Source organism: Tursiops truncatus, chromosome 12 (assembly GCF_011762595.2).
Source record: "Tursiops truncatus isolate mTurTru1 chromosome 12, mTurTru1.mat.Y, whole genome shotgun sequence".
Classification (NCBI taxonomy): domain Eukaryota; kingdom Metazoa; phylum Chordata; class Mammalia; order Artiodactyla; family Delphinidae; genus Tursiops; species Tursiops truncatus.
The window spans coordinates 60,069,813-60,213,991 of NC_047045.1; the positions used below are offsets into that span (position 1 = coordinate 60,069,813).

General features: G+C 37.7%; 1 protein-coding gene and 1 pseudogene across 3 annotated transcripts; one reads left to right on the forward strand and one right to left on the reverse strand.

Annotated features, from left to right (window-relative positions):
- The first annotated feature begins 60,115 nt into the window (after window positions 1–60,115).
- On the forward strand, window positions 60,116–120,117 carry EYA4 (EYA transcriptional coactivator and phosphatase 4). Of its 3 annotated transcripts, none has more exons than XM_073789882.1 (15): window positions 60,116–60,411; window positions 64,818–64,884; window positions 66,085–66,251; window positions 66,400–66,543; window positions 68,260–68,339; window positions 72,033–72,216; window positions 80,059–80,192; window positions 81,648–81,731; window positions 100,584–100,673; window positions 106,452–106,510; window positions 106,618–106,778; window positions 109,660–109,774; window positions 113,876–113,997; window positions 116,039–116,139; window positions 119,475–120,117. In XM_073789882.1, exons 1-15 carry the CDS (start codon window positions 60,297–60,299, stop codon window positions 119,553–119,555), a joined length of 1,704 nt encoding a protein of 567 aa, XP_073645983.1. In that variant the 5' UTR covers window positions 60,116–60,296; the 3' UTR covers window positions 119,556–120,117. The 3 variants fall into 3 exon arrangements, with proteins under 3 accessions (XP_073645983.1, XP_073645984.1, XP_019806998.2); XM_073789883.1 differs by having other exon boundaries at window positions 66,421–66,543; XM_019951439.3 differs by having other exon boundaries at window positions 66,109–66,251; window positions 66,421–66,543.
- LOC109552779 (10 kDa heat shock protein, mitochondrial pseudogene) lies at window positions 104,458–106,404 on the reverse strand (annotated as a pseudogene).
- Window positions 120,118–144,179: the final 24,062 nt, after the last annotated feature.

The following is a 144,179-nucleotide window of genomic DNA, read 5'->3' on the forward strand; positions in this document are numbered from 1 at the left end:
ATCAGCATAAAATGCATGGGAGCTGGAGACCCACTGCCTTATAAAATGCTCCCTCACTTGGAACCTAAAGCTAATATCATTCATTTATTTAGCTAGCTTTATAGTATGTTGGTTTTGGATTTGAAAAGATTAGAATAAATGCAGATGGAAAGTGTTTTTACAGTAGGGAAGTAATTAAATTGGGCGTGGAAACTTTGCCAGGGAAATTTTTGGAGTGACATATGTGTATCAGCAAATTCTTTGTCTTGCTTGGCCTTAATTCCTCTTTTGGAAAGAGATGCTTGGCCCGCAGATGTGACTGGTAGATTAGAAAAAAGAGAATTTACAAACCCATACAATATAAGGAAGGTAAAATGTCTTCTTAGAAATAATATTATGTGTATATACTGAAAGTCAGATGTTAGGGACAGTATTCTCTCAGTTTCATAGGACTGTATTGAACTTGATGTCATATGGAAAGGGATAGAATGTGCTTCATGGAAAAACTGACATTCCTTAAATGTACTTTTTTTGTTGTTTTACTTTCCTCTGTGTCGTAACCATGTTGAGAATGTAGTGTTGTTGGCCTTTGTTCCTAAAACCTATGTTAACCTTCAAATGGGTACATGAGAAAACTAAAATTTATATTTCTCATGCTTTACCTTTCCCTAAATTAAGTCTATTACTAAACAGACCATCTTAAAACAAAATCTGAATTATCATTTTTATGTTGATTTTTTTCTATATTCATGGTGACTTTATTTGTGTAGATTTGTGTCTAACATGTGCCATCCCTGAAAATACATGGTTTTTTTAAAATTTAAAATAATAGATATCTCCTGGAGTGAAATTAGAAGTTTCTATGAGTCTCCCTTTTTTTTTTTTTAACTCTTCTACTTTTCATTTATGAGGTGAGGAAATAATTTATCTAATTCTTTAATTGCATTCTTGGCAAATATCTTAGAGTGCCTCTATGTTAAAATAGTCCCCATAATACCCGAATGATTTCTCTGGTAAACTTCTGTTTCTCTTTATTTTTCCCTTTTTGGGCCACTAACTAGTAGAGCATTTTCACCAAGAAGAGATCAAGAACTTAGAAAGGAGATAAAACTCAAATCAGCCAGTTTTGTTATATACTTGTTCTGTTAATTAAGGAGTAAATGGAAATAAAAATTTTGGTGAAATTGAGCTATGAAGTGACTTCTGGGAATTATACCAGTTCTTTTCCTATTATTGCTCTGTCTCATTGTGGCTACAATATTGCCAGAAGATTACAGTAAAGAGATCTAAAGGAGAATATGAAAGTATATATATAGGAAGTACTTACGGTACATACGAGCTAAGATGATAGTTTTTGCAGATGGAGAATAAAAAGGATTCTGTGGGTAATGATGAGGGTGCCCTAGTCTATACTAACTACAATCATCAAGAGAAAGACAGAACAAACCTGCAGCTTTTAAGGAAGCATTGGAATTAATCTCAGTTTAATATCATAATATTTAAGTGAGCTTCAGGAAGTTTATCTATTCAATGTTTATGTGTAAAAGCTTAAAAATGCAACTAATTCATCTTATGTAAATAGTTATGATATGACAGTGTTATATTTAAAGTATTAAGTTATACATGATTATTTTCTAGCAAAATAATTATTGCAATAATTCCAGAAGCCTGAAATGTTTATCTGTATATAATTGCCTGTCAAAAAATTAAATGCTATATTGTTTTCATAGCAGTGAAAGCTGAGGGCCCCTTGGTGAAAACACACACTGTATTTCACTGTGTCAAATTAGAGGTCCATTTAGCCCAAAATTCTGTCTCCAAGAAGCATCAGAAATTATTAATACTAGGTTGCATTTCCTCAAACCTGAAAATGTCAAGATGTAGTTCCAATAAACTTAGATTCTTTCAGTAACACAGCCTAACTGTATAGTCCATGGAATTATTTAACCATTTCTTTGACTTAGTAATACATCATTGACTATCTTCAGATCCCGAGATTTTATTCTTGATCATTTTTAGCTTTCCTTCCATTTCATTTTTTTTTTTCACATATAATCTCTGTTCACAACTCTTGACGTAGCCCACCATGTCTAGAATGCTCTGGCCACTTCCTATTACTCTAGCCTTAGTGTCAATCAGCTCCCCTGTAAGAAGATCTGCATTTACAGATGCCATGCTCCTCCCTCCACAGGGGCTGGACTGCTCCTTCCCCTCTTGCACTACCCTCCCCCTCCCAGCTTTGCTCACCTGCTGAATTTCAACTCATCCTTCAGATCTCTTCTCAGTACATCTTCCTCAGAGCAGCCTTTGCTGCTTCTGGTCCCACCGTCATCAGGGCCTCACGGCCTTCTCCTTCACGGTTGCCTCGTTTAATTAATGCCTGACTCATGCACTACACTATAAGCTCCACAGAGTGAGGGATCATCTCTGCTTTCTTTTGTTCCCCATTGTAACATTAGGATATAGCACAGGGCCTGGCACAAAGCAGGTCCTCAGTACATACCCGTTAAGTGAATGAATAACTTCCAAATACAAAAATCCAGCTTGCAGTCTCTCCTGGAACTGCTCTTGTAACCACAAAGTCCTAATGTAATTTTATTAGGGATTTTTCTCAGCCATCTCAAACTCCCTTTGTGTAGAATGATTACTTTCCATCCCCCAGGATCTTTTCTTTCCAGTGATAATTCTCTCAGTTGTCCTGCTTCTGAACTTCAGAATAATCCTTCACTTATTTCTCTCTTTCCTTTCCCAAATCCCGTTGGTCATCAAATTGTATTTAATTTTCCTCTGTTGTGTTTTGAATCTCTCTATCCTGCCCCTTCCCACTGCCACTATGGAAGTTCAGGCTCTTGTCACCTCACCTCTGAACTAATACAACAAATCCCCTATGGCTTCCTTGGATATAGACCTTGCCTTTCTGGCCTGCCGGGCTGTGGGACGAGCCTTTCTTAAATGATACACTTTCCATATGGGATCGTTCGTTATTAGACACACAGTATTTAGTAGACATTTAGAGTATACACGGAAGCATGAACGAATAACTTTAAAAGTGAAAGTGTGTGCAAGAGGTGAAAATAAGGACATGTACTATTCATGTCTAATTGCTGTCCATAAGAGGTCAAGGATTACTTGGGCTACCTGTTATCCACTCTCTTATTGCCCTTATTCTGGTATGTTAGATGTTCATTGAGTCCCATTTCATTTTCTTCCTTTAGCTCTAGACTGACAGAAGAGTTCTTGAATTTAACATGGTCCCTAGAAAGTAAATTCCAGAAAAAAAATATACCAGTCACACAGGTACCTTGATTTTCATTCCCTTTTCCTGTCACCATTACCTACATAGACATTAGAGTGAAATACGATATTCGTGTACTGTGTAGTTCGTTAGCTGAGAGCATCTGTTTAGGAGAGTACTTCCCTGCTAGTTCTACAGATGAGCTCATTTCACTGAGGAACAGTCAAGAATGATACACCAGAGTGTAGCCTGAATTCTGAACACGGTGGGCCAGAGTGGTTAGGAAGAGTTGCATGGAAGTTTTAGGGCTACAGCTGGGTATAAAAGGAGAGATAAGATTTGAAGAAATGGGAGAAAGAGAATCCACAGTGAGGTTAAGGGGGGAAAAAGGACTAGAAACTGAAATTGAAAGGTAGCTTTTATGGATGGTTGGTGAGTCGTCTCATTTGATTCATATGGAGAAACAGTCGATGAGATTGGAAAATAGGTAAATTCGCACAGATTGTGGTTGGCTTGGATTTCCTGTTCATCTGTTACCCACCTGTGTCCTCACTGCTTGGCTGCTTCAGTGTCTTTATCTCTCTTTATGATGGTTGACTGGCTGCTCAGTCTTATTTTTTCTGCAGGACCCACAATAGGAGGAAAATATCCATGTGACACTGCCCCGATTTTGTAATTTTTGCCTCTTCAGACACCAAGATAAGAGAATCTCTCTCTTTCTCTTTATCTCAGTTCCAAATTTCCATGGAAGGGAATGGTATCAGAGTGGCTTTCAGGAGCCACCTTTAGGAACATATGTATCAGTGGTGAGAACAAATTCCAAGAAAAGTGATGCTTAGCAGCTAACCCATCAGGTGCCGTCTACTTTCTACCTCTTCCCCACCCAGAGCATACAACCCACCTATTTCATCCAACACCCCTTCCCCAAGCCCTTCATTTTATGTAATCCAGCATATATCACTCGCTCCTTCCCTGATTATATATAACTCACTGGTTATCTGTTTCACTAGTATGGAGATCTGGAGCTCGATTTTAGGTCAAGTGTCTACAAACTATGATCTGCAAAGTAGAGATCTCTTGCGAGAGCATTAAGTGGAGTGGCAGCCAGACTTCCAAGTAAGAGGAGCTGTATTCACCTCTTTCTGTAAACCCTTCTACCGACTTTTGACCTTCCTGTCCCCATCCTCAAACTGACCAGTTACCATTCAATGAACCCAATCTCCTTTTCTGCTCTCAAAAACCAATCCAAATAGAAATTGTTTTCTCCATTTCCTGTGGTTAATCCAGTTGTTAGATAATTGATGAATGTTCTTCATACTGCAATTTAAATTATTTACTTTTCTGAAGGTAAATTTGCCAAAATGAGTATCTAGTTCTGGACTTTTCTTTCTTTTGAAACCAGTTCTCAGACCTACCTAAAGAAATACAATCAGCCGTCAATCACTTGTTGTCCAAACTTGAAATTTTGGCCACCTCTCTTTCAGGTATTAGGAGGTCACCACTGAATTTCTGATCAGATAATAATATTATTAAAATTGTACTTGCGATGACAGATCAGCCATGGCACAGGTGCCATGGAGGCAAGGAAACCAACAGTGAGACTTACTTAAAAGGCCTGAGAGACATTTAGCAAATTGTGGTTATATTTTGGAGACGATCTTATACACCATTTATTTCATGGTTTAAACATATTTTCTAATTTTTCTACATCATGTATTTATTTTTTTGTGTGTCTTAAGAATGTGAAATAATGGATTTGGCTTGAAATCGGCATAGTGGCAGTGGAAGGACCTGGATTCTTCTTTCTGACAACCTGCATTATCCTCCAAAAATAAGAAAACTCCTGATTTCCTCACATGTATTAGTGATGAATTCCAGAGAATGGCTATGTTCCTGGTCAGCCTCTTCTGTACTAAACTGAGTTCCTCTGAAGTCTTTATGGTTAATGATCTAAAACAGTCTTTCCGGAGACTCTTAGCTGCTTTGAATTAATTTGGTCAGAGTAACACATCACATAAAGTAGCATTTGTTTAGTGATTTTTATCCAGAGGATCAGAGGAGCTAAGATAAGACTCTACTTTGCATCACAGTAATAATTAAAATTGTTATTCAATGTGAGTAGAAACATTGGGGGTCCCATTTTATGTGGGGCCGACTTAACATGAGAGCAAACTGGAGGAGCTTAGTTTTCTTTTCAGCAGTTCAATTATAGGAACATTTATTCTTGCCCTTAAAGTTACCGTTTATTGTGTATCAGCCATGTGTCAGGCACTGGTCTGAAAGCTTGAGATACTTCAGTGAACAAAATAGGAGCATACGTAATCATGGAGTATGTTAGAAAGTGATCAATTCTAGGGATAAAAGGGAAGATCAGGAGTATTGGGGAGAGTAGATTGTGATTTTAAATCAGATGATATTTAAGTAAAGCCTTGAAGGAAATGAGAGAGTAAGTCAAGAAGGCTGGGGGAGGTGCATTCAGTTCAGATTGAGCGATGCACAGGCCCTTCAGTGGACGCCTGCCTGGCATGTTCAAGCAACAGCGGGGAGAACAGTGTGGCCAAAATGGAGAGAGCGCAGAGTTTCAAATTTGAAATAGCGGCATTCTAAAAAAAGCCACTACTTCTAGTCTTTCCCATATTTTGAAAATATTTACTTGGAATTTAAATACATCAGTTGCAAATATTTGTTCTTGACTCATTGGTAGTAGTCTCTGGCAGGCATCTCATCCATCACTGCTACCAGATGGGACTGATCCACAGCCAGGAACACCTCCCTTTGCCACACCACACACATTCTCCAAGACCAGGGAGGGCTCTCTCCTGATCAGGAGGCTTCAAGCGTCTTCATCAGCAGAGCTCGAAAGCCTGAAGCCTGTTTTGTTTGTTTCTTTTTTTTTAAGTAATGTTCTTAAAGTTTCAGCTGTAAATATAGATGAGGGCTTAGTAAAGATTCTAAACATTCGATTCGTGAAGGTGCAGGGATTCTGCCATTATCTCACATTTAATCATCACATCTCAGTTGTCTTAGCAACCTACACAATGTTCTCATTTGCTTTTCAATAAGCCAAGGGATGAATGGATTCTTTGTTCATGAGTTTATGAATTTCTATCACCTGATACTTGATGTCTTTCTGGCATGCTTACTGTGCCAGATAACTGTCTCTATTTTCTTAAAATTCATGTAACCAAAATTAAACTCTGTTTTTCCTAAAAAACTAAATTTCTAATGGGAAACTATCCAACCTCAGATAAACATAAATAAGTTTATGCTATAAAATGTTTTTGTGGTAACTGTAATTAATTTCCAAGGCTCAGCAAACTTGGCAAACTCAGTTATCCAGCAGACTTGACACATGCGGGCATATCTGTGAACTAAAGAGAAAGAAAAAAGCCTGATGACAAATCTAGGTGTCATAGAGTCGATTCCCCCAAAATCACATGTTTGCTTCTCTCTGATGCTGTCTTGGAGCGTATGTTCTCTTACCTTATGTATATCTCTAATTTTCGAGCTCATACCGTAATAAAGTGGATGTGAGCATGCTTACACGGCATAATAGGCGAATGTGGTAGACTGCCTGAGTTCAGATTCCAGCTGTTTGGCCTTGTTGCAAGCTACTTTACTTCTCTGTGCCTCGCATATCCTCACCTGAAAAACGGGATTAATACCGTATTCTCCCATGGGGTTATTTTAAAGACTAAATGAAGCAATATAGGGAAAACACTTAGAGACGTATCTGCTACATATTAGGTGAATTTAAACGACGGCTCTTATTACAAGTGCGCATAGTGATGGTATTGATAAGTGACAGTGTAACAATAAAAAGAGACAGGAAAATAATGAAACATAAATGTAAGAAAGCAAAATGCTTAATCATGTGGGATGTTTTGGTTATTAATGCTAGAAGCCCTGTATGCTTTAGGAACCCCTGAGGGCAGCCCTTAGTACAGTGTACTGATTCTCATTAGTGTTGATCACCTTGATTCTATAAGTGAAAGTTAAATTGTGCTTATCATCATAACACATTTTAGAATTATTTCTATATAAAGTGATTTCCTTTTAAATGTGCTATTGCTTAAAGTGGTGTACATCTTAGCGACAGCGAGAATTTTGACTAAACCCTAACGAGCATTCTTTGAAGGTTCTTGATAGCTGCGATTTTGTAGAATTATTCCTTTTTTCCACTAATAGGAGCAACTCAAGTGTCTGGATCATTTAGAGATTTTCTTTTTCAGTCCAGTTCTGGTACCTAGCACAGTACCTGCCGCATAGTAGGAAACCAGTAAACATTTATTATATGAATGAATGAATGAATGAGCAGCCAGTTTTTACTTTTTTGTTTCTTTTTTGGTGAGAAATTCTTCATGCCTTTACACTATTCTCACCATGATATGCTGCATTATAGCTGATAAGGCTTAAATGTCATTTGTAAACAAGGGCAAATCCGAGAGAGGCCTCTGTTTGCTGTAGCAAGGAGGGTGACTACATCCCAGCTTGCCCCAAGTACAATCCCAGTTTACTTCGGCTGTCCCAGTGTCCCCTCTGGTTAGAGACACTTGACTTTCAAAAAAAATCCCGGTTTGCCTGATAAATAGTATGATCACTCTAATTCAGATCATCATGCCCTTACCAAACTTTTTGAGATAGAAAATGTGACAATCAATCTCTCTTTCTCCATCCCTCCCTCCTTCTCTCTTTCTTCCCCTTCCTCTGTGTCTTCTTCTCTTTCCTGTCTTAGGGGTGACTTTTATCATGGGACATTGCACTTTTATCTTTAAAGTAACACTATGTGAAAATGCTCCTTGAAACAAAAGACCACATAGGAAATGATTGTTCTGTTCTATAGGCTTGACTTAAGTAGGAGCTTGTCTGTTGCATTCTGTCATGTGATTAATTTGTAGAAATTCCATGCTTCTCAAGAATAATACCATCTTTTCAAGAACACACCCAGTCTTATTACATGACATGATATAATCCTGTATTATTTATCCTCCCCCGTGTTACCCATTTTTTCATTTTCTACTATTCTTCTGATGGAAGATCCAGAGTCCCAACTAATGGGGATGTTACGTATCATGCCTGGGAAAAAGATGACTAATGTGGTTTGGCAAAATGCCAAGGGAGCAGCATACCCTCCAGCAGCAGCTGCTGTGGGAGCACCATGCCTGGCATCCAGCAGGAAACAAAACCGGCTGCTGTCGCTCAGACATGGATTTTTACATAGTCTTAATCATAACGTTGCAGAGGCGTTCTTGGGGTAGTTATTGTTGTAAGTTTCTCATTATGTATTGTTGTTTCTTTCAAAAAGAGAAGCAATGCTGGGCTTCCCTGGTGGCACAGTGGTTGAGAGTCCGCCTGCCGATGCAGGGGACACGGGTTCGTGCCCCGGTCCGGGAAGATCCCACATGCCCCGCAGAGCGGCGAGGCCCGTGAGCCATGGCCGCTGCGCCTGCGCATCCGGAGCCTGTGCTCCACAACAGGAGAGGCCACAGCAGTGAGAGGCCCGCGTGCCGCAAAAAAAAAAAAAAAAAAGAGAAGCAATGCTGATAACCATGGTGGAGAGAAAAAATGAGATGTGTGTGTACATGACTAGATGACCCACTGTGTGGATTACCCACCAGTCTTTCTCCAAAGGGGATTTTAAGAGTCGATTCTTTGCTATGCAGGACTGTCCAGCACATTGCTGGACCGTCGGAACCTGGCTTCTTCCAAATCTCAGTAGCAGCCCCGTCGCTGTGAGAACCCCAAACTCCCTGGTGTGTTTTCCCACGCTCCCCAAGTACCCAATAGATGGCTGATTGCAATCAGAGGAGGCTACTGTGTGTCTTAAAAAATTCATATGTGTCTCGTGGAGGTGTTTTTAAAGATTTGAGAAATACAAGGTTTAGAAAATGATGCTAGGGAAGCGAGGCTTCCAGAAGCCCAGAGTGAGTCACTCCACTTTGTTGGGAAAAGCGCTCTCTTCTCTTCTATAGCCCCTGACAGTTAACCCCAGCTGTGGCTCTCACAGACACTTGACATTGGAACAAGGGCATCCAGTGAGAGTATAGACAACAAAACACGGCTCATCAATAACTTAGCAAAAAAACGGAAGGTCGGTGTCCCAATAACATCATTTGACTGTAGGTGCTACTTAGACAGTCAGTAAGCTCCAGAGTCGGAATTCAAGGCCTTTTCCTGACAACGGGAAAGAGCAATGTAAGGTTTCAGAATTATTTTCCAAATGTCTGTATGTTCAGTGCCTTTTACTCTTTCCATTCCATTTCCAATCTATTGAATTTCTCCTGACAAATTCTTGGTATTAGGGCATATGAATTTTTATAAAATTTCGTTTTACTTTATGGAAATGTTTTTCTTCATGCAAGGGGAATTAGTGATCTTTGAGGAATATTAGGAATAGTTGGCTTATAAGTATTGATAACCTCTCCTTGGTTTCTCATGTATGAGTGCTCTGAAAAGGGATTGGAAAGTCTTTGGAATTAATTTATCTTACTTGCATGTGCTATATACTCCCACATTCTTTACATTGCATTCTTTTGTGCATCCTTTCCCCTATGGTCATGCATTGAGAGTCCTTTTTAATTAAAGCAGTTGAGTGGCTGCTAAATAAAATTGGGAAAAAGAGAAGACAGGCAAAACGGAGGCTTATCTTCAGGTCAAGAATCCGATGAATAGCAAAGGAATGCTTGTTTTCCATCCCTGCAATTCCCGAGAGTAACCAAACTGGTTTTACAAACCATGTGAATTGATTCTATGTGTCTTGGGAAGGGCAAGGGGGTTGTTTAAACTAGTTTATTTGAAATATTTTGAGTTTTTTACTTTTTAAATAATGTTACCTCTTTTTTACGGGAAGGAATTTTATGCAATAGACTTTCATTAAATTGAATTTTCACCTCCAAAGTGAAGCTGCATATCAATTGGTTGAACTCTCACTAACTGAATGACTATCAGGGCAGGTTTCCATTTCTTCTTATTTAAGGAGTCAGATTTACCCAACTGCTATTTTTTTTTTCTTCATATTTTCATGTTACTTTTACCCAGCGGGCTTTTCTGTTGATATCGTCAGTAGTAAGAGTTAAACTTCTGAGTCTGACATGTGTTTCTTATTTCAAAGTTCTCTCCTAAAATTGCTCTTTTTGCATGCATGCTATAGGTTTATTTGAAAACTTTGGTTTTAGCACAGTCCAAAATTTCGATGAAACTGTGGACATTTTCTTGGGTAAATTGTCCATACTGCAGAATGGGAGGGCGGTTTCCCAAAGAAAGTCCTGGAATGACTTCTCTGAAAAGAGGCCAATTTGCAGGTTAAAATTGTGTTTAGTAAAATCTTGCCCCCCAACTGTTAACTTGTAACATGTGTATATAAACAAGAAACCTGCACAGGGTTATTATAGCTGATACATTTGGTACATGATGTGGGACGATTGATTTGTTTACAGATTAATCATAAAGCATGTGGATGAAAGTTAATTAAATAAGAATAAGGTATAGCGTCACTACATGGTTATTTATCTTCTGACTAAATGTGTGCCTTCCAAGGTCTGCAGTCTTTCAGGCTTCTGTTTAGAGGAGTGCCAGCTCAGGTCATGCTAAATCCAGGTCAGAATCTGAAGGGAATCAGCTTGCTTTGCTAGTGGATTTTCTGGGCATAATTTATACATGCTCAAATTTTTTTTTCAGTGTCAGACCAAGCGTATTTATGTTATAATTTATTCTTCATTTAATTTGGAGCAAATATAAATTATTCCTAATGAAGCATTAGGGACAGAAGGAAATTACTTTTGTTAAACAAGTACTTTGGTGTATTTTCCCCCTCTTTCAAGTAGAGGATTCCTGTGAAAAACCAGTATTCAATATTATTCATTATCTGGTTGGTTCACTAGATCAAGATGTCCGTGTGTAGTGTAGAAAGATGGCAAAAGTTAGGGAGTTAAAAACAGGTTGATACAAGCTGTTGAGAAAAAAAAATCAAATGAGACCACTTATGTTTTAAATCAAGAATATGTTTTCAGTGAAAATATTTTCTAATGATTCACAGAAGAATGTTGTCAACTTTGACTACATCTGCTGAAAATCAAAATATAAGTAGTTACAATAGCATTGAATTCTGGCAGGAGTTTATACTGTGACATGAAACAAAGTTCCCATTACATGACAATACTTTTTATTTTTCTGGCTTTAAAAGTAGTTTTCTGACTTTTAAAAATGTTCACAGCCTTTTTTTTCTCCACATTATATGGATAAATTGGCAACATGCCCGTTTGATTTCCAGAGTAGGTTTCTTAAAATAATTTTGATGGGAAGATAATTGTTTAATGACAGTGTATAAAGTTCTGCCACAGTTTAAACAAAATTAAATGAGAGAAAATACAAAGAGGGGGTTTGTATAATTACTGGAAAAACATAGATGGAAGGAACAATTAGGCAGTTAGATCTGAAAAAATGGCAACGTGGGTTTCCAAATTTTGTAATATCCGTAAGGATTCCTTGCCTCATTCTCTGGCATTGCTTAGGTTTTTACGTTTCTGAATCTGCACATCAGAATAGCAGTGCATTTATCTACTTATTTCTAGGTTTTTTGTGATTATATATTCTCTATTTAAAAGTTTCATATAAAAATGAAACACACCTACGTATTATGTGCGAAACAACATCATTACCAAAATCGATCCAGATAAAAGTGAGAAAATTACATGCAAGCCCCCTTGTGTAAACAGTCTGCACCAATATAAGGACTTTATTTAGCAAGATTCATGAAAATCGACTTTGCATTTTTGCCCTTGGACATCGTTCAAAGGTATCACACTTTAGTCAAGGATAGTAATATAGCGCACAAAGTATTATTGGTTACTTTCTCTTTTAACAGTGTTATTTTTCTATATACCTTTGAGGTGTTCTAAATTATGATTTGGTTTCCAACCAACTTCAGTTAGCATCTGCTCCTTTTATGTTAAACTGTACACTTTTTCTTACTCACTTGGCATACATTCTAATCAATTCTAACCTCTTTGTAAGAATGTAGAAAAAGAGTTTGAAATGACTCATATGGGCAGTTTTGCTTTTGGAATTAAACTGAGGGGCACAGCTCAAGTGTTTCTACTTTGTTCTATCACTCTCTTCTTAAAAAATAGTATCAAATAAGCATAGACTTAGACACAAAAAGATCTGAGTTCAAGTGTCATCATCCTACTTACTAACATTTAAGTTTCCTCTCCTCTTTTACCCCAGAAATCTGGTGCCTTCCTCTTTTATTTTCATGAAGACTAAATTAGATGATTTCATGTTTAATGTATGACACATAGTAAACACTCAGTGAAAGGTAGTTATCTTCCAAAGATGTGTACACAGATGACCCTGGGGACTTATGACTTGACCTGTTTTAAATGTGGCAGAATCCAGGACTCAGCTTTCCTAGAAATAAGGAGCCTTGGATTGAGGGTCTTTTTCTACATAACTTTCTCTTATACCAGAAACACAGTATTTTAGCAGACCCAGCGAAAAGATGACAGACAGCAGCAGTGCCACAGGAGAATGTACTGCTTTTTCTATCCTTTGAGCAGTAACCATAGTGAACTAAGAGGAAAAGGGAGGAGAGCTGGGGAGTTGCCCACCACCCCGTTATGACCAGCCATCTCCACTGTGTATGGGAGGACTTTCCTTGACCTTTCTGCTCCAAGTGATGTCTAGATAATTTCAGCCAAAACATATTTTTTTTCAAAAATATTTATAGTATTCTTGGGAGGGGGGATTTACATATGTGTATGTGTATACACACACACACACACACACACACACACATACACACACACACACACACACATCTTGTTTCTATCATTGTAGTTTTGTGGATCCAGAATGCACACGTACCACAGACAGCATAATAACACAGAAGGAGGTCTAACGATAACTCTTAAAACTTCCCCTTATTAGGGAGAAGTACGTTGGTGCCTTTGTTAAGTTGTAGAGTGGCAGGCTCTTACTGTGTTATCTTTATTATTTAATTAGCTGCTCATTATTTAGTAAATAGCTCTCTAAATACAATACCTGCCCTTTTAATTCCCTGTCAGATTTCTAAAAAGGTAGCATTCATAAAATAAAACAGTATTATAAAAAGCATTCCAAAGTGAAAATGTAGTTAAGTATCTAGAAGCTTAATTCAGACTACTTAGCAACACAGATGTTGAAATGTGTACTAGAACAGTTTAGTCAAATTTTCCCTGAGCCAATTCATTTTGATGAAGCACTGTGAGAATTTCTGACTGTAATTAGGAATTGTGTGCTGGCCTCTGTTTAGTCTAGTGATTCAGGGAGCACTGCAATATGAAGTTGCTGTTGAGGTTTGACCAGTGCGAGCTGTTGCTCCCTATTAATCCCTGGTGTGAAAATCCTGAGCCATCACTAAGTATGGTCTTTATATATTAGCTTGTCAATAATAATTAGGATCATACATATGAAGCCAGAAAGACTAGACTTTAAGCCCAAAAGAATAATCGAATGAATCCATTTGAAAATATAATAAAATCTCATGTTTGTAGAGAAATAAGAGAGAGGGTAACAAGGAAGAAGGACCAGTAAGAATTAGGGAGGAGCATGGTTTATAGAATGGTGAATTATTTGATACTTCCTTTAATTGAGAAGACAATGCTAACAAATAATTCTTATTGAATATTTGAGAAATGGCATTGTACAGTGGTGAAGGGCATAGGCCCTGGAGACAGACAGTCTGAGGTGGAGCCCAGCTCCTTGGCATTTGCAAGTCCACCTGGGAAGCCTTTCTCTTAACCTCTCATGACTCTGCGTCATCACTTTTATCATGGGGATAATAACAATGCCTTCCTTCCTGAGGTCCTATGAGGATGAAATTAGGTAATGAATTTAGCACTTAGAACAGCAGCAAATGCCTTTTTTATTATTTCTGTTACTTCCATTGTGTGCATGTGTTTATGTAAAAGGAAGCATTAGTATCGTGCAGGCTAAAGAGTGAAAAAAAGTGTTTTGCTAAATTAGAATTCGTGTGCTTTTAGTGTACCTGAAGGTAAGTATGATTCTGGGATTCTGAAAGCAGAAAAGTTAAAAAAAAAAAGTCCTTTCAGACCATCGTAATTTGTTTATAAAGAAAAACAGAAATCGGCCTGATAGAGAATGAAAACTATGAAACAGCTAACTGCCTTGCTTTACTGATGTTTTCCATAGGCTTTAAGTCCTGAAGACTTAGCCTAAACAATAGTGTTTCATAGAGCATATAGTGATATAAAATAAATAATCTTTCAATTTTCCCCAAAATGCCTTCTTTAACTGAAGTGGAAAAATAAATACTACTTTGTTCTGGTATGTTTAAGTCAGGGTAGTATAGTGTACAATGTTAGTTCCATATTAAAACGACAATTTGATGAAAGTGTTTATTAAGAAAGATTGCATTTAACGTCAAGGATTTTCCTTTATATCAAGAACTATTTATTTGTTATGATTGAACTCATCTCCTTAAAATAATCTTTTCAAATCTTAGTGATAATAACCTTCTATTTGCACATTCATAATTTATACTGTCTTATAAAAGAAAGGAAGCTGCCCCGTAACTAATACTTCAGAACTGGGAGGTAGATATCTTTCCCTATCATATATTCTTAATAAAAATGTCTTGGGAATTTAAACTCTTGATTTCTTTGGGCTGCTTCCTTTGTTCACTTTTTAAAATTCAAAGTGAGTGTCGCCAAAAAGAGATAGATTAGATTTAAAAATATAAAGCACATTGTCTATTTCCTAATTCTGATATTATTCAGTAATGAAGCAGAACAGATAAGGTCCCTAGTTACTGAAGCAATGAGTAACTTTATTCCATTAATTCATTCACATCCATTTAACCAGTATTTATTGATGACCTATGTTTGTCCCGGTCACTGAGCTCCTTCTGAAAAGACAGTACAGACTCTTAATGGGTTTGACAAGTAGTGGTTCTTAGTTCAATATATTTCCTAAAACATTCAGAACTGATTTTTTCATATTACAAATATAATACATTGTAGACCCTTTAGATTGGAAATACATTCAGTCATACTAAATAAAATAAAAATCATCTATATTTCCAGCTCCCACCATCTTGTAGTGATCTTCTTCTTCTTCAACATCTTCTTCCAGTTACTGGCTTAACTGCTAAAGGCTTTTCCTAGTATAAAATACTTGAGACTAATAATTTTCTGTGCATTTAATTATCAGGTAACATAAATCTATGAGTAACAGCATTTTCATTTAGTTTTGGGATGGACTTCTGGTCTACCTGTGTCCCTGCTTCATCGGCCACCTCAAAGCAGTTTGCTTATATTCAGCGTATAGTCCCCTTGCTCTTCATGTGAAGAGGGAGAAATGAGAAACCCTAATTCCTTGTTCACTTGTTTCAACATCTATGATTACATTCTATTTTCGGGCTTTCCCCTAACAGTACTTATTCACTCATTCTTAGCTGCCTTTCAACGTGCTGTTCTTTCTGCTTGAACACACTCCCTTCGTTCTCCTTGTAAATAACTCGTACTTTTTCTTTCTCACTTAGGAACCCACTTTCTGAAAATCATTTCTCAGTGTATGTGTTTGAGGCGCCTTTCCCATCCACCTCCTATGCTCACCACAGCCATGGCCTTATAATACTGTTCTAGAATATTGTCTGACGCCCTGCCACCCTAACTGGTCTTTGGGTTGGTTGGGACCATACCTTTTATTTGTATTCAAGGGACTTAGCCACCTGCTGGGACGTGGAAGTGGGTGTCATAAAATATCTACTGGATATGTGAATGAATGAATGGATCAGCAGCATTTTGGCAACGTCTTTTTACCAATAAAAACCAGAATGGAATATGCTTCTTATAGACTAATGGTTCTGAATGAAAGTAATGATTATCTTGGTGGTAGAAAGCACTGTTGTTGTGAAAAACTCAAAGCTGTCTAGTAACTTTTTCTTATTTTTCTTGCATTTGTCACAGTGAGGTTACTAATTTCCACAGGTCTCATTAAAAAATTGTTCTTAATATTTTATATTCTACTACCTATCTAAGGAATACAAATACTCTTGGTTCACTAATTCAACAAATATTTATTGAATTCCAGTAATGTGCCAGGCACTACTTTAGGTGGGGGTCCAACAGGGTATAAAACAGACAAGAGTTTCCTCTTTGGGATTTACGTTCTACTGGAGGAAGGTAAAAAATAAGCAAGATTAATGTAAAAAATAGAACAGTGTATTAGGTGACGATAAATGCTTTGGAGAAAAACAAAGCTGGAAAAGAAAAGAGGGATTGTGTGGGGACAGAGGGTGATAATTTTGCATTGCATGAAGCCTCAATGAGAGCATCAGACAGGGGCAATGATGGTGTGGGCCGTATCTGGGAAAAGAGTTCTAGGCAGCAAGAATAGCATGTACAAAGGTCCTGGGGTAGAGCATGTTTGTTGTGTTTTAGGGACATTGGGGCCAGCTGGAGAGCAGTGAAGATGAGAGAATGGTAGGTGATATGGTGGGGGGTGAGGTGAGGCAGAAAGCTTTTTGAATGAGTATACATATTTTTTGGGTTCTCTTCATTAAAAATATGGTAAGATTTATCATGACGTTGAGTACCTTGGTCTTCAAAATCCTCTGTTGTCCTCAGCTAAATACCAATATATATCAGTTAGATTGCATAGCCTGTATACGTTTTCAAGTTGAAAGCTATTAACAAGTTTTATAAAACCTGGGTTTTTTGTTTTTTGTTTTTTGTTTTTTGTGGTATGCGGGCCTCTCACTGTTGTGGCCTCTCCCGTTGCGGAGCACAGGCTCCGGACGCGCAGGCTCAGCGGCCATGGCTCACGGGCCCAGCCGCTCCGCGGGGCATGTGGGATCTTCCCGGACCAGGGCACGAACCCGTATCCCCTGCATCGGCAGGCAGACTCTCAACCACTGCGCCACCAGGGAAGCCCTAAAACCTGTTTTTATGTTATAGCCAAATATATAATTTCCAGGATGCTACTATGATTTTTTTTTAATTCTGGAATTTTTTCCATCAAAATGAAAATGAAATATATGCAATTTTTTATATTTCACTTTAGCCTACAGGTGTAAAATCTCAGAACAATGCATGATACACTGTGTGTTTGAATTTAGAAAGAAAAATAAAACTTTGTTACCACTTTTTTATCAGGGAAAGGGTTAATTAAAACTCTATAATTGAGCTGTTTAAATTAAAGGTTTAAATGCTAATTCAGTTTTATCAATCGCGTTATCACGTGGTTTTATCAACCAACATCATTAAATAACTTAGTCGAGGCATTTTTTTAATTGAAGGAAGGATTCATCATAAGAGGTTTATTTAGATCATTCTATTTCATCTTGGGAATTTGTTAGTATTTCTTAAATTGGAAGACGATTGTACTAGATGTTGAATGGGGATGGAATGGGGATGGGGATGAAAGGAGACAGACCCTATAGTATCAAACTCTCCCAAATCACCAGAACTTTTGTTCTTGCTTACTTCCTTCCCTGCCCTGGAAGACTGCTTTCTCCCCCCGCAGCGGCGTCACATTACAGCCAGCTTAACAGAGGCAGTTCATAGGGTGCCAGCTCCCCTGACTCTTGAATAATCTGAAGACCCCTTGTGCCACAGATAAAATGCAATAATAAATCTTCTTAGCTCCAGTGATTTTAGTCTCCTCAATTCAATTAAGTTGAGCTTAGTAGGAATTTGTAAATCAAATAGTGAACTCTACGTAGATTCAAATCCAGCTTAGGGCTCCTATGTTTGTTACTGATTTTCTTTTTCAGGAAAGAAGAAAAAAAAAAAAAAAAGCATTGCTGCTGTTTTCCATTTCTCAGCTTCCTTGTAAAGGTATTTCTTATTGAAACCAAACTCATAGTTCTTAAATTCCTAGACCACTATCTATCATGCACTTCAAGGCTATTTTCCAAATGGTAGAGTTCCAGAAAATCAAAAGCTGCTTGCTTTGGTTGCCTGATTTTCTCTAGCATTCTTTGGAGGATTTAAAGTAGGGGGTAAAAAACAGAAAAACAAAAAACAAAAAAACTGACCTATATTATAGAGCTCAACATGAAAAGGGGCTTAGGACGAGCTTTAACTTAATTATGCAAACACTCCCAGAATTATAATGCATACCTTCGTAGACTTTCTTTTACTGTGGGCGCTGCAGTTTGGATTTTGCTAAAGAGTGTTATTACTAAGGATTTAATGGTTCTTACAAAAGACATGATGCATTTTACATTTGGACGCTTTACATGATGAAAAGTCCATCCCACCGTCATCTCTTCTTGGTGACTGCCCAGCTAAAGTCCTGGATGGTGAGCTAGGGAAGAGATCCCTCCTCCGAGGGTGGCATCTGGCTCCCGGGCAGATCCCTCTGCGCACTTCAGTTAATGGGCTCTACTTTGCCCGGAAGTCTTTCATGTGGTTACATTGCAGATGGACTGTCTGCATAGTCTTGTCCTCCTGAACGATTTGTGTAGAGGTTTAAAAAAAAAAAAAAAACACCTTTGTCTGATTTCTGGAATATACGCATAAGATTGAATGAATCTCAGCAGGAAAAAACAAAAAACAAAAAAGTTGTTTTTACAGTAATCTAGTATAATGGTAGAGAAGGTAGACTCTGGAGCCAGACTGACTTAATTTGAACCCTGGATTTACCACTTGTTAGTTGTGAGGCCTTGGATAACTTCCTTAGCCTCTTAGTGCCTCAGTTTCCCCATCCAGACAGTGCCTATCTCAGATGCTTCTGTGAGGGGTAAATGAGATTACCCCTCAAAGCTTTTAGGACAGTGCCTGGCGTATACCGGATACTCCGTGAGTGTTCGTTATGATGTGACGTGTGTCCATGGTATTCATCCGAGTAGAGCGTGCTCTCAATTTTATGTGATTTAAGATTAAAATTGGCTTGAACTGTGAACTGGTTTAAGGCTATTTTTTAAATTTTTGGTGGAACTCATGGAGATGTGTGGTCATATTTAGTGGAGAGCAACTTCAGTTCCTTTTTGAGTAGTGAAAAAAGAGCTCACCTTCCACTAACTAGACTTTGATCTTGCAAAACCCCTGGATTCAATCTGGATTTCATTATAAGTGAAACGTAGTTGGTGAGTTAGTGGTCCTAAGGTCCTGGGTCCTTAGCTGCTGTTGAACACAGAAAAGGCTTGGGTTCTGTCAGAGATGACATTTGAGGCTGGATTGGCAAGATAACTTGGAAACATCTACTCTCCCAACCAAAATCAAAGCATTAAAATTTATATTCATTTCTTTCAGGATTGTTTGAGTGGACTTAAAAAAAAAGAAGTAGAGGGCTATTAAGCTTTTGAAACACCTCAAATACAGCTACAACCAAAGCATGTCTATTAAAAGTTTAACCTTTCAAATTTACTAATATTTGTAAAGCCAGGTCATGACCTTAGCATCCTATGTGCTACCAACATCTGTTGATTGAACCTCTTTGATTGATTTAATGAGATAATAGTGGTATATACTAGAACTTGCCTAAGTGAATGGAAAAGTTAGCCTCCTAGAAAGCTTCCTATGGAATGTGATAATTGTAAAATGCTCATGTAAAAATCTATTTTTAAAAAATAGGAATGTTATTGGTGTTTCTTAAATATAAATTACATGCTGCTTTTCCTCCAAATTTGATCTAAACTTTACAGTGAACAGCAGTGTCTGAAGACTTAGAAGAGAGAGAAAACACATTTTGAGAAAGTATTAAGTTGGTGTAAATCCAGCTTAATTAATGGCATTCGGTAATTAATATTCAAGTCATCAATTTTCAAAAAATTATCACCTAGTATAAAAATGAGCAACTTCTTCCAAAAGTAAAGATTACAGTTTGACTGTGAAGGAGACCCTTCAAAAAAATGTTCTCCGGCGCTTCCCCGGTGGTGCAGTGGTTGAGAGTCCGCCTGCCGATGCAGGGGACACCAGTTCGTGCCCCGGTCCGGGAAGATCCCACATGCCGTGAAGCCGGCTGGGCCCGTGAACCGTGGCCACTGAACCTGCGCGTCCGGAGCCTGTGCTCTGCAAGGGGAGAGGCCACAGCAGTGAGAGGCCCGTGTACCACCAAAAAAAAAAAAAAAAAAAAAAAAAAAGTTCTCCGTAGTTTTTCACTGAACTGAGATCTTAATTTCTTCTATCAATCATGAGTCTTCCCTTTCCCCTTGAAGGCTCCCTACTCTCCTGTGGCCGGGGCAGTCTCTCCTGTTGACCTGGCTTTCCTCCCCTCCAGAGGCTCCCTGCAGTCCACTTCAAACAGAGCTCTGGCTCCCCATTGGGCCAGTTAAATGATTACCCCCAGGTGTTAATTCACCCTTGGCATTTCTGGGTTTTACCTCCTTCAGCCACCAATCCTGGGGGAAGGGGAAGGGAGTTAGTTAGAAGATCAAAGTAGTGGTGCTCTAGTGGGAGCATTTGAGGCGGGGTTGAGACCTGGTCCTATCTTCTGCTCCTCTGTACCCTACCCACACCAATTCTGGACCTTCTGCCCTCCTGAACCTAATCAGAAGGCAGTGGGGTGTGTGGCTAAACCAGGAATCGTGCAGTTGGAAGTATTTTATTTTTACTTTTGAATACAAGCAACGAAAGGTTTAATGCTTCATGATGTTTGTTTAATTGTAGAGTACAACCATATAAATAGAAGGTAACAGATGCGGTCTTAATATGGGTTTGATTCAGTATTTTTTGAGCATATAGACTGTTTTCCAAAGTACTGTGGAGGAAAGTTAAAATGAATAAAATACACCCTGCCCTCAAGCAGCTCAGAGTCAAATAGTTAATACAGTTCTTATGGAACAGAACCCGGTTGTTACTTGTGTTGTTATAAAAATGTGAAACTCCATGAGAAAAGCAAATAAAAATGCAATACCAGCATGATTATTTTTAAATCTGTAATCAGAATATTGTAAACTCTTCTTGGAAAATCTAGGAAATACAAAATTTATTAAAAGAAAACCAAAATCACTTTACCCAGAGATAACCACACTTTGGTACATATATTTTACGTGTATTGGGAATTGTAATGCTGTATATTCACTTTTTCTGTCTTGCATTTTTAAAAACTCTACATTATAATCATTTCACCATGTAATTGAAAATTATTTGCATAATTATCACATCACAGGATATAAGAGTTTATGTAATCATTTTCCCATTTGGGGACATTTGTGTTCCTTTCAAAGTTTCCCCTCTTATAAATAATTCATTGAATATATTTATGCGTAAGTCTCCTCATATTTCTAATTTTCTTAGAATGAACTTCTAGAAATGGAATTCTAGGTCAAGGGCCATGCATATTTTAAAGCTCTTGAAACATCTTGCCAGATAGCTTTCCACAAGCTTGTGCCATTTGAAAGTCTAACCAGGAGGCATAAGAGTTTTTGTCTCATGCCTGCCAGCAATGAGAATTACTGTGTTGTTTTTTTTTTTAACTATAACTTTTACTATTTGGATAAATAAAAAAGGCATGTATTTTTTCTCAGTTGGGTAGTTTTAAAATTTAGTTTTTGAAGTGTAATATATACACAGAAACGTGCACATTTATAAACGTGCAGTTTTGTGAATTTTCGTGGAACTGGACACACCATGTATTCAGCACCAAAGAAGACAAGGAGCACGGCCAGCTCCCAGCAGCCTACCTCATGATCCCTTCCCAGCCACAATCCTCCCTTCTTACCTTTAACATCATAGTTTGATGTTACCTGTGTTTTACTTTGTATTAGTGGAATGATATATACTTTTTTGTGTTTGGCTTCTTTTGCTTAACTTTGTACTTTAAAAAATTCATCTGTATTGCTATGTGTGGTTCTATGTTTGCTTTAGTCTCCATTGATTCCTGTTAAGTGACCCTAATGTGTGAGACCTCATTAAGGCACCCATTCTCTTGACCCAGTCTGTCAGCTCTGAATGATCATCACTTCTTGTCTGTCTGAGATCTCATGGCTCACCTTTTCAATGACTCACCTGCCTGGAGTCTTAGTTTCCTATCTCTTTTTCTCTTTATCATACCCTTTAGCAGAATCAAAACTGTCCACCCTCTCTGCTCATATACTTATGGCTTCCGAGTGTTTTAAGACTTACCCTATGTATTAGTTAGACTAACAAAGAAATCTGGGAGCACCCAAATTAAACAAGATAGATGTTCTTTCTCACATAACATTCCAGAGGTTGGTAGGTGATCAAGAACTGGTGGTTGGTTTCCTCTTCACTCGACTTTCCTTGGTGGGTCCAAAGTGGTGGTTCTAGTTCTTTCATCTCACAGCAGCTGAAAGGGCTAAGGATAGGGAAAATCAACCCAAATGGAAATGACACATCTCTTACACTCAGTCCTATTGGATAGAATGCAACCACGTGTGCATAAGAGAGGTTGTGAAATGCGGAAGTATGGTTGGGTGGCCATGATCATAACTAAATCCTGTTTATTACAAAGGTAGAAGGGAATCACAAAATATTGGGGAATAACTACAAGTATGCCAGAAAACTACCAATTCATCCTTCTTTCTCCAACTAGGATTTTAATCCTTCCTGGCAATTATTCTGTCTCACAAACAACTCCGTTTCTCATTTCTGGTAGTATTTATTCAAAACTTTCTCCACTCTCCTTAACCTTATTCCACTTCATCTTCCCAAGTTTGAAGATATTGCCTCCTACTTCACAGATAAACTAAAAACTGCAGGCCAGGAATTTCCTTTGCTTCCTCTCTTATCTCTTCTCTGTATCTTATCTCATCTTTCTTTGTCTCTTATGCTGTCAAAGGCCAATTCTCCCCATATATGTTCTGGGTCCCCCACAATTTCAGAGTTTACTAATAACTTCTAGTATTAATCCAATGAATTTTTTTAAACTATCCTGAGACCATACCCTCCTAGCTTTCCTGCCATCTCTTCATTCTTTCTTTTCTGATGTCTGTTTCGTGTTCCTCTTTCGTGGCCCATCCCTTAAGCAGTGGTGCTTCCCAAGATTCTACCCCTTTATCTTCTCATTTACCACTGTTTATTGGGTGACTTTTTCCTTAAGCAGGGCTGATAAATATTTAGGCTGATGAATCTCATATCTGTTTCCAGCACAGATCTCTCCTCCAAGCTCCCTGTTAACTGCTGGGTGTCTCTACTTGCATGTCCCTTGGGCACTTTAATCTCAACATGTCCAAAATTGAACTCATGTGTCTTCAAATTTTCTCCTTTTTCTTTGCTTCCTATCTCAATGCATAGTGCCTTCCCTATCACAGAAATCTGCATATCCACCCTTGATTCTTTTCTCATGCTTTCCCCGCATAGTTGATCAATGATAAAATCTATCCCCCTAGAGTTTCTAGAATCTATTGCCTTTTACTGATCTCTACTATTACTGCTCTAGGTCATACCCATAATCTGTCACCTAAATAGCAGTCTCCTAATAATTTCTCTGCATCTGGTTTTCTCTTTCAATCTACTTTCCACATGAAGCAGAATGATTTATACAAAATACAAGTTTAATTATTCCCTCCTTAAACGATAGGTGGCTCCCCATCGCCTGCAGTATTAGTCCACTTTTCTTAGCCAGACATGGAAGGCTCTTCATGCTCTAGTGCCTACTGACCGCTCCACTACCTTCTCTCTTTCTTTGCCCCTTTTATTTTCCTTGCCTTCATGCTCCTTCCCATATCTGGGCTTTTAAGTGGGTTCCCCACTCTTGCTGGATTGCCTTACCCTCCCTGGTTTAGCTCAGCTCCTGTTTAGGTTTTAGAACATAGCGTATGGTTTCCTCTGCTAGAAACCTTTCTCAGATCTGCTCCCTCCAAGGTCTGGTGAAGGATCCCTCTTGTATATTACCAAACGATTGTGTGTTTGCTCTTATTGTAGAGAACCTAGAAAACTGTATTGTAATTTTCTGTTTTATGTGTCTGCATCCCCACTAGCCTTTGAACTTATTTTTTTTCCAGCTCCTTTATTTTTTTTAATATTTACTTATGTATGTATGTATGTATGTATGTATGTTGTGGCATGTGGAATCTTCATTGCAGCATGCGGGATCCTTAGTTGTGGCATGCAAATTCTTAGTTACAGCATGTGAGATCTAGTTCCCTGACCAGGGATCAAACCCAGGCCCCCTGCATTGGGAACACAGAGTCTCAGCCACTGGACCACAAGGGAGGTCCCCCAGCCCCTTTATTCTTAAAAATTTTTAATTGAAATATAGTTGATTTACAATGCGTTAGTTTTAGGTGTACAGCAAAATGATTCAGTTATACATATATATATATATATGAATATATATATATATTTTTTTACATTCTCTTCCATTATAGGTTATTACAAGACATTGAGTATAGTTCCATGTGCTATACAGTACATCCTTGTTGGTTATCTACTTTATATATAGAAGTGTGTATATTTTAATCCCAAACTCCTAATTTATCCCTCCCCTCCCTTTCCCCTTTGGTAACCATAAGTTGTGTTCTATGTCTGTGAGTCTATTTCTGTCTTGTAAATAAATTCATTTGTATCATTTTTTTAGATTCTACACATAAGCAACATCACATGATATTTGTCTTTCTCTGTCTGGCTTACTTCACTTAGAATGATAATCTCTAGGTCCATCCATGTTGCTGCAAATGGCATTATTTCATTCTTTTTTATGGCTCAGTAATGTTCCATTGTGTATATATACCACACCTTTACCCATTCATCTGTTGATGGACACTTAGTTTACTTCCATGTCTTGGCTATTGTAAATAGTGCTGCTATGAACATTGGGGTGCATGTATCTTTTCGAATTATGGTTTTCTCTGGAGATATACCAGGAGTGGGATGGCAGGATCATATGGTAGCTCTATTTTTAGTTTTTTAAGGAACCTCCATACTGTTCTCCACAGTGGGCCTTTGAGCTTCTTGAGGGCAGAAACTCTGTCTTATTCCTCTCTGAATCTATAGATGATATTCAGAATAGTTAACACCAGATACAGCATCTGCACAGGTCCGATAAGAAGGAGGCCAGGCCCCCTGCTGTGCCAGGTGCTAGCTCGTCAACTCACTGGGCTCCACCTGGGTTTTTCCTTTCTTCACCATGACCTGAAACCTTTCTCCAGAGACTAGGCTGGAGGTCTCATCTGAGTTGTCCCCCATCTCTCAGGGGTCACTGTTCTATGTTGCCTGATGTTCACCGTCTTGAAAACCATTGTTCTATGTGTTGTGTTTGCTTGTTTTCAGGTGGGAGGGTAAGTCAGCTTCATGTTACTCCATCTTGGCTGAAACGCAATCACGTTTTTATGTATTTGAGGAAGATTATGAGGGGAATGTGAATGAGGGATCTGTACATTAGGAGATGGGGCTTCAGAGAGTATTTCAACATCATGTAGGAAAGATAAAGCAATATGTATACCTTATAGTATGTTGATATCATAGATAAACAAAATTATACATGCATGAGAATTTACACACCTGTGTTTTTGCATTCAGAGCAATCAGACTTTTGCATTGAGAATAAAGGCACCAAATCTGAGTACTCCAGCTTGCTTAGCAAAAAGCAGTAGACCCACGTTCCTTGAGGTGAAATTGCATATTCCCTTTATGTCCCTCTACTCTTTAAATACCGGGGCTCACACATGAATGGGAGGGTAGGGCAGAACACCATCTCCCTCATAGCATCCATTCTAGTTTCACAGAAATGAGTAGAGGTGGTCGGGCCAGCTGACCTCTATAGTTATTCCGCTGTGGGTGCAGTGGCGGCTGTGGGAGCATGTTGAACACCTGCCGCCTACATGGATCAGGGTAAAGCAATATGCTGATAAAGGACATCCTGTCCTGATCATTATTTCATTTGGGGCAGTTGTCTTTTTTTAAATTGAAGTAGAGTTGACATACAGTGTCATATTAGTTTCAGGTGTGCAGCATAGGGATGCAACATTTATATACATTGTGAAATGTCCAGCTATCATTTGTCACCATACAAAATTAATAATACATTTTTGACTACAGTTGACCCTTGAGCAACATGCGTTTGAACTGCTCTGGTCCATCTATATGTAGATTTTTTTTTGAGTAGTAATTACTATAGTACTACATGATGGGAGGTTGGTTAAATCTGCAAATATGGAACTGTAGGTATGGAGGAACGGCATGTATGGAGGGCTGACTATAAGTAATACTCATATTTTCCACTGTGTAAAGGGTCAGCGCCCCTAACACCTGAGTTATTCATGTGTCAGCTGTATACTTCCCATTCTGTACATTACATTCCTTATTACTTATTTATTTTGTAACTGAAAGTTTGAACCTCTTGATCCCCTTCACCCATTACACCAGCCCTCCAACCCCTTTTCCCTCTGGTAAACACCAATCTGGTCTCTGTATCTATGAGTCTAGTTATGTTTTATTTTGTGTGTTCATTTGTTTTGCTTTTTATACTCCACATGAAAGTGAAATTTTATGGTATTTGTCTTTTCTGTCTGACTTATTTCACTTAGATTAATACCCTCAAGATCCACCTGTGGTGTTGCAAATGGCAAGATTTCATTCTTTTTTATGGCTGAGTAGTATTCCATTGTGTATGTATGTATGTGTATATATATATATATTTGTATACACACACACACATATACACACACATACACACACACACACACACACACACATAATACCATATCTTCTTTATCTGTTCATTCATCAGTGGATACTTAGGTTGCTTCCATGTCTTGGCTATTGTATCTAATGCTGCAGTGAATGCAGGGGTGAATATATCTTTTTGAATTAGTGTTTTCATTTTCTTTGGATAAATACTCAGAAGTGGAATTGCTGAGTCATATGGTAGTTCTATTTTTAGTTTTTTGAGGACCCTCCATACTTGTTTTCCTTAGTGGCTATACCAGCTTAGTCCTACCAACAGTGCAGGTGAGTTCCCTTTTCTCCTCATTGTCTCCAACACTTGTTATTTCTTGTCTTTTTATTAATAGCCATTCTGACAGGTGTACAGTGGAACAGTTGTCTTGACTATAGGTTTTTACAGTGATGCTTTTGATGTGTCATTTGAATATTAAGTTTAAAATTAAGAATATTAGAGTTGGAAGGGACCCATGAATCATTTAGCTCAAATCTACTCAGTTTATAGAGGGGGAAACTGAAATCCAGAGAGGTGAAGGGATTTGCTCAATATTTGGGGAATTTGAGGAAGAATCAAGACTAGACATTAACCTCTTGGCTCATACTTGAGGTTGGCTCATACAGTTCTCTTTCCACTACACTTTGTAAGCTACGTGGTACCTAAACAGGGGAAGGAAAGCCATCTTTTAGGAAGGTGGATCTATTGATAGGTCGGGAATTACGGTTGAAGCAATAAGGTCTGGACAGTATTGTGATTCACACCTGAAACAGAGAGAGGGTCAGGATTAGGGTGAAGTAAATGGGAATAAGAAATAAAAGGTGAATATGGGGCCTGTTTTCAAGATAAACTCATGGAACTTGTGATGAATTGGTTAATGCACAGTATTTGCACATGGTAGACAGTCAGAATATATATGTTGTAGAATGTTGAGTGAATAATGATCTACCTTTGTATAAACGTGTGAGTATACACAGCCCTCATGCATATCATGAATACACTCTAAATTGGGTATTTCATTCATATTAGTAAAAAAACAAAACAACAATCAAAAGTAATGTTCCTTTAGTCTTTACAATAACACTAATAGATATCGTTCCCAATATATAGATAGAAATAAGTCTCCGAGAGGTTAAATGTTTGCCTAAAATCACAAAGTTCTGTGAGGAGCTGAGTTGAGACTTGAAGACACATTTCTTGAGTGAAAACCTGAATCTTTCTACAGGAGCCTTTTTAATTACCCCAAATATGTAGGGGATATTCTGTTTTTTTCTGCCATGGCTGGTTTTTAAACCAGGTATGTCATTTTATTCCTTTATTGTATGCACTGCATAGTCTTCCTGCTTTGGAAGTACACCCCACACCCTCTTCTCTGGTTTTCCAGATTTGTTTTGCCTTTACTGCTTTCCCCTGTGTTTGACGGCTCACCCCATGATGTGCTGCATTGTGGCATTAGTTTTTGCCTGTGGGCTTCAAGTATTCCCACTTTAGGTTTTCATCCTTCACCAGTTGGGGGAAAGCAATATACACTGTGAACCTATGTACTACCTAGTAAAAATGTGTAACGTCTATGTCGTGGTTGACTGTATGCTAGGAGTGTTTTTCATAAGAGCCTGCCTCTCAGGGGTGGTGCCTGAGTAACAGCCCACATTTTTCACAAAGTGGATGTGACAGCTGTGGCTAAGCTTCGGGCTTTGTTATGTATATGCTAGACTGTTAGACGTCTTGTAAATCTCTTCTCCCCACACTGCCCAGCGCAGCACCTTGCATATACTAATTGCTCAAAAATCTTTGTTGAATGCATGATTAATGAAAGTTATTGCTGTCATTATACTCTGGACTTTTTTCCTGACTATGACATTTAACATTGAAATGTATACGTATACACACATGCATTATAAGCCTTTATATATATACACACACACACACAAATATAAACTATCTGTATTTATTCTCAATATATTTCAAATACACATAATTGTTAAGACAGTACACAGATAAATTGTATGAAGTCTGATACATGAACTTAAGGTTTTATTCAACCTGAGTACTTTATATTTTAGACAGATTAGCTGGGGAAATGGTAGTACAGTAGCTCAGCATAACCCGACATACAGATTAACCAAACAGATATAATCAGGGATCGAAAGAAAAATTATGGTTTTATAAAGTTTACAATTTGGGCATTTCCAGGTTAGAAAACTGTATATTTCTTTTTTTGATATATACTTGAAAATAGAGAAAATAGCTAAGCCATGAGCAATAATTTCTAAATTGATGAAGACTTACTGCCATGGCATTCTATTCTGTTCCTGTGGTTGAGAAGCATAAATAGAGTGATATAATTCCGTGCTTTCTTTCTCTTGTTTCTTTTTTAAAATTTATTTTATTGAAGTACAGTTGATTTACAGTGTTGTATTAATTTCTACTGTACAGCAAAGTGATTCAGTTAAACATAAATATTCTTTTTCATATTCTTTCCCATATGGTTTATCAGAGAATATTGAATATAGTTTCCTGTGTTATACAGTAGGACCTTGTTGTTTACCCTTTCCGTACATAATAGTTTGCACCTACTAAACCCAAACTCCCAATCCATCCCTCCCCACCCCCCTCCCCCCCTTGGCAACCACAAGTCTGTTCTCTGCGTCTGTGAGTTTGTCTCTCTCTTGTTTCTGGGCCACTGTTAGATTATGTCTAGTCATATCCACTCACAGGACATGGGATGGTCTTTTCCTCTCATTATAGAGGGTGGAATTATGCAATAGTATTTCAATATTCATTCCAGAAATTCCTCAAATTCTTTAATTTCTGATGTGATTTCAATAAGTGCAGAATTTGCCTAGCCTTACAAATAAAGGAGACAGGACAGAGTTTGGGAGAAAATGGCCAGGAGCATCATCTCCACTTATACAAATCCATGAACCAGTGTGTCAGTCAGCTTTACACTGTGTGACAGGGCAATGCTTGCCCAGATGTTGTTAGTCCTAGATCAAAATGGAAATATTTTGTTTGCATGCAGATATAATATCCCTTGCAGTTCATTTGTGATTCATCAGAATTCCTTCTTTGAGATATATCCCTGTCCTTCACAAGATGACAGTGGTCTTATGTGTTGGGACCCCTCGGCGCACATCTTACCTGTGTGTCATCACTGCCCCTTTGTGATACCCTGCCTGGTACTGGCTTTTCATTTATGATTGTTATGGCTTGTCTTTCTAACTAAACTCTAAAGTCTTGTAGGAAATGAATTATTACTTACAAACCTCAGTAGATTTCAGATAAATATTTGTGAATGAATGAGATAATTTCATCCTATATGAAAATAATTCTGAAATGGAAGACAGCATGCAAAAACTCCATAAATACTATGCTTCCTCCATGTGCACGTTCTCCAACAAACCAAAACATCATACTACCCAAACAAAAAAGGTTTCTGTGCATTTAAAAAGGAGTACAATACAGTCCAAGAATGTATCAACCATGACAGTCTGAGTAGGTGTGATCTCATTATGCAGAACAAACGGTCCATCTTCATCTTGTGTATGGAGTGCCTAGCTCAGTACCCAGCACACAGCAGGCATCAAAGAAAGACCTTTGTGAATGAATGAATGAATGAATGAATGAAATGCCTCACATCTGAAAAATCAGAAGAGATGTTTCATGTTAATACTACTGCTCAGGGGTCCTGTTTAGTGTGTTTTTGGGGAAATAGTGCCAGTGTAAACATGGGAAGCATTCTGAGGTGACCTGCTATAGTGGAGAAGCTACAGGAATGTATTTAGGCAAGGGACCGCACAAGAAAGCTCTAATGAGATCTGTAGTTTTAGTCTATGGAACATCATCAAAAATCACCCACAACTTAGCATGTAGGAATTTCTCATAATTTGAGAGGCATTCTTTTAGGGGAAAATCATATCTTCATGCTTGCTTTCGTATTTATTATGAAGTCCATGAACATTTATTCAGCATCCCTTGCGGGCAGAGCTGATAGCCTGTTGATAAACATCCAGTGTTTACCTAACACTCGAAGACTATGGAAAGAAGGGGAACTTTGTAAATATAAGGTCTCTCCTGATTATTTTTGCGATAATTACAAATAACCTCTTGCATTTGCATATGACTTAGAGTTTTAAAAGCATCTTCCCAAACATATTCTATCGTCTTTATACCATCTACCTTGTTGGGCAGGACAAGTGCTGTTTTCCTGGTTCTCTCCATGAGAAAACAGAGGTGCAGTAGAATCTAAGTAATGCCAACTCCGGGAAAAGAATGGAGACTAGAGTCCAGGCCTTGTAAACATGCCATTCTTCCATCCAGACCAGTTGGACTTCTAAAATAGAACTCCGAAAGCGGCTTCAGGAGTTTACCTTTTGCTAAATAATGTTCGAAGGAGAGGTGACCTTGATGGCATTGAGGGCTCTAACACTTGTGTGAGCACGGGCCAAATCTCCTCTGCCAGATCCAGGTCCAATCTGCGGTGTGCCCGTCAGTGGCTGGAAGCGGAAGGGCCCACCCTGAGTCATGACTGCATTTTGAGCTGCTGCCAGACTGCTAGAGTTAATGTTGGTGACTGAGCCGGAGGAATCCAACAAGCAGCTCTGTAAACTCTGACACTCAGTTTAATGCAAACTGAGCAGGCTCCACAGTCGTTCAGGAAGTCGCTGCATCCTTGGTACAGAAGAGGACACTATTTCACAGCCTTTTATCTGGTTCACTTTTCTTCTCCCTACTGTTAGTGCACGCTGCCCTCTAAGTCAAGTTTCTCTGCAGATAGGAGATGGAGACACCTAAGAAAAAACAACCCTTTCCTCCTTCTTTCTCCCATTTGGCTCATTCTTAGACGTACCTCCTCTCCAAGGAAGACGAGGCTCGATGTGGCCGTGCAAGAGACAGGTCAGAGGGAGCTATCTGCTTCCCCCACCCCTCCCACAAGATGCGCTTAGCAGCTCATCCCCCCGACCCCCTGCCCACTCCCCTCCCCCGCATGTTGATTATAATTGCACCTGGAGTCGGGTTCCATATAAATGTCATTCAAATTAGCTTAGCTCTTCTCTCCAAGAATTCTTGTAAGAACCCAGGAAGAAGAGCTGCTCAAACTGCCAGCCCATGAAGCCAGACATGCCAAGGAGTCTAAATAAATCAAGGCACATCTCGTTTGGGATAAAGCTTAATATACTGAGCTTGTGGCAAGCCACAATGTTTGGAATGTATTCCACATGCCTGAAATTTGGTTACAATAGGTTTCGTTTAACATGGTTCTCAAGAGTGGCCTAGACAGTCTTCATTTTAATGTTTTTGGATTTAGGAGATATTTCCGTGGGTGTTCCCGAAGCTCTACCTCACTTTGAGGTGATACTAATTGAATTGCAAAATCCAGAGTTTTCTGAAATTGGGCATCACATAATGGGAAAGGATTGAAACCATGTTTATTATTTTGCTTAAGGCTAAATTTGCACAAGAGCAGCTCAGCTTTAGAAGATGTTTTCCTAGAAGAACATTCCATCATCAAAAGCTGAACTGTTTACAGGATCAGCTTAACCAGGACATTTTCCTCATGTTCATAAATTCATAGCTGGGGTGTGAATTTGGAATTGAAACCTAGTCAGCCTTCATCACCTCTGTTACATCTTTTTTTTTTTTTTTTTTTTTTTGCGGTACGCAGGCCTCTCACTGTTGTGGCCTCTCCCGTTGTGGAGCACAGGCTCCGGATGCGCAGGCTCAGCAGCCATGGCTCACGGGCCCAGCCGCTCCACGGCACGTGGGATCTTCCCGGACCGGGGCACGAACCCGAGTCCCCTGCATCGGCAGGCGGACTCTCAACCACTGCGCCACCAGGGAAGCCCACCTCTGTTACATCTTAATAGTTCACTATTTTCTATTATAAAGGGGTTTTAAAGGTAGCATATGTCTACAAGACTGTGTTTTTGTTTTTACACTATAATAGAAAATATGAAATAGTTTTGGTACCAATCTTTTTGGTTTAAAAGGGAATAAAACTATTTAATTTTTATACACTTATAAATATTTGTACCCACACTCTATATGAGATCTTAACATCAATTTATGTTCACTTTGGATCAAAAAATACACACTACAGACACGGCTGAAGATCCTTGTGTACTGAGCTACCTATCCTCTCTCTCCTTGAGAAAGTACTATCCTGAATTTGGAAATTATCACTACCATGAGTGTATTATATGTTACTACATATTTATGAATTCAAAAGCAGTATATAATATGCATTTGCCAATTTTTAAACGCCACGTGACTATAAAACAATATGCATTGTTTTGTGACTTTTTTCCTCTAACGTTACATTCTTTATTTATATTAATATATGTAGCTGTAGCTCATTTATTGTAAACATTGTATAGTATTCTATTGTATTTACATAACCCTAATAATCTATGCATTCTTTTCTAGATGGACCTTTAAATAGTTTCTAAGTGTTTACTCTTACAAACAATGTTATGGGATACTTTTTTGGGGAGTTGAAACAGAAAAGAGGAATTTGAGTGCATGGTGTTTGCTGTATCAGAGCAAATGACAGCCAGCACCTCAGCATTTATCTTGTAATACAAGTATTAATAACAGCACGTTAAAGTGTCAGAGTGTGTCCATCAATAAAAGCATTTTATGACACTAAATATCTAAAATATATCACTAAAAATTAATAGCTACAAATTATAAAATTAGAACCTATCTCTGTTGTTACTGTTGGCTTTGCTGATTCCTGGGTGTTGCTACCTCAGCCAGATGCCCTTGGAATAGCCTCTTCTGACATGCTCTAAGGGCTTCAGTACCTGCCTGCTGTGTCCACCTTGCCCACGGATGGACTGTCTCCATCCCAGCAGAGAGATGTGTCTTCTTCAGGTGGCACTTCTGATCCCCGCTCAGCCTTTTTTGGGGGGTGAATGTGGGCTTGGAATGGGGAGGTTGGGATGGGGAAGAGAAAGGGAGCTGTTATGAGGCAAGGGGTCTCCAGGAATGGTAAAGTGACTGGAGGGTTTGTGAAGCTGTCAGAGAGGAGAAAGAGGAAGGACAGGGACAGGAGGGGATTCCAGAGAAATCTAGGAGGGATGAACTAAGCTGTGGAATATTTACACAAAATACACCAAAAAAGTATTCCAGTATTTTACAAATGGCACCAGGGGCTTCCCTGGTGGCGCAGTGGTTGAGAGTCCACCTGCCGATGCAGGGGACATGGGTTCATGCCCCGGTCCGGGAAGATCCCACATGCCGCGGAGAGGCTGGGCCTGTGAGCCATGGCTGCTGAGCCTGCGCGTCCGGAGCCTGTGCTCTGTAATGGGAGAGGCCACAACAGTGAGAGGCCCGCGTACTGAAAAAAAACAAAAACAAAAAATGGCACCAGTAGCTAGAATAATGGAAAATTGAAAAATAGTTCTGCAACCATTAATGGTATAAACACATTTTCAACTTTATTAGATATTGCAATATTTCTTTGCAAATATGCTGTACCAATTTACATTTCCACCAGAAGCATGAGACTTACCCATTTTACCACACTCTAGCCAACATTTGACCTTATCTGATTTGTAGTATTTGACAGTCTGATGGGTTTGATACAGTGTTTCATTGTTGTTTAAAGTTGCTGTTCCCTGATTATTAGGAAAGTAATTGTGTGCCTGGCCAGTGTGCTTTTTTATAATTTTTACAATTTTTGAAATGAATTTTATTACAGAGATGATATGGTTTTATAGCATCACATTTAAAATGTAAGAAAGCAGAAGAAGAAAATTAAAGTCAACTTCTTTTGTGACAGCGACTATCCACTTGTGAGGATACAAAAATCTTTCCTCAGAGGCATTTATTTATTTATTTATTTTTAACTTCTTTTTATTGAAATATAGTTGATTTACAAGTTGTGCTAGTTTCAGGTGTACGGTGAAGTGATTCAGTAGATATATATTGAACACATATATATGTATTTAGTAAAGAAGGTCTTTAAAGAGATACAAAACAGAAAGATTCACTGATACAGCTACTGAATATTTTAATATTGCTGTATGGATACAGACATATTGTTAAAAAGTTGAAAGGAGAAATGAGAAAAAAAATAAGTGCATAATCCACACTTAAAGATACTCATGATTTTTATTATTTAAAGACAGCTTTATTGAGGTATACTTAACATGCATATTTAAAGTGTTCAATCTGATGATGTGACGTATGTGTACGCCAGTGTAGCCATCACCACAATCATCTGTCAACTTATCCATCACCCCCAAAATTTGCTCCTGCCTCTCAATTATTTTTCCTATCTCCCTTCCACTTCCCCCACCTTCATTTTCCTGCAAGCACATATCTCCTTTCTATTTATTTTCACTTTCCTCCATGCTGTGAGCATCTATCAGTGGGTCGTTCCTTTGTGTTGCTGTATCGTATTGGTTGGTGTTTGGCCATTCACTTCTTGACAGACGTTTGTGTTGTTTCCAGTTATTGAATTGATTGACCTTTTTAGAGAAAAAAAATATATATCCATAAACTTTCTCATAAGCAAAACATTAAACATGAAATAATACCTGTTATTAGTCAGAGCCTGGGACAGTATCTGGCATGTATAGGTGTTCAGTAATTATGTGGTGCGAGAACTAGATATCTGTTGGCAAATCTAAAAGCTAATGAGGAAAACAAAGCAGGCAAGCCTAAGTAGAAGATCATGGGACAGTTGAAGAACTGAAATCAGTGGTATTTTTCCTTTACCCCGAGGTCAGGAGGTCCTGCACTGCTTACCTGGAAATCTTTTCTTCAAAGCAACACATCAACTCACTTTCACTGAAAACAACCTCAATTCTTTTTTCCTCTTTTGTTCCATCCTTCCTCCAACCAGTGAGTTCAAAGCCTGAGTGATCTCTGAAATTTCCCTCTCTTCACGTCTAATTAGGTTCCAGGTTCTGGTGATCCAGCGTCTTGCGTGACCGTCATTGCATTGCCCCTATGATGCTCAAGTTTAGTCTCTTCTCACCTCCTGCCTCAGCAGGTCAATAGTCTCACATCTTGGGCCCCCCTCCAGTTTTCCCCTCTCTAATTCAGCCTCGACGTGGTCATCGCATATTTTTCTAAAAGGTAGTTTTGACCACACCGCACTGTTGCTACCAGCTCTCCACTTGCTCTTCCCTGCCAGCAGACTACAACTCACGTCCTCATCACGGAGGTGAAGGAGTTCTGTGTGCTCTTCATCACCTGCTCCCTAATCTCTAGGATGCAGAAATATTTTACTACTCGCAGGTATCGCAACACACTAGGCCATTTCCTTTCTCCGGGCCTTTGAATAAACCTGTTTTCCCATCTTCTGAACTCCCTCACCAACACCAACCCGTGTCCCCCTGATACCAGGGGAATCACTCAGAACTCAGTCTTGAAGCCTTCTTTTATCTCTGCACACAGATGCACGTGCAGTTACAAAACCCCAGCAAAGTTAATCACTTCTTATCTCTGCTGCCAATGTCCACAGCGCTGCCCTTGTTCTGTGCTGTTGTTCCAGCTGCCTTGCTAGACTGTGATCACAGTCACAGAGTGTGGGGACCATGCTTTTTTTTCTTTTGAGTCTACTAACAGGTAGAATGGTAGTTACTTAGCAGTAAATAGGTTGGGTGTTCAGTAAATATGTTGGGTGCTCAGTAAATATGTTGGATACTCGAGAAATATTAATAACTCAAATTGCGATGTTCAGTACATATGAATAAATGAATGTTTGACTTAGATGTCTGATCATCAAGTTGTAATTTTCCAACCAAAATATGCTTAATGCCTTTCACTTGTTTTCAATCCTGTCATCGCCAACTTAGTCAAAATCCATTTAACTTCCTGCCTGAATTGTTGCATCGGCGTCCAAACCTGCCTGTGTCAATAACTTCTCCCTCTTTTCTAAGCCATATTAATGCAGATTAGCCAGACTAAGCCCCTACAATGACTGCTTTAATTACAGTACCCCGCCCTGGTCAGATTGCGCTGCTTGGCTTTTAAAAGCTCTAGCTATGCTAGTAATCAAACTTTTTTCTCTTCTCCAACACACATTCTCCATTTTAGCTGGCCTGTTCTTCCCACTTCCCCATGCCAAGGTGTGTTCATTCCAGCTGTGTTCCAGGGCTCAAGTTTATCCTCTCACCAGAATACCCTCTCTTCTCGCCTCCATGTATCTGAATTCTGCGAATAATTTATGTCTTGTTAAAGTTACACCTGTGTGGCTGAGCCACATCTCCCATGGACACCTTTGGTGTTTCTGATCTATAGCACTCATAATCTAACTGCATTGTAGCCAGTCTTATAAATAGGTGAAATAACCCACTGCAACATTTCAAAGTGAATGATGGTTATAACATAAGGGGATGTATATTCTTCTCCTACCCCACTCTAGAAAGTAAGCTCCACAAAAGCACAGACTTGTTTTTTTTCATAAAGGAAAACTGAGGGCACCTGGGCATCCAAATAGTTGTCAAATAATAAATAAAGGTACAAAATTGTCTACTATATGGTGGGGATAATAAACAATAGTCCTTTCTTCAGAAGAACAACCTGGAAGGAAATATGAACAAATTTGAGTGATCGCTGAATTTTAAAGAATGTGATACAGCTTCCGAAAAGTAGCGATTTCTGTACCTGACAGTGTCACTTAGTCAATCATGTGTTTTCTGGAATTCTTGTACATTACTATAAGATGAAAGATCAAGATCATTCTAGGTCTAGATAGATAGAGCATAAAAAATGATATGAGAATATTCTAGCTCAGAGTAAACTGATGCAGTTTCTTGGATTCAGAGTAGAATGACGATACTTATATTTTTCCTAAATTATGCAGTTGTTAAAAGAAGAAAATCATAACGCACTCTTTTAAAGCTCTTAACCCAGAATCTTAAGTGTCGTACATATTTGTTAAATATTTGAACTTAAGCCACTAGAGAACTTTTTTTCCCCCGAGGGGTAGTGGGGAGGGAAGGGAATTTAAGAAGGGAAGTCACATGGTTATAGTTGTATTTGAGAAAAATAATTCTGATGATTGTCTGGAGGACGATTTGGAGAGAAGATGGAAACACCAGGAAACTATTTGTTCCTTCGTCAAGGTATGGTCAGAGCCCCTCCTACTTGATATACACTTAAGAATGAGTGAACTGCTAAGATTCTGTGTGATACGTAGAGCCTGTAGCAAAGATTAGGTGAAGAATTATGAAGACCTAATTTAAGTACTAAATAGATTCCTAATTTGGAATCTATTTAGGCAGAAGCACTGAGAATATTTGAGGAACCTGCTAAAGACTGAAGGCTTGAGGAAATCGCCTAGGATTCTGATTTGAGTGACCAATTTAATAGTATAGTTAGAGATAAGAGCACGAATAGGTTTGAAAGCGATGATGATGAGTTTAGCTGTGGGCAGAGAATGTTAAAAGAGTCTGTGAGAGATCCTGGTGGAGATGACAAGTAGAGCATTGTAGATAAGATCCAGTACTTAGAAGAGATTTGAGGGCTGAGGAGGGAGGGATTTTGAATTGATTAACAAACAATAGTTGTTAAAGACATAAATATGTGTGGAAATTCCCCAGAAGGGTGTTTCCCTGAGTGACATGGGATGAGGGCTGAGGCTGCAAGATTACGGGCATCAAAAGGTTAAGAGGACAAGAATGACCCACGAAGAAGTCTGAAAATTGATGGCCAGATGTGACGTCAAGAAACCAGGAAAGAGTAGTTGTATCAGTTAAGATGGTTTCAAGTGCAGGTAATAGAGAAGCTGACTCATGGAGCTTTAAACAATAAGGTAATTTATTGGTTCGCATAACTGGAATTCCGGAGGTAGAAAGGCCTCTGAGTGGTTGATCCAGGGGCTCAATAACTTCATGGAGAAATCACTTTCCTTTGTCTCCTTTTGCTCTGCCCTCCACAGTTTTGGATGTGCCCTAAGGCTATTTCTCCACTGGGGATAAAATGACTGGGGGTAGAAATCAACACTCCACGCTCCCTCGTTCACATCCAGCTGAAGATTCAGTTTGGATCTGGAAGCTCTCTGAGAAGTATGAAGAGGAACTTACCCACAAGTCTCCAGCAAAGTATTCCTTGGGTCTCTTTGGCACAAATATGGTTACCTTAGGATTCCTGAAACAATCATTAACTGGAAAGATGAATTAGGCTGCCATCTCCTGGAAATGAGGGTAGACTTAGCTTTCTCTAAGACGCTGAGCTTTTTTGGTGGGAAATAAATACCTAAACAAAAATTAAGATTCTTTTAGGTAAAAGGGAATGAATTAAAAATGGCAAACCCATAGCCAGGCAACAGGACCACTACAAAATTATTAGATAAGCCTAAGAGGAAGAAATTTTGAGGAGAAGTCATTAACAATACGAAATGCCAAAGAGGGGCCAAACTAAGAGTTAAAGAAAAAGCCCATTATATTAGGAATTGGGAGGAGGTGAATCTAGGTAGACTCTGGAAACTGATTGAAGTGGAAAGAAGATTGCTGTGAGGTGAGAAAGAAAATACGAAGCATTGACTCTAATTTGAAAATTCTGGGTTTTGAAAGGAAGAACAATGTTTATATAGCAACTAGAGGGGGGAAATAGAAAGAGGAGTGCTTTTTTGCAACCACCTATTCCTGTGTCAAAGTCTAGTCCATGGCTGCTGATTAGGTTCTGTTGAAGCTCTTCCAGTGACCAGTTGTATGAACTTAGTCAACTTGTCAAGCCCTCTTGAGTTTCCAATCACTTTAAAGGCAGAAAAACAAAGCTGTGGGGTTTTTTTGTTTTGTTTTGTTTTTGTTTTTAATCTCACAGAGTTGTTAAATTTCATAAATATTTTAAAGAAGAAAATAATATTATTTTTAATTTTAGGTGTCTGTGTATATGTGTGTTTAGGAGAGATTTTAAATGTTATACTCTACTGAGGCTTCAAAAAATATTTGGGGACTGAAAATAGAACAGTTTTACTTTCAACCTCATTGCTTGGTGCTATGGTCTAAATATTTGTATCTCCTCAAAATTCATATGTTGAAATCCTAACCCCTCAAAATGATAGTATCAGGAAATAATCTTTGAGAGGTGCTTAGATCATGAGGGTGGAGCCCTCATGGATGGGATTAGTGCCCTTATAAAAGAGGCTCCAGAGAGTTCCTTTGCCACTTCCACCATGTGAGGACACAGTGGGAAAGCAGAAAACATGAATCAGGAACAGGGCCCTCACCGGGGAACTCAACCCTGCTGCACCTTGTTCTTGGGCTTCCTAGCATCCAGACTGTGAGCAATACATTTCTGTAGTTTATAAGCTACCCAGCCTGTGGTATTTTGTTATAGCAGCCTGAACATACTAAGATACTTGATCTTAAGCTAAAATTTGGATTTTGAAAGAATATAAGAAAATGTTTAATTTCAGGTAAAACTATGTTTTTACTAAAAATATAGAAAACGTAGTACCTGATTACATGCTAGGCACTCATTAAATAATTATTAATTTACTCTATTCTTCAAATTTAAAGACGAAAAATACTAGAGATTCTGTCAATCACATTGTAAAATTCTTTATATTTGAACTGTATTTTTTTAATCAGAGAGTTGATTTTAAGAAACAATAAAACTATGCCACAGAAAACTAGTGATATTGAGGTGTGTGATCAAGCCTAGGTAACTAGGACTAACTAGGTCAGTCAGTTGAAATTACTGGAAAATCTATTCACACATTGAACACTTATATGCCAGGCACAGTCCTAGGCACTATAGATACAGCCAGGAATAAAAACTCCCCTCCTGTCATGAGCATACATTCTAGAGGGAGAGACAATTAACTAATAAATTAATATATACTATGTCAGGGGAGATAATTGCCTTGAAGAAGAATAAAGCAGTATAAATGGTACAATTATAATATAAATTAGATAGTGGGTAATTATTGGGTGAGGTTGTTGCTGTTTTATAAGGAGGGCAGAGAAAGGCTCTCTGAATAGGGGGGTCTGAGCAGAGGAACAGGACAAGGAGGATGGCTGAGGGAATGGTGCTCCAGGGAAAGGAAACGTCAAGTGCCAAGAGCCTGTTCTAGGAGCCTGTTGGGTATGTTTGAAGATGGGCAGGTCAGGGTTGGGGAGATGGTGTGCCATGGGCTGGAGGAGCTCCATGAGTGAGGGAATCACTTGGGAGCCAAGGTCAGGGAAATGGTGTATCGGTGTATCACATAAGGAAGTGACCTGAGAGGCCAGGTGAGCAACTGGGGAATTTCTCTAGGAGCGATGGGAAAGCGTTAGAAGGTTTTGAGCAGAAGATGAACTTGGTTTGAGTTGGTTATTGCAAAGCTCCACTCTAACTACCATGGGGAGAAAAGGCTGTCCTAGGGCAAGCATGAAATTGAGAGATAAAAACAAATGCAGCTTTCTTTTTTCCTTTTAAATACAGAATAAAAATGAAGCCATCCACCTAGGAGGTTTGCCCAAGTAATAGCACAGATAGATCTACTCTAAGAAATAGATAGTATTGGTTTGTAATGAGTAGCGCAGTAACTATTCATAGAGAAATAATCCAGCAGACACTAGTCAACCTCACTTATGTATTTGGTGAACCTTGCTTTGTAGCAGTTAGAATAAGCACACCCTCCCCCTTTAGCACCAACAAACTACAACAGATTATTGAGTTTAGGGTCCTAAAGAGTAATGCCATTATGCCATTTTATTGTAAAGAAAAAATTACACTGTAGTTATTTTTGTCAAGCTTTTAGGGACTGTTCAGTGCTTTAAATTCAGAACAGTGTGTGTTCCCCTTAAATGTTCATGGTTGGAACACATCTAACTCTATGCAATATTTAAACACCTTTTTGGCAGTGAAACTCATGGGACAGTGATCTCAAAGCTTCTCTCATCCTACATTTTATAGGCTACCCATCAACTGATTTCAGAATTTAGGAGCAGCCATCTGTATTTTCTAGGCAGAATTTACAGAATAATTTTGCTTTGGAAAATGAGAAAAGTGAAGATTGCATGTGAGCCTAACAAAATACCATTCAATTTGCCTGATAATTTTTGCCAAGATTTTTGTCTTGAGGGCCGACCATAGAGCATTATTCCACACCCCCAGCTTTTGCAAACCACCCATCTTTTCCTAAGGGACCTTAACAGATGAAGCATTGAATTCTCTGCAGTCAGTGTTACCTCCCACCTGGGAAAAAGACAGCCCTGTAATTGAATCCCAGCATATGCATTGTCATCCCTCCTGCCTGTCCCTCTGGTGCTACAGCAAATTAAAAGATCTCTAAGCTCAGCCTGCCTTCCAGCTGCCAGCCCCTGGTAGACATGAGGGAGCCAGAAGGGACCAGGTGGAGCAGTTTTGAGTTGCATTAAACACACAGCACAAGGAGGTTGGCCGTAACTTCCCAATGAATATTTATACCAGCCCCATTTCTCATCTTGCTCTTTGGCATGGATCGGAGTGCTGAGCTCCTGCTGATTTCAAGGGCCCTGCATTGTGTTTGGACCTGCTCCGTGAAGTATTACGTCAGATGAGCAGTGGGCCCCAAGTTCCTATCACTAAGATGGCTGTTTGACTTTTTTTTTTTAGTGGAGACTATCATGTTATGGGGTCATAAGGGTGGGGCAGTGGGGGAGTTGCCTGATGTCTCCTGGCATTGCTGGCTGTTCTGTGAATTACACACAGGAAGCAACCATTGCTTCCTGTGGAGTGGAACTTTAATTGCTTGTATTAAGAGCGGCACAACACTCTGGTTGGTATATTGGTATATTACTGCATTTTCTTCATTGTTTTCTTAGAGGTTTTTTTTGTTTGTTTGGTAAAAGGTCAGGCACTTATCACAGGGCTCCCTCCTCACATTTCACATTCTGATCCCCCGTGGCAGGTGCTAACTTCCTTGCGTTCAAAGTGAATGGGTTGAGTAACCTCATAAAGATACAGAATGTCTTGGCATAGAAAGGGAGAGAGTACAGAATGCCTGTCTGTGGAGGACTCACAGTGTTATTTCGAGAGCCGTGTAAACCTGAGAAGATATTAGGAAAACCATCTACACACACACCCATTAACTTTTCCTAAGTAGTAGATCATAGACTTAGATTCCTGTTCCTCCTTCCCCATCCATATTGTTATCTAATAAAGCACATGCCATATGTGTATTTTAGGATCAGATTTCTAAAGAGAAATCATTTTTTCATTGTTTCATTGTGTGACACAATAAACTTTAGATCAGTGATAAAAAATGAACTTATTTACAAAACAGAAACAGACAGAAAACAAACTTAAGGGTACCAAAGGGGAAAGGTGGTGGGGAGGATAAATTAGGAATTTGGGAGTAGCATATATACACTACTATATATAAAATAGATATTTTATATATTTTATGTATAAAATAAACAGTAAGGATCCACTACTGTAGAGCATAGGAAACTACACTCAATATTTTGTAATAACCTGAAAAAGAATATATATATATATATCTGAATCACGTCACTGTACACACATATATAGGTGTATATATACATATATATGTATATCTCAATCACTTCGCTGTACGCCTGAAACTAACACCACATTGTAAATCAACTATACTTCAATAAAAATTTTCAAAATTAGAATGTTCGAAATCCATCTCAAAAAAATAAAATTACCTTCTTAGATAACTAAATACAAATAATTAGAAAGAGGACTGTGATCATGAGAATCCAGCATAAGTTCTCTAAGCAAAAGCCATGCCAGAATAGCCTGACAGCAATACCAGAAAAGAGGAACAAAGGCCTGCATTATACTTAGCACATATGGCATTCAACAACGTGTGTCTCAAAGGCTCTTGATATATTTATGAGGAAAATACAGAAAAATAGAGACTGAAAGATAGTACTGCTATTAGCTCAATAACTATCTCCCAGTGATATAGATCTAAAGATATAACTCTAGTGCCTTCTTCAAGACCTGTCCTTGACATTGGCCTGTTCAACATGTTTATTGTGATTTGGCAATGAGCGCATGCTAGGAAAGTTTATGGGTGTCATGGCACAGGGAAAGAATACTTGGAACAGCAGAATCAGAATCTGACAGGACAAGATAAAACAGTGGACTCAATCCAACAAGATAGCATTTAAGAGGAACATATGAAAAGCTGTTCACTTAGGTTCCAAATGCCAACGGCATGTGTTGTGGCTGAGAGAAAACAGGGCTGTAAAGCATTACATGGGACAAATCATAGGGGTTTGGTTGGCTGGGTTTCAGTGTATGTTCATACTGTAAAGTGTCTGATAGCAAAGCTAGTGTACTCTTCAGACTATACTGATGGGTCCAGAGTGATCCTTTTAATATTCCTGCCATGTTTTGCACCTTTAAGGCTCTGAGTTGGGACATTCCTCTTTGAGGTTTGAAGGGAAGTTATGGGAAAGAAAGTTTAGACTTACCCCATGTCAATGGATTAAATTTCTTCCAGGACCAAAGTTGCATGGAAACCATGTATGGAAGACTTTCTGATTAATAAGTGAGTGGAAAATGAAATGGGCTTCCTCTTAAGAAAACAATTTTCTTGATACTACAGGTTTTCAAACAGACAAATCAGACATTTATTGACAGCATTGTAGAAGTGACTTTGGTAATAGCTAACATTCATAAAGATACACTGTGTGCCAAATTCTGTGTAATTTGCGTGCGTGATCTTATTTCATTCACTCAGTAACCCTCCAGTGGGTATCATTAACTCCATTTTTGAGCCTAAAGTCCATTGACTGGTAAGTGATAGAGATGGAGTTTAAAACCCAGGTTTCAGCCTATAGTACAGGCCCTTAACATAGTACTCCCAGCCTTGCGCATAAAATGGTATTTTTGCATTCGAGGACATTGAATGTCCCTCAAGACTCCGAAATTCCATCATTTTCATAGGGAGCTATCTTTATTGTGTACATTATGCTAATGCTTTGCTCTTTTCAATTCAACATTCTAGCATTGAAAAACCCTCATTCAATCATCCAGTAAAATGTTTGATCCTTACTGGTAGAGTTTTTTCCTTAGAAAAAGAGTCTATATATTTCTTGGTATAATTAATGGTATTAGATGTTTTTATTGTGGCCGTATGGCTTTATTCTTCTGCTTACTGGAGGGAAATAATTTCCTGCTTCATTAACCATGGTTTGTAACTGATCTAACAGAAACTTGAGTCCTGTACTATTCAAATAACGGTTGGAGAATTCATTGGGCTTTTTTTCCTTTGTTTTCAAAGTAAAGGGTGGGGGGGCTTTGAAAACCTAAATTTAGAGAAATGCTTTAGAGATACACTTTTTAAAAATTTACTCACATTTTTTGGGCGGGGAGACCATGTTTTATCTAAATAATCTGTTAAGAGTCGTAGTGAAGAAAGGGCCAGAGCTGTAGGACTCGTCTAGATCTGTAAGGAAGCCCTGGAAAGGAAGGACTGTAAAAGTGTCCAGAGAACAGTGTGTCCATGGCTTTATTTGCTGTTACTCCAGGGCCTGAGGTCACTCTGGCAGACGGGTCACTTGCACTGCAAGCATTCAGGCTGGCCTCAGGGACAGGCATGAGGTCACTGACAAATTGCAAGAATAGCTCCCATTATTCATGGCCCACTTCCCTGATCCTTGTTGATAGGGGTTTTCTTCCTCCAACATTTCCTTTTCTCTGCAGCAGAGCCCAGTTCTGATGATGTCTGCTGAAATGGGCTAGTGAGGGCCTCCTTCTGGGACTGTCTGGCCACCTGATCAGTGACATAGACACCGTGCAGCAGAGAGCATCCACATCTCCCAGCCTAACTGAGCCAGGGGAGAAACTGGCTCAGGACTGCAGCTGGGACAAGGGTTTCTTGGCTCCTAATCTGAAATGTGTTGGTTTAAGGTGGACGGATGTGCTTTTTCCAGAGAGTGGGAATTGGCACCCAGTAGTGACATGCCTATGACTTTCATCCAATCTAAGTTGACCAAATGGCTTTATTATATTTTTTCTCGCACAGTGGTTTTCTGTATCCATGCAGGGCATCTTCCTCCCCACCCTCTTGCACGCTCATGGGTGCGCACACACACACACACACACACATACACACACACACACACCTCACTCATTTGGGAGTTCTAACATTGCACATGCAGATACGAAACCTTCCATACACGTTGACATCACAGTGCTAATCCCCGTCTCCCTCCACCCATCCCTTTGCTCTCCTACTAGCCTCCAAGCTCTCAGAAGATACTTTCTGGATTCCTAGAAATGTCCCTGAACTTCCTGGATGCTCAAGCAGTGTTTGTTGAACCAGAGTACTCTTGACTCCGAGTTATTCAAATCACTTCATCAGCATTTTTCCTATTCCTATTTTATTATTCATCCTTAGCACTCACTAAGTACCCCACACAATTCTAAGTGTAGAGGAAAAAAGCAATGAATAGAAAATAATCCCTACCCTAATGCAACCTATACTCTCATTATTTAAGTAAAAGCTGATTTTGTTATTCCAATTTTTCAGCTAAGGAGGATGAAAAGGCTTATATTACATAAAGGAAGTTATGAGTAAAGCAAATACCTGAACTCTTGCCCTTAAATGCATTCTGACGGTCCAAATGAAAATTGGCTAGTTAGGCAGACTCTGAGAGCTTGGGACACAGAGCCCTGCATACACACTGTCCACTTTATGCAAAGAGAAAAGCTGGCATGGGAGTGAATGCCTTTGAAAGTCTAGGATGTTTTTGCATTTCTTGGGTCATGAAGAATTGGTGGAATCTCAGCCTGTAAATAAACAGTCTATGACTCATTACCAGGCTCTGTGCAGAAGGAATCATGGTTTCTGAGTTACAGGAGACTAAATGCACAAGTATAAAGCATGCTCTTCCTTGGGTTTGAAGAGGATATTTAAGTCTGCTAGAAATAAATTCCACCTGTGCTACAGAAGAATGCAGACAAGAAGCAGGAAAACAGCTGCATGTGACCTGCAAGTCTTCTTTTCTTTTTTTTTAAAGAGTTTTTGTGTTTATGGATAAGTTTGTTTTTTATATTGTCCAGAAAGATGCTAGTATTCACATGGCCTTATGACATGGGTTGAAAGTGACATCTTGGAAGATAAAAAGGGGCACCTTTATACATATATATACATTCTTTTAAAAATTCTTTTCCAGTGAGGTTTATCACAGGATATTGAATATAATTCTCTGTGCTATTTAGAAAAGGGTCTCCTTTAAATATGGTAATGTAGATTTGTCAGAGTAGAAGCTTATATTGAGTATTTTTTGAAAACCATTCAAAATGTTTTATTGCAAGAATATGCATTCCTAATTGTGGTTTCACAGTGTGAAAAAATTAAAGCCACTTTTAAAAATGGGAAACATATAATGTGACAGAAAGAACCTGGGCTCCGGCATCAAATAGACTTGAGTTCAAGTCTTGGTGCTGCTACTTTCAACCTGTGAGGTCTTGGGCATGCTGTATATCCTCTCTGAGTCTCAATTTCTTTATCTATAAAATATGGAAAATAATATGCACATCAGTGTGTTAATGTAAAGATTAACAGAGAGGATATATTTGAAGTACCAAGCGTAGGCTGTGTCTTACAATATGTACTCAGTAAAAACTGGTAGCTGTTAAACATTTTCTGCTGTTGAACTCTAAGGTAAACTTTATATTTTATATGTTACATATTGTATGAACTAGACTTAAAAAGAATCTGAAGTTTAACATACAAAAGAAAGTACAGGAATATCCTTACTGTATAGTTTATAGCAATAATGTATGGTTTATAGCAATAATGCATGCCTATTCTCTAAAGGCTCTATTAATTGTAAGAAATATCAACCCATTAAAATAAATTCAAGCAAAGGAGACTTACTGTACAGAGCCAGATAATTGCATTTTGGCTTCCTGGAAACTGGAATGTGAGATACAAAGGCTATCTTTCTTTTGTTTTCCAGGAGTGACATATTCCTGCTCCTCTCTGTAGTGTGGGCTCCGTCCTTTCATTCCTGACTGATTTTCCTTGCTTCTTCACGTTGCATGTGGCTCAGATTGGCTGTGAGCCCCTACACTACCTTGCAGTTTCAGTAATACTACCAACTAGATGCTTCCCCTAGAACCCCTTCTTTGAATTCATCAAAACCCAGCTAACAATTTCTGAGAAAATTTTCTAGACTCTTTAAGTTCACAGTATTAATAGTAACAACACTCCCTGCCCCACTCCTTGGAAAACGCGCCTCTATAATCTCCCATCGACCCACCTTGGGTTTAGTAATCCTGTGGCGCAGGCATCCTGCGCGCCAACAACCACTGCTAACGTCAATCCTCCAACTGATTTTTTTCATGACTCCCCAGATCAACAACCCTCGATGCCTCCTCATTGCCTATGGGTCAAGAATAAACTCCCTGGCGGTCCAGTGGTTAAGACTCTGCGCTTTCACTGCAGGGGGCGCTGGTTTGATCCCTGGTCGGGGAACTAAGATCCCACATGACGCATGGCACAGTCAAAAAAACCCAGAAAAACAAAAAAAGAGGGATAAACTCCTCAAGTTTGACAGCACATTCCCCTGGCACCCTAAAATGAACTTAGTGTGATGAAACCTCTCTGGCCAAAGGTTTCTGTTTTGCTTTGGCCTCTGCTCCTGAATGCTTCCCTCTGAGGGCCCCATCCACCTCCTAACTCTTACGGAGCCTCTTACCTTCTACGCAGCATTTATCCCAACCACTTATCGAATTTCTATACAACTCCTTCAGGCATAACCCAGTAGTGGACACGTGGTAAAGCTGGAAAAACCTATTCATATGTCTCCCAAGCCCCACAAGCCTCTGGTCAGAGGGAGGGAACGCAGCTCTCAATGACCTTCTCCAGGATGTGGCCCCAGGCTCTGTCTGGATACTTAATGTACTGTAGTTTTCCATGCACAGGATCTGCTTTCTCATTTAGATCATAAATTTCTTTGAGGGTAGGACCATGGTTTCTCCATTTAGCAAGCCTAACACCTGTGACAGTACTTTGCATGTAATAAGCAATTATTCATTTATTAGTTCAATTAAACTAAAAATATTTATGTTGGGTGGGTTCGGTAGGAGAAGATAAAATCACGAGCATTTGTTGTTTACCGTAATTAAGCCTGTTATCAGGAGTGTGCTACCGATAATACTTTTGGGGGTTCCTACTATTCTCCTCTCCTCTGTGTCTTTTTTATCCGATTGCTATAAAGATTTCTCTTTATCTTATTTTAAGAATTTGACTATAATGTGCTGAAGGTTTGGTTTTCTTTTTCTTTTTCTCATTTATTATGTTTCAGGGCTTTATGGGTTGCTGTTTATTATCAAATTTGGCCATTATTTATTCTGAAATTATTCTGTCTCTTTCCCTTTCTTGCTTTCTAATAGTATTCCACAGGTTACTTTTACTTTATTCAATATTTTCCCCAATATTTTGTCTGTCTGCTTCAGTTTGAATAACTTCTACTGGCCCAGTTTCAGATTTACTGAATTTTTTTTTTTTTGCAGTGCCTTGAAGTCCATCCAAAGACTATTTTTTGATTTAATATATTATAATATTCATTCTAGAACTTTCATTTGGCTCTATTTTGCAGTTTTCAGTTTTTTTCTATATGCGATATTTAGATGTAATACATACACGTTATATTCATAATTACACATACATATAAAATATATATGGCACATATGTATATATGCCATATATGTATATATCTATATACGTGGCATATTTATATGTTTATACCTTGTGTACGTATCTTTTCCTATAAATTATTTCACATATACACAATAGTTTTTTAAATCCTTGTCTGCTAATTCCAAATCCTGAGTCATCTACAGGTCTGCTTCTATTTACTGTGTTTTCTCTCTACTATGGGTCATATATTCCTGCTTCTTGTTATGACTCAAGATGTCATTCTGAACATTATGTACAAAATAATTTATAGTATTCTGAAAATCATGTATTTATAGTTTTCTGAAGATTATGTACAGAAACTCAGTAGAGACTGAAGCATGGTATTTGTTTTGTTTTATTTCCCAAAGTGTCTGGCTGTGAAAACAAGGGTCTGAGCATTCAGATTCCTTTTGGAGTTGAGTTGAGCTGGAGCGGGACTGTGAATAACCCAACTTCCAACCTCCTGAACAGCCACTGTTTTGGTAGTTCAGTGTTTGAACTAGAAAGGCATTGACTGATGTTTCAGATATTTTTGATTCATGTTTTTATTTATTATTGGCAAGGCCCTTGTACCTGTAACTTTGGTAAATTCACCCATTAGTTCTCGTAGCGTTTTTCTTAATGGATTTCTCAGAATATTTTACATAAACAATTACGTTACCTGTGAATTAACAGGGTTTTTTTTATACAGCAGGTCCTTATTAGTTAACTATTTTATTGAATTAACAATTTTTCTTTCTAAGCTTTACCCCTTTTACTTATTCATTTTTGTTTTCTCCCACTGACTAAGAGTGCCAATAAAATGTTGTATTGAAGTGGGAAAAAGGGATACTCTTGCCTTAGTTCTGATCTTTCTTTAATGAGAAATCATTCAATATTTCATCATGAAATAAGATGTAGATTTTTCAAGAATGGTCTTTATCATATGGGAGGCAAATGCTTCTTTTCCTAGTTTTCTGAGAGTTGTATCATGAATGGATAATGAATATTGTCAAATGCATTTTACACCCATTGAAAGTATATTCTGTTAATATATTGAATTACATTTATTGATTTTTAAGTGTTAACTCAACTTGAATTCTTGGAATAAAACACACCTGGTCATCATATATTACCCTTTTCATTGCTGGATTTTATTTAATAATAGTTTTTGAAATATTGTTTCATCTATGTTCATGAGAAACATAAATCCATAATTTTTTTTTTCTTGGAATTGCCTTTGGCAGACTTCGGATCAGGGTAATTCTGGTCTCTTACAGTGGAGTGAAAAGTGTTACTTCCTATTTTTTTCTAAAAGAATTTATAAAAGATGGCTGTTATTTTTCCTTAAATGTTTGCTAGCATTCACTAATGTGACCATATGGCCGTGGAGTTTTTTTAAATGTTTAATTATGAACTCAATTTCTTTAATTGGTATAGGACAGTTTTTAAAAGTTGTTATAAGTTTTTATAGTTTGTGTCTTTCAAGAAAGTCTGATTTTATCTAAATTATTGAATTATTTGGCATAATATTGTTCATAATATTCTCTTAGCATCCTTTTTAATATCTTCAGTATCTCTAATGATCATCTTCTGGATTTGTAAATTGTCTCTGTTGTTCATAGATTTTCTATTTCAGTGATTTCTGCTTTTTATTGTTTCCTGTCTTTTACTTACTTTGGGTTCAGTTGCCTTTCTGTCACTGGTTTCTTAAGGTAGAAACTTAGATCACAGATTCTAAACCCTTCTTTTCTTATGTAACCGTTTAAAGATATAAATTTCTCACTAACCACTGCTTTATTTGCATATGACCAATTTTGATTTGATTTTTCCTAAGATTTTATTTTTCAGGGTAGTTTAACACTTACAGCAAAGTTGAACAGTAGGTACAGAGATTTTCCATCTACCCCCTGCCCTGCACATGCATAACCTCCCCTATTATCAGCATCACTCACCGGAATGCTGCATTTGTTACCAAGGATGAACCTACACTGAAAGTACATAGTTTACCTTAGTGTTAATTCTTGGTGCTGTACATTCTGTGAGTTTGCATGATGTATAATGACATACATCTTTCATTACAATATCATACAGAGTATTTTCACTGTCCTAAAAATTCTCTGTGCTCTGCCTATTCATCCCCACCCCAATCCCACCCCTGGCAACTATTCTTTGTGCTGTTGTTGTCACATATACTTTTATCCTATATCATAAATTACACAGTTCACTGTCTTTCATGAATTAAGAGAAAAATAAGATAATCTTTTGTATTTACCTACAAATTTACCTTTCTGTCACTCTTCATTCCTTCCTGTAGATCTGAGTTTTTGTTTGGTTATTACAAATAACAAACAAATGAGGAAGCTTAACTAGCATGGAAGCTTTACTTATTTATTAATTTTTAATGGACCGTCACGTTCACCTGATTAACCAAAAAGTCTTAGCTGTGGGTTTCAATTCCTATTATTGTGAGATCACCTGCATGCTCAGTAAAGTGACATACAGAGTTTATTAAGAAAGCATTGCTGAAATTTCAACTTTTTCTCTGTTGCTTCCTGCTCCAACAGGTCTATGGAAATGCAGGACCTAGCGAGTCCTCATCCTCTTGTTGGAGGTGGCGACACTCCTGGTAGCTCCAAACTGGAGAAGGCTAATCTCAGCAGCACATCGGTCACCACAAATGGGACAGGAGGTAAGTGTACAACCCTGAAGACACCCAGAATCACATTTCAAACTTTGTTGTGGCTTTACATGTTAGGGATCTGCTAGTAAATAAATATTATATCTCATAAGCAATAACATCACAGCATTATACTCAAGTAATATATAGTTAATGGATTATTTATTGTTCTGTTGATTTTCTTGAAATTTTTGCTCCTCCTCTATAGCTGGAAGCATTCAGAAAGAATAGATAGCCCCGAGCAACATTTTGAAGGCCTTTAGCAAGGCTTCCTTTTTGTATTTGCCCTTGTACATATTTTTCAAAATGTAAAAAATGTGGCCCAAGGATTTACTCTCTGATCTTACTTAACAACAACAGAAATAGAAAACGGTAAAGAAATTCTATTAGTTTTTGGTTTTATTTTGAATTTTAAGAGAAAGTCTACTCCAAAATTTTTCTTAAAAATGGTTTTTCTTCAAAATGGTTTTGGCAATGGAAAAATGTCCATATCTGCTGCATTTTCTTTTCAAAGAGAGAAATACCTAACATGTATTTAAAATAGGAATTGAATTTTTTTCTAGAACCTTTTCATATGATTAACTCATAATTATGCCACAACATATGGCAACAATAATAACTATTTCAAATATTTCACCCTATTGTTTTTATAAAATGCATTCAACCTGTCAGAAAATACGATCTGATTTTTGCATCAGAATATGTATACGTAGAAAGCCTATACACATATATACATATATACACATATATAAGCTGCATTTTCAATTACTCACAATTATTTTGAAGTTTTGTAAGATTTAGTTGTTTTTGTCGAGTGAAAAATTACTTGAAAATTGCTTTAATTTGTAAGCTATTCATATTATTAAATATCAGCATTTGCCACATCATATTTTCTTTTAAATTTTCAGTAAATATTTATTAAATCGATACACCTCTTTCCACTTATTTTAGAGTAACTGTGAAATCTAAAATTTTCTTTGTAAAGTTGTGTGGATTGCAACTTGCCTGTATTTAATAATGTTTTACATAAAACCCTTTGTAAATTAACATTTTCCTTGTTTATAGTGTTTGTCTCTAAACATGCATCTATAATTTTGGCTAATTAATTATAGGATTGCAAATTTATAAGATTGTTTAGTGATAACTTGTGGAGTAAGAACATTTATATTTAAACCTTAACCTGGGTGCAAATAATAAGATTTAAAAAAAAAAAAACATGCACTCTGAAATCAGACTTTGAAGGTCACTAATCACCATGTATGTATATTTAACTGAACTAAAACATACCTGATAAACTAAAATGTAGAAGTCATACCATGCAGTTATAATTTTGGCAAAAGGGTCAGAAACCAGTACAAGCACTGAAGACTATTCTCGTACACTGAGCAGGCATTCAGACAATGAACCCTTATGCTGTTCCTGTTCTCAGGGGACAACATGACTGTTTTAAACACTGCAGACTGGTTGCTGAGTTGCAACACCCCCTCCTCCGCAACAAGTATGAGAGATGATGGTACACTGCATGTGTTTGGGTGTGTGGATTTGCCCTTCTGGTTTGCTTTCTGTTGCTATTTCTGTTTGCACTCTCTTTTCTGTGTTCAGTACTTGTTATAAAAAAAAAAAAAGGAGACATGAACACACCTTTTAGTTGTTTATTGATAACAGTTGGCTATGTTTTTCTTATCAACTAGTATTCTAATCTTAGGTCAGTAGTATTCTTTTATTAGTTTTTTCATAATTTTGCACAAACGGGTGCCTCTACTATTTTTCTATCAGTTTATTAAGTGATAATTCAACACAACTGTCACGTCAATGAGCAGTTGAAGCAGATTGCGCCTCTGCACAAACTCAATCTCCATAGCCTATAGGCTTTCATAAATTAAATTAAATTCATAACATGGCAAAATGATATTTCCTATTTTACAGACTTTAATAAATATTCCAATTAAAATACCTAAAGTAATATTAACATTTAAAAATCCATCATTTAAAAAATTACCAGTGATGAAAGCTATACATTTAAAATTATAAATTAATATTAAATCTCTTAAAATGTTTTGAACTATATATATTGACTACATTCCTATATTTATATATATATAATATAAACTTTTTCCCAAACCAAAAGTTAACATGCTATCAAAATTTAAAAACTAAAACAAAACCACATAAAACTTCTGTAGAACCACCCAATTCTAGCACTAAAAAGAAGAGCTCACGACCTGTTAGAAATGTGCATTACAAGCAAACAGTTAGAATAGGCACAGTTTGCCTGGACCTTGCTGTATGTAGATTAAATTGGAATATACGACCAGTGGATGAAAAGTACTCCATTATGCCCGTTAGTAAATTTTTATCATTTTAGTTTCTTTTTTTTTAACTCCACACTTAAAATACACTTTTCATACTTAAAAAATATGTTGCCAGAATTTAGCTCCTCTTAATTCTCACTCAAGGGTCTTTTTTTGCAAAGAACCAGACAGGAAATGTTTTAGGCTTTGTAGGCTATGCTGTCTCTCTGTCTCATCTATGCAGCTCTGTCACTGTAGCTCAGATGCAGCCATAGGCAATACATAAATGAATGAGAGTGGTCAGGTTCCAATAAAACTTGATTTATGGACCCTGAAATTTAAATTTCATATAATTATCACATGTCACAAAATATTCTAATTTTGATTTTTTTTTTTAAACATTTAAGATGTAAAAAACATTCTTAGCTCACTGGCTGTTGTTCTATCCTGACATATTAATGTAACATAGGCAACTTTACAATAGTGAATATATGCAATCAATATTTAGTAATTTACATCTAATATCCAACAGAAAAATTTTTTTAAGTGTGAAACATCAAGTTTTCCTTGTTCTTAGTATAAATGTTTAAGAGTTGTGTGACCATGTGGGAAAAAAAAGGACTTCTGTGTCAGGAAGACCATGGATCTGAAACCTGGCACTACATTTACTAGCTGTGTCATCTTGGACAAGTTACTTAACCTCTCTGAGCTTTAATTCTTTTCTACAAAAGAAGGATAATAATACTTTACTGTCAAAGCTTTTGTTTTAAATCATATAATGTATGTAAATTTGGGGCAATATAAACCAATATATTTTCCTTAATTAATAATTCAATAATAATTAGGCAACAGCTTTTTAAGGAAAATGGAAACATGCAGTCAGTGTGTTAAAAGGCCCTCCAGTGTTTGGTCAGATAATAAATTTTTCTGCATTTAGAACATGTAAACTGGCCACAGTTTATTATTATTATAATAAAACAAAAGACAAAAGCAAAAGCTAATTTAGTGGCTTTTCAAGATCTTTCCATTAACTTAGATTTTCAAAAAGATAATTTTGATAGTTTTTACTGATACAAATGAGTCAATAGTATCACCTTAATATCCTACCCTACTACCTTGGTGCTGTTTAAATATATTACATTACTCCTTAAAGTAATTTTTAAAGGGGTTCATCACCTTAATCCTAATTCTGTAATTACATCTGCAGATTTATATTAGAACCTAGATTTTCCTTTCAAAGTTTTGTCACTTGTGAAATTGTTAAAATGAAGAACTGTCAATAAAAATATAATAAATATAATCATATCTTAGCATACAGATCAGTGGTCAACAAACTTTCTTTGTAAAAGGTCAGATAGTAAATATTTTCAGCTTTGCAGGCCATATGGTCTCTGTTGTAACTATTGAGCTGTGCTTTCATTGCACAAATGGAGCCATAGACAATATTTAAACAAATGAGCTTGACCATATTCAAATAAAACTTGATCAATGAACACTGAAATTCGAATTTTGTAAAATTTTTATGTCACAAAATTTTATTCTTCTTTGATATTTTTCAACTATTTAAAAATGTAAGAGTCATTCTTAGCTCATGGGCTATACAAAAACAGACCGTGGGGTAGACTTGGCACTTGAGATGTAGTTTGCCAACCGAGATATAGATTCATGTATGCTACTTCATGTATATGTATATACATGCATGTAAATGCATGCCAATCATGTGAAAAGTTACTTCCATATATAAGTGAGATTCTAATTTCCCTAATGGTGTCAAGATACATGATTAACTATACTTTATATACAAAATACTTAGATTTATTGGAAGTGCTTAGGATAGGGTCTAAATGTGAATTTTCACTTTCTAACTTAAAATGTATCAGGTTCCTATTATATGCCAGGTTCTGTGCTAGGAAATGGGAACCCAATGACCTATAGAACATGATACTAGCCATCAAGGGACCAAAAGTCTAGCAGAGGGAAACAGAAAAGAAAATAATGAGTGAATAATGTGTTCAAGGTGGGTGCACAGCAGAGGGAGGGAATATTTGATTCTACATGGAGATTAAGAAAATACTTCAAAGAGAAGATTTGGGGGAACCAAGATCAGACATTCTGATTTGGGGGAACCAAGATCAGACATTCTGATTGGGTTTATGGTGTTTTCTATATTTGAAATCTGTAGAGCATAGAAAAGAATCTCCCAGAGTTTTTAATATATAGATGATTGATTCACATGGGATGAATTTGTTTCTGAGTATTATGTGTCTGTGCAGTAGAACCAGCTACTACTGTGGCTCTACTCCTTTTAGATTTTCTTTCTGGAATGAAAGCCGTAAATTGGAAGCATCATCAAATTATTTTACAAAACTAAATACTTCATGGATATTTAGAAATGAAAGACACTTGGTGCTCATAGGTTTTTGAGTGAAAAAATTAATTTAGAAAAACATAAATCATAAAACTAGTAGGCAATACCTCTTTCCTCCCCTGCAGTGTTGTAAATTGTATCCTTCCTGATCTAACTCCTCCTGAAATTCTTTGTAGAACCTAAGTTGTCAGAGGTGGCTATGTGAGATTTTGTGGTTCAGGAAGGAGTATATTTGGAATTACATATATAGTCTTTTAAGTGGACACCAGTTTAAACACAGATCTCTGAAGATGAAATGTAAAATGTAAAGTACTTGGGTTACCTCTCTTTCAAGGGTTAATTAAGCCTAATATTGCAAAAAATGAACATGAGCATTAAGTTATGATAATAACATAGACTTCCTCTAAAAATAATTAATATATATTAATGTTGTACTTGAGTTCTAAAGATAATCTGAGGGCACAAGATTAAATTTGCTTTGAAAATACTTGTATGAGGGTATGCAAGAAGGTTGGGATGTAAAGAGAGAAAATCAGTGATTTAGTAGCCATAGCTGACAGTAATCTCATGCAATCTTGATTTAGTCCACAGAGATCAATTATTTTTGAAGGTTAAAAATAAAACCCAATCATGTCAATATAATAAAATGACTTTGACTTTTTTTTTACTATTTGGCTTTATGAAAAACATCTAAGTTGCAAGTGGATAACTAGTGTGGAGGGGGCCTGGCAGTATAATTATTTCTTGAAGTAATGGTTCTGTACAAAGTGCTATATGTATGTAGACTTTCCATCCCACCTTTTGGGAAATGAACCTTGAATCACTTATTTCGAGCATGTAGAAGAATAAAACCACAAAACTCTCTAACCTAAGAATTAAAAAATGATTGCAGCTTTTGAAATCAAAATGTTTATGTTGTGAGTTTGAATTTTGCTCATAAAGATGATGCTTTTCTTCTATAGAAGGTTATTCTTTCCATTTGATAGCATGAACTGTAATGATATTGGTCACAGTCCTTAAAATAAATTAAAAGCCCTGTTTAACTTCTGTGTTAACTTAAGAAAAATAGAATACAGTAAAAAAAAAAAATACATTTGAACATGACAGTGAATGTACACTCATAAACTTTTGGAATGAGTATTTTTATAAGTTTTAGAAAACAGACACATAAAACTAGGTTTGTTTCATTGATGAACATCTTTCCAATAGTGTCTTGCACATATTAAATGTGTGGAAACAAAAGCAAGACAAAAGAAAATGGAATACATTTCAAATATATTCAGACCTGTAGTGAAAACGACTTCCATTTTTCAAACTTTATAATTATCATAATGTTTACTTTATAGTCATTACCTGTTTTCTAAATATTAAGACACTTCTTTGTATTTTAACATCTTTTTAATAAATCAGCTAATCATATAAAGAATGCCCATTTCACTTCTTTAAGTTTTCTGTTCCTGAAAAAAACTTATTATTACTTAATATTACTTTCTTTCTCTATAAAAATCAAATCAAAATAACTTTGCATCTTACTCAAGAGATGTTTGCTGATGCTGCCTTCCTGTGAACATAAATTATTTTCTGTAGCAGCATGATTAATTTTCCCCCTTTTCCCTATTATTCAGCTCTTACCCACATATGAAAAATAAGTTTGGATTAATGTGTAATGTTTTCCCCCAAATGTTAGCATCCATTTAACTATTACTTTTAAATCCATGTGTTTTAGTCCACTGAACACATCTTGATGTGTATGCTTCTCTTTATATACTTTCTAGTGATGCCTCTTCTCAGCTAAATGAGCCTCCTTTGTCTTTGACTAAAAGCAGACCTTTAAAATTTTAATGAGAGATGATTCCAGGATAATGAACGCAACCACAAACTCTCTCTCTGGCTTTTCTTCGTTCTCCTTTCAAACTCTCTGGCTTTTCTTCCTTCTCCTTTTGACCACCTGAAACTTTCAAATTGAGGAGATTATAATCAACACCAATACTAAGTTTTTGAAATCAAACCTCAAAGTTGGGATCCAAAGTAACAAAACTAAACCTCATGTCTAGCTTGGTTAGTTTTTTAGATACTCTGCTTCCCCTCTCCCCACTTCACAAGTGAAATATATTTAACCATTAGTATTAATACATCTACTTTAAAAATATTGTTATAGATTTAGACATGTTTACATAGGAATTTAGCCATGATTAGAATTTGGAAGTCTCTTATCTTAGTTTTGCTGGAGGCTTTGGACAATTCCTTTTTGTCACATGTCAGAAGTCAGATGGGGACATTGCATCATAGAGAGTAGCTTTTACACCTTTCTAAACCCTACTCTGGATCATCTCTATACAGATGAAAGGAATTCTTGGTTAGTTAGTGCTGCCTGTGAGGCAGTGTGGTTTAGAGTTTGGATTCTTTCCAACCTTTACAGTTCGACTCTGAATCTTCCAGCAAATCTTCATGACATAGTTAAATCCCGGATGCTAAATTAACCCCAGAGCTCCCTGAGGGAGGGTCCAGCCAATTCTCTTCATGTGGAAAGGGAACATAATCATTACTGCATGTTTCTCCATCATTAATTGCTTTTCTAACAGAGTAACGTCGCTGACTTGCTTGCTTGGTGGGTACGCTCTGAGCCCACTATTCTTTTGGCCATATTTGTCCGTGGTGGGCGAGTCTTCAGCTTTCTTCTTCATAGTTTTCTGCTTGCTTCTGAGGTTTTGAACTGTGTCATTCCATTTATGACCAGGAAACATAAGAGGTGTTAAGCAGAAAATGATTTAGTTTATTCCCTTGCTGCTGTGATACATGGAGCTCTGGCCACAAAGGGAAAATATGGTGTGACAAAATGGGTAGAGGCTTGCCCCTGCCAAACTCGTTGCATCTAATAATGACAGTGATGTATACCTCAGTGGCTACATCATTGCCAAGTGAGGATTTTGCCAAAATATACCACCTCAGAGGAGAAATAATATATGAAAGAGTTTTCAAAAGATACAATTAGTGTTGTAGAAACCATCTTGTATTCTATGCTTATGTCTATAATGTATTAAAAATTGTTATACCATTGGAATAAAAAGCCCAACACCTTATGGCTCTTTTGGCTTTTGTAGAGCAGAAATTTACTGAGTGCTTCATTTTTCAACCACCATATGAATACACCCCTGGTTTCTGTATTTGCATATGCCTCGTTGTATTCTTAAGCAATCTTTTTTTTTTTTTAATGTCATCTTGGGAAGAATAAAATATCAGCAGTAAATCTCTTTGTTACGATTTGGATTAAATGTGCTAAAGACTGACTGACGGTTCCTTTCTTCTGCCTTTTGACTATAATACCAGAGTGTGCTTAGGTGATTTAAAAATGCAAATACACGTACTGCTGTTTCACTGTGTAAGGTTGACTGCCTTTATAAGCCAGATTCGAGAAAACCAGCTTAGGCAGAAGATTTTTAGATTAAATCCTCTATAAATGCATGTCCATTTAGAAGCTAAATTAACAAAACTCTCCTCATCGACTTCCCAAGTTTTCTCTTGCATGCCATGGTAGCTAGAAAAGCCACTAGTCGTACAGTCTGCATCTTTGATATAAAGTTAGAAATAAAACTCACATGTACTTATTCTTCTACGTAGTGTCTCTCCTTGCAGTCAAAACAGAGCCTTTGAACAGCAGTGAAACCACAACCACGACTGGAGATGGAGCGCTTGACACTTTTACTGGGTCAGGTAAAGCCTTAAGCTCGTGTGTTGTTCTGTACGCATTGGGGTCCACCTCATCCTCCTGGTGAATAAGCGAGAATTGGATTTTTATAAATTCAGCAATAAATTCACTTTTTGGAAAACTCATTGTCATAAAATTATGCTTTTTTTAGAAATGATGTTTAGAATAGTTTTGCTGAATCTGCAGTTGACAGCAAAGCAATCCCCTGACTTTCTTATTAGAAATAAGCAGAACTGACTTCTTTCATAATTATTTTATACAGTGCTTAATTTAATTATTAGGTTGTAATTGTTAACTTTGTTCCTTCAACTTACCCATTTAAATGACATAAAAACTGCCTTCTCTCCAACATTCGAGATGTAAAACTATCCATTTGATTCTTTCTAAATAACCTTGTTTCCTCTCTGGGTTTTAAAAAAAAAAACCTTCCTGTGTAAGCAGCTGAGTGACAGGTATTAAAGGTTAATGGGCTGCAGGAGAGCACATGCTGGTCGCATTAGAACCCAGCCTCTGAGAGCACGACTTTTGCTCAAATGCTTCAAAGAGAACAATAGCGTGTCTTTAAACATCAATCCTCTTTAAATATAAATACCTGATAACTCCCAGGTGGGCAAAAGGACAGGCAATAAGTTGACTTAAAGATTTTTTTTCGTTACTATATTTCGTTTGGTTGATTATCTGGTGAAAGGACGTTTTTTTTTTTAACCTGAGGAGGAATTTGTATAGCAGAAAGATGAACATTAAACCTAGAAAAGTATTTGTGATAATTAAATCTTGGTTCTGTTATTCTACTCTAATATATTTTATACTTATTCATGTTCTCATATACAAGGATTTTGTGTGGGTATGCTTCTCATGTAAAAAGAGCTGAGGTAAATCCTTGACTATAATGTCATTATAGCATATATTTGATTTTTATAGATACAGATGATCCCGTTTCATTGGTTCACACTGATTGGAAGCAGCTGCCATGTATTCACTTAAATATTAGTACTCCAAACAGAAAGATATAATAATTTATACACTTCGTATAGAGAAGCATGTGTCCTAAATCACATCCTTTCTAGCAATTCTCTTGCCTCTTAGCAGATAAATAGGCACCAACTTACCCTAGCATTTATATTACTTACCATAACTGTTGTAAACTTTCTGCAAAGTAAATGCATATATGAACACAGTTTTTAAGGATAGGAATGAAGTTAAGTGATTGCTGATATACTTAAATAGTACACTACAAGTCAATGAAAGATGAATGAAAAAATTATGGGATGTTAGCTCCAGAAGGAATTTCAGAGATCTGTGATGATCCGTTTTATAGGCAAGAATACGGAGGCACAGAGAAGTTAAAGGTGGTTAAGGCCATACAGTCAAGGCCTCACAGGTGGTCACTGGTAAAAATGATTCTAGAATAATGTCCTGGTCAGTCCAACAATCTTTTCTTTAATACCCCACTGGAAAATATAAAAATGGAAAAAGAAACAGGTGTGAACTGTCAAACTGTCTGGAATCTACTCATATTATATTTACAAATAGTTTCCCAGTTTTCTTTGAAGAATTATCTAGGGCTGTGCTGTCCAGAAAAGTAGCCACTGGCCATATGTGGCTATTTAAGTCTAAATTAAATACTATTTGGTAAAGCAAAAATTTTTTATCTAGTCACATTAATTACATTTTAAGTGTTTAATAGTTGTATGTGGGTTTTTCTAGTGGCTACCATAATGGACAACTCAGATATAGAACATTTCCAACGCCATGGACCAAGTTCAATTAGACAGAGTGCTTTAGGTCAGGGATTCTCAACAGCACCACTATTAAAAACTTGGCTAATTTTTTTTATTGTGGGAGAGCTGTCCTCTGCACTGTAAGGTGTTTAGCAGCATGCCTGGCATCTATCCCAAGTTAACAGTAGCTTTCCTCAGTTGTGACAACCAAAGATGTCTTCTAGCATTTTAAATGTTCCCTGGCAGGCAAAATTTCCACCCATCTCCCAACTTCATCCCACTGAGAGTGACTCATCCCGTTGAGAGTCACTAATCTAAGGTGTTACAGTAATACCGGTAAAACCTTAAAACTGCTTGACACCACCCTATGAGAATCTGATAATATTCATTAAAAATGTGTTTTAATTAATTTTCAGGACATTTTGAAGACAAGCACTTTTGCTAACTTTTGTATGCAGAAATGATGGAGTATAATGAGTTGAGTGCTTTGCATACATCTCTTGATTAATTAAATGACAGTGGGGAATAAAAGGAAGGTCTCCTAAATTTGTACATGGGATTCCAGAAATCATACTGGAAAGATTAGGCTGCTCTGTGTAGGAACAGTCTTTACTTTGATCAGCATAATCTCAGCTCACTTTAATCCAATTTTGTTGTTGTTTTCAATTGTCTGCAGATTTATTAGTTAGAATAAAATATATACAGCCTCCTTAAGAAGCATAAACTTTCTAAGTTTTATGTAAACATAGTTTTCTGAGTCAAAGGTTTTGTTTTCTACCTAGAAAATGAACATATAGACATTAATATGAAATTTTAAAGGTTGAGCCTTTATACTGTTATGAGTACATTATTCTAATGGTATCTAGATTCATTCATTAGAGGGAAGAAGCATCCTATATATTCAGATTTCTGTTCATATATGTGAGGCTTTTTTTCTGAAATAATTTTGTTCTTTGGCTAATTCAATAAAAGCTGCATGTTTCTTTTTATTATTTGATGTTTCTTTAAAAAAACCTTGTGTTTCACAGTCTTGAGAATAACTGATTAGTATAGTCTGAGTCTTGAGTGTACCACAACGAAGTTTTATAAATGAAACAAAAAATGTGGAATTGAGCCTCACTTAAGTATATTTCTGCTAAATAGAGTATAATTATTGTGAATCAATGAATCAGACTGAATTTCCTGTGCAGTACACTGTTGCTATTATGTAGCCCATAGTGTGAGAGAAAAGGCCTGTTCTCATTGAATTGATTTGAAAGTTTTAAACATCCTTTATGTTTTTAATAAATAAGTAGAAAATTAATGGTTCAGGGGTCCATGTGTTTTCAAATATACATAGCAAATTCACTTAAACTTGGTTGCTGAAAATATTTAGAACATAACACCTCTAATCATATTCACTGATTGTCAAAATTGATTCATAATATTCTTGAAAATATACTCTGCATTATTGCTATGAAAACTATAATATACTCTCCGTACTCAGAGCTTACAGTCTAAATAGCATTTTAAATACATTAAATTCTATGTGTTTATGAAGCAATAGATCACAAGGGTACTTAATAGCATTTGGATATAGAAATATATCATGTTTCATAAAATAGTTAGCAACCTAAGCCTATTTGTCACTTTTACAATTCTAAAAGTTTAGCTCCAGAATTATTATGAACAACTTAGAAAAGACATAGTACTTTGAAGTATAACTATGATTGATTAGACTAAACTAATTCCAGCACTGCATTGTATACTACTTTAATCTTTTTGAAAAGTGAATGAACAGCAGATGGCCTAATAAAGACACTCTGTGTGCTTGCCCAGTATGGATTGGCTCTGAAGGGACTGCCTTAACACTTTAGGGTCCATATATTTGCAGTACATCTGTCTTAGTCAAGGCAGATGGTTAAAGGAAGGAGAAACTTCCAAACTTTTGGATACATTCCAGTTTGGGACTGCATGTTTGGCTGAAATGTTAATAGGACCTGATTTTCACCTTTAAGTTCTCCTCAAAAAAGTACAATCTCTGAGAGTTCAAAATATATTTATAAATATGACTGCTGCTGCCTCTTGCAGTTAGGTTTTTTTTTTTAATGTTGCATTATCACCCATGCTTTCTGTGTATATTCCAATTATTATTAGAATTATTTGGACCCTGCTTTTTTAACGACTCATTGGATTGACCAAATGAAAGGAAAGAGAAAACGATATCATTTTACCACTTGAAAATGAAGGCTGAAGCATCATATTTTTCTTAATTTTTATGATATTTCTAATAGAATAAATACACAGGAAGAGCAATATATTTGGAATTTAAAACATAAAGTCTGCAAATGAAAAAATGTACCTTTATATCATGAAAGCTTAATTACCTATAGTCAAGGATATCTGTTCATAGCATATTAATACGTAAGAGCATGCTACGGATTTAAGAAAATGGAGGAATGATGAAGGGGAACGATTTGTGAAAAAAGTTCGTGTCATGCTCCTAGCACATACGTGAAACAGTTTAATTAGAAGAAAATGTTTAGGCATCTGTTTCTGTCTAGAAAACGAATGAATTTTCTGTTGAGAAAATGAATGAATGTTTTGAAACATATCTCTAACATAGTCATTTCTTGAAATAAGTTTTGCACACTCCAGTGAAATATATTTATAAAGCAACCTTTTTTTGCACTGGTTTTTGTGTCTTACAGTAATAACAAGTAGTGGCTATAGCCCCAGATCAGCGCATCAATATTCCCCACAGCTGTATCCTTCCAAGTAAGTGGTCAGTAGTCTTTCAGATTTGTTAGAATGATTTTCCAGTATTATCTTGATTAATCATGTTTATACAAGATAACAACTTTAAATCAGGATATATTTATGTATATAAATGTTATAGATAGGCAGTTGAATTGACAGATACTTGGATAGATTCATTGGATAGATTAGACATTAGGTAAATACCCTTCACAAGTCTAGGAATACCCTCACTTATATCTAGACAATTGCTTTAATTCTGGATATTTATATACTTTGAGGAAAGCATCAAGCTCAAACCGGAATACACAGATTTTTTAATGAAAATTCAAAAATGCTGACTAGTTTAAAGAAAATCTAAAAAGATTACATTTTATTCAAACATCAACACTTCGTAATTTGTTCCATCATTACAATATTTTTATTGGATTTCAAGTTCTAATAAACATTTTTGAAAAATATACACTATTGCTTTTATGACTAATATAGTCAACTTTCTGAGCACAGTGGTAGAAATTTCAAGTTTAACTACATTGGGTGTATCTGAATTTGGTTGCCATCAGCCAGATGTGTCAAGATTTTGAATTCCTGATCATGTACATTTAAAAGTTATTTTCCACAGCAGCTAGAGTGGTATCCTTAAGTATAGGCTAGAGATTGGATATCCATTTTGGGAACATTCCGTAAGATGTGGCATGATGAAGGGAATGGCATTCCATTTCTTTTCGGGAAGCTGCCTACTTTTTAATTTTTTTAAATTTTATTTATTTTTTAAGATTTCTAGTTCTCTGTAGAGAATTTTTGGTAGGGCCTTTAATGACTTTTGTAGTCATTACATAACATTGGGTCATGCATGGTAACAGGAAATATGCTCATGAGTGTACTAATTAACTGGCCTGGGCTTTACTTTCCTCATCTACATATCAGTTGGAATACTATTTCGAATGTAAGCAATATAGACCTGGAAGAGACTTTAGGTGTGATATCTAAACCGAAGTTTTCTTTTCACAGGTGAGGTGTAGACTTAGCAAGTTTAAATTATTTGTCCAAGGTAACTAGACTGGTTTGTAGCAGAGCCTGGGCTCCTGACATTCAGACTCTTGTCCTTTTCCATATTGTTAAAATGATATTATGGATAAAGAAGAGGATTACTTCCGGGCTATTGTCAGGTTTCACTGAATCTAAGCTGTCTGAATTAATATGCAGTCTTTGTTGCCACAGTAATGCTATTTTTCTGATATTTAGGCCCTATCCACACATTCTTTCTACACCAGCAGCTCAAACAATGTCTGCCTATGCAGGCCAGACTCAGTATTCGGGGATGCAGCAGCCAGCCGTCTACACAGCGTACTCACAGACAGGACAGCCCTATAGCCTGCCCACTTACGGTATTTCACATCTTCTCTCTTCTTCTTTGGTTATAAGCACGTAATCCTCCTGGCTAGTAGTTGTATAGTCTAATATATTGATATGTTACAACTCAGAGGTAAGATCACTTTACTAATGAAATGGGTTGCACATGCGTTTTCCAAACAGATCTGGGCGTGATGTTACCAGGCATCAAGACAGAGGGCGGACTCTCACAGACTCAGTCACCGTTACAGAGTGGGTGCCTCAGTTACAGCCCCGGGTTTTCTACCCCGCAGCCAGGCCAGACACCTTATTCTTACCAGATGCCAGGTAAGTACCACACAGGAAACATGTTATGTGAGAAAGAATTCTTTGAATGAGACTCCTTGGCTTCAGACTAGGAATATAAAGTCATGAGGACAGTTTTAAATCTTACCACTGCTCACACGACGTCATCAGAAAAGACAAATAACTAGGAAGAAACATGATGAAAAGAGTTCAGTATACATCAAGAAACATGACCCATATCAAAGTTAAATATTTAAGTTTAAGTTGCATAAAATTGGCAGGAAACTAAGTCCAAGCAAAGCAACCTCCAGGCCAGTCGCCACACCAGTCACATGTTTGGCATCTATTAAAGTGATTTCAAAGATTCATGACAAAACCCAGTATTTTCTTGTCGGGATTCCTTACATACGTAATGCTTTTTTGATTAAATTTAAAATTGAATTAGCACTTCTCTAAGTCCCATTTATTGTTGAATAATTGAAGATTTTTTTGTTCATTTCTAAAATCTCTCCCCTGTTAATACTATATTTCTTGAAGAGGAATATTTAGATAATTTGTACCTCCACCTTAAAAAATTTTTTCTCCATATACGATCATTATTTAATTTTTCTTTTTGTTTTTGTCTCCAATTAAAAATTATTTTTGAACATTGTGTAGTAGTTGCAGAAAATATTTTAGTGACATACTAAAAACATTAAAAGGTTATTTCCTATCTGTCATTTTTTCTATATGGTTAGTCGTAGTTTGGGGGCTACATTAACATTATTTGAACCAACTAATATTGCCATTTTAGTTGACTGACTAAAATGAAATAATTACTTAGACCTTTTTGGCTGAAATGACAGGTCTCTTTTTTCCTTATAACATTGGTAGATACATCTGTGCATACATGCCTCAACCACAATAAGCCACTGTGGAAAATGCCGTAGAGACATATCCATTTATTCCTCAGAATACTTTCATATCGGATATTCCAGGCCATGTCAGTTTGTGTCGATTACCTAATACTATTGCTATTCAAGACACATTGATAAAACAAGTAATCAGCTGCCTCAATAGTCTTTTATTTTATTCCTTAACAAGTACATTCCATGAGAACATTTTTTTTAATCTGTAAATTGATAGTTCACTTGTTTTTGCTCTAATTTTAAAAATAATTAAATAACTTTCAGACCTTGTCGTAAAATTTTAGAAGGTCGTCAAACCTTAGATGATTGCAGTATAAACAGTTCTGCCTTGGGTCTGAGCCCTAGCTCACAGCTTTTTTTGTTCTGAAGAAAGGACATAGAGGAACAGAAAGATGGGGAGCTGGAAGCATGAACTCTAAATGGATTCCATGTGTTTATTTCCTAAGCTAGCCCCAGCCAAATGTTTGAACTTGAGTAGTTTTTGTATGTATATGCAGTTGATATGACCACTGGAAAGTCCCAGTAGTTTCCTGGAAGTAGTCTCAGTATGGATAATATCTTATTCTTTGAGTACTTCTGTACGTGTAGACATTGACCCTTGAAGGTTAGCCAAGTCCTTGGTAAGACTGTTCCCACAAGCTCCTGTTTACCTCTATAGACTTCTAAAGAAAAGACTTTACCTGTTGTCACAAGACACAGCTAAGGACATTTTCCTTAGAATCTCTCAATTTTCAATCTCACTGCCTCAACAACAAAATTTAATATATATTTCATTGAATTCTGCAAAGTGAAATATTTTTAATATTTTTCAAGAAATATTTTTAAAATGCAATTTGTTCTTTACCTCTAGGTTCTAGCTTTGCACCATCATCTACTATTTATGCAAATAATTCGGTTTCCAACTCAACGAATTTCAGTGGTTCACAACAGGTATAGTAGCTTTTTGTGTTTATGCTTTTATATATATTTCAGATTTTTGAAGAATAGTATCAGGTTAGTAAGATTTATGTATTTCAAATTAAGATGGCATTTCAAGGTAGTAAAAATGAGCTGTCTGGAATTCTTTGGATTTGTGTAATTCTGGATGTTTCAGTTTTCCTGATTGCTAAAGTTTTGCCCTTTAAACATTTAAGCCATGATTGTTTTAGTCATTTGACAGGAAATTACAGAATCTATTGCATATTTTCCTATTATTTTAAGCTATACTAAACATAATTTTATTTTTTCTTGATAAAACAGTTATTATGAAAATTCATAGGTTGAACTCTAACCCATAATCAGATTATGATGTAGACTATAAAACACTCTTGGTCCAAAACCAAATCATTTGTTCCTAAACAAAATGCCTCTCAAACTACTATTGGCTTTTATTTTTTAGTTCTATGATTTTTTTTTTGATAACTGTTAAATTCCTACTGCCCTGACAGCTGTAATTTTTTGCTTTTGTCACCCACTACACTTGCTCCTAGAATTCCTTAGTCCTCATAGTGATGTTTGCTTAATATTTTTGTGTGTTTTGAAACCTGCGATTGTTTTTAGAATCGTGTTAGAATTATGTGTGGAACAAGCGCGGATGTGCCTGAATGAGTGAGTTAGCGTGGAACGACATGAATTTGTGATCTATTCAGAAAGTTTTGTCCCTATTTCCTGCTCCTCAGTCATGTTCAGAGTAGCTGAGGTAGAAGGGTAGCTGATTTCATGGGGAAGCAATACACTAACATAATCGCTGGACTTCTGTACATTCTAAAATATGTTACTGCATAAGTGTTTGCTCTTTGGATTTACTGAAGGAATTATATTAATTGCCTTCTCCTTTCAATTTTTATTAAGGTAACAAGAGGCAAAGAGGAAAATTTGATGATTAAACAGTGGAATAATGATATTTTTGACAGGATTAAACTGTATAGTTTGGCATTAGTTTGAAAAATGGTTTCTTAAAACAGTAAACATCAAAGTCAGTATGCATATTTTATTATAAAAAATTGAGAATTTTTGATAATCCAGGTAGCTTAATTTCACTCGCTCATTTATTAATACACCAAACATTTATTGAGCACCTGTTAGCCATTAGATTTTTCAACTGTGCATTGGAGATTCGAAGTCGGTGTTCCCTGCTCTCTGGAAGGATACAATCCTCCTGAAGACACAGAAATGAAAATAATATGGACAGAGAGTGGAATATTTGGAATATAATAATAGAAATATACACTAGGCAGAGTAGTAGCATAAGGGGAAGACTGCTTTGTTCTTTGTTGGGAGGATTAAAAAAATGATTAATAAGGAGAAGAAAATTCATTGACAAACAGTTTTATATCACAAAATACATCCAGTACTAGCAGTATATTTAATTCAGTGGCCCCAATATAATATGTAATCTGTATTTTGGACCATAGTCTGAAGACTAATTGATTCTTTTAGCAAATACTCACTGAGTACCTATTAAATATTAGGAACTGGTCTGTATCCTGGGGAGCTGAAGGTAGGAGCAGCGTGAATGGAACCTGTTTCTTGCTTTAGGGAGCTTTCTGTCTACTGAGAAAAGCAGACAATAAACCAGTAAACACCTGAGTAAATATAGAATTGGAAAGCATGAAGGGAGAGAACAGGGTCCTATTAAAAATATTATGAGAAGGCTAATTTTGAGTAAGGGGGATTTTGTGGAAGGCTTCTCCATGGAAATGACATTTAGGCCAAGTCTTCCAAAAGTTAGGTGAAGACTGAGGGCAAGGGTGTTCAGGCATAGAAAGCAGCATGTATCACATCCCTGAGGCGTGAAAATCGTGGGGTGTCAGTGAACTCAAAGAAGGCTGGAGTTTAGTTTGCACCTGAGGGGCAGGTGGGGAAACATCCATTTATGGAGGTGGGCTGCGGCCTGCTCATGTAGGGCCCTGTGGCTTATAATAAGGAACTTCAATTCTATTCCAAGCCCAAAGGGAAGCTATTAAAGAATTTTTTAGCAGGAGAATAGCATCATGTAATTTATTTTTGAAAAATATTACTGTGGCTTCAGAGACTTTGGAAAAAGCCAAAAATGGAAATGAGGAGAGCAGTTAGAAAACTGGTACATTGGCTACAGCAGGCAGTGAAGGTAGCTTGGACAAGGTGATAAGAGTGGAGATGAAGAGTAGGGGGAATCTTTGAGATATACTTGAGTGCAAAAAGACACTATAATCACTGGAAGCTGGTAGACTGGACCTTTCCAGTGAGTAACTTCATCTTCCTCTCCGGGCACTGGCAGCCCAGTGGAGAGCTTCCCACACAGATAGATGCTGGAGTCAGTCTCTCTGGCTTCCAGTTTGAGCCCTGAAACTTGCTGTCTGACTTTGGGCAAATCTCTTTAAACACTCTGTGCCTTTATCCCTTTACTTCAGTGTGAAATAGAGATAGTAATAATACTGCATAGGAGGTTGTGAGATTTCAATGAGTAAATCTACTGAAGGCCTTAGAGCAGTGCCTGACACAAAGTAAGCACTGTGTTAATATTTGTGATCCATGTTTTACTCTGAGAAAAATACGTTACTAGGAATTTTGTCCAAATACTGCCAAGAGTTTTCTGTTTTTTTGTTTGTTTGTTTGTTTTGTTTTTGACTCTCAGGTAATAGTAGGGAACATCAGATCCTGAAATTAACAGACAAATAGAATTTTCATTTTCTGCCATACTGCTTAACCCTTTCTGATGATACATATATTTGCTTATACGTATATTTACGAACGCAGAGAATTTCCTCTTTTGGAAACCACATCAACCATGGATCTTTGTTTCCCTTAGAAACGTGCATTAGGGAATCTTCATCCTGACCAAGGATTTGTCATCACTGATAACAGTTTGGGCTAAAACATGTCAGATATATTAAACACCAACTATTGCAACAAATACTTATTCCTTATCTTAATACGTAAAAGGATTTTGAAGGATTATTTACATCATTTTAAGATTATTTAAAAAATTTTTAATAAAAAGCAGGTGAAAGGAATTGACCCAATGGCTTTCTTTTCTCTCTAACAAATGATGCAAACTAAATATATGAAAGCCTCACCAAAGACTTTAGGTCAAGGCCTCAGGTGGCATGTAGCCTGTGAGAAGCTGGGTAAGAATATCTTTTATTCATTTTCTTTTCTCTGCTGTTTACCTCCTGCCAAGAAAACAAAATTATCAAGAGTAGCCTAAAAAGGGAACAAAAATCACAATAATGCAGCCCAAGGTCTGTATGGAAGTGGGGAGAGGGGTACACCTCCTCCTTGCTGATGATATTAGAAGATGAGAATGAATGCTGTGAATACGAACACCTCCTTCTCTCCTCTTCAAGTGCATAAGACCTGAGGATGTACATCCTTGGAGATGTAATTCTGGGGGGAAAGTGACGCATATACAACCTTTAAACAGATTAAAATTTGTGTACTGGACCTGGTTTGCAAGACCCGCAAGGTATTTCATTACTATGTGCGTGTAGGAGATGCCCGCAGAACGGTCTCTGCTTATTAGGATCACCTCAAAGCTGGGGACTCCAGAACCAGTGGAGCCAGATACTAATCTTTCCATTGCCATTGTGATTGCTTTTCTTTGGAGTATACTAGAGGGTAATCTGTCTTTCAAACACACACACATGTCAATTATTATTTCAGGATTATCCATCCTACGCAGCCTTTGGCCAAAACCAGTATGCACAGTATTACTCTGCATCAACATATGGAGCATATATGACATCAAATAACACAGCTGATGGCACGTCCTCCTCGACCTCAACCTACCAGTTGCAGGAATCTCTCACAGGACTGACTAGCCAACCAGGTACAGATCTTCATCCAGGTGAAATACTTTTTATATGTTTTGCTGTATCTAATAATATGGAGAAAATGGGCATTTTACAAACAAGGCTGAAAGCTTCCAGATAATTATGGTGATGTTTAATCTGTGCTAGTACCACTGATTTAGGTGAGGCTTTTCTGGCATTCCAGAAACCTTTCTTTTAGGTGTGGGATAGTTAGGAGATTTTAATATCAAATGACAGAATACATATGAATATGGAGATAAAAGGTAAGCGGATCATTTACCAGACCAATTATTTCATGGAGATCTTGACAACATAGAAAAGTTGTAATATTATCTTCTTTGGTGATATTTCCTTTATGCTTGAGAAACTGTATAACTTTTTCACCTTACGAGTTATCAGTAGCCCCAGCCAGTGAACATTTCCCACATTCCTAGGATTTTTCGGATCATTGGTAGGTAGTTTAATATCTTTGTCTGATCAACACATATTTAAAATCCATCATAGTCTTCATTGCCAGAAGCTTGTCTGTATTCTTATTAGAATTGTATTTGCTGACACATATTTAACACAGCTGAAGAGCTTAAAGTGAAAAGCAAGTTTAATAGAGATTCATTGTAACCCCAATCAAAATTCCAGCAGGATCTTTCGGAGAAATTATCAAGATGATTCTAAAATTACAAGGAAAGACAAAGGAACTAGAATAGCCAAATAATTTTGAATTTTATAAGAACAAAGTTTGAGGACTCACATTGCCTGATTTCAAAATTTATAAAATATAATAATCAAGAATGTTTGGTATTGGCAAAAATATTAGATACATAGAGCAATGGAATAGAATAAAGAGTCCAGAAATATACATATTTCTGGATATATTTTGTATATGTTGTATATAATATATACAACATATACAATGATACAACATATACTAAAAGTTTGATTTTTGACAAAGGTGCAAAGGCAATTAGAGAGAATGAATAGTTTTTCAGAAAATGGTGCTGGAACACTGACATCCATATGCAAAACAAAACAAAACAAAACATAAAACAGAACCTTGACTTGTAACTCATACCATATACAAAACATGTTAAAACTAAAACTTCTAGAAGAAAACATGGAGAAACTCTTTGTGGCCTTGGGTTACATAAAAATTTAATAGATACCACGCTAAAAACACAATCCATAAAAGAAAAGAAAAGCTAAATTAGACTTCATAAAACAAAGAACTTCTGCTCCTCAAAAGACACCATCACAAGAGTAGAAAGACACGCCACAGATTGGGAAAAAATACTTGCAAAACACATATCTGATAAAGCACTTGTATCCAGAATATATAAAGAACTATCAAAACTCAATAAGAAAATCAAAGTTAAGAAATTTTTTGTTTTTGTAAATACCATTTAGTATGTTCAAGAATATTTTTCTGACTTCCAGTTATTTGCAAGATCCAAACTCATCCCTGCTTCTTTTTTGTCCTGCTTTGGAAGGGCAAGAAAATAGGGACACATGGTCACAATACTGTAAATTCTTTCTAACTGGACCAGTGGTTCCAAGAAGACAAAAAGCCCATTAAACAATTATTCATTGAGTGCCTGTTAGGTACCAGACACTGCTGGTATTTCAGCAGTGAATATGCTCTCTGCATACATTTAACTTCATTTAGCTTCCATTTAACAAGCAAGACAAGATCGAGCAAATAATTAAAATAGTATGAATGTTGAGAAAAGGAAAATGCTAGATAACGTGGGGAATATTAACGAGAAAACTAATTTGAACATGAAGAAGTGACAATGAAACATACTTTTGCGATACGCGGGCCCCTCACTGTTGTGGCCTCTCCCGTTGCGGAGCACAGGCTCCGGACGCGCAGGCTCAGCGGCCATGGCTCACAGGCCCAGCCGCTCCGCGGCACGTGGGATCCTCCCGGACCGGGGCACGAACCCGCGTCCCCTACATCGGCAGGCGGACTCTCAACCACTGCGCCGCCAGGGAAGCCCGACAATGAAACATACTTTAAGCGACAGAGAAAATGCAATTATATTCATGAAATGGCAACATTCTTTCTTTTTGGTTCACTGTTATATAACAACAAGGTCCTACTGTATAGCACAGGGAACTATATTCAATATCCTGTGATAAACCATAATGGAAGAGAATATTTAAAAAAAGAATCTCAAAATATTGTCTCTAATCTAACTATAGACCGAAGGGAAAATTGTTAATAGGTGTACTAGACTTTGATGCCCCTACTACCAGTTTCTTTCCCCTTATCTTCTTTTTAGACCCTCCCTCCTGTAAACACATAGCCCCTTTGAACCTCTAGTCCTCATTCCCTTTTTAGTCGTTCCACCTAACCTCCCCCTCTCTTAGCAGCCATATCTTATGTAGGGCCAGGATGAAGGGAAGGCAAGAGTTGCCTGGGGTGCAGAATGTAAGGGGGCGTTCATTCTCACAGCCCTTAAATTTTACACCCTTGGCACACTACCTGCCTTAACTTCCGCCCAGCCTAAATCCCATGTTCCAATTCTGTCCTGATCCTCTTTGAGTAAACACTTACATTTCATTAAGAATCTTATCTTAATTTAAAGAATGAGTGATTTCAGAATCCTTGCTTACAAGTGGTGGAAGCACTTTAGGTGGGGAGATATTTGATGTTCTCGTCACACTGCGAAAGGTGTTTCTCACTGGTGAATGCACGGGGAAAACAAAGTAGAATGACTGTGTTCAGAAGCAAAACCACAGACTAAATATTTGATCATCGAGATATCAGAGACAGAGTGACAGGACTTGCAAAGTGTTTTGGAATTTACTAGAATTGAGCTACCAGGAATGAAAACCATTCAAATACTCCAAAATGGTTTATGCTGCGTAGAACTTTGGGTGGAAGATTGGTTTTAATCTAATTTCAGTATGACCACAAGAGTTTCTATGCACGAAAGACACAGATGGGTACTCTCTATTAGCTAAAGAATAATCAACTTTCAGAATAGCTATTTTATTTACATTAAAAATACTAAACGCAGACATGTAGATATTCTGAGTATGTGACTTTGAATGTAACACATTCATATGTGACATTCTCATATTCAGTATCAGAATGCTGCAATTTCTTCAGCTTTCCACTGGTTGCTAATACCAACGAATACAGTTTGACATAATTGTCAGATCTTACGAGACTTTCCATTGAATTTAAAGAAGAAATTATTTCTACTTGTACCCATATTATTCTCTCAACGAAAATCATAACAATACACGTGTCTAGATCTTTAAGGAACTCTGTGACCTCAGACCTTCAGTCAAGATAGTTTTAAGTTTGATTTTTGCCTTTGCAGGTCTGGCATGCATCCAAAAAGTAAACAAGTTCATAACTATGGGATTTTTCTTTATTATTGATGAAATTTGAGGTATTTTGTTTAAGGGTATAAAGAGTATTTTCCACTGACTGGCTCTGCGTTTGGACTTAAAGCAGAGACCTAACAGTTAAATCCACAGTTTGTCATAAATCATTCACTGTTGACTTCTCCCGCGTTTAAAATGGAAACATACTTTATGTTCTATAAGAGACAGCTGGTTGCTCTGATTTAGCGATAAACCTAATGAAATAAAGTTGGATCTAAATATCCAAAACTTAGAAGGTGCAGTTATTCATTACAGTACTGATTAAAAGATAATTATTCAGTCATGTATAGTGTTAGCCCAGGAAAAAGCCTAGGGCAATGGGTAATGACTGATGTTATTTGGAAATTACAAATAGCATTCAGTCATTTATTTTACCTTATTAGGTAATTTGACAATGTATTTAAAGAAACATTACCATGCTGATTAAGAACAGGTATTTTAGTTCATTATCTTTGAAAAGATCTTTCTTTGCCTTTAACATAAAGGTTATCGTAGGTATATTATATTTTTCATTCGCATTCCGAATGTTTGATGACTGATAGCACATTAAGCTTAGTGATATTTTTATAGCTCCTTTTTAAAATTTTAAACATCTTTAAAATTAAATATAACTAGCAATTTGTAACAACATTCTGTAGTCTGAGACCTTGGCAAACATTTCAGATACATTAGCTAATTAAACTTTACAAGTGTTGCAGAAAAGTAAAGGATATGGTAAGATCACTCTTTGAAAAGAAGCCAGTTTCTTAGGCAGAACTCAGTAGACTTTCTAGGCCTCATGGCATTTCACATGAGGACAGGAAGGAAAGCAAAGTACTAATTCAGTTCATTGAAGGAACAAGAGGACTTAAACGGAAAGGACTGACCACATTTAACTTCTCTGCCAATTTGCATTTTCCCTACCTGCAGCATTACTGTACCCTAGTGCAATTACCTGAGTGAAATTGACAGAGGCACTGGAATTAACAGCTTTCTCCTTTTAAAAACAAATGTCAACAAATGTTTAATGACCAGTTGAGCTCAAGTTCCTGATTTTGCCCTTTATCAGAAGAAAGGCTAGAACCTTCAAAAGATATGGAGGTCAGTTCATTTCCATCTGGGTGGTTGCTGTAGGAGCCCAAATACAGCACATGGCCTCTTAAGGACCTGCTCTTTTACTCTGATGTTCTTCAGATGAATTCCTTGGCCCTCACTCTCACAGAAATTGTGTGAAGTCTGTGTAACTCTTTTGATTAGTAGAAACAGATATACATTTGACCTTTTTGTAACCTGGACAGACTGGTGCTATTTGGGAGAGGAAGTATTACCTAGTGGTTAAAGCGGGAGTTCTGGAACCATAGCAACATTTCACATACAGGCTATTTCATCTTGGTTAGTTAATTGAGTCCCACATGTCTCCAGTTCTCCCATTATTAAAAGAGGCTAATAAAGGAACAAATTCACTGGGTAGAAGTGACGTTTAAGTCATATGTGTGTGTGTGTGTGTGTGTGTGTGTGTGTGTGTGTGTGTGTGTAAAGAACGTTTCATAGTAAAGAGCTCTGACAAATCAATAAGAAAAAGATAACCCAATTTTTTTAAATTAGTCAAAGATTTAAACAGTTACTTCATAAAAAGTAGATACCAAATGAGTAAGAAACAAAGTATTCTACATCATTACTCATCAAGAAAATGCTAATTAAAACTACAATAAGATACTACCAACCCCTACAATCGCTAATATAAAAAAGACTAGCAATACCAAGTATTGGTGAGGATGTAGAGCAACTAGAACTCTCATTGCTAGTAAGAGAGTGAATTAATACAACAGCTTTGGAAAAGAGTGCTCAGTGTCTACTGCAGGTAAACATATTCCTTCCATTTGACCCAGCACTCCCTCTGCCAGGTGTATACATATAGGCATATGCTTAGTATATACATATAGGGATATGCTAGGAAGGGGAGCTTATGCCCACAGGTATAAACAAGAATGTTTATAACAGCTTTATTCATAGTTGCCTAAAACTACAAATAACCCAAATGTTCATCAACAGAACGTATAAAGCATAGTGTACATATGTCATGAAGTTCCAGCCACATTAAGGAAAAAGCAAACAACTGCTCCAGGCTACAATGTGGGTGAATCTCAGACATAATGAGCGGCGACTCTAGCCAAACACGTATTCCAATAAGCTTATTGAGACCCAGACACTTCCTATGACCAGTCTTTTCCCTTCCTCCTTCTACTCTTTTCACTCCCTTGTTGTGATAGCTGCTGACTTCCAGTTCATTCGAGTAGCTGAGTTGTTCCTGCCAAACCCCGTCTTTAGGGATCCAGTCAACCATCAACCACCCATAACTGAGCACAGTAACTTTGGGATTTTGCAAGATTTTGTCTATTCACCCCTTGCACTGTGGCAAGAACAAAGCTGCCTGATGAGAGTTAACTCCTGAAAATTGATCTATCATGGATAGAAAGATAGGTCTTGGGGAATGTCAACCAAAAAAATCTTACAAGCTTAATAAATGTGTGTTAATTTGAATCAATATTTTATCTGAAAAAGAACATTTGACTGGCAGGACATAGTAACCTTAGAAAAATAATTGAAAATAGAAAACATTTTGTGTGATATTTTTAAAAAGTAGATGTGTGTTTAAGTACCCAAATCCCCATCTAACACCTATACACGTAAGCTGAAACCTGATTTACTATGACATAGGGCTGTATTCAGCATCGTAACTCAAGATCCTTTTATTATGCTTTCTACTCTCATGCATTCGATAGCAGAGACCCATGCAATGAACTGTGCTAGCAATGTTTTAAGAGCAAATAATATTTGGAACACAGACATTTTTTTTGATGCTGTCCTGACATGCACAGATGTTTCTCAAAGAAAACATTTGACCGTTAGAAATTATTAGAGCTTAGCTATGTAAACACTGTTTACCTAAAACATCTCAGAAAAAATGTTACCTAAGTGTGATCTAGTTTGTTCAGATGTGTTTATTTAGATTAATAACTGCTTGGCTGTCCTCATAATTATTTTACTTTAATTTTTATGATAAAGCATGAGAGTCATAACATCTTTACTTTTAAAAATTGGGTAACTTTAATATGGTTTGCCATTGGACTCTCCTAGACATTTTAACATTATGCATATGATTTCAGTTAAACATAAATCAGATTTATCTCAGTAATACAAAAAGATAGCTGCTATTACCCAGGCTTTAGTATACAAAGAAACTGAGATTCAGAGAGACTGACTAAAATGCTTGAAGTCATATAGTAAGTCCAACTCTTGTTACTTGTGAAGTTTTACTGCACCTCACTGTCACCTTGGTGGGTTTATCTTAACACCCTCTCCTACAGACTTGCCACTGCTCTGTACTCTCCACCTCATAAGATGCTGCATCGCTAGCTTTAGACGTGTCAGACTTTTGGGTATCTGTGGGACATGCAGAACCCAATTAAACCTAAAGTCTGAAACTTAAGATTTGACTTGGTATGCTGTATGGGTCATCACGTAGAAAGTGACTGACCTATGAGAGGGTTAGATTGCCCACATGGTGTGGAGTGGGGAAAATGATCAAAGGAGACAAATGTGCCGTCCAGCACTGTAGCCGCTGACTTCAGTCTGTACTAGCCCCATTACAAGGACTTAATAGGCACGTGTGGCTAGTACAGACTGAAGTCAGCTCTAACTGTCATATACACACAGGATTTCGAAGACTTAGCATGAAAACGAGATTATGTAAAACATGTCATTTTTATATTTATTATATGCTGAAATGATAACGTTTTGGATATATTAGAGCAATTAGCATATAGGAATGAAATTAGTTTTACATGTTTCTTTTTACCTTTTTTAATGCGGCTTCTAGAACATTTAAAATTATATGTATGCGTGGTTACATTCGTGGCTCACTTTGTATTTCTGTTGGACAGCACTGGTACGCGCTGTTCTTTTAAGACGGGTCCTTTAAAAAGAAAAGATAGCAAACAGATAGCTTCTAGATAGAAATGCAAGGTCAAAGGGAAGGACTTTTCAACTTGTCTGTGTGCCCCCCGCCCCCAGAAACGGGAGAGGTTGAAGGGAAGGTAAGAGAGAGTTTGAGTAGTGGAGCATGATTATTCTCTAATAGGTGAGGCACGGAAGTCAGATTTGCAGGGGGAGGGATGGCATCTCATCCTCAGACATAAGGAGGTGACAACAGATCTAAATTTAGATAAATACATAGGTGGGGATAGAGATGGGAAGTTGAGGGCATCTGGAGTACAAAAGGTCTTCAGGTTTAATAGATCACATAGATCGAAACTAGGAGAAACCTGTGTGACCTGCAAAATTTTGACTGAATTAGAATTTTGTGTATTTGTGATTATAAATCTTTCTTGTCATAAGGAATTTTCTGTTGTAGGATTTGTTAAAATCATTAATCATGAAGACTCATACCTGATCTAAAAATGAAGTGCTGTCCTTGACAGTATTCACGTTATTCACAGGAGAGTTTGATACCGTGCAGAGCCCCTCCACACCCATCAAAGATCTCGATGAGAGAACGTGCAGGAGTTCTGGGGCAAAGTCCCGAGGAAGAGGCCGGAAAAGTAATCCCTCCCCGCCTCCCGACAGTGACCTGGAGGTATGCTGACTTCTCCTTAAAAGGTGTAATGTGATGTTTCATTTTATTGAATGATATATTCTATACCGTACAGTTCTGTAAAGTTTCAGACTTAAAAGAAAAAGATACATCATGAAATGAGTGGACCTACTATGAAGTAGGCATTTCACAGCTCTGAAATTGGAGATTTCGTCCATTATAATGGCAAAACTAAAAACAATAACAACTTAAAAATCATAATGCTCTATAAATTCTAGGCCTGAGATAGTTGCATCTCTTGATCCAAAAGACACAAACAGAAGGCACAAGCAGAAATTTGAAAAATAAAGCCATTGTTTGTGGAGTATTTATCTGAGAAGCACTCTTTCTGGGAGTACTAGGGTCATGAAAGATGTTTACATGGGTCAATAAATATTAAAAGGTAAAATTAATCTGTATGGAGAAAAAAAGGTGTCATCAGAAAATAAGAAAAATTCCAATCATTTGATACATATGTTAAAATTTTTATACCTGTAAAAATTTCCGTGTGTCATTGTTTCCAGTTGGGACAGATCTTTTGAGATATATCCATACTAAGCAGGTTGTTTTTATTATGAAACATCAGAAGAAACTATTCTTAACCGTAATGTGTTACTTCTTACACAGCTGCATATTTTAACTGCGAAAAAAAGTTAAATCTCCAGATTTAGTAAAGTCAAGTAATAGCCCTTGTATCTCTTCATAAGAGATCATTTCCTTGATGCGAACAACAGTAGTAGATTCAAATACCTTCAAGAACCCAGCAGGTGATATGAATGAGTGAACTGGGCTAGGGGGCCAGCAGACTGGGAAGAGTGGGGAGCACCGGCCCAGTCTACAGGGACCCCTGCATCATTGCCACATGGACTGTCAACCACCATTGCCACAAACTGGAAGTTTGTCTACTGCAGTCAAAACCCTGAACTTTGTGTGAAATCTTCTAATCTGGACATTTTAATCAATAATTTGAAACCGTTCAAAACACCGTGCAGGCCAAACAACCCACCTTATGACTTAATCTGACCCAAGGGTCCACACGTTACAATTTCTATTTAGGGATTGTTCATTGATTCTTTAAAATATTTTTTAAAATATAATTCTTTGCATGAATTACAAAACTTCATGAATTCATGAGACATAAAATTTTATAAGAGCACACTTCTATCATAAAGTCCAAACGTGTCTTTTGGGTATTAACTGCAAGTACATATTTGAATGAATTCATTCAGATTAGGACATCACATTTTTAAGCCTTATTATTTTTGTCACTCTTGTTCCTCAAGTTTTACAGGGGTTAGATTTGACAAATTTGGAGGAAAAATTAATGGAGTAGCATAGATTTCCATATAATGGTATCAAGATTATATCCAACAATAAAATGAGAGGTCTTCTACTTGTAAAGAGATTTCTGTTTCCTTAGAACTTGATAATTCTTCAATATTTATCTTTTTTCTCCAGCGTGTGTTTGTGTGGGACTTGGATGAAACCATCATTGTTTTCCACTCACTGCTCACGGGATCTTATGCCCAGAAGTATGGCAAGGTAAGAAATCAAGAAATTTTACCCCAAGACACCTTGTTAGAATTTTATTTTAAATAAAATCAAAAGCCATTTAAAAATACCTTGTAGTGTTTTTATTGCAGTCTGTCAAGTCTGCTCTTAATTATTTATTTCCAGTGGCTCATTGTTCTTTAATGTGAACTGGCAAATTTTACAGAACTTAATTAGAAATCATATTCTTTTTCCTTTCTTCACAATAACTTTGAATTTTCTACATGAAAAACCAAGCTTATTACCCTCACATAATTATTTTAGAAAATGTTTTTGTAAATTGAAATGGACTTTAAACATTATAATACGTATATTATTGTCTAATAAGGGAACCTTAAGAAATTGTTTGGATTAATTTGTTGCACCAGATGTTGCTATAGAATGCCATTTGAAATAAGGAAGTAATCTTTTGTCTGACAGATCCTTTGCATTTATAAATATAAGTATTTTTTGGTAACTTTGAGGAAGCATATTATAGAGACTGGGAATAATACCCCGTCACACATACAAATCCAGAGGCAGATGTTCTCATTACTTTCCTTTGTCTCTTGCCATTATTTTCATAGTCAGTTTGCTTCTTGTAACAGTGTTGTTATACACGTGGGTGAGTCTGTTTCAAAGAGTGATGCACCTGCAACAGGTTTTTCAGCTAGAAACACAGTTGTAGAGGCCATTTGAGTCTTTGATTCTGTAGGACTCAGTCTAACCAGAGTCAATTCACAACATGTTGGCCTGCCTTCAATTACTGTATTCAAAGTTGTATCTAACTTTGGTTCCTTTTCATATGACACTTACAGAAGTGTCTCCCTTCATCTTTACAGTGTCACATTATTTCATAGGGTCTCATGTTAGCTCAACATGCAGTTTTTAACATCTTCTAGACTAGTTGTGATGAATTAATTGCACTCAAGCATTTCCTCCTAAATTGCGCTCTTGGTGAATTTGCATTGCATTTGATTCTTAGTATAAGTAATGAAAGTTGCTAAACATATGAAAGGTAACAATTTTATTTAGTGACCATTCAGAAAAAGGAGTCTTAGCTCCTTTATCACAATCATCGTCATCTGAAACAGTGATCTCCAAAGCAGGATGTATGCGTATGTGCCAGATACACACAAGGTGCTTCACTGAGATAAGGAGAGAAAATAACACATTTATACCCGCAATTTCTATTCTTATCTGTTTCAATACATGTAAATGATTATAACTTAAAGAATATGTATGTAATTTATAAATAAATTAACTATACATAAATTTGTGGTACACACTCAAAATTCTATTACTGACAGAGCATACAGTCTAAAAAGTTTCCAGATAATAATCTAAAGCATTTTCTTCTGAAATAATTTTGGCTTATGTGGAATACACAGTAATCCTATTGAACTGACTACAGTATTTTTGTGCAAATTTTCATATTAGATAAATGTTTAAAATAAACAGCCTAACTTGAACACACAAATCCAAATAAAAGTCCCCTTCAAAATAGTCACCATTGGAGGCTATACCTAAATATCCCTGTTGCTTCCATTATGCCAAATCAGTGGTGCGACTCATCTTTCGGAATTACCTTTAGATTTTTAAAGTATTTTCTGACTTCAAATCTTCATCCTTTTGTGGTAATTGTGATATTTAGAAGTAAAAGGATGATTTGAACCCAAGACGATAAATAAAGAGCATGGTCAAAATGTCACTATATATATATATATATATATATATATATATATATACACACACATTTTTTTTTCCGTTTTCATCAAAAATACCTTAAAGTTTCTACCATCCCAGAACTGAGCGCGGCCTTCTATTTGGGATATGAAGGGGTACCAGTAAAGAAGCAGAGGGGTGGTAAACCATTATAAAACAACATCGAATAATGAAGCTGCTTTTCTTGAGTGACTGATAAACTGGCTCTAAGAGCAATTCCAAAAGCAAAGTTCTCCTACTTCCCTCAGCAGTGGTGCGTCACTGAAATAACCCATCCCCTCCCAGGATGGCCACCTGGTCATGCAGCATTCATTTCACAAACAAGTTCCGTTATTTTAAAGTATTGTCGAAAAGCTTTGTTCGCATAGAAAAGAGAGACATTCTCTATGCCTACAGAGGCTTAAAACAGCCGAGTTGCAGCAACGGCGGGAAGAGTGAGGGGAAGAAGGAAACTAATGTTTATTTAATGCCCACGATGTGCCAGCGTTAAGCGTCACAACAATTTTAAGGGGTGGGTTCTTCTTCCCAATCTGTACGTGAGGAAACATGCTCAGAGAGGGAATAAGATGTGTGCAATCACACAGCTAGTCAGTGGTAGAGATGACTCTTGGGGCCCTGGACTCTTTGACCTCAAAGCCCATGTCGTTTCTGCTTATAGAACATCACATGGCATAGACGATTAAGCTACCATGAACACAATATACAAGTGACATTTCCTGAAAGGAATAAGGACAGTTAGTGAGGTACTGTGAAGGCAGTTGTGTGAGTTCTCCTTTAAGTTGGAATGATTCTAAGTATCTTCTTGCAGACAATTGGGATAGTTTTCCATCAAAAGGGAAAACTTAAGAAATGTTCAGTGAAATAGAGTGTGGTAGACAGATAGCAGTACCTCATGGTGGTGCAGAATCGGAATAGGATCAGAGGCACTGTTGGCAGGGTGTGGGGAAGATAAGCCTACATTTCTAGAACACCTACCATGTGGTAGCACCTGTGTTTGGCATTTCACAAGCAGTAGGGATGGGGGAGAAGGACAAGAACCTTCGAGTCAGAGAAACCTAACTTTGAAAACCCAGTGCTGACGCTTACAGTTTTCTGACCTTGGGCAAATTACTTAATTCTTCCGTCTCCATTTCTGTAACGTGGGAATAATACTATCTATAGTGAAGGAGAAGTAAAGAGAATACCATGTTTAATAGCTTAGCAGAACACTTGGTGTGAACTAACGCTCACAAAAATTGTAACTGTGATTAGTCACTTTCACAAATGTTACCCAACTTAACTCTTACAATTACTGTAACGTATTGTGATCCAAGTTCTGTGGATGAGGAAACCTGGGTTATTGGAGTTTAAGAAACTTGACCAAGGTTGCAAAGTGATAAATGCTGGTACGAGTATTGGAAACCAGGTCATTCTCATAACAAAGCTTTGTCCTTAATACTATTCTCTGCTACCGGAAGGGGGCCTGCTGGAGTTGACCATGTTGAATAGTGGTTTCCTCCAGGAAATTAAAAGAAATTAAAGGGAAAATGTTTTTAAGCTCTATTTTTTTCTAATCAAAATGAAAATTCCTTTATTGAGTTGCATGAAAAACAATTTAGATGACCATGTTTATTGAATTATTATTTTTTTAAAGTAATTTGATCATTGACTTTTTTCTTAATGTCAATAAGGAAATTGGTGTTGCCTCTTAGCTAGTAAGACGTTAATATTTTGGCATGTTAAGAAGTGACTAAATAAAGGATGTTGTTATATGAGGCCCATCTTGTGAAGCTGGGGACCACATGTAGCTCAGGGGTCATTTGAAGGGGACAGAAAGGGTATTGGGTCGTTGCAGCTTCACCACACACCATAAATAAACTAGAGCTACAAGGACAACTGTGTTCATCCAACAAATATTTACTTAGCACAGGTACACATGCTTCCCGCTCTCATGGAGCTAACAAGCAAACAAAGTAACTTCAGATTATGGTAACTGCTCTGAAGACAATAAAACTAGGTCAGATGGAGAGTGACTGGGTGGGTGACTGGGGAGAGATGACATTGATGCTGACATCTAAATTACAAGAAGGAGCTAGCCGTGCAGGTTAGGGGGGAGAGGAGTGTGGAGGGGACCGTTCCAGGCAGAGGACATAGAAGGGCTCTGGGCAGGAGCAATCTTCCAGTGTTCCGGGCATATAAAGGAGCAGTGTGGCTGGAAGGTTGTAAACAAAGGTGCGTAACACAAGATAACACAAGGTAAAAACAGAGAGACAGGCAGGGGGCCGCATCAGGTCCAGCGTCTGCCGTAAGGCATTTGGAATTTATTCTAGGTGCAGTGGAAGTTGTTGTAGGGTTTAGGTTGAATTGGGACCTGGTGGTTTAAGATCGGCTGCTGCGTGGAGAAAGGAGTTTAGAGGAAGAAGACCGTTTAGGAGACTGCTGCCTGGAGAAGGGCTTCTTGAACTTGAATGTGAGTCCCTGACCCTCAGGGATTGTAAAACCCAGAGTTTCTGATTCTGTAGGTCTGAGGCAGGGCCTGAGATTTCACCTTTGGAATAAATTTTCAATAAAGCTGATGGACCATGCTTTGGGAACCGCTAGAAAAGAGCATTTCCCCAACATTTTTCTTGGGAAAGCGAGTTCCAAAATATGTTAATTGATAGTCTTTGTGGAAAAAAAAACCCATGGCCAAATAAATTTGAGGAATACTTGAATTTTATGGCCATTCAGTATATGTTATCATCTTAAAGGTCCTGAGATGTTTTACAGTTAAGAATCCTTTGTAACCATGTTTAATTCCTCCGTTCCCGAGTGTCTAAGTAATGACCTTGAGGACCCACTGAAATGAGGTCTTTCTGGTGATCAGCTGACAATTCAGAAGGACTTTGCCAATAGCGAAAGTGACCAGGGCCATTATTTCTGCTGAGGAAAAAAAAGACCCCTGTACTACGTAAAGTTTATCTAATCTTGAAATTCTTAATGTCTTCAGTCTTTTTAATTTCTCGGATCAGTCTTGTTTCCACAATGTGCACTTTCAGAGTGTAAAAGTTTTGTGTGACATAGTGATTTTTCTGTTCTTTTAACCAGAGAATCTTTTGTGTTCGTAGTATATCACGCTGAGTATCTTTATATAAAACATATAAGGGCAGATCTGCTCTAGGTGAAATGTAGAAGTTGGGGGACTGGAGACATCCCATTTCCCTCATGTAGACAATCCCTTCCCCCATGGTTCTCAGTCACCCCAGAAGGGTTTCCTGAGTCCTGAGGGTTGCTCAGAACACATTCTGTAGGGCAGTAATCCAGCTGAAGGAGCACCAAACTAGAGGTTAGGAGGAAGTCCTGTGCCTAGATGTACCTTAAGCTACTCATTTAACCTCTGAGCCTCTTTTCACATCTAAACATGGTTATAATCCATTTCCTTCCTGGAGTTACTGGATGGATTAAATGATATAATGTAAAAAATATATATATAAAAGTAGCACTTAGCTCTGAAAACTATCATCCATGTCCTGTGGCAGAGAAATTTAATGCACTATTTCCCCCAAAAGGGAAATGACAAAGGCAGAAATTTCCAGACATGCAGAAGGTCAATGTTTGCAGAAAGTGGTACTGCAGTGGCCTGAAGTATAGTGAGCTGAGAGCTGGAAATATAAGCGCCAGCGGTGTAAAATCATGTCCTGCCATGACCACACCTACCTACCTATCTACCTATTTTTCTCTCTCTTCCCCACCTCCAACCCCAGTAAAAATAAAGAAACAAGCAAACAAATAAGTAAGTACCATTTTTGAGCTCTTGCTATGTGCCTGGCACTTTTCTGAGTGTCCTGTTAAATGCATTACTGTCTCCTTTGCTTTCACCACCACCCTATGTGATTGGTACCATGTCACACAGCTCGCAAGTGGTTTGGCCAGCCGGAACCCACGTCTCTTCCACCTGCTCTGGATCTCTGTACTCTTTTTGTCTCATGTCTTTCCCCACCACCTATCAAAATAAAATTCATGGAACATAATTATTTAGGAATGCCATTTTTACTCATAAATTGCTCTGTGTAACTAACTATTGTGTTTTAATTTAAAAAAAAACTTTAGAAAAATCCTGCTTCAGTTTATAAATAAATAATATTATGAATTTTCCAAGGATCTTCCTAATATATGATCACTTTGGACCCTGTTCAGTTGTCAACACAACATGCTCTTTTCCTAAGCAGAACCATTCCTGGATATTTACCATGATGGCAAAGGAGGGATGTCAGTATTTGAGTTCTGCTGCCTGTGGAGCTGGTGATGGGCTTTGCAGCTGAGCACCAGCTGGCATGTACACCTTTCAGCACTGCACAGCTCTAAAGCAGGAGTTTGTAAGTTTGGCAGGACGCAGACCAGGAATCATCCATCATCTGTTAGAGTTTATGAAGATTATCTCTATTCCCTGATTAATTGTATATAGTATTTTACCTGATAAGTTGCAGTAATTCCTCTTTGTTAGAAGGAGGAGTGAAAGAAGCTAAATAAATTGTGCTTTAGGGATTTGGTTTATTTTGAAGCATTAATGTGTCATGTGCTGTGAGGCCATGATTCTCTAAAAGTCATTCCACAGGAAGGATGCAAAGGAAATAGCCCAAGTCAGGGAAAAGACTGAAGGAAAAGTGAACAGTTATATTGCGAAACTGAAATCCAAGCTCCCAAAACTACTTGCTCAATTTAGACAACATCTTATATAAAAGGAGCACTGGAGAAATGATATGTTCATCAGGATAAATCCACTGGTTACTTTTATATTAAACAATCTACACACACTTATGTGGAAAGGCTTCTGAAACAGCACAAGCTATATTTTAAATGATGAGATTGTCATGAAGATAAGTACTGACGTATGTGTACGTCACCTAAGGAAAAGCAACATGATTTGCTAGAATGTGGTTAGAATGAATCAAGTGTTGGAACCATGGATTGGAGGCCACTCTGATGGCAGCATGCAGGTGACCACCCCTCTGGGCATAATGGTTAGAGCATTCTGAATTTGGAGGGAGAAGGGACCTGAGTTTAAATTCTATCTCCACTTCCTACTATGCATGTGACCTTGGGTAGTTTTTTTAGTCTTTGTGAGCTTCAGTTACTTTTATATAAAATGGGGAGAATAATTTCATAATTTGATTAGAAGGGTTAAATGAGTCAGTGCATTAAAACTCAGCACATTACCTACCACAAAGCAAACATTCAATGAGTGTAACCTGTTTTATTTGGTTCCAAGGAAGTCTGAATGTTGAGAAACTGAATTTGGGGGAAACTGGGTGTTTTATCCAAAAATGTATGTGTTGTTTCATCTCATAATGTGAGATACTCAGCTCAATGTTGTAGAGAAGAGCGTGACTAGAGAGTGATCATGGCACATATAAATTGAATGAATGAGGAATTCACAAGTCTCAAAAACTTTAGTGATAGAGAACAGACTTGTGGTTGCCAAGGGGGAGAGGGGGCGGGGAGGGATGGATTGGGAGTTTGGGACTAGCAGATGCAAACTATTATATATAGTATGGATAAACAACAAGATCCTACTGTATAGCACAGGGATCTCTATTCAATATCCTGTAATAAACCATAATGGAAAAGAAAAAGTAAAAAAATGTTAGTGTTTTTCATGGTTGCTCATAGTATATCTGTTTAAGGGCACACATGCGTGTGCATGTAAACATAGTATAGTTGACCCTTGAACAATGCGGCGGGTCAGGGGTGCCGACCCCCCATGAAGTCAAAAATCTGAGTAACTTTTGACACCTTAAAAACGTAACTGCCAATAGGCTGCTGTTGACTAGAAGCCTTACTGATAACATAAATGGTTACCACGAATTTTGCATGTTGAGGTATGATATACCGTATTCTTACAATAAAGTAAGCTAGAGAAAGGAAAATGTTATTATGAAAGTCATAAGTAAGAGGAAGTACATTTACAGTACTGTACTGTATTTATCAATACCATAAGTTTGTCATCTGTTTGTAAGGTGAATTGTCTGTCAGTACCTATGTCAGTATTGTCTTACATGGTATAAAACACTGTAGATGTGATACACATTACTAACACTAGACATCAAAAATGAAAAGATAATGTGAAAAATAAATTCATATTTATTTACAGACATAACGATTCATGCACTGATAACAAAGCAGCGATGTGATTGCTTTATGGTAGCCTAAGTGTCATCAATATGGTTGCTTCACAGTAGCCTAACCTACACACTAATGAATGAGTCATTGTAAAATTTTTATGACACACAGTATTACAGTTATATTCTTAATACAGTATTGGAGACACAGTTACATTAAAAAAAAAAAACACTTACCTATGATGATAGGCTGATATGCAGTTTCTCCAGTTAATAGAGAGGGGTATACTGTACAGTAATGTAATTCTTTGAAAGCAAAGTCATAAAACAGTAAGAAAACTAACCCATTATTAATTTTATATGATACATCGCTCACCTTATGCACATGTAAGGATAAGCTGTTCACTTCAATACAAGTCTTTGCACACGATGTTCTACAAGACAAAAACTTAGGCGATGGTAATTATGGGACAAAAACGTGTCATACAGTTCTTGCCGTACAGTTATTAGATTTTCACACGAAGACATTCCACACACATACACAACAGCTAAGGTTATTAACTGTCTGTCATGATGATTACTCTTCATTTAGTGGAAGTGGATCGTCATAAAATTCTTCATCCTCGGTCTCTTTACAATGAGTAGGCTGAGGACGAGGGAGAAGAGGAGGGGTTGGTCTTGCTGTCTCACCAGGCGGCAGAGGTGGAAGCGATGGTGGAGGTGGAAGGGGAAGCAGGGGTGGCAGGCGCACTCAGTGTAACGTTATGGAAATACAGCGCAATTTCTGTCTGACTATTTTTGCTTTTTCGTTTTTCTAAAAATGTTTCTATATGGTACCAATCTTTCCATCGTTTGCTTTAGTTTCAGCGCCCATATCATAGAAGGGTCCATGTCTTAAAAGAGATCAAAAGCAGTTTTGAATAATCAGAACCTTCTGCCAGACCGCCTAATGTCATTTTGTTTCCTGGCGCTGCTTCTTCTATGTCCTCTTCCTCGTTGTCTGGCACTGGTTCAGATGCACTCATCTCCATCAGTTTGTCCCCTGTTAATTTTTCTGGTGTGGTGTCTGTTAGCTCTTGAATTTCTCCAAGATCTCTATCTTGAAACCCTTCGCCCTCACCTCTCTTTGCCGTATCCACCATCTCTTTCATGATTTTCTTGATTGGCTCTGTCGTAAATCCTGTGACGTCATGCACAACATCTGGACACAAGTTTCTCCAGCGGGCATTTATTGTTTCTGGCTTGATGGCTTTCAGGGTTTTTTCTATACCAGTGATGGCATTTTCAGTGGCATAATCCTTTCAGACATTCATGATGTTCTCTGTTGAGGTTCTCTTCCATAGCATTGACAATCCTTTCCGTAGAGTACCATATATAATGAGCCTTAAAGGGCCTATGACCGCCCCCCGTTCTGGAGACTGAATTAGAGATGTTGTGTTTGGGGGCAAGTAGACCACTTTACAGTGCCTTCAGTGTTGAACCTATGGGGTTCTGGGTAGCCAGGGTCGTAGTCCAATATCAAAAGGACTTTTAAAGGCATTCCCTTACTAACAAGGTACTTCCTGAATTCAGGGACAAAGCCTCAATAGAACCAATCCAGAAAAAGTGTTCTCGTTGTCAGGCCTCCTTTTTGTACAATCAGAAGACTGGCAGCTGGTGTTTATCCTTTCCCTTCAAGGCTTGGGGTTAGCAGCTTTATATATAAGGGCGATCCGGATCATAAACCCGACTGCATTTGCACAAAACGGTAGTATTAGACTGTCCCTTACTGCCTTAAATCCTGCTGCTAGCTTCTCTTCCTTATTAACAAATGTCCTTGGTGACATTTGTTTTTCCAGAATAGGGCAGTTTCATCTGCAGTAAAAACCTGTTCAGCAGATATTCTTTCTCCCCAATGATTTTCTTAATGGTGTCTGGGAACACATCTGCTGCCTCTTGGTGTGTGAAGCTTCTTCTCCTGTTATCATGACATTTTTTAAGCCAAACCTCTTTCGTAAATTATCAGACCATCTTTGCTGACATTAATTTCTCCAGCTTTAGCTCCTCCACCTTCCTTTTGCTTTAAGTTGTCATTTAATGACTTCACTTTTTCTCCAGTCATATTAGAATCTACACGTATGCCTTTCTTGTAGTAATCCTGAACCCACATCAAAGCTGGATTTTCCACGTGAGATAAAAAGGTATTTCTGAAAAAGAGCAAGGTTTCGAGCCTGCTGGTGTAACTGCAGCGATGGCTTCATGAATCTCCTTTTCTTCTTTACAATGGTCTTTATGCTGGATTTACTTATCTTGAGATGGAGGGCAACCACAGCTGAAGAATTTAAGCTATGGTACATATCAAGTAATTAAATTTTTTTTTTGTCATGTCATGATTTTCTCTGCTTCTTGGGAGCACTTCTAGCATCACTAGGGGCACTCGTATGGGTCCCCTGGTGTTATTTAAGGTTTATGGTATTGCAGTAAACAATGCAAAATACGCGAGAGCTGCAAGAGATCACTTTTTACTGCAATGTGCAATTTACTGGAGAAATGAACTGCTCACAAGGAGTTGATTAGCCTCGCTTGGCATTTAAGCGGATACTTGTAACACTTGAGCTCACTGAAATAGTAACAGGAGGTGGCTAGGAAATTGCTACAGTAGTACAATATGGACTACAGTTAATTTTTTCAGTTATGATTTAATCCTGCATTTAATCCTGTTTGTATACATTTCTCTTGACTGTGAACAGTGCCCTGAACAGTCTGTGTGTGCGTAAGTTTTGATCAATTTTAACTTTTTAATAGATTTGTGTGTATCTTATGGTATTAAATGATAAAATAGACTAGTATCTCTATATATTTTATGCATTCATGATATACCTAATTTAATTTTTTTTCCAATATTTCTAGGCTATGTGGTTGGTCTGGGAGTTTTTTTCAAATGATCGCAAATCTCCAAAAAATGTTCCAGCACATTTATTGAAAAAAAATTCCGCATATAAATGGACCAACAAGGTTCAAACCTATGCTGTTCAAGGGTCACTTGTACATATGTATGTAAAAGTAAAGCTAAATCAAAGACAGTGACACTTCTCAAACTCTCATAGGGAGTTTGAGAGACAGTGAAACTTGAAATTAATATACAAGAAAGATAAGTGGTTATTCATTTCTTTTTTTTTTTTTTTTTTTTTTTTTTTTTTGCGGTACGTGGGCCTCTCACTGTTGTGGCCTCTCCCGTTGTGGAGCACAGGCTCCAGACGCGCAGGCTCAGCGGCCATGGCTCACGGGCCCAGCCGCTCCGCGGCATGTGGGATCTTCCCGGACCAGGGCACGAACCCGTGTCCCCTGCATCGGCGGGCGGACTCTCAACCACTGTGCCACCAGGGAAGCCCTATTCATTTCTTAAAAGCACAAACTTCTGGAGGCACCTTTTATAACCTCCCTGAAGTTTCAATCTCCGTTTATGATCTTCGCTTATGAGCATTCAATCTCACTCTGTATGACAGTCTCTAGTAAGTCAGAAAGAGAAAAATAAATATCGTATATTACCACATACATGTGGAATCTAGAAAAATGGTACAGATTAACCAGTTTGCAAGGCAGAAATAGAGACACAGATTTAGAGAACAAACGTATGGACACCAAGGGATTGTAGGGGGTTGGGGGGGTGGTGGGATGAATTGGGCGATTGGGATTGACATGTATACACTGATGTGCATAAAATAGATAACTAATAAGAACCTGCTGTATAGCACAGGGAACTCTACTTCATTTCGCTGTACAGTAGAAACTAACATAACATTGTAAAACACCTATACCTCAACAACAACAAAAAAATAAATAAATTTTAAAAAAGCATTCCATCTCACATCTTGGGTGTTGGAGGGAGGCAGATTACGTTATTACCTTGCCTTAAATTTCCATAACTCATCATTAACTTGCCTTTTTCGAAATTCATGTCTCACTTATCTTTTCTACAGTCTTCCTCTAATATACCACCCACCTTTCTCCAAGTCCTGAGGCCTCAATTGGGTGGGTTCATTTGCCATCTCTGTCACTTTTCTCTAAGTCCTATGCTTTCTAGCTCATCCTTCCATGGTCATTCTCACCATTCTCTTTTCTTCTCCCTTTCCATCTGGTTGCTATGCTATACTATTATATATTGTATAATATACATATGATACTTTACTAGTTTTTATTTTTAAAAGTATTTATGATATATTATGGGCTGGAAGCAAGTTCCATCCATCCATAATCTCTATGATAGCAGTAGTATAGCATAGCAACTATAGTTGTAGCATATTACTATTGCTGTAATTCCCCTTGAAGTATATTTAATCTGTTATTAGTTTAATAAATGTGGGTGAGCATTATTCATTGGATTCTCTACTGATCAAAACAGTAGAAGCTGGTAGTGGTAGGTAAGCTGTGTGATGTCCCCTTCATGACTTCTGATTACTTAATTTGACTACTGTTCAGTTACAAGTATGATGCTTACATCAAATACTTGGATTTTGAACAAATCCTTTTAATCCAGAGGAAAAATTAACTAGTTTTACACCTTTACCTGCTCCCTAGAAGGTCGTTGGCTACATGACTAAGAAAAGAGGCACCATGGGTCCTCTGGTCCTTGAAGTTAAGTCCACAGATGATCTTTATGGAGGTGAAGGTGGGGCAATTCACTCTTACTCATAACTGTAAGCTATTTCCAGGGAAGCCTAATTCCCAAGAAATTATACTGAGTCACCATGCTACTCAGTAATCAGACTGATTCAGGTCATAAGAGTCTTTTGGAAGCATCTCAGAGGCTTAACTCCTGGGAAACCAGAAGGCCATGCCAGCTCTGGTGTTCCCTAACCATCCCAGACCTTCAGGAGAGCTCTTAGACCAGTGCTTTATAAATATTAACGTGCGTATGAGTCACCAGGCAATCTTGTTAAGCTGTATATTCTGCTTCAGTAGATCTCCGGGGTAGGGTCTGTGATCTGCCTTTCTAACAAGCTCCTAACTCAGTGCTGCTGGTCTGTGAGCCACACTTTGAGTAGAAAGATCTTAATCACTGATTCTCGGTCTTGTGTACATTAGAATCACTGGAGAGCTTTGAAATTACTGGTGCATGAGTCCCACCTCAGAGAATACCTGATTTAATTGGTACAGGGTGTGGCCTGGGCAGCAGGATTTTTCAAAGCTCCCCAGGTGCTTCTCATATGTGGTCAAGTTCAGGAGCCTCTGCCTCAGACGTCATCATCCCAGCCCCGGATGACGCTATCACCCCGCTTTTGCATAAAGCCTCATCATCTTTATGCCTCTTTTTCTCCGTCAGGCTCACCTTGAAAAAAACAAAACAAATCAAAAAAACCCTGTCCAACACTCTACCTGTACCTCAACAGCTGAACGTGGCCACAAATCTCAAGTGGGTCCCAGCACACCTGGGCTAACTCTTCCAGCTGATTATTTCAAACCTTCTCTCCCCTCAGCCCTTCAAAGCCCCCTCTCAATTCTGCACAAAACTCTTCCTCCATCACTTTAAGGAAAAAAAAAAAAAAGCAAACTGGAAGAATCACTTTATCTTTGCACCATAACCGTATTCTCTGCCTGCTCTCTGCACCCCCATTCATGCCCTGGATCCAGGCCCTCTCACTTACCCAGTGAATCTCCTCCCAAAAAGACCTCTTTCATTCCTGAATCCCCAGTGTCCCACTTTTCTGGATTATTCCCATCACTCTTTTACATATCGTAATAGTCCCATCACCAGAAAAGCCTCTTGAGCCGTTTTCCAGTCACTGCTCTCTTTCTCCGCTCTTCCCTCACTTGCCAGTCCTACAACTCTCTTCAAATCTGAGAAATGACCTTCTTGCCAAATTCATGGTTTATCTTCCTGGTGTCTCTCTCACTTGTATTTGACCCAGTTAATCACTCCCTCTTTCTTAAAATCCTTGGTCCATTTCACGTCTCTCACATGGGTCACTGTGCCTCACACTCTCCCGTACACATTTTTCTCACTGTCGCCTCTGTGTATGTTCCCTATCGCCATGGCTGTGCATGGCTAGTCCCCTCCCTTTTCTCAGGTCTCTTATCCTCCACTATCACCTCCTAAGAAAGGCTTTCCCTTCACTTCCTTTCAATAAGCCATCACCACCCATCCCCATAGCCTTCTGTGTCTGCTGACTGATTTTTTTTCACCACCTAGAATACTACATATTTCCTTGTTTTTTGTCCATGTATTCATCAGAGGGCCCATCCAGTAATAGTATAAACCCCATAAGGGCAGGGAGTTTGCTTATTTAATTTTCTGCTCTCTGCCCAGAATTTGATCATGTCTGACACATAGTAGACACTCAATAAATACATGAAAGTTCCTAAAACCCTTCTCCAGTTCCCCCTGAGAATGCTTAAGCCCACTGCCTGTCCATTACAGACAAACAACTCAATTGTAAAATTTCCCTTCTGATTCATGACTGAATGTCATGGCATTTCTTGTCGCTGATTAAGAGTTTAGGTATTCTAACAAACCCACTAGCTATTTCCACCTTGGTTCGTGGAGCTAGTTTGTCTTTCTTTTCCTGTAATGAATTTGCACATCTTCTGCCTCTGTGTGCACGTGTCCACAAATATGATTCAGGTCCCAAGGGAGTAACTGTTCCAAGAGCTTGAGTTCTTAAAAAAAAGTCCCCCATTTCTTTAAAAATACATAATTGCTGCCTCTCCTGAAATATTTTTACAGTGTGTCCCTAGAGGAGGAATTCCAGCTGATGGCCCAGTGCAGGGCAGAGGCCCATAGACAGACTGTCTGGCTCCAATTTACGCTCTGCGCTTACACGCTAATAGGCGTTAGTATTTTGATATAGAGAAGTGCTGTCCTTGATCCTGACTTGGTTATACACTGATCACATCCGGCTGAAAAGCACACAGTTAAGGGCCAAGAGCTACTCATTTTCTTCATCTCCCCTCTGTCTCTGTATCTCTTGTCTGTCTCTCTCTCTCCAACAAATGTCTTGGGAATCGTTTCAGTATTTTCGTAGAACGCTACACAGAGTCAATTTAAATTGGCAGAGGTTCAGTTTGCCCCATAGGAAACTCTGCTGTAGACACTTTGAACCGATTGGAACTGTTATGCGTGTATAATACGTATCACAGCTACCACAAAACCCTGTTACTCACTTTATTATCCCACTTTCCCCCTCTATCCAAGTTTTCACTGTCACTTCATTGCAGACCCTAAACTCAACACTCACTACAGTTAAACTGAGGAAAGGCAGTAACCCTTGATTCATAAGGTGCCCATAATTCTACAAACACTAATGAAAACGAGCAAACATCTCTGTATAAAAGTTGGCTTCAATCCAGGAGTATGTTTAATTCTCAAATGCCTGATAAAGCCGTGGGATTGCAGGCTGCGGCAGCTCCTGCCCAGTGCTCTGCAAGGGAGAGGGTGTCCAACATGACAGCGACACCCACCAACTTCCTGCCCATCTTTCTTGGATTCTTACATCTGGGGGTTCTTTAGCTGGAAAATGGGGTGCTGGAATCTTGCTTACTTAGAATTAGCTATCCCAGTGACTTAGTAAACTGGAAAAAGAAAAAAAGTAAAACCGGATATTTGAAAGTAAGCCCTCACCTGATGTTCTCTTAGAAACAAGATCAGCACCTCTTACAAGCACAGCTCTCCTTGGCTTGTGGCGTGGCTCTTCCTAGCCGTTCTGTGTCAAGCCTTCGGCATAGGTGACAAAACACCTCCCTTTCAACAGGCCTTAGCAAAATACAGCCAGTTCACACTCAGGCAAACCTCAAACTGAAACTTCCCCAGTTAACCAATGAAGTTTTGCCAAAATGCTTACTAAGTCCTGGCTCTAGGAGCCTGTGTGATGTGGAATCTCCGGAGCTCGAGAAACAGATAACTGCTCTTCCTTTGCCGTGGGGTTGCATTCCAGTGGGGTGCTCAAAAACAGTTTTCATCATGTCATACGCTATGCTTCTTTGTTAGAGAATTCTTGATCACTGCTTAGGTAGCATAGAGAGTTACGTGCTACAGAAGCGTGGCATCGGTGAAAGTAACAATCAAAAAGAAACAGTACGTTTTCTCCCATCCCGTAAATCTGATCTGTAAATACAAAGAATGTGAGGCATTGAACATAAGAAATTGAAGAATTTTATCTAAAACTTGAAAAAGAAAAATTGGCATATCGTACGATAAGACTTTAACCAATCTAGTCTCAAGAAGGAAAACCTTTTATAGAAGACATTTCTGAACCCCCATCTGAAATATATATCTTTAGGGCAGTAATCATCAGAAACATAACAGAGTCCTGTGGAGCTCAGTTTTATTGTCTTGCATCAGTGAACATTCCTCAAAAGCATAGAGCATCACTAATGGAATTACATGTTTTCATGCTATAATTACATTTGATTTTTCCTGATATTTCTGTAGGCTTTTTGTTCATGGTTCCATGACTAGATGGAATATTTACAAGTTTTCTGTGTCCTCAGCCTATTCAAACCCCCCACCCCCATAACAAAGAGAGAGGGAGTCTAGAAATAGGAATTTTTTACAGGAAGAAGACACATGTATATTTTTTAATTTTTTTACCTCCAGAGATTTTCTTTCAGCAACAGCAACAAAAACATAAACAACAACAAAAAGAAATAAGAAAAAAGAATTTTATATTTGAAGGAAACAGAGCAAGAGATCCCTCTGAGTTTTGAAGCTCCTTGAGACACACAATGGGCACTTCATATTTTTGTTTTCATTCTTGAATGAATACTTGTTGGATAAAATGGAATTTATTTGATCTTTGGGTATGTTGCTCCAAATGATCCTGTCACTGGAATACAGATGAATCTAGCATAGAGTCATACTGACTGGAGGACATAACACCGAGATGCCATCAAATATGTGAACCAGGGCTTCCTGGTGGCGCAGTGGTTGAGAGTCCGCCTGCCGATGCAGGGGACACGGGTTCGTGCCCCGGTCCGGGAAGATCCTACATGCCGCGGAGCGGCTGGGCCCGTGAGCCATGGCCGCTGGGCCTGCGCGTCCGGAGCCTGTGCTCCGCAGCGGGAGAGGCCACAGCAGTGAGAGGCCCGCATACTGCAAAAAAAATAAATAATAAAAATTTAAAAAATATGTGAACCATGAGTCTCTGTTTTTGAGAAGAGAGAACGTCTAGCTATGAAATCCACAGAAATCTCCAAGAAAGAGACGTAAACAGTTGGAAAATTATGTTGACACCCAGCATACTATGATTGTCCTCTCATCTTCTCCCACATCAAGTCTTAGCTTTGCTCAACATCTCTGTGACCTTCTCCTCTCTCTCCTTCTCAGCACTCAGTTCCTATTCTGTAGGTTTTCATCACTACAGAATAAGAGGCTGACATTCACTTCAAACATGGTTACACTCTAAGGTTTCCCCCCTCAAAGCATTATGGAAGTACAGAGGGAAAAAATTGATTGTTGCAGTATAGGTGTGGCATAAAGAGGGTCTTCTTCTTGCAAAGTCGAGGAAGTTAGGGGGTGTTTATGAATACTGCTTGACCTGACCTGGGTTGCATATTCTTATCATAAATTGAAGTAACGTTAGCATTACATTTCCCCAAGTTTAAATACATTTCTTGAAACGCCATTTATTAGAACATTGAAAACACAAGTTTGGTTCTCTCTCCTCACATCCCTACAGTCTGGCTCCTGGCCCAGCCACTCAACCCAAATCACCCTCTATGGTCTTCCAAAATAACTTCTCAGCCAAAACCAATAGTATCCGTCTAGATCTGTCAGCCTTATTTGAAACCATTTTCTTCTCCCTGCCAACACCCATTCTGGTCTCAAATTCTGAGGATTTGTCCCTTCCAGGTTTCCTCTTTTCTCATCTCCAGAGTCACATCCAGAGCTGTTCTCCTTTAGAGATATTCCAACTCTGATCATTTTAAACACAAGGTTTGTGCATGACTTATTTCCCTAGCCCTAAAATAAAGGTCTTACTTTTAAAAATAAAGTCTTACACCTCTCTCTTCCAGGCTTTCAACTGTAATTAACTGTGATAAAGTACCAACTCTGGTCTTCATTCTCAACTCCTTGCTGCTGTGTAATCTCTTAGTTTCTATAAAGAAAAATTAAGTCACTTTGACTTTTTACTAATCCCCTTACTTTCATTAGACTTCTAGATGTATATATTTTATTTTTATACATTTCTATATTATATTTACTCAATTAATGTTCCTTTCGCCATACTCCACCCTTCCCTCTTCATCCCTAGTCAAATGCAGGTTAGATCAGACTCTACACATATTCAGATAAATATTGCCTGTTGATCAAAATACAATTAATAATGAAGTTAGAGCTGCTCTGCCAGCTCTTTCTATCCCACCTCCAGACGATATCGTCTGCTCTCGTCCTACAAACATCCAATAGACCTGCTTTTCTCTCTTTTCTACTTATTTGTTGTCATTCTTAAAAGGACGTCCTTTTCTCTTTGTAACAGATCTGCTCCATTCTTCAGTGTCCCATCCAAGTACCTTTCTCCAAAGGACTTTCCATGGAGTATATGTAAACTGGGTCCTGTGAACTAGCTTGCTTCCTTCCTCCTCCTCTCATGAATGTATAGCTTTATGTGAAAATGTATCTCAGTCATTTTTCTGTGCATATAAAGTTCTGTAAATTCACAGATGTAGCAGTATAGTTAATATGTTGTAGATAACCCTTTAGAAAGGCACCTTTTCTGATAATTGGGAAATCTTTTGCATCTTAGGTTAAAAACCCAAACAGGGCTTGCCTGGTGGTGCAGTGGTTGAGAGTCCGCCTGCCGATGCAGGGGACACGGGTTCGTGCCCCGGTCCGGGAAGATCCCGCATGCCGCGGAGCGGCTGGGCCCGTGAGCCATGGCCGCTGAGCCTGCGCGTCCGGAGCCTGTGCTCCGCAATGGGAGAGGCCACAACAGTGAGAGGCCTGCGTACCGCAAAAAAAAAAAAAAAAAAAAACCCAAACAGTCTCCGCCTCCTTACCCCCTACAGGCATATGCACTTAAGATAATTTTAATAATAACTGTGGTTACTGAAAATTTACTTCATTATATGTGCATTTCCTTTTCAGGATCCCCCCATGGCTGTAACCCTTGGACTCCGAATGGAGGAGATGATTTTTAATCTTGCTGATACACATTTATTTTTTAATGATTTAGAGGTAAGAATTACAGAGCTAAGAATAGTTGTATCAAACTATTAAAACTCTTATATGGTTTCTATATATGCAGATAACCTCACGAAAACCAGAAAGATAGAAATTTAGCTCAAGAGAACAGTAAAGTTCCTGTCAAGGGAAGACATTGTATATGCAAATATAAACAAAAGCGAAATTGTGTTAATGAATGATACATATTTACTGGTGCATATTTAGAACAAAAAGTGTCTCCAAAAAGGTCTGCTTTGATGTCTCATACCATACACCCCTGTCCACTACTCCTGGTCCTTTTGGTGTCTCAGCCACAATTCATTCCATCTTTGTATCAGCATTAGCTTTTCCAGGTTACTAACAAGGATGCAATTTAGGTTAATCACTGCACAGTAGTTAGTCACAGATACCGTTCCTGGTTCTAGCGTGGATCATTAATTTTTAAAATTTTTTTATTGGAGTATAGTTGATTTACAATGTTGTGTTAGTTTCAGGTGTACACCAAGGTGGTCAGTTATACTTATACATATATCCACTCTTTTTTAGATTCTTTTCCATATAGGTCATTACAGAGTATTGAGTAGAGTTCCCTGTGCTATACAGCAGGTTCTTATTAGTTATCTATTTTATACATAGTAGTGTGTATATGTCAGTCCCAATCTCCCAGTTTATCCCTCCCCGCCCTTATCCTCTGGTAACCGTAAGTTTGTTCTCTACATCCGTGAATCTACTTCTGTTTTGTAAATATAGATAATCTGAAACCTAATTCTAGACATTATCATTCCCTATTTCTTCCCCTTCTGGATAAAACCATGCAAGAGCTATTTACATAGCACTTCTGACTGGTTTGATTGCACTTATTTTCTCTTTTTTCCTTAATTCATCTTTCCATTTCCAACCTCAGATGAAGAGAAAGTAAAAGCAAAAACAACAAACTAAAAGAACCCAAGAAAAAATAGCCTCAGGGTAGCTAAATAAGTACTGTAATAAGGTATATAATAGGAGTGCTAACGATCTGAGTTATTAGGCATTCAGATGATAAAATCTGAAATAACCGAGTAACTTGGGCACTGGACAGAAGTTTCTCTCTGTCAAGAACAACTATGCTGAAATAGATTTCTCTTTCTTTTTTTAAATGACCCATTCAAATTGATTTTTTATCCCATGATTTCACAATGAAATTAAAGTGTTTATCTATAATCACATTATGAGTGAAGATGGGGATTATTATTACTGAATCTGCTCCTTGTGTTTGACATTTTATATTGGGCTTTCCATTAATTAATTAACAAACTTTTGGAATAAATATGTTTATCACATTATTGTTGTAGAGAAGAAACTGTAGGGCTCACCAGCATAAAAATCATTTCTAAGGCTACCTGCTAACTGATAGAACTGGGATTTGAAAGCCTGGAGTTTGTCTGTCTCCAGAACACATACCCTGTCCCCATACCATGCTGAAATTAACAGACGTGTGCAAGGAAAGTAAGCCAAGTTAGTGCTTTGAATAAGTTTTTTTTTCAATTGACAAGGTCTTAAACCCAGTTTTAGTTACATCTGAGGCATGAGTAAAAGATGTGTTGTTCAGTATATCCCATAAACATATGTGTTGGAAACCTGTGTAATCGCATTTTTTTTCTTGTTCTCTCTGCAGTGAGTCACTGTTTTTACTGGATAATAAAATTTAAATTCTGTTTAAAGAGGTTTTTTTTTTTCTTCAAGAGACACTATGAAAGATCAGTATTCTTGGGCAAGTCTTCCACTTTTAGATAATAAGAAGTAATAATCACCTCTCTAAAACCTGATTTAAATTAACCTTACTACTTATTACTGTCTACTGTATAGAATTATTTTATATATATACAATAATAGGAAACACACTTTAATCTTTTGGGAACTTGAATTTTTTATACATATATGGTGATAACTTTTTAGGTTGATTTTTCTGTTGGGTAAAATGGACGAGTCTCATTCTAAAAAGAATTCTAAGATTATTACTCCTCTCAAGCCTGTAAAACACACAAAAAAGAAGTTTGATATGGTTTTATCCAAGTTTTACAGTTTTATTTCATTTCATTTATTATTTTTACTAGAAATAAATGACTCTAGGTTCTTAGTGGCACATTAGAAGCCAGATGGAATAAATTTACCATCCAACTTCTAACAGAACACTAAAGTGAGAACATATGATGAATTTGAATATAACTTTATATTGATGATGATGAATTTGAATATACCTTTAGCAAGTTTGACGTGAATATTGGCATATCAGAAACATGTGGTCAGCTATGGTGCTTTAAGAATTTTTATTTTGGATTTGATACTATAGAAAATATATCTTTCAAATACCCAACAGGATCTCAGGTAGAAATAGCAACTGAGAAAATATTGGTATTGACTTTCTCGTCTATGATTATAGCTTTTTAGTTGTGCTTTAGAATGTGATAAAAATTCCATTTTACTCAAACACTAAAACTTAGTATCCAACAATAATGTACTAGGTCAATGAAATGATTTGGTCTCTGCATAGAAATTGAGTTCTCAGATGTGCACACACCCACGTGCACACACATCCGGGTGCCCAAGGAAACTCAGAGGTTTATACTAACTTAGGTGAGATAAACAAACAGTAAAAGTAATAAAATCTAAACAATAGCTTTCAAGATCATTCAGTACAGTTACATACATATCCACTATACTTCTGTATCTGATTTTGAAACTTTACTTTCTCCCAGTTTTTTATTTCAGTAAACCTCTTATAAGCAAAGATTGTCATGAGCTTCGTAACTGGTATTAAGCTATGTCTGCTTCTACTGACAAAGAGAATTCCTCAGGAGAGTAACTTCATCGTTAGCCTATTATGTGATTTCCCCTTGTGTATTTAATCTCTCAGGGTTCCTTTTCTTAACCTAAAAATCTAATTTGAGACTCAAATCCTTCAATAGATACTGCAACATATGTAGTAGCAGCTGCTCACACATAATTCCTTAAAAGATACAAATTTAAATCCTCTTAACAGATACTTCACTACATCCTGTGCAACTGCAGAGAAGGCAAATGCTCACACCACTGTCCCTAAGAAGTGAATACTCTCTGTTTAAATAAAATGTTATTTCAGTTAAAATAACTTCCAGAAGAGAAGGCACCAGGGAGTTTGGGCTAACAAAAGTGAGAGAAGACTGCTGTGGATTATAACTGATACAGATCAGTGACAACTTTGCGGTCACCTTATAAGACAAAATTAAAGAATTTATGATTAGTGCCAGAATTATTCCAAATGTTTGAGTTCTTTCACTGAAGTTTGTTAAAGCCAAAGCATGACACTGTTTTTACTATTTTGTGTTTTGTCAAAATGTTTCTTATAAAGTTCCTCTGAGTGAACACTAATTGAAGAACAATTATTTAGATTTTTCTAAAAATGTAAGTGATTGAAGTTCAGGTTTCTTTCACTGGACTGTAATCCTTGGGCAATGGTCCAGAGTCAACAAGCATAGTTAACTAGGCATAAATTTAAAGAGAAGTTCCATTTGGAAAAACCTCAAATATAACTTCAAATATGGAACTCACGGTCCAATAAGTTTGATATACTGATGTCCTCAGGAGTAAAAAGTAAATTTGGGGGCAAAATGTACAAATTAATCATATGAGTTAATACTTGAAATGTCAGAGGAATTTCTATAAAAATTAGATGGGAGGATATTAAATATAGAAATGACTTGTAATTCATAAGATCCCCCTTTTTTAATATCATTAGTTTATTATAAAATTATGGAAATTGTTTACATGATAAAAGATTTCAGAACCTCAGTGGAATCAGCAGCTTCGCATGATCCTGTTTCAGTAGTGGTTTAATTTGGTCTTCATCCTTACCAAGAACGTCACCAACTCAAGAAATAATCCTTGTCTTCGAGAACTACTTTGCTGCCTCAGTATTCTGGAAGAACTTTTATTTTCAACTTTCATACTAACTAGTTAAATCTCTTCACCCTTTCCTTTAGAACCCAATCCAAGAGCTACTACGGTTGCCTGCAGTACTTTTCCCTGAGAATTTTCTGGAAGCATAATACCTTCTTTGGTTAAAGTTTGGGCTGTGCTCCTTTCAACAAACACTCAGTCAAAATGGGGAAGAACCTCTCTAAATGCCTCTCCTGCAGCCTCAGCCCGTACTCTGTTCTCTTGCCTTCCCCTCCAATCTTAATATAAATATCTTCTTACAGTCCTTACCATCTAGAATATTGTTATTTTTATCACCTAACCTTATGTTAGACAATTTAAATGATTGTGGTAATTCTGTCATGAACTACATTTGTTTAGAGTTCTGCCATTCATTCAAACAAAGAAGTGTTGAGTGATTACTTCTTGCCAGAGAGTGCCTTAAGTGTGGGTATAGCATATCTGGGAGACCCAAACACCCCCCTCAGGGAGCTTCCAGTCAGATGAACTTTTTGAGGCCCTTCCTTCCTTACGAATATATTTATTCAAAAATTACTAAACCTATAATTTATGTACATAATATGAACCTTTAAAATTAGTTTACCTGGATTTTCAAGTTATGTACTAAAATTGTATTGATTGAGCTACTCACTAAGTTTTATATTTTAAAAGAAACCTGAGCCAACTAATTTATCCTCAGACTGCAACAAGATCTAATATACTCAGTGTGGAAAGCTAGAGATAAAATATTAAATATTTCACCATCAGATACTTCCAAGTCCTATAATGATTATAAATAGTAGCTGAAAAGTCTTTAGTATGGCATCTTATTTTCAAATTTAATGATTTTTCAGAATTGATTTTGAATGATGAACACTTAATATATATAATCAGACTCTGTGAGTTTGACTGTAATTATCTGAGGGGAAAAAATGAGGCCCAAAGGGCTAAACCATATTTACTCTGAGGTTAGTAAACTAGTTATTGAAACGCCCTACCGAAATTCCACCTTCACATCATGTACTATTTCACTGGAACTATGCCGATTATTTGAAGATAGAAAAGGACTCTTAGAACAGCAAAGAAGAAATGAATTCTTTTCTAGAAAAGTCACCATTTGTTCTGAGTACACTATAACTTAGGTCAAGTATGTGGGCGTATGTACCTAAAGTTTATTTTCCTTTGAATTTGTAGCACATTGGAGTTGGTAAATCTTCATTACTCCCTTTTACTTTCAGTATTCTTTTCAGTTGAAAGACTTAAAACAACCACAAAAAGTGTCAGCTTCTATAGTTATTAGCTTTTTGCTGGTTGAAAGACCAGGACTTTTAAAACAACATTAGCATGATTCTTTTCATGGTGTCACTGGCCCAGCAAAAAGGAAGTCATAGAAATTTAACAGAACACCATAATCATCAAGCCCCTCTGTTGCTGCTCCAAAGATAATAAATAATAGTAACCACTGAGGTGTTCAGCCCAAACAAGTTTTGAGTATCTTCAGATTAGCTTTGCTTTCATACTTAAGTATGCTTAACGGAAATGGCCGAAAGTGATCACCAGTGATTATTGTAAAGATTCAAGAGAATTCCTTATCAATAATTTTAAGATTAAAATTATTTTTGTATTTGCTCTGAAGAAACTCACATGCCATATGTTTTCAGGCCCCTTTTAAGGTCCTCTTCTGGATTTAGATCTTACAGAGTAGAAACGGTGCCATTTCCCAGCATGAGAGGGCGGGATGGGTGGGCAAATGCTGCCCTCTTCTGGCCATGGGCTGAGCAGGTGGAAAGATGGAAAAAGCTTCAAACATGGTGACAAGCATCCTTTGAAAAACGACTCTTCCAATGTTTTTAACAGGAGTGTGATCAAGTTCACATAGATGATGTTTCCTCTGATGATAATGGGCAAGACTTAAGGTAAGCCATGCCTTTCAGTATGCTCTTTCCTACAGAAATTCAGCTGTGAAGTTTTGCACATGTAATTATTTCTTTTATTTCTTTTTAATGTATTTTGGGTGTTGCAGTACCTACAGTTTTGCAACTGATGGCTTCCATGCAGCTGCAAGTAGTGCAAACCTTTGTTTGCCAACAGGTGTAAGAGGAGGGGTTGACTGGATGAGGAAGTTGGCTTTTCGTTACAGAAGAGTAAAAGAATTATACAACACCTACAAGAACAATGTGGGAGGTATGTGTGGCTTTTACAATTTAATAAAGGTACTGCAGATAGAGGTACAATTTAAACTGTAGTTTCAAGTTTCATATTAGGGACTATCCTTCTGTAAGATAAATTACCAAGAGCTCATGCTGGACGACAGTGAGCCAGAAATTTTAATTTCTTAGAGTTAGTGGGGGAAAAAAAATCTAACTGCAAAATAAAAGGTGCAGCACTGTCAAAGGAATTGGGAATTCTTTGTGCCCAGATGTTTGGTCAAGATTAATTGCAGGGCAGAAATAGAGACACAGATGTAGAGAACAAACGTATGGACACCAAGGGGGGAAAGCGGGGCGGGGGGGATGAATTGGGAGATTGGGATTGACATGTATGCACTGATGTGTATAAAATGGATAACTAATAAGAACCTGCTGTATAAAAAAATAAATTAAATTTTTAAAAAAAGATTAATAGCAGGACATTTATTTTGCCCTTCCTCAGCTGGGACGCTCTCAGTGAAAACCAGACAAAGGAACTGATACAGGCTGTGGAAAGAAAATCTGTCTAAACATAAGAGCCCTAGTCAGTGAAGCAGAGTTGTTAGCAATCATTACCTTTCTGGAATGCTATCAAAAATAAATGCAAACTGTGCTTTATGTCATTTTGAAGACTTCAACAAGTTAACTTTATCCTGTCAAAAACTGCATATTATCTGACAGTATATCTTTGCCATGTATAGTGTTAACTATATCATGGTTTTTATAAATTCAAATACTCTGTAGGTAGTATCTAAACCATTTTGTACTCATTCATATATTACAGGTGATATCAAAACCTGTGACCTCAAAACTTAGATCCTGGATGTGCTTCTTGGCACAATAAACCTTGATCGTCTTTATTATTAGGATCAGTTTTAGGGCAACAAGATCGTAGGATTAGTTATGAGGTCACTTAACATTCTTCTCTCAGGGCTTTTTGTTTGTTTCTCTTTTTAAAGAAAAGAGGGATGGTTGAGGAGTATAAACCAGAATCTAAAATTGAAATAAGACAGCTAAATATATATTTTGCATGCTATACATGTGTATATTTACATGTATGTCATAGAATACAATATAGTAAATAAAGTTTTCATCTATAAGGTATATACTACACCATACACATCTTAAGGTTGGCTGTGTGTCTATTGGCCTTGTATCCCAGTGCCTAGCTAGCTTGAAGCACATAATAGATGCTCAATAGATGTTCAGTAACTACAAGAGAACCAAAACATGTAGAACCATAGACAGTAATAATGTTAGAACCAAACCGGAGCTTAGATATGGAAGATCTTTATTTCCAAATGAGAAATAGTCTCCTGCAGGCTACTAACCTGCCCATGCGTTTAGGCAGGCAACTTAGGTTTCCTAATTCACCCTAACACTCTATACAAGACACTTCTGTAAAATCAAATAAATAGGTATTCTATTTAAAAGCAGTTGAGGGTAATAACTTTAACTTTAAGATAAATATCCCTTTGGGGAATCTGAATTAATTTTTATCATTCAGGCATGTCATTATTTCCCTCTTAAAGGGTATTATTAAAATTATTTTAAAATTAACAAGATTACTAGTAAATAATCGTATAGCGTAAAAAGTTTAAACAATGAGATATTAATCCATTTTTTGTGATATGTTAACATCTCTTTATTGAAATAATGACAAATGAGGCTCAGTAGAAACTATAAATTTTGGTTTAAAAATTTGTCCACCAAGGACTCTCCTGGTGGCGTAGTGGTTAAGAATCCGCCTGCCCATGTAGGGGACATGGTTTCGAGCCCCGGTCTGGGAAGATCCCACATGCCGTGGAGCAACTAAGCCCATGCGCCACAACTACTGAGCCTACAATCTAGAGCCCGCAAGTCACAACTACTGAAGCTCGCATGCCACAACTACTGAATCCCGCGTGCCACAACTACTGAAGCCCTCGCTCCTAGATCCCATGCTCCACAGCAAGAGAAGTCACCGCAATGAGAAGCCTGTTCACCACAATAAACAGTAGCCCCCACTCGCCACAACTAGAGAAAAGCCCGTGCACAGCAACGAAGACCCAACAGAGCCAAAAATTAATTAATTAATTTATTTTTTTTAAAAAAAGTTATCCGCCTATAAATGAACTCTTAATATTCTGAAATATGATTTAACTAAGGAACTTTATTTTTTAATAGCTTTACATGATCTTGTTTCCTCATGAAAGCAACAGGTTTTTCAATAAAATTAGTATGCCTACTTCTTTTCTTATCCTAACATCAATGTAGTTTTCAACCATCGTCTATAGCTATATCATAGGCTTCAGGATTTTAAACAAAATTCTTAATTCCTTTGTACAAAACAACATATTTCTGACAGCTTTAGCACTAGTATTAGAAACAAATTCTAGAAAACTCTATAGCTGTATGCGATAATGTCATTATTACTGTTTCCAAGTGGTAATGGTTGTGATTATTAAGAAACTAAACATTTTCAGACAACCAAAATATTTGAGGTTTGTATCCCTAGGCTGGTAGACCCCTACTTCTTCTCCAGACCTATCCTGTCAGTCTTCTGGAGTAGTTCTCAAAGCTCCTCAGGTGATTGGCATCCACCATGCCGGATTCTAGGATCAGTGAGGGCAGAGACTGGGACCCACTCTTTCACTGTTATATCCCTAATTTTTAGCCCAGAATGTGATGTGCAGAAGTTGTTCAATAAATGTTTGTGGAATGAATGAATCAGTGGATAATCAATTCTGAAATGGAAGATCAGGGTTGATATCAATCTCTCTCTTTTTGATATAGGTGGGAATAAAAATCATCTGGAGCAGACAGAAGGAAGACCAAACTAGGCATCCCAGAAAAATGTTCATCTCTTGACACTGCCCTACTTTTCTGTGTTGCAGGACTTCTTGGCCCTGCCAAGAGAGATGCGTGGCTGCAGTTGAGGGCTGAGATTGAAGGTCTGACGGACTCCTGGCTAACAAATGCACTTAAATCTTTATCAATTATTAGTACTAGGTAAGCGGTATTGTTGCAGTTTCTATATTTATTGTATTGAAGATGTAGTTCTAATAGCATAGCATATATCAAAATGTTTTAATTCCCAGATTTGTTTTAGAGTTTGAAGGGACCTAAAATTCACTGTGTGTGTGTGTGTGTGTGTGTGTGTGTGTGTGTGTGTGTCTGTGTGTGTGTGTGTCTGTGTGTGTGTGTCTGTATGTGTGTGTGTGTGTGTCTGTGTGAGTGTGTGACTGTGTGTGTGTCTGTGTGTGTGTCTCTGTGTGTGTGTCTGTGTGTGTGTCTGTGTGTGTGTGTGTGTGTGTGTGTGTGGTGTGTGTCTGTGTGTGTGTGTGTGTGTGTGTGTGTGTGTTTTGGGATGGAGGATGGGGGTTGCTGCTTCTCAGAATAACTGGGAGATCCATCTCTTTACCGTTCTCTCCTCATGACCCCTGACAAACCCCATGGGAATGTCATTTGACTTTCAAATTTAGAAAAAGCACTCTGTTGGTGACAAAGTACAGAAGATGATGGCAAAAAACACGATACTGTTTATACAATTAGTGCATGTTTTTAAGTCTTTTATGCCATTATAGAGAATATACGTAATTTGAACACATCAAAAAAAAGCAAGAGAAAGCTCCTGAAAAACTTGTAACCTTTGTGTTGTTTAGTTCAAACGGTGAAATGCTGACTTGTTAGTGTAGATAATAGAACTGAATTGACATAACTAGTTGTGTACCATGTGCCATAAATGCTAATTAATAATATAAATCCGGAACATGATAGCTAGTAGGGTGGGAATGAATCTTTGTTCTATCCTATTCCTTAGTTTTATTTCTGTGTTGGATGAATAAATAAAATCATGCTTAGCAAATGTGTGGGTAACACAAAATTCAGAGAAGAGCTAATATTTGGACTGATTGAATCAAGATACAGAGAAACCTTAGCAGGGTAAAAGGAGAGTCTAATCAGAACATGGAAGTAAACGAGTGTGTCCCAAATCCCTCACGTGGCTTTTAACCACGTGGCATGACAAGCCACTGCATTTATAGCAGAGTCTCTAAATGGAGAGGGGAGGGGGCCGTAGATTCCTGGGTCAGGCTGGGGAAGCAGAACAGAGTACTTTGCTCAGTTCTGGGCACCTCATTCCAGCAGGGGCTGTGACATATTTGTAGCATCTTGTGTCCAGCAAAGTGGCCAGAAGAGTTTAGGCTGTGGAAACTACAGAAAAGGAACAGTCAGAGGGAGGAACCGAGGAGTTTAATCTGAAGAAGAGCCGTGTATGGAACAAGGTTACCAATTTCAACTACTTGAGATGCTGGGCTGGAAATAAATTACATTCCTCTCTGCATCTATGAAGGAGAGAGTTGGTCCCGATGAGTAGGAAGCCGGGGAAGGGAGGTTCTGGCTCCATGTGGGAAGAATTGTCTGACAATTAAAGCTGTTTTAAAATGGGACTTGCTGCCTTGTGAGCTCTGTGCAGTCACAGAGACATGGAGACCAAAGGGCAAGGAAGCTGGGATGTGAGGACAACAGCCCCTAAGATCGTGTGTAAAATGTAGAAGGTGCTTTCATTATTTTTAAAGAGGTCTCCTAGATAGTTAAACACCAAAGGGTATTACATTACATTGTATGTGTTACATTATTACATTATCTATGTGTAGCCATTGTATATTATATATAGATTATTATTAAACACACGGGTATGTGATATAAATAACTAACTAAATAAATAAATGTATGACAAGGAAATGAAGGGGAATAAATCATTATACATTGAAGTTTTAAGTACCATGAAAGTTGCCAAGTTATCCACATCTGTTACCTTATTGGTAAATTTCACAAACTCTGTCAGAAAAGCAGATGTTTACACCAAACACTGCTGAATTATATATCAGAGCCTGTAGCAAAGTGTGTACCCTGTGACTGTAATTCCTCTTCTAGGAATGTAGTCAAAGGCCATAATCATATGCATAGGAAAAGTTTATATGTAAGATAGCATTGTTTATGATACTGAGAAATCAAAACCATCTAAGTGACTAAGCTTAACTTTAAAAAATGGTGGTGCAGCCACAAGATAGAGTAGTTTGCATACATTATGTTTTGTTGGAGGGGGAGAATGATGGACAATATGACATATATAAGTAGGCTCATGATAAAAACAAATGAAAAGAGTAAGATGTAAGATTACACATACAGTATGGTCCTAATGGGAAAACAACCTACATGCAAACTGAAAATCTGAAAATAAATGCACAAAATGGGGACAGCAGTTATCATCTCTGGATGGTTAAATAATTGGTGCTTTTCATTTTCTTCTTTATATTCATCTGCATTTTACAAGTCTATATATGCAATTTATAAATGTATGCAATGTTTGTAATTGAAAATTACAATGCATTATAAATTGCATATAAATATATGCAATGTTTGTAATTTATTTATTAGATTTCAGAACCAAATTTAAAAAGCCCGTGCTATCTTTTATTCCACCGTGTTTTCATTCTGTAACACTCATCTATATATGACATTGAATAACATCTTATTTTGATGAAATATGATGTAGAACCTTGTGTCACAATACAGTAATGTGTTTGTGTATTATTCTTAGTAGTCTGCCATTATTTGGGGAAGTTTTGTCTGATCAAAGGCAAGTCACTTTCTAGCTTTTTATTTTTTTATTAGTAAAATTTAATATTGTATTCATGATACTTATTAAACTTCTACCTCTAGAAGTCTTTGTTTCTTTGTCCCATATAAATTGATAACCTCATCATTTAGTCTATGGAGATAATTTAGAAATGAAAATGTTTTAAAAGGCTATCATTATAAAGGTTTTATAATTGTTTTTAAATAAATTGTAGTCTTCTTTACACATGATATGTCTAAAGAATATAAACCATAATATGAAGAGTACTGGGGGCTAAACATATACATACCTATAAGAATTTAGCACTCAACTTGTCCTTCTAAGTTGCCCTTGAGACCAGTTTTCTGAAAATCAGTCTGCAGAATTCTAGAGAATATTGTATCAGCCCTTACAAATATGTATTAAAGGCTCACGATAAAAAATATCTAGTAGAGAAAGGTGCATAGCTATATGCCTTCTGATTCCCAGTTTCAGGTGTGTGGTTTGAGTCCCTCCAGGCGGGACAGCTCAATTTCCCTGTAATCCAGAAGGAAGGGCCACAGTCCATTCTTTTCCCTGGCTCAGGCTAACAGTCTCCCCTCTCTTGGTGTTTCCTTTATCTCACCTTCCCGGCTGCACCCTCACCCCCCATCCTGTCTACTGTGAAAGAAACAGATGTAAGTTGCAGAGTGGAAGATTCTCACTCTCAAAGGGTAGTAGATGGATTAAAACAAGGCCCATTAAATGCAGTTTGCCCTTGGTTGTTAGAAGGAGATTCAGGAACTCAATCCCTTCCGTTCTAAATAAGAATCCTCTCTCTTTTTACTTCTTCAGGATGCACCATTTGTCAGTACCTTGATTGGGACTTTCTGGGCTGTTTCTTGCACAAAATCTAAAAACTCCTCTTACACATCCCATCCCCTCCTCCCTTCCTGTGTCCTCTACTTTCCCAGGCTCTAAAAACTCTGGGACATGGAGTCCTATCACCCTAAAAACTACCTTACCTGCCTCAAATAACAAAGCCCCTTGTGACTCTTTGTATATGTGCAAATTTTATGAAAACTGCCGATGTGCATACTTGTAAAACTCAGAGGTAAGCCATGCCCCCTTTAATAATCTTTCCATGATTGCCGCTGGCCGAGGTAGGTATCCTGTGAGGTTCCACAGGGACCTGAGGAGATCTTGGTTATAGAACACATTTCTTATCCACAGGGGTCTATTTACTTGTCTCCCTCCCTGTCTACCTTGTGATCTGGGTAGGAGGGAAAACTTATTTTCCTTCACTTCCTTCATTTTGGGATGTATTTCTGGCATCTGGCATTGCGCCTACCAGGTGATAGGTACCATAAACAACTGTTGAATATTGAAAGGGTAGGTTATCAGGGACTGTTCATTATGGAATTGAAAGACTGCAGGATAATTTAAAATTTGTACTGTTAGACGTTATCTAGTATTAGAAAACAAAAATGCCTGTTTCCTCCTCATCTTAGGAGTAACTGCGTAAATGTCTTGGTAACAACAACCCAGCTGATCCCAGCACTTGCGAAGGTTCTACTCTATAGTTTAGGAGGTGCTTTTCCCATTGAGAATATTTACAGTGCAACTAAAATAGGTAAGAAAATTATTTCTAACTCCGTGTGAAATACGTTCGTATCTGTGTTTTGGGGGATTTTCTTAATGTGTGTCTCCATATGATTCCCTCTTTCATCAATTTTGCTATAAGAATATCAAGCAAATTTGAGTAGAGCTCAAATAGCAAAGTCCCCTGCAACTCTTTGAGCATGTGCAAACTTTATGAAAACTGTTGCCTATGAAATTCTGAACTCGGTATCTGGATAGCTCTGACTCTTTATATATACATATACATTTATATTATATTTGTATTTCAGTATGGCACATGTTATCTAAATAATATACAGTACCTTTAGCCATAGTATTTAATATTTTACCTAACATGGTATATGGTATTACATCCTTGCATATGCAATAATCTAGATCTAAGATAAAAGTACTGTTTTGGCATTATAAGGGAGTGTCAGATGGATTGAACGAGTAACCTTAATTCCAGGGGAAAAAAAGTTTCGTGAACCAGAAAACATAATTGGAGCATTCATAACATATGAATGGCTGGAAATCCACATTTCCAGAAACGTTCAGTAGCAATCAAAGAACTACAGCCTTGTTTATTTAGATCATAGCTATCTATGGAGCCATCTTTGACTTTAAGTACCTTTCACAGGCTCTAAGACTTCTAAGAAACTTTCAAAAACAAAAGCTCATCAACTTCTGCCATCTTGAAAGAGTTAAAAGAAAACAACTCATGTATTCTGTTGGCTGTCAAGGAAATGCCTGGGGAAATAGATGGGTTGTACAATGTGCCCTGAAGGTCAACAAACAGGCTCTGGCGGCTGGACAAGAGTTCCGAATCCTAAAATCCCCTACCAGAAATAACCTGCCCTGGGCCTTGCAGAGTTCTGATATTGGCACAGGCAAAAAGAGCCCCCAGCTACAGCTGTTTGGGGAGTATAGTTAAAGAGAGGCAAGCTTTCGTAAAGTAAATTCCTCATTGTCCTAAGCACTGCCATTCAGAGCCCTGGTACCAATCCCATTCATTTTTTATATAAGTGTATTTATGCTAGCAGGACTAATACATCGAACCCGATTTTGCTTTTTGACAAATCAAGTAGTTTTACACAAGCATAAACGTTTCCTCTAGTAAGGACAACATTCTTTCTTACTGGCCAAATTGTTCCTTATCTTTAATCTGAAAAAAAAATCATTTTTATTTTTCCCTTTAAGCTAGTATTTTTTGGAGTTCTGAACTATCAGAGTAAGAAAAAGTGAAAAAGAAGCCATGACTGAATGAACATGCTGGGAATGAAATTCAGAGAATAATGCCAATGTTGTAAAAACAAAGAACATGTAAAAATTCTGTGGTGTTATTCCCATAGTGCGATCAGAGGATACTAGTGTCACCAGTGCTGTGGTCCAAGCAAACAACACCCTTAGTACAATTAATCTGAGCAGACTAGCTCCCAGCCACTTGAAGAAAGGAAGTGTTTATCAAGATAAATCCATATCTTAGTATTTCCTCTTTCGTTCTAGGTGAACCTTCAGTTTTTCACAGTAATAATTTTAGCTGACTTGTCTATACTAATTAAAACAAACTAGATAAAATGTAGAATTACACAAATAAATGTAAAAACTGATAGTTGCTTGTAAAGTTGTTCCTATAGCCTTTTAATGGACTGAAAGATATAAAAGAGATATAAGTTTTTTTTCCAATTAGATACTTAGCCCTACTGACTTTTTTTGGAGTGTGAAATACATTCATTTAATAATCTGTCTTAAGTAAAGACTTAGAGTATTCAACCATATTTGTTGATTTCATAAACCCAGAGTTTGCAAGCAAGTTTAAGTGATTGATGTTCAAGAGAAAGTAACTTAACACTTTATGAATCTTTAGGTTAATGAATGCAATGGCTGAAAGAATAAGCAGTGCATTGTTTTTCAGGCAAGGAAAGCTGTTTTGAGCGTATAGTGTCCAGATTTGGCACTAACATAACTTATGTTGTGATTGGAGATGGCCGAGATGAGGAGCATGCCGCTAACCAGGTAACTTCACTCTGAACTTTATCTTGTTTATCTTCCAGGAAAAGAAAGTTGCTTTGAACGAATAATGCAAAGGTTTGGCAGAAAAGTAGTATATGTTGTAATTGGGGATGGTGTAGAAGAAGAACAGGCAGCAAAAAAGGTAACCTGTTTCAAACAATGTTGGTGTGATACTTCTAATGCAAGCTTTTCTGTTTGCATTCCTGTAGTTTGGCCCAATGGCAGCTTGACAAATGATTTAAATTTATAGATGCAAAGCAGTAAGAGCATGAGAAGGTCAGTACTTACATTCAAATAAACCATTTGGAGTCTAGCATTTTTTTTGCCTGAAACTTCATAGGAAATATAGGAACATTTAGTTACATTTATTTGTGTGTGTGCTTGTGTGTGTGTGTGTGTGTGTGTGTGTGTGTGTAATACACACAGATATAAGAAAGATGGGGGAAAAAAAAACGTTTTTGAGCACATGAAGTTCAACAAGATTAAAGACGCTTAACGAGCTCCATAGAAAGCCATGTGAGTGGCTCAGTTCTTACCCTTTTCCCATCCATCCTCTATGCCATATGGTCCTTGCGAGTGCCTAGTAGTAATTGTGCCCCATGATGATAAATCTGAGGGTAGCTTTAATAGATGAAGAAGAAAACTTACTAGAGAAATTAATAAATGCTATTGGAGTGGGATATATTATTCAAATCCTTTTGTGCCAACTTGTTATAGAGACTTAGAGGCAATGTCCTTTACATCTTCTAGAAGAGTGTTATTTGTTTTGGTGAGTCATTGGTACTTGATTGAAGCCAAGCAGCTGGCTTTGAATATATTCAGAAGATCTCATAGGCCCTAGGTATTTAAATCAGCCTTTTCATCTGGCCCATATTTCTGAAAAAATCAAGGCAATTAAAAAACCATTAACTGGTTGGTCCAGCATCAAAAGGAGAATGATATCAAGATTGGCCCCAGATACCAGACTATCGACCAACACAACTGAGATCTACCGCTTCCTTCACTGATTGATAGCAGAATATCATCTAGCCAGGATTAAAGTGATATAATTTATAAAACAAAGCAAAATGATGAATAAGTATTGTTGAATAATGACATGTCAGCATATATTGTTTTACATAGAAAGAATATTGTCTTTATTATCCTGAGGAGATTTCAAATAATCATCTGATAAAGCCTTCACTAAACACTTGCATGTGCTGGAGTGTTTATCTGATTTCTGTCCCCCCTCGCCCTCCCCCCGAAAAAAAACAACATAAACAGTTTCCTAGGAAAGTTTATAGTGATACTAGAAAGGTAAAAGATACGATTTATGTTTGTGGTCAAGTCAAATCAAGCAAAATGGAGAAAAAGAAGGAGCTTCCACTTTAGAAGGTTTGGTGACGCGTTGGAAGCCATACTTGAAATATTCCATGCTTTTCCATAACATTAAGAGAGTTGTTTCAGACTCATCCTCCCACAGTGCCCCTCCGTCTTAATTAGCAGTGTCAGTGACCCAAGCTGACGACCACTTGAAATCCTTCCGGTTGCACACAGTTGAAATATCTTCTGGAGTTTGTCAGTGTCCCGAGTCCTTGTTGTTTCAATTTTTCATATTGGCACCATAATTACACACAACAAAGAGCAGTCAGTGCAGCCACCATAGCAAGCACTTTACATGTCTTTTAGCCTATGTGAAATTCACACACATCTAGGTCAGGACTAATCAAATTCGCTTTTCCAAACCAGAAATGGTATATGCCTTTGAAAATTAAAATTTATAAAGTCAACCCCATTTATGCGTGGCGTGAAAACTAGACTTGGTATACCAGTTGTTAACACCTTCGGCTTTAAACCCAAAACTTCAGGAGAAAAAGGCATGACTCCAAGTGGATAAGAACCTTGGTTAGAATGCTATTTCCAAATGGTTGTTTATGTAGGTACAGTTTTGGTGATGGTGAAGGCTTATAATTCTATTTTGAAACACAGGTGGTTGGTTTCTCTAGTATCCGGAATGCATGCTCTTCTTTGGATGTAGCTGTAATCGCATGTGCAAAAATATAAAGTACTATTTTGCTATTACAAATAGATCTGAGCTGAATTTTTAAAAAGTTACTTCTAGGTGAATTTTGTGCTTTAATTTGACCCAAAAGCATAGTTTGTTTTGTAAATCTAAGAAGAAATTTCAAAGTTGACAACTGAACTCCCCTATAGAAATATATGCTGTGAGCCATATTTGTAATTTTAAATTTTTTGGAAGCAGTGTTTAAAAAAAATTAAAAAGAGAGACAGGTAGAATTAGTTCTAATGATATACCAATATACTCAAAATATTATTGTCTAAACACCTAATAAGTATAAAAACTATTCATGTGATATTTACATTTTTAAAACAATTCTAAGTCTCCGAAATTCAGTGTGTATTTTGAACTGGACTTGCCACATTTTGAGAGCTCAATAACCATATTGGGCTAGTGGCTACCATATTGGGCAGTAAAAAACTATATAACAATAGAGATTATTATTTTAATTATTCATTTTTATAATAAAGTGTCTTTTCCATGTTACATATAATATACATATATTTCCATTTTACATGCAAATATATAGTCTACAAGATGTGATCAGCCCAAACTTACAAATAAAGTTTTGGTTTTGTTAATTGCTATAGTGCATTATTTCCTTTTTTTCATTATTGTCCACAATGAAGTATTTTTAGACATTTTTTTTCCTAATTACAACCATTCATGAAATTTTAATACCACGCATATACCATTACTGGTATAGCTTTGGAGAGCCACAAACCATTGTAATATCTAAGAATTTTTTCCCCACAAAAACTCATTTTTGTCCCCGTAAGGGGGTGATATCTCCCCCTTGAGCATGCATGCTGGAGTGCTTTCCCTCAATCCCACACCAAGGAAATAAATCAGGTCAACTCTGCTGGCTTAAATTATTACTTACCCCAGACAAGTAAGAAACTTGATCATCCCCACATTTTCTTCTACCTTATATAGTCCAGCTTCAAATTATATTTTAATGTAGAAAGGAATTCACCCTCTTCCTCTCAAATCGACAAAAAGCCTTGGATTTAGGAAGTTTATCATTTTTTTTGAGAGATGGACCTTAAGGAGTGACGTAGTAAGTAAAATTTGTTTTCCTCCAGCCACGTAGGATTTTGACGCTCAGCTTGCTTTCCCGGATGCTGAGATTAGTAATGACACTTTCCAAAATAAATATTAAACTACTTAAGAAATCTCATTCCTTTCTTTTATTATCATTAAAATCCAGTTCAGATCTATTTCTCTATTATTTTGACAATACCACATTGATGCTACCAAACCTTCAAATATGATCGTCCCTCCCTTAAACTCCCTCCCTTGAACTTGGGTGAACTACACTTCCTTGTGCGGACCGCTGCTTCACTGAGATAATAGTTATGCTCTCTCTCCATCCCTTCCCCTTCTCTCTCCCATCCCTCCCTCTCTTAACCACACAGCACAATATGCCCTTTTGGAGGATATCAAGTCATTCAGACCTCTTGGCTCTACATCAAGCACTGGAATTAGAGTATTTGTAACTGTGTTCTCTAGCTGGAGATCCGTTTTTTTTTTGTTTTTTGTTTTTTTTTTTTATATTTCAAGTACACTGAATTTTTATGTGTGATTCAATGCCTCTGGCTTTACACATATAAATTGTCTTAAAGGATGAAATCATATTTGGAATGAGAATTCCAGAATGAAGAATTCAGATTGCTGAATGGAATTAAACTTTAGTGCTACAGAAAGGAAGCTCTATGGTCTTATATTTACAACACTTTAATGGTTTAAAAAAAAAAATCTGTGGAGGTTGCTGGTACACACCGAATGAGTCCTAACTGGAAGTAACAGCTTTAGCAAAGAGCTCTCACCCTGGCAAAGCACCAACACAGGCTCCGTCTGACAAGGTTCAACAACATTCCTCAAAATGGGAGATCTTCTCAGCCCTGAGGTTTGAATCTGACTTTAGCCTACCTAGCCCAGAAAATCTGAATTGGAATGCACTCAGACTGTGTAAGGACAGTCCTATCTAGACCTGTAATTTGTGTAAATTATTGATGAAAGTAATTTACTGTGACTTTATTAGCAGCTGACTTTGGAAGTGGATGCAATTTTTCTTTCATTTGTCGGGGAGGGTAGCGGGAGGGGAAATGGGAATCTAATCATGTCTCTTTTTTTAAGTTTGGCAAACAGAATGTTCATACTGATGTGTTGTGCCTTAAAGACAAGACAGCATTTGTGTGTTACAATGTAACTTTGGTTAAAATCTCTGTAGATAATGAAAAACAAAAACCTTTGTGATCATTCTTAAGATGACCAAATTTAAAATTCAAGCTATCAAAGCTTCATAATGCATCAGCAAGAAACTGAGTATTTGTTGCAATAAGAAAACAATAATAATAAAGGAAAGCTTGTGTTTTATTTGGGTTCTTAATAATTCCAATAATTGTATGAGGCAACTATTGGTGCATCCAACCAGAAGCAGAAGGTTTGGGAAAGATTGTGGGACCTTTACTTAGAAAGTGAAGTGTATGTTGAAACCTTGAGTACCCTTTCTACAGTTTTACTGGAGAAAACTAAGAGCCATATTCATGATGACCTATACTGTTTGGAGTCTGACTCGTTGATACGTCTAAGTTGTATAGAAGAAAATATTCTGATGAAAATCATAAGCAAATATCACCCAAACTTTCTTAAAATATGCATGAACATGGCTTAAAATTCACATTGGGTGAACAGGGCTTAAAATAAAGCTAAGTGCATTTATTCCCAATGCCATTGCAAAAATGAAGTGTCATCAGTAGTGGAAGGTGAATGCCCCAGACGGTTTCTAAGGAAAGAAGTGAATCAATGAAAATTTTACCTAGACTATCATCATAAAATAAATGAACAAGTGAGCCAGATCTTGGCAGCGTTACTGAAGTTACAACGGTGAAATAGTATCTGGTTCTCTGTCTTAACACATCCATCCAGTCTCTCTCCATTACAGACCTGCGTACCTTAGTTTCTGGCTGTACCATTACTGCACAATGGACTTCATTCATTGCAAGGAGAGCCTGTCATCGTTGTGTTTGCATGTTTTTTTTTCTTGGTGTGTAGCCCATGTTAGGAACACGATACAGGTTCTCCTGTCATTTCGTATGACATGATTTCCCTTGTGGAAATTTAAGACTTCAAGATCTAGGAGTGTTTTAATGGTGTCTACACCTGCAGTTCTGTGTTTAAAATGTCACAATGCGGAACTTGCCATCCAGCTACTAAGCAGTGCTCCTAACCAGAGGCTGGTCCACGATAATCCATCATCTGAGGCTTCAGTGGCTCCCAAAAGATTGGTGCTTTGTACACTGATCACAACATTTGCTATGGAAATGTGATTTTATTTTCCAAGCTATAAACCTGTATTTCTTTACTGTACGCTAAGGCCATGTTTACATTGGGCAGAAAGAGATTGAGACCCTATTTTGCAGATTTTAAGATTGTGGTTTCATCACACGTAGACCTTAATCTTAATCTTTAAATTTTGTAGCTTTTGGCTACCTCTGCACCAAGTACTCTTGCAGATAGATTAAGGTTGGAATACTTAATAATAATAATAATAAATCTTACATTTCTATTGGCCTTTAGCTTGAAAACAGTAGTTTTAAAAAATTAAAGAGCTGCATTGATTATCAGTACATAATTCTATTTTGTGCACTAAAACCTTAAATATTTATTACTGTGAACAAAACAAAATTATCTTTACTGTAGAGCCAGGTTCTTTAAATGATAGAATTTTGGCATTACATCGAAATTTTTCACTCTTTTTCATATCAAACAGGCAAGGCTTCTTATGCTGCTAAAACTGCAGGTACAGAAAGGAACACCCCTTTACAGGGCAAAGAGAAGAGTCGCTGATTACATCAGCAGTGCTATGTCCCACAGACCTCTTCTCCAATGATGATGTGTTCAGAAGAGGCTGCCAGCCTAAAACCTAAATGCTAGGTTGTTGGAGAACAGCTCGTCTGGTACCACCGTGGTGCAGGCCAGTGAGCCCACATCACAGTTTGTCCTGTGACTTTGAGCATGCTCAGGCTAGAACGCTTCTCTTCCCCCCCTTAGGAACCCAAGATCCTATTCCTTTCTGATCTTAAAAACAAAAGATAAACCAACAAACAAAAAAGCCCCTTTGGAAGTTGCCATGTTCTGTTGACATATAGGATATTGTGCCTTATTATAAACCAATTTGAAAATGTTTTGTCACGGACATGGGTGTTTGGTTCCTATATGCACAAACTTGTGATATCGCCGGGACAGGTCACCACCTCGTGTTGCACCTGAAGAATAGCAAAACAGGTGGCCCAGCTACAATAGTGTCACAGACAAGATGAAGTCATTACACCCTGCAAAGATTTGTAAATCAAATTCAGAGGCAAAAAAATATTTTAGGATCATGGAATTTGTGCACAAAAAGTAGATAATAACACTCTAAAAATGTTTTTCCCTTAGTCTCTGGTGAGCTAAGATTCAAAATAGTGTCAACAGCATGCTCAGTATGAAGGTTTTTGGGTTTTTTTTTTTTAATGCACATTTGTTTATGACAAGCCTGCATTCTCAGTGAATATGGCATTTAGTATCTCTTTTAAAAACAAACAAGCATCTTGAGCCAAAGTTGCATTTTTGACTCCCAACTATGGTAGCATTATGGAAATCTAACAAAGTCAAGGGTTTCTGTTACGTATTAGTAAAGTATAGATTATTGGGGCCTACATAATTTAAAGAAATGTAAATTAATATTAAAAGCTTGTAAAAATATGTATATCTTTACTATTTCTCAATAAATACCTTTGGAAATGATTTCGTTTTCTTCACCCTCCATGTCGTAGAGTTTCTGTTGTGTGTACTAAGCTTGATTCTAAATAACGTGAAATTTGTATTTAGGCTTCTTGCTGTCTTCTTACCTTCCCTTGTTTGTGCCTAAATTGCATAGTTTGCAGTTAAGGCAAGCTGAGCTGCCACACAGTAAAATGTCACTAATTAAGACTAAAAGTGGGCTGATGTACTGAAAAAGATGTGAGTACCTAGTTTTTTACATACAGGTAGTTATGTTAAAGTATAATGCATAATGTAGTCACTAGAGACAGTGACTACATTAGTGATAGATGTATCGTTAGTGATAAAATAATACCATTTAGAATATTTAAAGCAAGTTCCCTTTAGATGAATATGGGACATGGTTTATAAGTAGCTTCCAAGAGTGATAAAGGAATGTTTTTCTGAAACAGATCTAACAGCTCCTTTATTATCTTGTGTATAGTACTGATTTACTTGCAAGTCTGTTGTTCAAATACAAACCAAAGGGAAATTTCAGACCAAGCTCTTTCACAACTTTTTAAAACGTCACCCTCCAAGTTGATGAGTAGGTCCTTATCTCTAAAACTGCACATGCTCATCCAACACTTCTGTCATTTCCCTGCTTTACTGTTAAATAATATTTAGTCCTTATACTTATCCAACATGACACATATTTTATTTATCTTTTGTATTAGATGACTCACTTACTAGAATGTATGTTCTGTGAAGGCAGGGATTTGTTTTGTTTTGTTTTCTTAACTTCTATATAACCAGTATCTAAGAAAGTGTCTGGCATATAATAGGTACTCAAAAAACATTTGTTGAGTGAATGCATAAACCATAGGAAAACATCTATATGATCATGGTTTGGAATTAAAGAAATTTAAAATGGTAGAGTTAGATTTTTTTTAAAAAGAAGAAAAAGAAAACATACAGGTAAGTTTAGAGGGGACCAATGTAAATTTTTACAACTTAGCTGGAGTGTTTACTGACCTAATAATTCATGAAAATAAAGAGCAATAAGCCATAAGCTTAGGTGTATTTGGAAAAAAGTTATACATGAGCTGGAAAGTTATACATGAGGAAAAAAAATAAGTTCATAATGAATCAATGATTTCTTCCTCTTCCTTTTACTCTTTTCTTTAAAAAAATAATATGCAACATCAGTAGATTTAGTTGATTTAAATTACTTAAAGCCACAAAATATTATGTAAAAATCAGATCTATGCAGACTCTGTGGTTCATGATTCTGAATCCCAGAAACAAAAAAATGAAAGAAAGAGAAGTGTGTGATTTTCCTTAGGTAGCAAAAGGTAACCATTGTTTAATATCTGTGCATGGTTTGCATTTATTTATTAAAAAATCAGTTATTGGATGTAGTGATACATATATTCTCATTCACTGGTCACTTCTCAAAGCCCTCTCAAGTCTAACCAGGCCAAAGTCAATTCTGGGGATGTACTCTGGCCAAGAAAGATGTTTGCACACAGCAAAAATAATTCCAAGCTCTGACTTTAAATGCCTGACTCGCCTCCAGAGGATCTTCCAGGATTGTTAGCACAGAGTTTGAAAAATGTGGAGACATAATGTGCTAAGAAATCTCTGACAAAGCAGATATATACGAGCCAGATGCTCATTTTCCCTCCCCATGAAATACTTTTTGATTGGGGCTTGTGCGGACACTGTCTCTACAGCTAAAGGGCACTGTCTCTACAGCTAAAGGGCACTGTATTGTCCTTCGTAGTCATGAAGTCTTGGAGTTTTGTGCCTGGGAGCTGCGATGATGATGTCAATCTAGTTCTCTGGGGAGCCTTCCGGGAAATACAAAGATTTGAATGAGAGCATGTATCGGAGGCGGTGGAAGAGCCATCGAGTCAGTCTCCTACCACAGCTGGTAGGGCTGACCGTGAACTCAGCACACTCCTGACCCTCGGTTCGGTGGCGGAAGGTGTGAAGACAGTGTGTGAAAGGCGCCACGATGGGTAAGCACATGGTACGTGGCCAGTAACTTGCATATGCACCTGACCAGCCCACGAAGGGAGAATTCCTGGACAAGATGATTTCCAAGCTGGAACTCCACTGGCAAAATGGAGAAGGCCAGGGAAAAGGGGATGGGAAACACCCAGATAAAGTGGAAAATATATATATGAGACTCTAGGTAAGAGAGAGAAAAGTAGAATGATGTGGTCAAGGAGCTGCAAATAATTCCTGTTTCTGAGGCACAGAGTAAAGATAGGAAATAGTAAGAAATGAGGCTGGAAATAAACAAGGGCCAGATCATGAAGTTTTCCAATACACCGTGAATCAATTTTGGTTTTATCCTGGGATAAGTAGTATTCAATGAACCATTTATAAACAAAGGATTTATGTGTCTGGATTTATGCTTGATAACAGTTTCTCTGGCAACTCATTAGAGGTAAGGGATCTAAGAGGATCCCAGAGAGTTATTGATCTATTCCTGAATTAGGGGATGGCCGTGAATATGGACGTACACAGACTCAAAAAGATTAAGATGCTAAGAAGAATGAGGACTTAGCAATCATTACTGCTTCTCAGGTAAATCTAGCCTGCCTTCTAGGTTTCTGGTTTGGGAAATTTGGAAGACGCAGTGCAGTTCACAGAGATCAGAAACGCAAAAGAAGGAAAAAAGCTTCTGGTTGTTGTTTTTATTGCTGGTGGTGGTGCTTGTCATTGAAGGAAGATACTGAGTCCAGTGTTTGAAAGTGTTCATTTGGAAGAATTGTTCTGTGTAAAGCTGAATTTGCAGCAACTTCCCAGCTGTTTCTTAAACACCCTACTGCATCATAACTGAGTTACTCTGAAAGCAGTCCAAAAATCTAAATAATTTCATCTGATCATATCAGTTAGTCATTTAAGAAACATGTAGCATTGTGCAAACTTGAGACAGCACAAGTGAAAGTTGGGAAAGATGGCGGTAATGTAGAATGTGTAAGGCACAATGCACACCAGGGAAAATTATTGGGGGTGACCAATTGATTTAACATGCTGCTCCCCATATCCTGCCTTACCCCAGTTTCCAGTAGAGATAAACCCTGGTTTACAACCCTGGAGAAATTCAAATGCCTCAGTGAAATTTTCGTCAGTAAATGACAGATGATTTAATCACTTATTCTTAGATGGATTCATGTATTCCCCCAAAATATGGCTTTCATTAGGATCTATGTTTTGGTTGAATAAGCTATTTCATGAGAGTGGGCAGTAATAACATGTATGTGAACAGAAATTAAAATTAATGCCAAACACACACCTGCAAAGCTATGCTATTTGGCTCATGAAATTACTTCTACATCAGTTATGGGAACAGCAGGGGGTGGAGGTAGGGGAGACACTAGAAAGGGCTCTGAAAAAAAAAGTGGTCTAACACATCATTTTTTAAATTTGCATTTAGAGTTTTACAAATGACAAGTGCATTTTCCAAGTTTTGAGGACCCACCCCTCTTCTCAATAAAATCTACTACCACATACTATTACCCCTTTTGGCAATATGCATTGTTACAAGGCTTGGCTCAAGAACTGGTTTCTAAGAATAGACAAGGGAACATTTTCTTTCTGTCTGTGCAGAGTGTGAATATTCATTCATGCTCCTTCTCTCTGTGTGAAGCCTTTATTGTTGTTGTAGTTTTACTCGTCTGACCTCAGCAGTGTCAGCTGGGTGGAGACAGTGGGTACCACTGAAGTGAGGTGAGCAATGGGAATGTCTTGCAGTCTTGCTTTGATTTAATTGGTAGCTTTGGAGTCAGCTCTAAAGGGAGAGAACGTGCCAGAGGAGGAAGAGGAAGGAAAGTAACATTGGCAGACATATAATGAGCCAGGAGCTTACCCTATGTGACCTCATTTAATGATCACATCCCTGGGAGCTGGTATTATTAGTCCTATTGTATAGTTTAAGTGACTTCCGGAGGTCACATGACTGGTGGGTGGCACAAATAGAACTGGAAGGTAGGTCTATCAGGTGGACCATCTGGGCTGCAGAGTTATGCTCCTTTCACCGTATCTGGTTGTCCAACTATTGTAATTGAGTTGCTCAGAACTTGTAGAATTATGACCTGAGGAAAAGTGCAATCAGGAGCAGGTGAGGCGAAGGATGGATTGGGAGTTTGCAGTTAGCAGATGCAAACTATTATATATAGGATGGATAACAACAAGGTCCTACTTACAGCACAGGGAACTGTATTCAATATCCTGTGATAAACCATAAGGGAAAAGAATATGAAAAAGAATATATATGTGTGTATATATATATATATATATATATATACACACACATATATGTATACTGAATCACTTTGCTATACAGCAGAAATTAACATAACATTGTAAATGAACTATACGTCAATAAAATAAATGTTTTTAAAAAAGCATGTGTGATTGCAAGCAATGGAGTTAACTGTAACTCTTACCTCCCCACATGGGTATAAATGCCATCCAAGTAACATCCTATGTTGCCTATGTGACAAATGGCTCTTGTGCTATAAAAATGTTACTTTTGCAGATAAATGGTAAAAGGACCCTTAGCTGATGATTTGACTTAGTGATCACAGTTATATCCAGTTCTATATGGAAACCCAAGAGATAACTATCCAATGAAAGCTGCTGAGTTGATTGACATTTAGTTAAAAACACATTTTCCAATGTCCCCTTTTCAAAATGCCTTTCTTGAATTAACACATACATCAACAGCTTTTAGCACAACTGACTTACAGGCTCCCTGACCTTACGGAGGGCTCTGAACAGGTGTCTGACCAGAGTGGGGAATTAGGAAGTTTCAAGAGCCACCTGGTATGAGGGGAAACAAACCAAGGTGGAGCACTGAAGAATCAGCATGATTTCAGCAGTGTCTAGAAGGAAGATGTTCAGAAGAAAGTCCCTAAAGGGTAAATGGAGAAAATGTTTTTAGAAACAGATTGGCCAACTTCATATCTTTTTAAATATTCTATAGTGGACATGGGTTTCTTTTTAAGTTGTAAAATATACATGAAATTGACCATCTTTACAATTTTTAAGTGTACAGTCAGTGGTTTGAAGTACATTCACATTGTTATGTTACCATCACCAACCATCCATCCACAGAACACTATGTCTTGCAAAACTGAAACTCTGCACCCATTGAAAAATAAAACCCTTTCCGCTCTCTCAAGCCCCTGGAATTTGACTACTCTACGTACCTCATATAAACATAGTCGTACAGTATTTATCCTTTGGTGACTGGCTTATTTCACCTAGCGTAATGTCCTCAAGGTTCATCCTTGTCCCAGTGTGTGTCAGAATTCCTTTCTTTTGAAGGCTGAATGATATGTCATTGTATACATATACCACATTTTGTTTATCCACTCATCCAGTGAACATTAGAGTTGCTTCCAGCTTTGAGCTATTGCAAGTAATGGTGCTATCAGCATGGGTGTACAAATACCTCTCGGAGTCCCTGCTTTATGTGTTGGGTATATACCCAGAAGTGAAATTGCTGGATCATATGCTAATTCCAGTTTTAAATTTTTGAGGAACCACCACACTTTTCCATAGTAACTACACCATTTTACGTTCTCATTACTAATGCACATGGGTTCCAATTTCTCCACATCATCGTTAACTCTTATGTTTTTTGATTGTAGCCATTCTAACGTGTGTGAGGTGATATTTCATTGCGGTTTTGATTTGCATTTCCTGAATGATTCATGATGTTGAACATCTTTTTATGTGCTTATTGTCCATTTATATACCTTGTTTGGAGAAATGTCTGTTCAGTCCTTTGCTTATTTTTAAATTGGGTTGTTTTTCATTGTTGTTGAATTGTAGGAATTCTTTATATAGTCTGGATATTAACTTCTTATCAGATATATGAGTTGCAAATATTTTCTGCTGTTCCATGGGTTGCCTTTTCTATAGTAAACATGAGCTTTCTTGTGTACTCAGTATCTCCCTTTTTAGGGAACGACCATACCTCTGGGCTCAGCCTTAGCCAATCAGCATATTCCATCCTATTTGCCACAATAATTTATTTGCCCAAAGATAGGTATAGGACCAAAACTTGGCTTATGGAAGCCCACCCCGAGACTTCTCTCCAAATTTGTTGTGGGAGATGCACTGTCCTTCTGGGATAATAAGCTCTGGTGGCTTCTTCAGCCTAAAACACCAGGACTGTTCTTCTCACCATGCTGAGAGAGAACCTGAATATGAAGCCAGCACATGAGCTGAGAGATGGAGCCTGGTGATATTACTGGAGAATTTAGTTTCAGCATGTCAGGAGCCAGAACTTCTACTCAACAACCATGCCTGGATTTTTTTAGTTTCGTAAGCCAAGAGCGCTTCTTTCCTTTTCTTCCCTTTCCTTTCCTTTCATTTCCTTTTGTTCCTTAAACTTGTCGTCAAGAAAGTGTGCACTGATAAACAATTGGAAATGGTGATTCCTGGAGCAAACAGCCCAAAGGATGCCCTCCAATCAACGTCTGAGAGAATAAAGGAGGTTAGAATTGGTCAAAGTATGTTAAGTGCTTTGGGACTCCTGATTCTCTGGGTCTGCTCTTTCCGGTTACACTGCGGCCAAGAGACATGGGATCGGCAGGAAAATAAAAGGGAGGGAACTGTTTATCTAAAAGAAAGGGACCTAGGACTCCCCTCATGGAGTGATTAAGAATCCGCTTGCCAGTGCAGGGGACAGAGGTTCGAGCCCTGGTCTGGGAAGATCCCACATGCTGCGGAGCAACTAAGCCTGTGCGCCACAACTACTGAGCCTGAGCTCTAGAGCCCGCGGGCCACAACCACTGAGCCCACGTGCTGCAACTACGGAAGCCTGCGCGCCTAGAGCCTGTGCTCCATAACAAGAGAAGCCACCGCAATGAGAAGCCCATGCACCGCAACAAAAAGTAGCCCCTACTCGCTGCAACTAGAGAAAGCCTGCGCACAGCAACGAAGACCCAACACAGCCAAAAATAAATTTAAAAAAAAAAGATCTAAAATATCTTAGAATAGTTTTAAATTGTTACTTTCAAATATTCCCCCCTCTACATTACAGTGCCCTTGATCAATCCTGGCACCTCACTTTATGTCACCCTATAAATTGGCCATACGTCCTGAGAACACAGATATGTAGGCCTGGAATCTCAGAGCTCCATCTGCTTCCCTCATCCCCCCTGCCCTAAATCCAGTGACCACATCACCTAATCATCTGTGAAAAGCACTTTAGAACAAACTTAGTCAACTGGCTGCCAAATCCTGTGACCACTCTTTACTTTTTCTTTCTTTGGAAAAATGTTTAGCCTATCACCCTGACTCATGACCGTCCCTCTGATAGGCACACAATGTGTTCAGCAAAAAGGGCACTGCTAAGTCACAGCAAGTCCCCAACATTCTGTATGATGAGAACTAACATGATAGTTAGAACTTGTACAGGTTTTCTCTTTTCCCCTATTTTCATGTAACCCAAAACACTCATAAGGCGCACACCCTCAGAGCTTATTTACTTTGTTTTTAGATCAACCAGAACCTTTTTTTTTAACAGCTGAATGCTAAACCCTAAAAGTAAGAGTTTCTATTACAACAACTGACAGAAACTTAATGCTGGAGAACACATCATAGTAATGAAACAACTCATGACCTTGACAGTTGTGAGGCTGTTGTCTGTTGGTCTTTTTACAGGGCAGTAATTTAACCTTGTAGGTACTTATTTCTTTAACATTATGTATAGGAATAAGTCACCTTCCTAGCCTGAAATTCCCTTCTTTAATAACCAAATTGTACATAATTAATTAGTGCCTTTTTTATGTTTTGTTTAAAACAATGGTCTAGCAAGAGTTTCCTTCTAAACACTTAGCTTGAATCATATTTATTAACTACAAAACATGAGCTATTTGCCAAAATCTGACCATAAAGTATGCTATCTTGAGTTTCTCTCTCTGTTCTAAAGAGAATAAGAAGAGAAATATCTTTAAAATAAACAATCCCATCCTGAGAAAAATTTCCAGTTGCTTTCTCTCCTTGAGATATTTGTTTTTAATTAAACCCAACCAATGTGAAATAAAACAAAAATAAAATGATCTGGAGTAGTGGAGGCAAGTCGAATTAAAGTACCTTTTCCATTCAAAACAATGTCTAAATAAATGTTTAAATTCATCACACTTTCACTGCCTAATAATGTGACATGTTTACAATGTTGAAGGAAATCAGGTGTTTTCATGCTAAATGAAAATAAAATTTATGTACTGTTATTACCATATTCTTTGCCTGGTATTTCTCACTCTATTCATCATTAAAAGCTGCTCAATAAATACTGTGCAAACTGCCTGTAGGGATGTTATTCAGTAATAACTTAGAATCGTCTACAAGTAACCACTCCTCAGAGGCTTAAGAAGAGTAAAGGGCTTGAGAGGGAATGTTTGCACCACAATTGCTAAATTGTGAAAAAGAGAGTTATCAGTCTCTTTTCTCTTCATATTTGATACAGTAGAAGCAAGTTTGGACACTAGTGCTCTAGCCTGAGATGAAGTCTTTATCCATCCTCATGTGAGCTGAGGCAGACAATAGGTTAAATGGTATGATTTTGGAGACTAAGTTTCCTCTACCCAGCTATATCAGAAAAGCTGATGGAGAAAGACTTACTTGTCTACCCCATGTATTAGTTAGCCATTTCTGTGTAACAAATTACCCCAAAATTTAGCTGCAAAATTTAAAGTCATGTTGGTTTCTTCTACTGTCTACAAGTAATTACCACTGCCAATTTTGCATTATTTGTATTGCTTAGGGCAATGGAATAAGGATGTCCCTAGATCTTTCCAAGTCAAGTGGGTGTTCCATTTCAAGGCAAAAAGGGAGGCCATGAGCCTATTACTTGGTTTTATATCAGGAGCCAAATGTCAGCAGCTCAGAGCGGCATTAAGGACATTTTAATATGTGTACTTTCACTGTTTTTTTTTCACTTACAAAAGATTTATCCCAAGATTCTTTAGCAGCAGATGCTCTTCAATTTCTATAAAGTGTGATTCAGTTCACAAACAACTTGTAAAAGCCGTATATGCCAAAATATTCTAGCTTACTTCCTTCTTACTAAAGTCACGCTCCCCTTTTTGCCTGTCAACAAGAGTGTCTCTAAGGTCAAGCATTGTAATATTTGCCCATGCCTGAGGAAAGAAGGAATGAATGATTTGAACAGGCCAGATTGAAACCTAGTCAAGGAAAACCAAGAGATTGCCTCTTCAGCATATCTGACTATGGGTTTACAAGATGTTTTGATGTTGAATCAAGCTTGAAATCTGCTTTAAATTATATGATTTATCATTTGTCCCCTTCTTCTCTTTGCCATTAGAATTCCTTTCTTTAGAGATATATTTTATGTGACTGAAACAGAGCATGATCCTGTGGTCCTTCCCCCTCACATCCCTCCCCGTCTTCCTCCTGCCTTTTGTCTGTAGAAAAACTTTAGTCAAAGAATAAGTTTAATCAGAGAAGTGAGAAAATAGAGAAGCAAAGGAAAGCAGTCAAACAGGACAAACTAATAATAGTTTAGTCATTAAGCAAAGTCAAGGACCTTTAGTTCCTCTTCAAGGGCTGTAGATAATATTCTGAGCCGTATCCTCTGAGCTGTTTTGTAGATACTGAAACCCCCACCAGGTGGAAGAACGTAACTACATGATGACCTGATTATAGCCATGACATAAGCTGCCACAATTCCGAGAACTGGCCTCAGAGAAATGGGAACAAACCGACCCTGGAACTGAAGACTAACTGTACTTGAAACAATCAAGATGATGATGATCAGACCACCTCATGACCGATTTCAAGATGACTGTCAGAGCCAACTGTGCTGTTTCTGCATGTAGCCCCTCCCTCCTTCTATACAAAAAAGCTCTTGCCCACTGATTGTCAGTCGGGAGGAGTCAGCCTTTGGACAGGAGTCTGCCCTTCCCTCCGGTTGCCAGCCTCTGAAATAAAGCAAACTTTCCTTTCCACCAACTTTGCCTCTTTATTGGCTTTAGAATGGCGAGCAGCCAGACCCCACTTTTGGTAACATGATGACTACAAAGGAAGAAGCTAAGAGTAGTAGCTTGAAGTATCCAGTGACAATCATTGAGGAGATGTTTTAGTGGTTTAGTATGGCAAAGAACCCATCACAAGAACTCTGCTCTCTGAATCTGATTTTAATGAAAATATGGACTCTAAATTTAAATAGTCCAATAAAGTTGATACAAAAATGATGCTTAGAAACTGTTTTGGACTGATAGGAAAAATTTCTTTATGTGTAGAAAGACCAATTTGGGATGATGGGAAAAGCACAGGATTAAGAATCAAAAGACCTATTTCTTGATCTTACTTTTAGGGTTTTTTTCCCTTAATTGAGATATAATTGACATATAATATTATATTCGTTTCAGGTGTATAACATAATAATTTGTTATTTGTGTATATTGTGAGATGATCACCACAGTACATCTAGTTAACATCCATCACCTCACAGTTACAAACTTTTTTTTTGTGATGAGAACTTTTAAGATCTACTCTCTTAGAGACTTTCAAATATACAATATAGTGTTAACTATAGCTATATTAACCATGTTGTATATTACATCCCCAGGACTTATTTATTTTATAACTGGAAGTTTGTACCTTTTGACACCTTCACCCATTGTGCTCATCCCCACCCCACCCACCTCTGACAACCACTAATCTGTTCTCTACATCGATAAGTTTGGGGGGTTTTGTTTTGTTTTTAGATTTCACATATAAATGAGATCATACAGTATTTGTCTTTCTCGGTCTGGCTTCTTTTACTTAGCATAGTGCCCTCAAGGTTCATCAAAAAAATTCTTTTCTTTTCCCCTCTGTTTTTCAGGAACACTTATAAAGTAAAATAAGGGGAATAGAAATTATTGTTTCCAATATTCTTTCCTATTTGGGGATTTGAGCATTTATAGTTGATTGAAAATTGGAAATGAACATAATATCAATAAAAGGAGTATGTGACTTCTGTTTACATTTAAGAAATATTTTGGCATCTGGCAATAAAAACTTACTGACTCATTTACTCAACAAAAACTTATCAAGCACCTATTATGTGTCAAGCCCTCTATTAGGCACTGGGCCAAAATAGCAAAGGAAGGAGGCCTTGTCCCCAAGAGGTGTTTGGAGTTTGGAGAGGGATACAGTTAGAAGCACAGACAACTACAAGGCCTGGGATAAGTGCTATAATGAGAGCTGTATGGGGTGGTATTTGGAAAGGAATACAATTTCCAATTTAATAGTTTTTGAAGTGGAACCACTTTTCATCCGTGTCCAACTAAAATGGCTTCCTAATCTTACATCACAATATAAAAAATGCAGGCCTTCTGTTGATCTGCTGCAGAGATGGCATATGTGCGCAGAGACATCTGTTTAGACGTCCACTTAGCAAGCATTCTGTCAGCCTGTCAGGACCAGCACCCCAGCTGAAACACATATAGCCCCAGACATCAGCTGTAAGGGAACCAAATGGTGTCTTCTCAAAAATTACCTTAGAATTCAAAGTATCTAAACAGCTTGACAGGCACAACCAATGATTTATAAAGGAAACCCACAGCACACAGATGTACGTAGCCCCTAAGTTCAGTAAGGAACATTCTGAATTTCAACTGTCTCACTCCAGTACTGAATTTAGAATCTTCTCCATTGAATGAGACAACGCATAACACCATGAATGTAAGCCAAATGAAAAGACATGTTAGGTGCTAGCCAAATAATGGCAGATCAATTAATAATTAATTCATTCCTTATTAATTAATTAATAGGTAAAATTCCACAAATCTAAAACACTTGGCAATATTGGAAATCTTTGATTGCTTGATAGTCTGCTGTTTTTATGAGAAGTTTCGAAACTGAAGAAGCTTTTTATTTTTAGATTTTCAGAGTAGTAATGCAGCAAAATGGACTATTAGGTCGTTACTGCGTCAGTCTCATATCTATTGAGAATAATTAAAGAAAAACAAAAGTTCCCCCCATGCTCCCAGGAAAGCCTGAAAGTTCTAAAGCTTTGCTAATCAGTAAAGACTAGAAATTCTTTTAAACCTGTTTAATCAATAAATTTCAGTTAAAGGGTGGTGGTAACAAGCAAACACCAGAGCTGATTTTAAACTTACCTAATCAATCAATGAGGACTTGCTGCAATGAAGCAACTCTGAAAACCAACCAATCAATGACAGCCTTACATTTTCAAAGCCAGCAATTGCGCAGCACACACACTCTAGTGAACATGCTTTAAGGCTGAAATCAGACTACCCTTGCCCCTCACCAACACAAAACCCTGCTTCCAAGACTGTGGCAACCTCGTCTTGCCTCTGTAACCAACACCACCCAAAACAAGTTCTTCCCCAAACCCTTTGTAAGATCTCTCTTTGCTCAGTATGACTAGCCGAGTTCTTCCTACTTCAGCAAGCAATAAATTCAACTTTGTATTTTCGGGATCCAATGTGTTGACCTCTTCCTTTTTTGACGCTATATACACATTATTTGAAACTATAAAATGACTCTAACTTTACTTGACACTTTGCGTACACTTGTTTTTCTACAAGATGACCCATGATGTTAAAATACTTTATTTAGGAAACATTCTATACTAAGTATAGACCCACACCCCTATGTAAAATCTGTCTGCCTTTTATAAGTTTATCTTTACTTACAAATTCTGCCCTTAATCTGTCCAACACACAGTTTGGACTCCCAATCTTTTTTTATGTCATAATTGTCCACCTCGTTCTCCAAACTATAAGCCTTGGACTTAGTAATGACCCTTCCTTCTTTCTTCCCTCTCCAGGCTTAGCAATACTATTTCTGAAATGTTCTTTAAATCTCTGTCCTCACCTCACGCCTCTGGCCCTAGCCCTAATTAAAGATTTCAATTCATTTTTGCCAAGAGGATTACCCAAAGTTCCTCCACACCCTTCTAATACATCACCTGTGAGCCAGACAGCCGGGGTGATAAAGAACAGAACTAAGTTTGTTTCCTTGCTGTTTGAAAGTCTGTTTTAAAGACCCCAGGATCTCTTAAGGGACTAGGTAGAGACTCCTTCCTATGACAGTGTGACACCAATGCTACTGACTCACCCTCCTCTCTGCCCATTTGGATTTGGCGTTTCCCATGGAAATTGCTTGCTCTTCCTTAAACACCCTGTACTCTCATTGCTCTTGCTAATTAATTCCTCTTCCTAAAAATCCTTTTTGTCTTCTGAACACTGCTCATGCTAAAATCATCTCCCTATGTTTTGCAATTCATTCTGCTAGTAGAACATGGAATTCAGTGCGTTCATGCTCATCGTACAGTGCTTTACGCCCTTACTGGAAGCAGCTTAAGACAAAAGCAAAATCTTATTTCTCTTTGGGTTCCATTGGTGAGAAAAAAAATGGTAATACAGAGTAATATTCCAGTAAATGTTAATTTAAAAGGATTTCATTGGTATATGGACTATATACTAATACAGCAGCTGACCTTAATGTGTTCATAGGACTTGTAGAATTTCTCTACTGAAAACTCTTCATCGTGTAAATCCACTTGACCCTGACCTCCCAGCACTGCCTATATTAAGGTCTGTAAGTTTCTAGGAGCAAATGTTAGTCTCTGGTTTCGTTTTCGTCTCTGCTGGGCTCTCACTGAGCTATTCTTATGAGAGAATGCCAAGGCATTCCAGAATTAATGTTTGCATGTGTTTCCAGAGGAATGTTTCTTGGACTTTCCTGTCTTCGCTGTCATTTTAAAGGAATGACTTAGATGGCAGCAGAGACTCCTGTTTGCCTTGGCAGTTGTTAGCGATGCTTTGGCAGATAGATTCCACACCTCCTGGTTTGGGAGGTGGGAGCTTAAAGAAACATTTATTGAGCTCTTACTACATGGCAGGTTCTAGGTTAGATGATAAGGCTACAAAGACAATTAAAAACAAATATCTGTCCTTAAAAATTTGCACTCTAGTAATGAATGAGGCAGGTGTCCATGCAAATAATAAAAACACACAAAGAAGGGGTGGGGTGCAGCCCTGAAGACTGTGTTCCAGAAGCAGAGAGATGGACTGGGAGAGAGGGCTTCCTGGGGAGGTGATGTTGGAGCATATACGCATATGCATATGTGCCAGAGAAACAGGCCAGAAAAAACGGTAGATTGAATAACTCACAGGGCCTCATGTAAACATGCAGCTCACGTTCTAGAGCAGTGGCAACCCTTTCAACGGAGGCTGCTGTTGGCAGTGCCTCTGTGTCCGCTTGACTTGTATACTCCCAGCTCCCAGGATCAGTGTGGGGTGCTCTCATCCCTCCTGCTTAGCTCAGGGCATTAAATCCTCGCCCTACATTGTACAGCTTCGACCCGTGACAGGGGAGCTGACCCCAGCTTGGTGCCAGGGACCCAGCAAAATGGGGATTAATAAACCCCGCCCCAGTGTAGCCAAGGTCTCAACAGCTGCTTCTTGCAATTAGACTTGTCATCATTCTCTTAAGAAGCCCCTGTTGATTTTTAAATCCTAATTGGCAGGAGACACCTGTTTCCCGATGAGAAGGATGGGAAGGGGTCATTCACTTGCAGCAGGCATAGGAAAGAGGCCGAGAAGCTGGATGAACTCGTGCAAATACCTTTGTCTCAAATCTGTTTACTTCCATTTAGAGTTTCTTTTTTCTTTCTTTCTTTTTTCCAAGAACAGCATATCCAGAGTCAGGCTAGTCCTTGGGAGTAAGTAAGAATTTCGCTCTGAATCTTTTGTTGTCGTTGTTGCTAGCAAGAACTTCCCACTGGTCTCTCCCTAAGGCATCCTCCTTACTATCCAGCAGCCCCTTCTTGGCATGAGTACTGTTTCCTGGCTACATTTTTTGCCAGGATCCTGGCTGTCTTTCATTTGGTATTTAGCTATTTATTAACTGCCTGCAAGCTACCTAAACCCTGTAACCTTCTTGCGCCTATAAAGAGTATTAAGTATATTTTTAGTTCCTGTCTTCGCAGAGCTAGCCTTCTAAATAAAGGGAGGCGTTAGAACCACATGTAATAATACATGTAAAATATTCTTTTTCAGCTAACATGTTTGAGACAGTGTTTATGGGTAGAAAAAAGAAGTGGTAAAGGTTCTCAGGACAGTCTTTTTAGGGGTTTGGGCATTTTGATTTTATCTAAAACTTAATCACCTTAGAGTTTCTGCTTAGATCTAATGCTTGAAGTTGTCTAAATGGTAACAAGTAATGTCTGATAAAATCACTGTGACCATTTCTCTTAATTTATACCACTGGCTGTTTCCAACTTAAGTATTACTATTATTTGTTAGGTTCCGATCGTTAGGGCAAATATGTGGGATAGTAAGAAAAAAATAACTGGATAGAAATGTGGAAGAAGCTATGAATCAGTAAAAAGGGAGAAGCAATGGAATCATAATTCTCATTTTCATGTGACAAGCATTTATTGAACACTTAGTACATGCCAGGATCTTTCCTAGCACTTAGCCTTCTGGGTCACACCCGGTTTCAACTCAGTTTGGAAGCACTGTCCTCTGAACAGAACTTTGCCACAGCCAGTTAAGTGCTCTCATCGACCTTGCGGTGTCCTTGTGGGCTTCAGTGAAATTAGGCAATCAGGGAAGACTTATCTACGCCCAACTGAATACCAGTGAGATGGTCCTTCAATTATAATACAGTAAATTCAAATAAGTTTTTCAGTTTTGCTTGACTTCCTCTATGCCTTGTTTTATGTTTAGCTTCACAAGATTGTATGTCTTGTTTACATACAGTTGTATTGCCACTGTCACTGCTGAAAATGTAACGGAAGTAAAAGACCTGATTATCGCCGGTTAGAGATTTGTACGTTGGCGGTACATATACATCGTGAGAACAACCACCTACATTTGGGCAATTATGCATGAAAGTTTAATTGAAGGCATTGTTGGAGCCCATTACACCCCATCACTCTTCAGAGAATTCCATTGTGATTAGTAATCTGAAAGTCTTTTAAGATCCTGGATAAATGGTTCTCAAAATTCAGCATCCAAAAAGATTACCCCAAATCTTATTAAAATCCAGATTCCCAAGGCCCCCAACTCAGTGATTCTGATTCAGTAGATTGATGATGAGGGCTAGGAATCAGCATTTAACAAGCACTCCAGGTGATTTTGATGGAGATGATCTGCACCCAACACTTTCAGAAACTATGAGACCATCCCTCACTGTCTGCAAATGGAAGGATAAAATTACAGAGCAATCATTTCTGCCTCTTTCATTTTTCACTTAAGACCAAGTGGATTTCAGTTATGAATGTCGAAGTGCTTCCAAGGCTCATGACTTGTTCCTTGTGATCCCGTACACGTAACTCCATTTGAAAGGTGGTTGACTGTATACCTGCCTTAAATACATTTTTATCAAGTACAGAAACAAGCTACTCTAGGTCTTTGTTGATATTGCCTCTGACTTCCATGTTCCTTCAAAGATAGGGCCCTGCTCTGTCAGTGGTTCGGAGCTCTAGCATTACCATGTAAGGAGGGGGACACCGAGGCCCAAAGCTCCTTTTAGATGTTTGGAACAAAGTGTGAGGCTTTGCAGCCTCCGTGTGTATGTGCATGACGTGAGCAACGGTGACTACTGCAAGGAACTCAGAGGAGAATGGATGATTCATTCTGGAAGAAATAGCTTGCAGCTGTGAGGACGCCTCAGACGCCACTTGGCATTATTGGGGTGCTGCATCAGCTGGGAGGCACCCTCTGTCCCCAGACGAGCTGACAGCTTGTCGATCTTGAGCAGACCTGAGCTCTCTCACTGTTATGTTTTGCTTTTGGAGTGAAAGCAAACTTGTGACTCACATGGGAGCCGAGGGGCGGTAGGTGCTTAGTAGCATTCAGTCTTGGCAGGAGGGCGTCTGCTGCAGACATGGGATGCAATCTAATAAGCACATGTGTTCTTACAGTACGCCTCATGGCCAGGCCACTTTATCTTCAGTAATCCTGATCTATGTCCCAGAATCACATTATTTGGCTGGGGCTCAGACCCCATGTATTCTTGGCTTGGGGAATAATGAAACGTGATCTCAAGACAAGATAGGATTATGATCTGAAGAGGCACTGATGGATTTCTCTCCCCCGGCAGCACAACATTAATGGGACATGGTATCAGGAAAGTATATTTAACATGCCGCCATTAGAGAAGTTCAAACATTGCCTTTGTACGTGGAATCCTGCCTCTATAGTTTATGATGGCTGACAGGAACAAATTGATGTTAAAGATAAAAGAACATAGAAAACAGAGCTCCAGTAATAGGTAGCAGTAGCCCTGACTGAATCTGCTGTCACTGGCAGTAGTCATTCGTCTTTGAGAAGGCACTGCATGCTATTATACGTGTCATTCAAGGGGCCATTTATCAAGAAAAGCCCTTCAGGGTACAATAATGTTAAAAGAAAAAACCCTTTGTGCTTAAAGAGTGCAGTGAATGGGACTAAGCCATGGCTAGAGCTAGGACGATCTCCTTTGAGCAAGCCCAGTGCAGTGGGCCAGAGTCTCTGTGATCTAGGTAGGGTCACTGGGAGGGCAGGCTTCTAGGAGACTTGAGGCAGATCAGGACTGAATCCCTGTAGCCACTGATGATCAGAAAGTGGCTGGTGCTCGATCCAGTAATGAGAAAAGGAATCATTCACTTTGGAAAGCCTGACTCTCTTGAAATCATACATATGTCATATAATCTCTTAAAGCAGTGATCGTTCTTTTCCAACTCCGTCCCATTTGCTATAATTAAAACTCTGGCTTGCACTGCAATCATCCCTTTTCAAAATATTAAATTATCCTTAAGCTCAGGATTCACACCAGGGACACGTATGTAAATAGGACAGGTCAAAGTCACTACTGCATAGAATAGAAAAATAAAAAGTACAGCTAGCTGGGTGTGGTAGGGGAAGCATGCAAATTCTGTTGACTCTGTGTGAATATACTTAAGAAGTCCCTGTCCATGCACTTTATTATCTTGATATCTTGGTGTAACACAATTAAAAAAAAACAAAAAACCCTCCAGGTTTAATTTCCCAAAAGCTCCCCAAAGGAAAAAAAATATATATCTATATATATTTTATTTTTAGATTTTGGTTCTACATTTTCAGAAAAATGAAGCTTTGTCTTCTTTTTTTTTTGGAAAGAAAAATAGCAATGAAATTTGTTTTTTAGTAAACGGCCAGTAACCAGCGATACATTTTTCAGGTCTGACAATTTGAGTTGTCCTATAGTGAGTACAGGTAGCTAGAAAAAAGGCAGAAATAGTCAAACACTGCCACCTGCTGTTACTGCTGTTGCTGTTATACATTTGCTGTTAAAATTTAGGTTTTATTTGGCCTCTGTCACATAGAGGCAGACAATGTAGAACAATGGCTCTCAAATTTCAGCTGGCATCAGAATCACCTGGAGGGTTACAAAAACACAGATCACTGGACCCCACCCTAGAGTTTTTGATTCAGTAGGTCCGGATGAGGCTGAAGAATTTGCATTTCTAACTAGGTTTCCAGGTACTGCTGCTGCTGGTCTGTTACCAAACCCAGGTTCGGCTGCTCATCACTCACAAGCCAATAATTCGAGAGGCAAGTGTCAGTAGAAGGGAAAGTCACTTTAATCAGAAAAGCCAGCAATCTGGGGAGAAGGTGGACGAGTGTCCAGAGACCAACTCCAAAGAGTCTGCTCAGCCACGGCAGTTTTTAAAGGGAAAAAATGGGGGAAGAATCTCAGTGAATCATCAACGCAGGAGGCTGGGTTCTGCATCGTTCTCCATCAGGGGCAGGCTGGCTGACTCGTCCTTCAGATGTTATCTTGCTGGCGTGATCTGCCTGTAGGATTCCTTAGGAGGCTGTTGGGGGTAGAGAGCTAATCACTCTTTAACTACTTAAGTCTTCATTCTTCTTTTTATTTAGGAAAAGAATCAACAAGTTAGACAAGGCATGTTGTGCATTCAGGAGAGCATAAGTCAGGAGTTACCTAGGTTCAATTGCTTAGCGATCTCATTCCTATAATTAAGCTTTTAAGTTTAGAGGGGGACAGAAATGGGTAAACAGGGAAGGAGCAAAAGAGCTGCTTTCAGATCCAGCCACTGATCTATTTTAAAATGCCAAGGATGCCCTGGGTTGCTTGCCTAAAGCTTTCCTGACAAAAGAACTCAACTTCTATGGCCCTATGAGGATTTACATTGTATTGCTTATTCTAACCTATCCTCTACCTCACATAAGAAGAATAAGTTGGGTTTGAAAGCCAAATCTGAAAGGAGATGCAATCAATAAGGTATGCAGGTTGCTGTGCTTCAGGCTGAATGATTATATCAGAGGAACATGGGGTGAATTGAGCTACAGGAGATTGTTTCTATAAAGAAATAACTTGGCCTGGAATGTGAAGGAGCTGCGCATATGTAAGAATACTGCTCTCAAACCAAATGGATAGTGCTGGTCTTGGAAGGTCTGGGCAGAGCCCCAATTTTTCTGCCTTTCTTTCATGCGCCACATGTTAGTTTGTCTTCAAGGTTCACTTACTCTGAAAGCAGATGGCCAGAAGTGTGAAATTTTGGTGGTATTAAGTGCTATCACTTTTGTCATCACCAATGTTTTTAGGAAAACTGGAGAGTTCATTGATTAAATAACTCACTGAGCAAAGCTGTGCTTTTTGAACTTTGGAAACTGATAAGAAGGAATGTGCTTTAATCACTTTTTTTTTTTTTTTTGGTTAAAAAACACCACGTGGCATTAAATTTACCATCCTAATCACTTTTAAGTGTATGGTTCAGTGGTGTTAAGTATATTCACATTGTTGTGCAACAGATCTCTCGACCCTTTTCATCCTATAAAACTGAAACTCTATAACCCATTAAACATCCCTCCAGACCTTAGCAATCACCTTTCAAATTTTTTTCTATGATTCTGACTACTTTAGATACTCCATATGAGTAGACTCATAGGGTATTTATCCTTCCGTGACTGGTTTATTTCACTTAGCACAACGTCCTTAAGGTTCAACCATGTATACCCATCCATCACATATTGTAGAATGTGACAAGATTTCTTTCTTTTTTAAGGCTGTGTAATATTCCATTGTATGTATTTATTCATCTGATGATGGAGAGATTGATTGCTTCCATCTCTTGGCTAAACATGGATGTACAAATCTCTTCTCAAGACTTGGCTTTGAATTCTTCTGGATATATACCCAGAAGTAGGATCATAGGGTAATTCTATTTTTAATTTTTTGAGGAACCTCCATACTGTTTTCCACAACGGCTGCATGATTTTACGTTCCCACTAACAATGCACAAGGATTCCAATTTCTCCACATCCTGGCTGACACGTTTTATTGCCAATAACTTTTGTTATTTTCTGTTTATTTGATAGTAGTCATGCTAGTGAGTGTGAAGTGATATCTAAATGTGGTTTTGATTTGATTTCTCCAATGATAAGTAATAATGAGTCATCCTCTCATGTGCTTACTGACAATTTGTATGTCATCTTTGGAGAAATGTTTATTCAAGTCCTTTGCCCATTTTTGCATTGGGTTATTTGATATTTTGTCATTAAGTTGTAGTACTTTATATGTTCTGGATATTAACCATTATTAGACATATAATTTACAAATATATTCTCCCATTCCATAGGTTGCCTTTTCACTTTGTTGATTGTGTCATTTGATGCAAAAAGATTTTAAGTTTGATGTAGTCTCATTTGTCTATTTTTGCTCTTGTTGTTTGTGCCTTTGGTGTCACATCCAATAAATCATTGCCAGATCCAGTGTCATGAAGAATTTCCCCTATGTTTTCTTCTATGAGTTTCATCATCTTGAGTTTTACATTTAGGTCTTTAATTGATTTCAATTTAGTTTTTGTAGAAAAGCAGATAAGGGCCTAATTTCATTCTTCTGCATGTGTATTCCCAATACCATTTGTTGAAGAGACTATTCTTTCCCATTGAATAGTCCCAGAACTCTTGTCAAAAATCATTTGACCACATATGCAAGGGTTCGTTTATAGGCTCTCTATTCTATTCTACTCTATTCTATTCTACTCTATGTCTGCCTTTATGCCAGTGCCACACTTTTTTTTTTTTTTTTTTTTTGCAGTACGTGGGCCTCTCACTGTTGTGGCCTCTCCTGTTGTGGAGCACAGGCTCCGGACATGCAGGCTCAGCAGCCATGGCCCACGGGCCTAGCCGCTCCACGGCACGTGGGATCCTCCCAGACTGGGGCACGAACCCATGTCCCCTGCATCGGCAGGCAGACTCTCAACCACTGTGCCACCAGGGAAGCCCCACACTGTTTTGATTACTGTAGCTTTGTAATATGTTTTGAAATCAGGAAGTGTAAGTCTTCCATCTTTGTTCTTTTTCAAAATTGTT

What these genes read in the sequence shown, in the direction of transcription:
- EYA4 (XM_073789882.1), top strand. Translation starts at nt 60,297, where the DNA reads ATGTACTTATTCTTCTACGTAGTGTCTCTCCTTGCAGTCAAAACAGAG. An exon ending in AGGTACAGATCTTCATCCAG is followed by an intron (nt 72,217 to 80,058) that starts GTGAAATACTTT and finishes TATTCACAGGAG; the next exon opens with AGTTTGATACCGTGCAGAGC. An exon ending in GATAATGGGCAAGACTTAAG is followed by an intron (nt 106,511 to 106,617) that starts GTAAGCCATGCC and finishes TGGGTGTTGCAG; the next exon opens with TACCTACAGTTTTGCAACTG.